This window comes from Dama dama, chromosome 17 (assembly GCF_033118175.1).
Source record: "Dama dama isolate Ldn47 chromosome 17, ASM3311817v1, whole genome shotgun sequence".
Lineage (NCBI taxonomy): Eukaryota > Metazoa > Chordata > Mammalia > Artiodactyla > Cervidae > Dama > Dama dama.
Window position 1 is genome coordinate 7,877,804 of NC_083697.1, and position 144,179 is coordinate 8,021,982.

The 144,179-nt window shown below is 41.3% G+C and overlaps 1 protein-coding gene and 1 pseudogene across 4 annotated transcripts; one reads left to right on the forward strand and one right to left on the reverse strand.

The window, feature by feature from the left end:
- The first annotated feature begins 24,165 nt into the window (after positions 1-24,165).
- On the forward strand, positions 24,166-67,506 carry LOC133071590 (conserved oligomeric Golgi complex subunit 2-like; annotated as a pseudogene).
- A 16,253-nt stretch (positions 67,507-83,759) lies between these two features.
- Positions 83,760-110,907, reverse strand: APELA (apelin receptor early endogenous ligand). 4 transcript variants are annotated; one of them, XM_061164088.1, is made up of 3 exons: positions 110,644-110,905; positions 109,264-109,353; positions 83,760-85,721 (listed from the first exon to the last, which is right to left on the reverse strand). In XM_061164088.1, exons 1-2 carry the CDS (start codon positions 110,717-110,719, stop codon positions 109,265-109,267), a joined length of 165 nt encoding a protein of 54 aa, XP_061020071.1. In that variant the 5' UTR covers positions 110,720-110,905; the 3' UTR covers positions 83,760-85,721; position 109,264. The 4 variants fall into 4 exon arrangements, with proteins under 4 accessions (XP_061020071.1, XP_061020072.1, XP_061020074.1 ...); XM_061164089.1 differs by having other exon boundaries at positions 83,760-85,726; XM_061164091.1 differs by lacking the exon at positions 83,760-85,721 and adding an exon at positions 98,113-98,183 and having other exon boundaries at positions 110,644-110,907.
- Positions 110,908-144,179: the final 33,272 nt, after the last annotated feature.

The following is a 144,179-nucleotide window of genomic DNA, read 5'->3' on the forward strand; positions in this document are numbered from 1 at the left end:
ACTGCAAGTATCAACTAGGTATCTAATTTATGCTGTGTCTGCCAGTCATGGTAGATGATGATGACATAAAGAATGGTGGAGTAAGGTCTGCCCTCAAGAAATTTAGAAATGTTCTTTGTTAAATTAACAAAGACATTATCTCCTAATGCTTCCATTTTATTAAACAAAATCATATCACTGGAGACTTATTGTGTGTTAGGTTGTTTTGACTGGGGTCTTTCATTACCGAGCTATGGTGACACATTCACTAGTAAGTCTATGACTAACCTAGGGATCGGCCACCTAGGTTCTGTGCCTTGAAACTGCCACCTTGAGAGACTGACATGAGTTCCCCAGTTCCTTTGTCCCTAGCACAGCTATAGCCATGGTGGTATAACCATGAATTAGCAAATTTCAAAGGTTTACTAAGCACAATCCTCTGTCTGTAGGGTTGCATAGAGTCAGACATGATTGAAGCAACTTAGCATGCATGCACATGCACCCTAGATGTGATTTTGTATTTGATTAAAACCAATGTCTGGCAGCTTCCCCAATGGCTCAGTGATAAAGAATATGCCTACAATGCAGGAGACACAGGAAATTTGGGTTTGATCCCTGGGTCAGGAAGATCCCCTGGAGCAAGAAATGATAACTCATTCCAGTATTCTTGCCTGGGAAATCCCATGGACTGAGGAGCCTGCTGGGCTACAGTCCAGAGGGTTGCAGAGACTTGGACACAACTGAGCAACACACAAAACCAGTCTCTCCAGTATGCTTTCTCGATTCCAATGAAATTATGCCCCATTTATGGCAAAGTAAACACAACAGCTGTTGTCAACATAGGAGATAATTTAGGCATTTAAAGGTGAAATGTAATCCTTTGGTTAAAAAAAAAATCAAAGTCAAGAACAGGGATTTTTCTTTTCATAGCAAGTCATCTATGTTGTCTTGAGGGTAACATAAAAAAAATTCTATAGATTCAAAAATTTGCTTCAGGTGTGTTACAGGAAGAAAATATGAAGGAAGCAGAAACAAAAATGAATGGGTTCTCTGGATTTGAGATGAGAAGTAGAGGTCAGCTCATGCTGGGGAATTCAGAAGTTTAGTGAAGGTTACCTGTTGCTCTTTAACTTATCTGTTCATTTCTACTTTCAATCATTTCCTAAATCATTGATCAAACATTTATTATCTGCTTTGAGTTGTACTGATAAATTAAAAAAAAAAAAACTATCTGTTCTCAGGAAGCTCAAAGTCCTGGAAGAGATGACTACGTAGACTAATAGTGCAGTAGGTGTGATGGGTGTGTTAATGCAGCCATGCAGAGGGCAATGAAGAGCCTGGAAGATGGATGGCCAGCTACTTGGTGGGTTAGGGTGTGGGTTCAGAGAAGGAAACACTGAGCTGAGCAGAGGAAAGGGGAAAGGCATTTCATTCAAAAGGAATAGTTTAACAGAAACCCACAACCTTTGGACTGTTAGCATATACATACTACTGTTTATAAAATAGATAATCAACAAAGACCTACTGTATTGCACAGGGAACTCTACTCAATACTCTGTAATAATCTATAAGGGAAAAGAATCTGAAAAGGAATAGATATATGTATAACATCATTTCTAAAATAACAACCCATCTTCAGCTCCAGTAGACACTAAGTAACTGAGTGTGACTCAACTAAAGCAGGTCTTCACAAGGTCTTAAAAAAAGCACACAATTCAGCTGTGATCTCTGGATTCAGTCAGTCAGTTCACTACAGTTGCTCAGTCGTGTCTGACTCTTTGCGACCCCATGAACCGCAGGACGCCAAGCCTCCCTGTCCATCACCAACTCCCAGGAGTTTACTCAAACTCATGTCCATTGAGTCGGTGATGCCATCCAGCCACCTCATCCTCTGTCCTCACCCTTTGTGGGGAGGGCCGTGCGGGGGCCGCGGGCAGTGCTCGCCACGCCGGGCGCCAAGTGATGCGAGCAGACAGGCCGGCCCTGCGGTTGCTCGCGGACCGGATTTCAGGATTTAGAGCACGACTTACCTGGCTCCATGTATTGGTGCCTTTACAGTTAATGCTGAACTTTTTTCCTTTACTGCAACTGGTGTCAGGCGACTGGCTTTACTGCAATCAGGTGTGTGGACTCAAGTTTGGTTCAGTAACACAGAGACCTCCCAGGGTCCCAGTTCCTTGTGCGCCAGGGACTGTCACCTCCTTCTCCAGGACATATGGCCAACCTCCACACTAATTCCCCTCTACACCCACGGCCCTGGCCCAAGCCTAATCCCTCCATCAGGCCCTACAAAGCTCCTTGCCCTCACGGTGCATCTCACATCCCACCCAACATGGCCTTTTTGATGCCTGAACAAGACCATGCCCTGCTCCTCCCCGTGATTCCCCTCACCTGATGAAACCAAGCCTTGATCCATTCCAGGTGACTCCAGGATCCTCATCCTCTTCAGACCCCACCTGTGTGGCCGCTGTCTGTGCCCATCTATATGGGCCTGTGGTGATCTCCTAAAATAAGGGTTATTTTACACACAGATAATGGGGTGAATGATGGCCCCAAAAGATGCATCACCCCGGAACACAGGAACAGGGTCATATCTGGGCAAAGGGTCTTTGTAGACGTAATTAAGGATCTCAAATTAAGGTCTAGGGTTAGGGTGACCTTCAATCCAACTGACAGAGTCCTTATAAGAGACAAAAGAGGACACAGACGAGAAGCCTCGTGAAGATGGAGGCAGAGATGGGAGGGAAGGGGCCACAAGCCTCAGGACCCCTGGAGCCCCAAAGCTGGAAAAGGCAGGAAGAACCCTATCCTGGGGCCTCTGGAGGGACCTCAGCCCTGCACCACCTTGATCTCAGGGGTCTGATCTCCAGGACTGGGGGAGGATGAACCCCTGCTGCTTTAAACCACCCAACATGTGGCCGTCTATTAGAGAAGCCACAGAGAACTCACACAGGCCCTGCTCTGTAGGATCCTAGAAGTGTGGGTCTCACTAAACAAAGATGGAGGCTGGATTACAGAACGCTTAGAGTCAGCACTGGGCCCTCAGAAATGCTAAAGCAGTGCCTGGACCCCAAAATGTTGAGGGGCCACGTCTGAACCCTGTCCCTAGGGGTACTGGTTGCACATGCCTCCCCAGATTCTTACACCTGTATGTGGCATAGTAAGTATCTAGTCCTGACTGAGAACATTTAATGTCACCGTTCACATTGCTCATTAAGAACCCACCAGTTACACAGGTAAAAACCCAATTAGGATGCTTGCTACACCAATGAGCAATTCTGAAGATGGTTGGGGGTGGGGACTTACATACAGACAGAAGCTCTTCCACTCTCCCACCCTTTCTCCACACTCCTGACCCCTTCCTCCACATTCCTGACCCCCTCCTCTACCCTCCCAACCCCCCACCCCCACTCCCACAAGGAGGCTCCTCAGTGGGGATCTGGGGGACCACTCAGAGGCATCTTGAAGTAAATGCTGCATGATCCCTAGGCTAGCTGCTCCTGAATATTCTCCACCTATCCCAGTTAAAATACTCAAATATGTACAAAAAATATCAGAGATACAAAGGGAACATTTCATGCAAAGATGGGCTCAATAAATAACAGAAATGGTATGGACTTAATGGAAGCAGAAGATATTAAGAAGAGGCAGCAAGAATACACAGAACTATACAAAAAAGATCTTAATGACCCAGATAACCATGATGATTTGATCACTCACCTAGAGCCAGACATCCTAGAGTGTGAAGTCAACTGGGCCTTAGGAAGCATCACTATGAACAAAACTAGTAAAGGTGATGGAATTCCAGCTGAGCTATTTGAAATCCTGAAAGATGATGCTATTAAAATGCTGCACTCAATCTGCCAGGAAATTTGTAAAACTCAGCAGTGGCCACAGGACTGGAAAAGGTCAGTTTTCATTCCAATCCCAAATAAGGGCAATGCCAAAGAATGTTCAAACTACCACAAGCTGCAATGATTTCACATGCTAGCAAAGTAATGCTCAAAATTCTCCAAGTGAGGCTTCAACGGTCCATGAACCAAGAACTCCCAGATGTTCAAGCTGGATTTAGAAAAGGCAGAGGTACAAGAGATCAAATTGCCAACATCCACTGGATCATAAAAAAGTAAGAGAATTCCAGAAAAACATCTACTTCTGCTTCATTGACTATGCTAAAGCCTTTGACTTTGTGAATCACAACAAACTGTGGAAAAATCTTAAGCAGATGGGAATACAAGATCACCTTATCTGCCTCCTGCAAAACTTTATCCCAGTCAAGAAGCAACAGTTAGAACCGGACATGGATCCTTGGACTGATTGCAAATTGTGAAAGAAGTATGTCAAGACTATATTGCCACCCTACTTATTTAACTTACATGCAGAGTACATCACGAGAAATGCTGGGCTGGATGAAGCACAAGCTGGAATCAAGATTCCAGGAGAAATGCCAATAAACTCAGAGATGCAGATGACATCACCCTTATGGCAGAAAATGAAGGTGAACTAAGAGACTCTTGATGAAAGTGAAAGAGGAGAGTGAAAAAAAATGGGCTTAAAAGTCAACATTCAAAAAACTAAGATCATGGTATCCAGTCCCATCTCTTCATGGCAAATAGATGGGGAAACAATGGAAACAGTGAGAGACTATCTTCTTGGGCTCCAAAATCACTGCACATGGTGACTGCAGGCGTGAAATTCAAAGATGTTTGTTCCTTGGAAGAAAAGCTATGACCAATCTAGACAACGTATTAGAAAACAGAGACATTACTTTGCTGACCAAGGCCCATCTAGTCAAAGCTATGGTTTTTCCAGTAGTCATGTATGAATGTGAGAGTTGGGCCATAAAGAAAGCTGAGTGCCAAAGAATTGATGCTTTTTGAACTGTGGTGTTGGAGAAGACTCTCGAGAGTCCCTTGGATCAAACCAGTCATTCCTAAAGGAAATTAGTCCTGAATATTCTTTGGAAGGGTTGATGCTGAAGCTGAAGCTCCAAATCTTTGGCCTCCTGATACGAATAACTGACTCATTTGAAAAGACCCTGATGCTGGGAAAGATTGAAGGCAGGAGGAGAAGGGGGAGACAGAGGATGAGATGGTTGGATGGCATCACTGACTTGATGGACATGAGTTGTGCAAGCTCTGGGAGTTGGTGATGGACAGGGAAGCCTGGCCTGCTGCAGTTTATGGGCTCTGTTTGCATTGCAAAGAGTTGCACACGACTGAGCAACTGAACTGAACTGAAATGAACTAGAGAACATTGAGTTAAAATCATGAGGTATCACACCACACTTATTAGGACTACTAAACTTCATATACATGACAATATCCACTGCTGGAGGAGGAGGAGCAAGAAGTCTCCCTCACTGCTGGTGGGATGTATGAACAGCCACTTTATAACACAGCTGGGCAGTGTTTTCCAAAGCCAAAACACTGGATCCAACAATCACGTGCTCAGTGTTAGGTTTACTGCTGGAGGAGGAGGAGCAAGAGGTCTCCCTCACAGCTGGTGGGATGTATGAACGGCCACTCTATAACACAGCTGGGCAGTGTTTTCAAAGCCAAAACACTGGATCCAGCAATCATGTGCTCAGTATTGTCAACTGCTTTGAAAATTTATCCTAAATTCAAACAAGGATGCTATTATGCACAACAGCACTAGTCATAATAGCTAAAAAATTGAAAAAAAAAATCAGGATATCCTTCAATAGATGAAAACATAAGCAAAGCGGGGTACATCCATGATAAGATGAGTAGAATATGCCACCCCAAAATATCCCTCTCTGGCATAAGGATTATTTCAGTCTAACTTTAAAAAAGAAAAAAAACAGAAATTTTGGAAAACTAAGTAGCAATTGCCCTTTTGTGAAGGACATTTACAACAGAGAACTCTGCATATATAAGGGCTATCCCTCTTTGCACCAGAAGTAGATGATGAGTAACTCTCAAGTAATTCTTATCAGTGGAGAGGTCCTGACTTAAATCTGCAACAGTCATACATTTATTTACTCTGTTTGCATGATAACCTGTCATAACAGGCTTCCCCTTTCCCCACGGTCTTTCTTTTATTTTTCTCTAAAAATCGTGCTTGAGGTGATGGCTTTGAACATTTCAGGGAGTGACTCAGGTTTCCTGGATAGTTCCCCTATATACAGGAGGTATACAAGTTATTAAATGTCTGCTTTTCTCCTGGTGATGTCTCAAACTCACTGCTTTTATACAGGAACTGGAAAACGAGGCTGGGCTCCTGATGGCCACTCCTTCTCATCTAAGTTGCTTCTATCAGTGTTTCAGTGAAAACGAAAAGAGAGAAATGATTTTCTTTTCTTTCCTGACAACAAAGAAGATAAAGAGAACAGTGAGAAGGCCAGATCCCTCCTACATTTTCCTTTACTGCTCCTAATCTGTACTCTGTAACTAAGTCTGATTTTCTGCTCCCTAACTCAGCTTGAGCTACATCCTGTACCTATTCTCCTTTAACCCCATGCTACTTACACCCTGGTGCTTGCCTTTACCCAGACCACCCCTTGTAGTTTTCCTTCTTTTTGCATTTCAGAACCAGAGATAAACAGACCTAATTACCAGGCTACCTGATACCAGCTCTGATTTTTGTGGGGTTTTATAGCTGTTGTTATTTTCTAATTTTATTTATTTATTTATTGTCTATTTTTGACTGTACTGGGTCTTTGCTGCTGTGTGGACTTTCCTCTAGTTGAAAGAGTGTGTTCACCTTGTTGCAGTGTGAGGGCTTCTCATTCAACTATTGAGCCTGTGCTTGAGAGCCTGGGAGCCACAACTGCTGAGCCCATGTGCTGCAATTATGGAAGGCCACACACCCTGGAGCCTATGCTCCACAACAAGAGAAGACACTGCAATGAGAAGCCCTCATACCACAAGGAAGAGTAGCCCTCACTCACTGAAACTAGAGAAAACCCATGCACAGCAACAGACAGTGCAGCCAAAAATAAATGAAATAACTAAAATCAACAGTTTTAAAAATTATGATAAAATAGATAATCAACAAGAACCTACTGTATAGCACAGGCAACTAAACTCAGCATTTTGTAATAACTTATAAGTGGACAGATGGCGGAGTAGAAGGGCATGTGGTTATCTTCTCTTGCGAAAACTCCAAAATTGCAACTCGCTGTGAAACAACCATTGACAGGAGAATGTTAGATCCCACCAAAAAAAGATACCCCACGTCCAAGGGCAAAGGAGGCGCCCCAATAAGATGGTAGGAGGGGCAAAATCACATTTAAAATCAAACCCCATGCCCGCCAGAGACACTGGAGGGCTCAAACAAAACCTTGTGTGCACCAGGACCCAGGGGCCCCACAGAGACTGACCAGACCTACCTTTGAGTATCTGGGGGTCTCTTGCTCAGACATGGGTCAGCAGTGGCCTGCTGCATGGACAGAGGCTCTGGCTGCATCAGACCTGGGTCATGCAACATATGGCATAAGCCCTCTTGGAGGAAGTTGTCATTAGACCCATCACAGAGACACTGAGCAGACAACCCACAAACTGCAGAACAATTATACCAAAGAAATTATCACACTGTTAAGACAGTTCTAGGACCCACAACAGATTTCCCAACCTGGGGATCTGGCAAAGAGACTGAGAACCTCTAGGGAATTAGACATTGGAGGCCAGTGGGATTTGATTACAAAACTTCCACAGGACTGGGGAAACAGGCTCTTGGAGGGCACAAACAAAACCATGTGTGCACCAGGAGCCAAGAGAAAAGAGAAGTGTCCCCACAAGTGACTGAATCAGAATTCCCTGTGAGAGTCCAGGAGTCTCTGGTGGAAGCGTGGGTCAACACTTTGGCCTCAGGCCAAACAACAGGGAGGGAGCACAGCCTCCCCCACCAACGGAAAATTGAATTAAAGATTACTGAGCATGGCCCCTCCCATCAGAACAAGACCCAGTTTCCCTCCACAGTCACTGTCTCCCATCAGGAAGCTTCCATAACTCTCTTATCCTTATTCATAAGAGGGCAGGCAGAATGAAAACCACAATCACAGAAAACTAACCAAACTTATCACATGGACTACAGCCTTGTCTAACTCAGTGAAACAATGAGCTATGCTGTGTAGGGTTTCCCAAGACGAATAGGTCATGATGGAGAGTTCTAACAAAACATGGTCCCCTGGAGAAGGGACCACTTCAGTATTGGCAAACCTCTTCAGTAGTCTTGCTTTGAGAACCCCATGAACAGTATGAAAAGGTAAAAAGATATGACACTGAGAGATGAACTCCCCAGATCAGTCGGTGCCCAATATGCTCTTGGAGAAGAGTGAAGAAATAACTCCAGAAAGAATGAAGAGATGGAGCAAAGGTGAAAATAGTGCCCAGTTGTGTATGTGACTGGTGATGTCTGATGCCATAAAGAACAATATTGCATAGGAACCTAGAATGTTAGGTCCATGATCATGGGATATTGGCTGTGGTCAAATAGATGGCAAGAGTGAACACTGACATTTTAGGAATCAGTGAACTAAAATGGACTGGAGTGGGGGAATTTAATTCAGATGATCATTACATCTACTGCTATGGGCAAGAATCCCTTAGAAGAAATGGAGTAGCCCTCATAGTCAGCTAGAGTCCAAACTGCAGTATTTGGGTGCAATCTCAAAAATGACAGAATGATCTCTCTTCGTCTCCAAGGCAAACCATTCAATATCACAGTAACCCAAGTATATGCCCCAACAACTAATCCCAAAGAAGCTGAGGTTGAATGGTTCTATGAGGACCTATAAGACCTTCTAGAACTAATACCCAAAAAAAGATGTGTTTTTTTCATCATAGGGGACTGGAATGCAAAAGCAGGATGTCAATCGGACTATACTAGAAAGCTACAGTCATCAGGACAGTATGGTACTGGCCCAAAGACAGAAATATAGATCAACAGAACAAAATAAAAAGCCAAGAGATGAATCCATGCACCTCTGGACACCTTATCTTTGACAAAGGAGGCAAAAATACACAATGAAGAAAAGACAATCTCTTTAATAAGTGGTGCTGGGAAAACTGGTCAACTACCTGTAAAAGAATGAAACTAGAACACTGTCTAACACCATACACAAAAATAAACTCAAAATGGATTAAAGATCTAAATGTAAGACCAGAAACTATAAAACTCCTAGAGGAGAATGCAGGCAAAACACTCTCTGACATAAATCACAGGAAGATCCTCTATGACCCACCTCTCAAAGTGATGGAAATAAAAGTAAAAATAAACAAACAGGACCTAATTAAACTTAAAAAGCTTTTGCACAACGAAGGAAACTATAAGCAAGGTGAAAACACAGAATGGGAGAAAATAATAGCAAATGAAACAACTGACAAAGAATCAATCTTCAAAATATACAAGCAGCTTGTGCAGCTCAATACCAGAGAAATAAATGACCCAATCAAAAAATGGGCCAAAGAACTAAACAGACATTTCTCCAAAGAAGACATACAGATGGCTAACAAACACATGAAAAGATGCTCAACACCACTCATTATCACAGAAATGCAAATCAAAACCACAATGAGGTACCATCTCACACCAGTCAGAATGGCTGCCATCTGAAAGCCTACAAACAATAAATGCTGGAGATAATGTGGAGTAAAGGGAATCCTCTTACACTGTAGGTGGGAATGCAAACTAGTACAGCCACTATGGAGAACAGTGTGGGGATTCCTTTAAAAATTGGAAATAGAACTGCCATATGACCCAGAAATCCCACTGCTGGGCATATATACCAAGGAAACCAGAATTGAAAGAGACACCCATACCCCAATGTTCATTGCAACACTGTTTACAATAGCTAGGACATGGAAGCAACCTAGATGCCCATAAGCAGATGAATGGATAAGAAAGTTGTAGTACATATACACAGTGGAATATTACTCAGCTATGAAAAAGAACACATTTGAGTCAGCTACAATGTGGTGGATGAAACTGGAGCCTGTCATTCAGAGTGAAGTAAGTCAGAAAGAAAAACACCAATACAGTATATTAACGCATATATGTGGAATATAGAAACATGGTAACGATGACCCTATACACAAGAGCAAAAGAGACACAGATGTAAAGAACAGACTTTTGGACTCTGTGGGAGAAGATGAGGGTGGGATGATATGACAGAATAGCATTGAAACATGTGTATTACCATATGTGAAATAGATGAGCAGTCCAAGTTTGATGCATGAAACAGGGCACTCAAAGCTGGTGTACTGGGACAACCCAGAGGGATGGGATGGGGAGGGAAGTGGGAGGGGGGTTTGGAACAGGGGGACACACGTACCCCCATGGCTGACTAATGTCAACGTATGGCAAAAATCACCACAATATTGTAAAGTAATCCACCTCCAGTTAAAATAAATTAAGTTTTTCTAAAAAGTAGGATGTCAAGACATACCTGGAGTAACAGGCAAGTTTGGCTTTGGAGTACAAAATGAAGCAGGGCAAAGGTTAACAGAGTTTTGCAAAGAAAATGGTCATAGCAAACACTATACTCCAACAACCCAAGAGAAGAATCTACACACGGACATCACAAGATGATTAATACCAAAATCAGATTGATTATGTTCTTTGTAGCCAAAGATGGAGAAGCTCTATATAGTCAACAGAAACAAGACCAGAAGCTGACTGTGGCTCATATCATGATGTCCTTATTGAAAAATTCAGACTTCAACTGAAGAAAGTAGGGAAAACCCCTAGGCCATTCAGGTATGACCTAAATCAAATCCCTTATAATTATACAGTGGAAGTGACAAATAGATTCAAGGGATTAGATCTGATAAACAGAGTGCCTGAAGAACTATGGACGGAGGTTCCTAACATTGTACAGGAGGCCATGATCAAAACCATCCACCAAAATGAAATGCAGAAAGGCAAAAAGGGTTGTCTGAACAGGCCTTACAATTAGCTGAGAAAAGAAGAAAAGCTAAAGATAAAGGAGAAAAGGAAAAAGATATACCCATCTGAATGCAAAGTTCCAAAGAATAGCAAGGAAATATAAGAAAAACCTCTTACGTGAACAATGCAAAAAAAAAAAAAAAAAAAAAAGAGGGAAACAATATAATGGGAAATAATAGAGATCTCTTTAAGAAAATTAGAGATACTAAGAGAACATTTCATGCAAAGATGGGCACAGTAAAGGACAGAAAAGGTATGGACCATTTCTGAAGCAATGGATATTAAGAAGAGGTGGCAAGATTACACAGAATTATACAAAAGAGATCTTAATGACCCAGATAACCACAATGGTGTTATCACTCACCTAGAGCCAGACACCCTGGAATGTGATGTCAAATGGGCATTAGGAAGCATCACTACAAACAAAGCAAGTGGAGGTGATGGAATTCCAGCTGAGCTATTTCAAGTCCTAAAAGATTATGCTCTTAAAATGTTGCACTCAATATGCCAGCAAATTTGGAAAACTCAGCAGTGGCCACAGCACTGGAAAAGGTCAGTTTTCATTCCAATCCCAAAGAAAGGCACTGCCAAAGAATGTTCAAACTATTGCGCTCATCTCAATGCTAGCAAAGTAATGCTCAAAATTCTCCAAGTGAGGTTTCAACATACATGAACCAAGAACTTCCAGGTGTTCAAGCTGGATTTAGAAAAGGCAGAGGAACCAGAGATCAAATTGCCAACATCCATTGGAACATAGAAAAGGCAAGAGAGGGGAGGAGCCAAGATGGCAGAGGAATAGGATGGGGAGACCACTCTCTCCCCTACAAATTCATTGAAAGAATAATTGAATGCAGAGCAAACTTCACAAAACAACGTCTGATCGCTAGCTGAGGACACCAGGCACCGAGAAAAGCAGTCCATTGTCTTCAAAAGGAGGTAGGACAAAATATAAAAGATAAAAAGAGAGACAAAAGAGCTAGGGACAGAGACCCGTCCTGGGAAGGGAGTCTTAACAGAGGAAGTTTCCAAACACCAGGAAACCTCGCACTGGCGGGTCTCAGGGAAGTTTTCTAATCTCGGAGGCAACCTAACTGGGAGGAAAAATAAATAAAACCCACAGATCACGTGCCTAAAAGCAACTCCCAGCAGAAAAGTACCCCAGACACCAGCATCCACCACCAGCAAGTGGAGGCAGAACAGAGAGGAGCAGGCGTCATTGCATAGGGTAAGGACCGGGCCTGAGGGCCCTGAGGGCAATTGAAGGGAGCTTTCATGAAATACCAACTTAAACTGTGGGATAGCCAAAGAAAGAGAGAAAATTAACCGGCCCGAACACACTGCCGGCCGTTCGCAGAACAAAGGCTCTCAGCAACTCCAGAAAAGAGCTAGCCAGCTGTGGACCGGCCCATCCCCACCAGAGGCAGGAGGCAGGGGGGAGGGGAAAGGGGCAAACTCAGCCCCAAAGATGGCATCCCCTACCACACTGCAAACAGGCCTCCAGTTTCTAACCAAAGACTTCCTGAGACTCTGGATGGTCGACATCTGCCGGGAGGGTCGCGGCTAAACACAAGGCCCACCCATCCAACTGGCATGAGCAGAAACTGAGGCTTGGGCCGCGGAGGGGAGAAGGCACACCACACCCAGGGAGAGTGCGCCCGTCAAGCTCCTGGCTGCCTGAGCTGCTCGGGCTGCGGAAGTCACAAAACGCAGGTGCAACGGAGTCCGCGCTTTTGTGGAATACCTGAAAACTGGAACCGCACGCAATGCAGGGCACACTCCATATAGAGCAGCTGGGAGCCTGAGCAGTGTAGAGGGGAAAGCAGTACCCCTCCCTCCCTGCAGCGTGACTGAATGAGCGAACCTGAACAAGAGTCCACCTCTGCCCGCCTGTGTCAGGTCGGAAATTAGGCACTGAAGAGACCGGCAAACAGAAGCCAAATAAACAAAGGGAACCGCTTCAGAAGGGACCAGTGCAACAGATCCCTGTAGGTAACACCAACTACACCGGAAGGGGCCTATAGATATCGAGAAGTGTAAACTGGAATGAGGAGCTATCTGAAACTGAACCAAACCCACACTGACCGCAACAGCTCGAGAGAAATTCCTAGATATATTTTTACCTTTTTTTTTTAATTAAACTCTTTTTTTCTCTTTTCTTTTCTTTTTTATTTTTTTCTCTTTTATTTTCTTTTAAAATTCCCCATTACTCCTTAACTTTTATTTTCATATGTTTTTATGATTTTTTTTCTTGTTTTTTTTTTCTTTTCTTTTTCTCTTATTTTCTTTTAAAGTCCTCTATTACTCCTCTACTACTCCTTAATTTTCATTTTCATTTCACTATAACCTTGCAAGAAAAAAAAAGAGAAGCCCTATTTTTAAACTGAATTTCATATATATTTCTAAAATTTTTTGTGTTTTTGTTTTTGTTTTTAATATTGTATTTTTAAGAGTCTAACCTCTACTCTAGATTTTGGACATTTAAGAATCCAATATTCAGTTCCCATTTTTATTCAGGAGTGTGTTGATTACTCTCTCCCACTTTTGACTCTCCGTTTTCTACCTCAGAACACCTCTATTTCCTCCTTTCCCCTTCTCTTCCCAGTCCAATTCTGTGAATCTTTGTGGGTGTCTGGGTTGCCGAGAACACTTTGGGAACAGAGGACTGCGTAGATCTGTCTCTCTCCTCTTGAGTTCCCCTTTTTCTCCTCCTGCTCATGTCTATCTCCCTCCTCCCTCTGCTCTTTTTCATGAAACTCTGTGAACCTCTCTGGGTGTCCCTCACGGTGGAGAATCTTTTCACCATTAACCTAGAAGTTTTACTATCAGTGCTATATAGTTGGAGAAGTCTTGAGACTACTGGAAGAATAAAACTAAAAACCAGAGGCAGGAGACCTAAGCCCAAAACCTGAGAACACCAGAAAACTCCTGACTACACAGAACATTAAGTAACAAGACACCATCCAAAAGCCTCCATACCTACACTGAAACCAACCACCACCCAAAAGCCAATAAGTTCCAGAGCAAGACATAGCATGCAAATACTCCAGCAACGCAGGACATAGCCTTGAGCATCAACATACAGGCTGCCCAAAGTCACACCTAACACATAGACCCATCTCAAAACTCATTACTGTACACTCTGTTGCACTCCAGAGAGAAGAAATCCAGTTCCACGCACCAGAACACCAACACAAGCTTCCCAAACCAGGAAACCTTGACAAGCCAAGCATCCAACCCCACCCACTGGGTGAAACCTCCACAATAAAAAGGAACCACAGACCACCAGAATACAGAAAGGCCACTCCAGACACAGCAATCTAAACAAGATGAAACAGCAGAGAAATACCCAACAGGTAAAGGAACATGAAAAATGCCAACCAAGTCAAACAAAAGAGGAGGAGATAGGGAATCTACCTGAAAAAGAATTTAGAATAATGATAATAAAAATGATCCGATATCTTGAAAACAAAATGGAGTTACAGATAAATAGCCTGGAGACAAAGATTGAGAAGATGCAAGAAATGTTTAATAAGGACCTAGAAGAAATAAAAAAGAGTCAATTAAAAATGAATAATGCAATAAATGAGATCAAAAACACTCTGGAGGGAACCAACAGTAGAATAACTGAGATGGAAGATAGGATAAGTGAGGCAGAAGATAAAATGGTGGAAATAAATGAAGCAGAGAGGAAAAAAGAAAAAAGGATCAAAAGAAATGAGGACCACCTCAGGGACCTCTGGGACAATGTGAAACACCCCAACATTCAAATCATAGGAGTCCCAGAAGAAGAAGACAAAAAGAAAGGCAAAGAGAAAATACTCGAGGAGATAATAGCTGAAAACTTCCCTAAAATAGGGAAGGAAATAGCCACCCAAGTCCAAGAAACCCAGAGAGTCCCAAACAGGATAAACCCAAGGTGAAACACGCCAAGACACATATTAATCAAATTAACAAAGATCAAACACAAAGAACAAATATTAAAAGCAGTAAGGGAGAAACAACAAATAACACACAAGGGGATTCCCCTAAGGATAACGGCTGATCTATCAATAGAAACCCTCCAGGCCAGAAGGGAATGGCAGGACATACTTAAAGTAATGAAAGAGAATAACCTACAACCTAGATTACTGTACCCATCAAGGATCTCATTCAGATATGAAGGAGAATTCAAAAGCTTTACAGACAAGCAAAAGCTGAGAGAATTCAGCACCACCAAACCAGCTCTTCAACAAATACTAAAGGATCTTCTCTAGACAGGAAACACAGAAAGATTGTATAAACGTGAACCCAAAACAACAAAGCAAATGGCAATGGGACCATACCTATCAATAATTACCTTAAATGTAAATGGGTTGAATGCCCCAACCAAAAGACAAAGACTTGCTGAATGGATACAAAAACAAGACCCCTATATATGCTGTCTACAAGAGACCCACCTCAAAACAGGGGACACATACAGACTAAAAGTGAAGGGCTGGAAAAAAATATTTCATGCAAATGGAGACCAAAAGAAAACAGGAGTCACAATACTCATATCAGATAAAATAGACTTTCAAACAAAGGCTGTGAAAAGAGACAAAGAAGGACACTACATAATAATCAAAGGATCAATCCAAGAAGATATAACAATTATAAATATATATGCACCCAACATAGGAGCACTGCAATATGTAAGGCAAATGCTAATGAGTATGAATGAGGAAATTAATAGTAACACAATAATAGTGGGAGACTTTAATACCCCACTCACAACTATGTATAGATCAACTAAACAGAAAATTAACAAGGAAACACAAACTTTAAGTGGCACAATGGACCAGCTAGACCTAATTGATATCTATAGGACATTTCACCCCAAAACAATCAACTTCACCCTTTTCTCAAGTGCACATGGAACCTTCTCCAGAAGAGATCACATCCTGGGCCATAAATCTAGTCTTGGTAAATTCAAAAAAAACTGAAATCATTCCAGTCATCTTTTCTGGCCACAGTGCAGTAAGATTAGATCTCAATTACAGGAAAAAAAATTGTTAAAAATTCAAACATATGGAGGCTAAATAACACCCTTCTGAATAACCAACAAATCATAGAAGAAATCAAAAAACAAATCAAAATATGCACAGAAATGAATGAAAATGAAAACACAACAACCCAAAACCTATGGGACACTGTAAAAGTAATGCTAAGGGGAAGGTTCATAGCATTACAGGCTTACCTCAAGAAACAAGAAAAAAGTCAAATAAATAACCTAGCTCTACACCTAAAGCAACTAGAGTAGGATGAAATGAAGACCCCCAGGGTTAGTAGAAGGAAAGAAATCTTAAAAATTAGGGCAGAAATAAATGCAAAAGAAACTAAAGAGACCACAGCAAAAATCAACAAAGCTAAAAGCTGTTTTTTTTTTTTAAATGAACAAAATTGACAAACCATTAGCAAGACTCATTAAGAAACAAAGGGAGAAGAACCAAATTAACAAAATTAGAAATGAAACTGGAATGATCACAACAGAAAACACTGAAATACAAAGGATCATAAGAGACTACTACCAGCAGCTCTATGCCAATAAAATGGACAACTTGGAAGAAATGGACAAATTCTTAGAAAAGTATAACTTTCCAAAACTGAACCAGAAAGAAATAGAAGATCTTAACAGACCCATCACAAGCAAGGAAATCGAAACTGTAATCAGAAATCTTCCAGTAAAAAAAATCCCAGGACCAGATGTCTTCACAGCTAAATTCTACCAAAAATTTAGAGAAGAGCTAACACCTATCTTACTCAAACTCTTCCAGAAAATTGCAGAAAATGGTAAACTTCCAAACTCATTCTATGAGGCCACTATCACCCTAATTCCAAAACCAGACAAAGATGCCACAAAAAGAGAAAACTACAGGCCAATATCACTGATGAACATAGAGGCAAAAATCCTTAACAAAATTCTAGCAAACAGAATCCAACAACATATTAAAAAAATCATACACCATGACCAAGTGGGCTTTATCCCAGGAATGCAAGGATTCTTTAATATCCACAAATCAATCAATGTAATACACCACATTAACAAATTGAAAGATAAAAACCATATGATTATCTCAATAGATGCAGAAAAAAAACCTTTGACAAAATTCAACACCCATTTATGATTAAAACTCTCCAGAAAGCAGGAACAAAAGAAACATACCTCAATGTAATAAAAGCTATATATGACAAACCCACTGCCAGCATTACCCTCAATGGTGAAAAATTGAAAGCATTTCCCTTGAAATCAGGAACAAAACAAGGGTGCCCACTCTCACCACCACTATTCAACATAGTTTTGGAAGTTTTGGCCACAGCAATCAGAGCAGAAAAAGAAGTAAAAGGAATCCAGATAGGAAAAGAAGAAGTGAAACTCTCGCTGTTTGCAGATGACATGATCCTCTACATAGAAAACCCTAAAGGCTCTACCAGAAAATTACTAGAGCTAATCAATGAATATAGTAAAGTTGCAGGATATAAAATTAACACACAGAAATCCCTTGCATTCCTATACACTAACAATGAGAAAACAGAAAAAGAAATTAAGGAAACAATACCATTCACCATTGAAACAAAAATAATAAAATACTTAGGAGTATATCTACCTAAAGAAACAAAAGACCTATACATAGAAAACTATAAAACACTGATGAAAGAAATCAAAGAGGACACAAACAGATGGAGACATAACCGTGTTCATGGATTGGAAGAATTAATATTGGCCATAAGAATCAAAATGGCCATACTACCCAAAGCAGTCTATAGATTCAATGCAATCACTATCAAGCTACCAACGGTATTTTTCACAGAACTAGAACAAATAATTTCACAATTTGTATGGAAATACAAAAAAACCTCAAATAGTCAAAGTAATCTTGAGAAAGAAGAATGGAACTGGAGGAATCAACCTGCCTGACTTCAGACTATACTACAAAGCCACAGTCATCAAGACAGTATGGTACTGGCACAAAGACAGAAATATAGATCAATGGAACAGAATAGAAAGCCCAGAGATAAATCCACGAACCTATGGACACCTTATCTTCGACAAAGGAGGCAAGGATACACAATGGAAAAAAGACAACCTCTTTAACAAGTGGTGCTGGGAAAACTGGTCAACCACTTGGAAAAAAATGAAACTAGAACACTTTCTAACACCATACACAAAAATAAACTCAAAATGGATTAAAGATCTAAATGTAAGACCAGAAACTATGAAACTCCTAGAGGAGAACATAGGCAAAACACTCTCTGACATAAATCACAGCAGGATCCTCTATGAGCCACCTCCCAGAATATTGGAAATAAAAGCAAAAATAAACAAATGGGACCAATTGAAACTTAAAAGCTTTTGCACAACAAAGGAAACTATAAGCAAGGTGAAAAGACAGCCCTCAGATTGGGAGAAAATGATAGCAAATGAAGCAACAGACAAAGGATTAATCTCAAAAATATACAAGCAACTCCTGCAGCTCAATTCCAGAAAAATAAATGACCCAATCAAAAAGTGGGCCAAAGAACTAAACAGACATTTCTCCAAAGAAGACATACAGATGGCTAACAAACACATGAAAAGATGCTCAACATCACTCATTATCAGAGAAATGCAAATCAAAACCACAACGAGGTACCATTACAGGCCAGTCAGGTTGGCTGCTATCCAAAAGTCTACAAGCAATAATGCTGGAGAGGGTGTGGAGAAAAGGGAACCCTCTTACACTGTTGGCGGGAATGCAAACTAGTACAGCCGCTAGGGAGAACAGTGTGGAGATTTCTTAAAAAACTGGAAATAGAACTGCCATATGACCCAGCAATCCCACTCCTGGCCATACACACCGAGGAAACCAGATCTGAAAGAGACACGTGCACCCCAATGTTCATCACAGCACTATTTATAACAGCCAGAACATGGAAGCAACCTAGATGCCCATCAGCAGACGAATGGATAAGGAAGCTATGGTACATATACACCATGGAATATTACTCAGCCATTAAAAGGAATACATTTGAATCAGTTCTAATGAGATGGATGAAACTGGAGCCCATTATACAGAGTGAAATAAACCAGAAAGATAAAGACCATTACAGCATACTAACACATATATATGGAATTTAGAAAGATGATAATGATAACCCTATATGCAAAACAGAAAAAGAGACACAGAAGTACAGAACAGACTTTTGTACTCTGTGGGAAAAGGCGAGGGTGGGATGTTTTAAGAGAACGGCATCGAAACGTATATATTATCTACTGTGAAACAGATCACCAGCCCAGGTTGGATGCATGAGACAAGTGCTGGGGCCTGGTGCACTGGGAAGACCCAGAGGGATCGGGTAGAGAGGAAGGTGGGAGGGGGGGATCAGAATGGAGAATACATGTAAATCCGTGGCTGATTCATGTTAGTGTATGACAAAAACCACTACAATATTGTAAAGTAATTAGCCTCCAACTAATAAAAATAAATGAAAAAAAAAAAAAAAAAAAAAACTCTATGAACTTAAAAATAAAATAAAATAAAATGTTGATGTTCACTCTTGCCATCTCCAGTTTGACCACTTCCAACTTACCTTGATTCATGTACCTAACATTCCAGCTTTCTATGCAATATTATTCTTTTCACTATCAGAATTTACTTTCATTACCAGTCACATCCACGATTGGGCATTGTTTTTGCTTTGGCTCAGCCTCTTCATTCTTTCTGGAGCTATTTCTCCACCCTTCTCTAGTAGCATATTGGGCACTTACTGACCTGGGGAGTTCATCTTTCAGGGTCATATCTTTTTGCCTTTGTTTTTTTGTTTGTTTGTTGGTTGGTTTTTTTTTTTTTTTTTTTTTTTTTTTTTTTTTTTTTTTACTGTTCATGGGATTCTTAAGGCAAGAATACTGAAGGGGTTTGCCATTCCCTTCTCCAGTGAACCACATTTTGTCAGAACTCTCCACCATGACCCATCCATCATACGTGGCCCTACATGGCATGCTCATAATCTAACTGAGTTAGATAAGGTTGTGATCCAAGTGATCAGTTTGGTTCATTTTCTGTAATGTTGGTTTTCATTCTGTCTGCCCTCTGATGGATGAGGATAAGAGACTTGTAGAGGGTTCCTGATTGGAGGCATTGGCTGTCAGGGAATCTGGGCCTTGCTCTGACACGGTTAATAAATCTGTAATCTAATTTTCTATTAATGGGTGGGGCTGTGTTCCCTCCCTGTAGTTGGCTTGAAGCTGAGCTATGGTAGGGTTAATGGCAACCTCCTTCCAAATGGTTTATGCCAGGACTGTTGTATTCGGTGTCCCTGACCCCACAATAGCCATGTTGACCCATGCTTCCCCTGGGGACTCTTGGACACTCACAGGCAAGTCTGCCTCAGTCTCCTGTGAGGGTCACTGCTCCTTTCTCCTGGTTCCTAGTGCACAAGGTTTTGTTTGTGCCCTCTAAGAGTCTCTTTCACCAGTCCCATGGACGTTCTGTAATCAAATCCCACTGGCCTCCAAGGTCAAATTCCCTGAGGGTTCTCAGTCTCTTTGCTGGATCCCCACGTTGGGAAATCTGTTGTGGGCCTTAGAACTTTCATAAAAGTATGAGAACTTCTTTGGTATAATTGATCTTCAGTTTTTGGGTTGTCTACTCTGTGGCTCTATGGTGGGGCTCACACATTGTGCTTCCCCAGTCTGCTGAAGCTGCAGCCCCTGTCCCCACAGCAGGCCACTGCTGACCCATGCATCTGCAGGAGACACTCAAAACACTCAAAGGCAGTTCTGGCCCAGACCTATATCCATGTTTTAAAAATGTGACCAGTGTGTTGTTTGCACTAACTTGAATGCAAGAATCTCATTTTGAGGTGTTATCTTCCTTGGCCGCACTCTTTCTTAGGCACTGTTAAGGGTTAATGTTATCTGCAAGGTGACAACAGCCTTGGGAGGAGCAGCCTACACCTGGTGTATAAAGGCAAAGTCTGCAGGAAGAAGAGCTTCAGGGTGAAGAGTGTCAAGAGAGGTTTGCAGGATGAGTTATCAGTCTCAAGGAGAAAAAAAGAAAAGTGAATCCTCATCATTTGATCATGGTATTCAGAGCCAGAGGCAGGGACCTTGGGAAAGTGAAGAAGAGAAAAAGAAAGAAAAATGTCAAAAAAAAAAAAAAAATAGGGATGTATGGGGGCAAGAGGAGGGAGAAAGTCTGAGAAAATATGATTGGGCGTATGATCACATTGATTTGCTGTTGCTGTTTAGTCTCTAAGTCGTGTCCAACTCTTTTGCAACTCCATGGACTCTAGCCCATCAGGCTCCTCTGTTCAAGTGATTTCCAAGGTGAGAATACTGGAGTGGGTTGCCATTTCCTTCTCCAGGGGAATCTTTCCAACCCAAGGATCAAACCTGCCTCTCCTTCATTAGCAGGTGGATTCTTTATTACTGAGCCACCAGGGAAGCCCAATCACATGGACACTGGCCTCAAACACAAAAATTTGCTATTCCTAGTGAAAAATGGAATCAGCTCAGTTCAGTCACTCAGTCGTGCCTGACCCTTTGTGACCCCATGGACTGCAGCACCCCAGGCCTCCCTGTCCATCACCAACTCCTAGAGTTTATCCAAACTCATGTCCACTGAGTGAGTGATGCCATCCAACCATCTCATCCTCTGTCGTCCCCTTCCCCTCCTGCCTTCAATCTTTTCCAGCATCAGGGTCTTTTCCAATGAGTCAGTTCTTTGCATCAGGCGGCCAAAGTATTGGAGTTTCAGTTTCAGCATCAGTCCTTCCAATGAATAATCAGGACTGGTTTCCTTTAGGATGGATTGGTTTGATCATGCTGTCCAGGGGACTCTCAAGAGTCTTCTCCAACACCACAGTTCAAAAGCATCAATTTGTTGGCTCTCGACTTTCTTCATAATCTAATTGTCACATCCATACCTGACTACTGGAAAAACCATAGCTTTGACTAGATGGATGTTCGTTGGCAAAGTAATGTCTCTGCTTTTTAATATGCTGTCTTAGTTGGTCATAACTTTCCTTCCAAGGAGCAAGTGTCTTTTAATTTCATGGCTGTAATCACCATATGTAGTGATTTTGGAGCCCCCCAAAATAAAGTCTGTCACTGTTTCCATTGCTTCCCCATCTATTTGCCATGAATTCATGGGACCAGATGCCATGGTGTTAGTTTTCTGATTGTTGAGTTTTATGCCAAGTTTTTCACTCTCCTCTTTCATTTTCACCAAGAGTCTCTTTAGTTCTTCACTTTCTGCCATAAGGGTGGTGTCATCGGCATATCTGAGGTTATTGATATTTCTCCCAGCAATCTTGATTCCAGCTTGTGCTTCTTCTAGCCCAGCGTTTCTCATGATGTACTCTGCATATTAGTTAAATAACCTAGGTGACAATATACAGCCTTGACATACTCCTTTGCCGATTTGGAACTAGTCTTGTGTTCCATGTCCAGTTCTAACTGTTGCTTCCTGACCTGCATACAGATTTCTCAAGAGGCAGGCAAGGTGGTCTGGTATTCCCATCTCTTTCAAAATTTTCCAGTTTATTGTGATCCACACAGTCAAAGGCTTTGGCATAGTCAATATGCAAAAATAGAACTCTCTTGCTTTTTTGATGATCAAGAGGATGTTGGCAATTTGATCTATGGTTCCTCTGTCTTTTCTAATACCAGCTTGAATTTCTGGAAGTTCACGGTTCAGGCATTGCTGAAGCCTGGCTTGGAGAATTTTGAGCATTACTTTACTAGTGTGTGAGATGAGTGCAATTGTGTGGTAGTCTGAGCATTCTTTGCCATTGCCTTTCTTAGGGATTGGAATGAAAACTGACCTTTTCCAGTCCTGTGGCCATTGCTGAGTTTTCCAAATTTGCTGGAGTGTTGAGTGCAGCACTTTCACAGCATCATCTTTCAGGATTTGAAATAGCTCAACTGGAATCCCATCACCTCCACTAGCTTTGTTTGTAGTGATGCTTCCTAAGGCCCACTTGACTTTTCATTCCAGGATGTCTGGCTCTAGGTGAGTTATCACAGCATCATGATTATCTGGGTTGTGAAGATATTTTTTGTATAATTCTGTGTATTCTTGCCACCTCCTGTTAATATCTTCTGCATCTATTAGGTCCATATTATTTCTGTCCTTTGTTGTGCCCATCGTTGCATGAAATGTTCCCTTGGTATCTCTAATTTTCTTCAAGAGATCTTTAGTCTTTCCCATTCTGTTGTTTTCCTCTACTTCTTTGCAGTGATCACTAAGGAAGGCTTTCTTTTCTTTGAATTGATCACTGAGGAAGGAGATATGGAATAATTTCTGCCATATGAATAAACAAAGGATATCACAGTCATCAGCAATTGCAGCCACCATGGAAGGTGAGCTAGTGAGCCCTGAGGGTGTTCAGGATGGAAATAGTGCCTGCCATCTAGTAGCCATCAAACTGCAGCCATTCCCTATGGTGAGTCCTGAGGAAGCTCAGGATGTGAAAACAGGCTACTGGCCCCAGGTAGTTGAGGGGCATATCAAAGGAATAATTTCAGTAAGCCTAGTCTCTTGCCTCTTCCTTTACATAGAAAAGCACTAAATTTCTCAACTTGGGATATCTGGTTTTCTTTCAATTACAAAACATTTTTGACATTCAGACTACCTACACTTTGTTGCAAAACTTCTATATAACCTGTCCCCCACCTCCCTGCCTCCTCAGAGCAGTTCTCTCAGGGTCACTTGAGCTGCTGTCTCCCGGACTTGAAGTCCTAAAAATTCTCACCAAATAAAACATAAAACTCAACTTCTAGGTTGTGAATGGTTTTTAAGGAGATTAAAAATAAATATGTATGCACATGTATTTGTGTGCTATGTTCTGACTAGCTGGGTGATGAGGTGCTCTTTAAGAAGAGTGAAGACCAGAGTTACTCAAAGGTGCTCCCTTAAGAAGAGTGAAGACCCAAGGTTATTCCGACCTCCCACCTGGATCTGAGCCAGACCCTGGGGCAAGATCAGGGAGGAGATCCTGGAAGAATGCTGCAGATAGATTTTTCCCAGTGAAAACGGTGGCTGGAGAGGAAGCCCCAGACTCCTCTAGCCAGTGCTCTTCAGCCTCAGACCTACCGCGCTGGGAGCCAGACAGCCCAACCCAGCCGGCCTGAGCTGCAGTGCCGCCCTACGCCGCATGGAGGCAGCATGACCTACAGCGCGGTGGCAGCGGAGATCCCCATGCCCCTCTCCGCGGCGGGCGGAGGCCGTGAGGCGGAGGCCGGCAGGCGGAGCCCTCGCTGATTGGCCGCGGCGCTGCCGCTGCCAGGTTGGCCGAAGTGACGCTCTTGCCGGGGCAACTGGCTCTGGCTGCGGCTGCCCGGTCGCTACTCACACGGTCTTCCTTCTTCCCCTCGCCCGGGCCCGCGGTTGGCGCTGAGAGGTGGCGTCCAACGGGATGGAGAAAAGTAGGATGAACCTGCCCAAGGGGCCGGACACGCTGTGCTTCGACAAGGACGAGTTCATGAAGGTGCGCCCGGAGGGGCTGCGCTCCCCGAGCCGAGGCGAGTGGCCTGTCTTCCTTTCCCTCCGGGGCCTCCTCCAGCTGCTGGGCCACGCACGCCCCGGATCTGCCCCCGGTGGGACCTCGCTGCCATCGCAGTGAGTCTTTTGGCCTCAGGTGGGGCCGGGGCAGCCTGCTGTGAGAAAGCACTTCTGTGAAATGGTGCATAGTGATGAAAAGGCCTGAAGTGGTGCGCAAGTGGTTTTGAGCTAGGTGTAAAAGCTCCTGTTATTACCCGACCTGTTCCCATGCAGTGCAGTCGGAATTGCCAGATCCTGGGCAGACAGAAGTTTGTCGATCGCCGCCTTGCACCTAGAAGCTCAGTACCAGTGTATTGACTAAATCTCTGGACCCACGTCTCTACCCAGGGATTAGGTGGGTGGAAAAGGCACTCAATTGAGAGTTTTTCCTGAACGTTCGCATAAAGTTTCTGAATGGGATATTTACAAGATTAGAATTTTATTACTGATTTTGTTGCAGTACAACAAAGTAAACCATTTTGCTTCTCTAAAGTTACTCTACGTTTTATAAGGTGAACTTGAGGTTGGTCTGAAGGTAAATGTCAGCTTACATGAAGAGTTGAAATATGCTGGATATTAAAGGTTTATCCAGCACAGCCTTGAAAGTGTCCAAGATTTGAATCAGAGCTGGGAGGAACTTTACATATTCTTTTGGGGTAATGCTCTGGAACTGTACATACACCATCAAGAAATACAGGTATGCTTTATTTCTAAGGATTGGGGTTTTTGATACCACTTAGTGGCTGCTTTCAGTGTTAAAAAGTTAAATGTTTTGGCTCAGTAGACACTTAAACTTTTGAGCAACTGAATTTAAGTCTTTTTTTTTTTTAATGACTTCAAGACTTAGTATGTTTTTTGCCTTTTAGCTTCATTAGTTTATCTTTTTGATGCTTGCATTCAGTTCACAGTCTCTGGTTTTAAACAGTATTTACATCTGTTCTTTTTTATAGCTGAGTAGTATGTACCACATGGACATGAGCTTGAGCAAACTTGGGGAGATGGTGAGGGCTGGGGAAGCCGGGTGTGCTGCAGTCCATGGGGTTGCAAAGAGTCAGACATGACTTGGGGACTGAACAACACCACATCTTCTTTATCCACTCCTGTGAACTTTTAGATTGTTTCCATGTCTTGGCCATTGCAAATAGTGCTGCAATGAATACTAGGGTGCGTGTATCTTTTCAAATGATGATTTTCTTCAGATATATGCCCAGGAGTGGGGTTGCTGAATGATATGGTAGTTCTATATTTAGTTTTTAAAGGAACTTCCATATTGTTCATCAAAAAGAGTAAAATAAGGCCATTTGCAGCTACATGGATGGACGTGGAGATTATCATACTAAGTGAAGTAAGTCAGACAGAGAAAGACAAATATATCATTTACAAATGATACGTGCATGCGTGTATGCTCAGTCTTAAGCAACTCTTTGAAACCTGTCCATGGGATTCTCCAGGAAAGAATCCTGGAGTAGTTTGCCATTTCCTTATCCAGGGGATATTCTTAACCCAGGGGTGAAACTCATGTCTCCCATGTTTCTTTGCATTGGAGGATAGGTTGTTTACCACAGAGCCACCTGGGAAGCCTGAAAAGTGATAACAGATGAACTTACTTACAAAACTGACTTACAGATCTCAAAATTAAATTTATGATTCAGTTACTTAGCTGTGTCTGACTCTTTGCAACCCCATAGACTGCAGCATGCCAGGCCTCCCTATCCCATCGCCAACTCCCAAAGTTTACTCAAACTCATGTCCATTGAGTTGGTGATGCCATCCAACCATCTCATCCTTTGTTGTCCCCTTCTCCTCCCGCCTTCAATCTTTCCCAGCATCAGGGCCTTTTCCAGTGAGTTAGTTCTTTGCATCAGGTGGTCAAAGTATTGGAGTTTCAGCATCAGTCCTTCCAGTGAATATTCAGGACCAGTCTCCTTTAGGATGGACTGGTTGGATCTCCTTGCAGTCCAAGGGACTCTCAAGAGTCTTCTCCAGCACCACAGTTCAAAAGCATCAATTCTTCGGTGCTCAGCTTTATTTATGGTCCAACTCTCACATCCGTACATGACTACTGGAGAAACCATAGCCTTGACTAGCCGGACCTTTCTGGTTACTGAAGGGGAAGCATGGGGAGAGGTGATAAGTTAGGAGCCTGGGATTAACATAGACACACTACCATACATAAAACAGATCAGCAGAGGTTCACTGTGCAGCACAGGAAGCTCTGCCCAGCACTTCAGTGACCCACGTGGGAGAGGAGCCCAGGCCAGAGTGGGTCCATGCGTGCACACAGACGAGCTGCTCTGCAGCACGCCTGGGACTGGCACAGAAGTGTGTCAGCTGTAGCAAAAAAGTTAAGTGATGCAGTTTAAGAAAAAAGCGTTTACATCTGGATCTTCTCCAGTGTGGCCATGTCATTTTTATCATGTAGGCCATCTAGACCCAGGAATAATGTACTCTTGTCCTTGTACAGTGATCTCTCTGCTAAACCTCTGTGATGAAGGGCGTCATTTGAAAGGGAGTACCAAGTGAGCTTGCCGATCCAGAAACGCTTTGTTCCATCTGCTGGCTGAGAACTGTCCTGGAGCAAGGGTAGGAAGAAAGAGCATGATGAGGCGAGGTGTGCTGAAAGAAGCCAAAGCACAAGCAGAGATGAGGGGCTTTGTTCTGTTCAGGAATCTCAGAATACAGAGAGCTTAGCTTGACCAACTTTGCCTTCTTCAAGGCTTCCTTCAGGCTCAGCACCAGCATTCTTTCTGACTTGCTAGCCCCACTGTTTCTTGCTCTGAACTGATAGAAAGCCTTTGGGAAGAGAGGCTTCAGAAAGTAGAAACCTCAAAATAAGTTCTGTAGTAGACCTTGAGGAAGGGGAGAGCAAACTGGGAAGGTGGCTGAAATGGCAGCAGTTTCATATTCTTTCATGCCTCCTAAGCCTCTGAATGTGCTCTGTAATTTGTAGTGCTAATAAATGTGACCACTTCACATGTAAAAGCAAACTACATAGGACAGCCACCCTGTGTTAAATGTTGATTTTCTAAGTGAGACTTGGAGATAAAGGTTACTTGCAATTTATGTTTCCTTCAGAGAGACATTTTAAAAGTTTTGGTCATATGGCAGAAATGCTAGGTAGAGAGTTTGCCTTTGGGGTTATATTTCTTAAGTCTGTCTGATTCAATGCATATTGTAATTTGTGCCTGTGAGAAAGTTAAAGAATGTCTGATTTGCATTAGGAGAGTGGAGGTTACTCAAAAAAATCCAGTCATTGGAAACTTTGTTTCCAGTCAAAGGAAACTTTGTCACACACATGATGAGATCCTGTTAGGACAATGGTAGCAATCATTCATTTAATAAACAGGCACTCATTGATCACCTTGGAGAAGGAAATGGCAACCCACTCCAGTCTTCTTGCCTGCAGAATCCCATGGACTGAGAAGCCTGGTGGGCTACAGTCCATGGGGTTGCAGAGAGCTGGACACGACTGAGTGTCTATCACTTCACGTCACTGATCGACCACCTGCTTTGTGTCCACCAGCAGTCTAGACTGGATAGTACAAGGTAGATAAGATTTAGGCTTTTGAGTATGATCACAGAAAGACCACAGTGTGTGCTGAGAAACTGGACTTAGTCCAGAGAGGCTGGGAAGATGACCGGAATTGAGACTGGAAAAGTAGAGAGACAGCTGGGTGTGACCGCAAGTAGTTCTCGTGTACTGCACTGAGGGGGTTGCACTTGATGAGTTACAGTCAGGTGGAAAGCAGGAAATGACGTAGTCATGTCTGTTGCATTGAACCCGTGTTAGAGTAAGCTGTGCCACTGGTTACTTCAGGTTAATATAGGCTTCTGTTTCAAGGGGAAATTAGGTTGCATTTGAACTGATGAGCTAATATTTTGATTTGGGCCATTCTTGCACATGTATTTCAGTCCTAACTCAGTGTCATAGTGGTATCTCAGACTTTTAGGAAGTTGTTTAATAAATGCTTAAGAAACAACCAACTACCTTTCTGAACATAGAGAAAAAAGGCTACTTAAAATGCTTCAGTCATCCTTGTAAGATCTAATGAGAAATACAGAGCAGAGGACAGATTTGTGAAAGATGTAGGTGATCAGAAGACAAGAGTGGCAGATGGGAGTAGAGGTACCATCACTTGGGGACCTCTGTCACTTGGTAGTAGAGGTGGTGATGACATCATATCATTAGTTTTGTCAGCTTAAAAAATACAAAAATCCTTAGCGAGGGTTGATGGCCAACTAATACATGAAATAGGACATGAGATACTAGTAGTGCGGGAGGGAAGAGGCTGCTAACAAAGTTAAGTTAGACCCATTCACCTAGGTGTGCTGTTGAAATCTGTCCTTCTGTCTCAGCATATGACTTCTATTTTATAGAAAAAATAGTGCCATTAGATGGGAACTTCTTCATCTTAACTGATGACAGCTCCATTCTTGTGTATGTACCCATCCCCTTTCTCCACCTCACCTGTTTGGAAAAGAGGTTTTCCTTCCTGAGGTTGGTCCTTCCTACCCGACTCCTCCCCGTGCTTAGAGCCCAGACCCCTGGTACTCTTCCCACCCTCTGATACCTCTCTCCTCTGACCTCATTCATCCCCAGTGGCTTTCAAACACGCTCCTGCTTTGGTCTCTTCCTCTTGACCCTCCTGCCTCTAGTCATTTTCATATCACTCTCTTCCACATCCCAGCCAAACCCTTGAGTTATTTTTACTTTCTTATATGCTGATTGGCTCTTTGTATATCTTCTTTGGAGAAATGTCTATTCAGATCCTTTGCTAATTTTTTAATTGGTTTATTTGTCTTTTAAATGTTGAGTTGTAAGAGTTTTTATACTCTGGATATTAGACCCTTGTCAGATACATGATTTGCAAATTTCTCCCATTCACTGGGTTGTCTTCTCACTTTGTAAATAATGTGTTTTAACACAGTTTTTTTTTTTTTTTTTCATTCATTTTTATTAGTTGGAGGCTAATTACTTTACAATATTGTAGTGTTTTTTGCCATACATTGACATGAATCAGCCATGGATTTACATGTGTTCCCCATCCTGATCCCCCCTCCCACCTCCCTCCCCATCCCATCCCTCTGGGTCTTCCCAGTGCACCAGCCCTGAGCAGTAGTCTCATGCATCCAACCTGGGCTGGTGGTCTGTTTCACCCTTGATAGTATACTTCTTTCAATGCTGTTCTCTCAGAACATCCCACCCTCGCCTTCTCCCACAGAGTCTAAAAGTCTGTTCTGTACTTCTGTGTCTCTTTTTCTGTTTTGCATATAGGGTTATCGTTACCATCTTTCTAAATTCCATATATATGTGTTAGTATACTGTATTGGTCTTTATCTTTCCAACTTACTTCACTCTGTATAATGGGCTCCAGTTTCATCCATCTCATTAGAACTGACTCAAATGAATTCTTTTTAATGACTGAGTAATATTCCATGGTGTATATGTACCATAGCTTCCTTATCCATTCATCTGCTGATGGGCATCTAGGTTGCTTCCATGTCCTGGCTATTATAAACAGTGCTGCGATGAACATTGGGGTGCATGTGTCTCTTTCAGATCTGGTTTCCTCAGTTTGTATGCCCAGGAGTGGGATTGCTGGGTCATATGGCAGTTCTATTTCCAGTTTTTTAAGGAATCTCCACACTGTTCTCCCTAGCGGCTGTACTAGTTTGCATTCCCACCAACAGTGTAAGAGGGTCCCCTTTTCTCCACACCCTCTCCAGCATTATTGCTTGTAGACTTTTGGATAGTAGCCATCCTGACTGGCGTGTAATGGTACCTCGTTGTGGTTTTGATTTGCATTTCTCTGATAATGAGTGATGTTGAGCATCTTTTCATGTGTTTGTTAGCCATCTGTATGTCTTCTTTGGAGAAATGTCTGTTTAGTTCTTTGGCCCATTTTTTGATTGGGTCATTTATTTTTCTGGAATTGAGCTGCAGGAGTTGCATGATCCTCTACATAGAAAACCCTAAAAACCTTGAATAGCCAAAGTAATCTTGAGAAAGAAGAAGGAAACTGCAGGAATCAACCTGCCTGACTCAGGCTCTACTACAAAGCCACAGTCATCAAAACAGTATGGTACTGGCACAAAGACAGAAATATAGATCAATGGAACAGAATAGAAAGCCCAGAGATAAATCCACGTACCTATGGATACCTTATCTTCGACAAAGGAGGCAAGGATATACAATGGAAAAAAGACAACCTCTTTAACAAGTGGTGCTAGGAAAACTGGTCAACCACTTGTAAAAGAATGAAACTAGAACACCTTCTAACACCATACACAAAAATAAACTCAAAAGTGGATTAAAGATCTAAATGTAAGACCAGAAACTATAAAACTCCTAGAGGAGAACATAGGCAAAACACTCTCCAACATAAATCACAGCAGGATCCTCTATGACCCACCTCCCAGAATATTGGAAATAAAAGCAAAAATAAACAAATGGGACCTAAATAAATTTAAAAGCTTTTGCACAACAAAGGAAACTATAAGCAAGGTGAAAAGACAGCCTTCAGAATGAGAGAAAATAATAGCAAACAAAGCAACAGGCAAAGGATTAATTTCAAAAATATACAAGCAGCTCCTGCAGCTTAATTCCAGAAAAATAAATGACCCAATCAGAAAATGGGCCAAAGAACTAAACAGACATTTCTCCAAAGAAGACATACAGATGGCTAACAAACACATGAAAAGATGCTCAACACAGAAGTTTTAATTTTGATTGAGTTCAGTTTATCTATTATCTTGATGCTTTTTGTGTCAATGACTGCCTAATTCAAGGACACAGAGATTTTCACCTGTTTTCTTCTTAAGAGTTTGATTGTTTTAGCTCTTCTATTTGTCTTTTAATCTATCTTGAGTTAAATTTTTGTGTATAGTGTGAGGTTGGTATCTAAATTCATTCTCTTCCATGTGAATATTTTCTAGATAATAATCTCAATTTCTGGATGTTTAGTAAATCTACCATGTAAAGTGAACCTCTATGGGAAATGAAATGTGGCAGTTATTACATGCCACTGTGAGTCTGAAGTCGTTTGCTGTCAGAGCAAAAGCTGCCTGATCCGATATTCACAGGTGTTCTCATTTTTTCTTGTTTGGGGCAATATTTGTTTATCCAAGAACAAATATATAAATGGCAAACTGAGCACTAATATTGCCTAATAGCATTTGTTAGAGCTCAAGTTATATGATTTAGAATGCCATCATGAAGTTCAGCTCTGAGCTTCATCCACTTGAAGTTCATACCTTCAAAATAACCAGCCGAGTGCTCTGCATAGAGTTGTACGGCTGGTCAGTACCAAGGCCAAGATGTCAGGCTGAGTCCTGCCCCCACATTCTTTCTGTGATTGTTGTGTAACTGTGAGTCTAAGGTGTTGTCTTAGGTAGTCTCAAGAAGTAAAAGAAATAGATGGTTTTTCACTAGGTGGCTGTGAAATTATAGTTTGGTAAGAAATCTCTTATTTGACACTATTATAGCAGGTGTTTGGGTGATTAATTAAGAAAGTCAGTTTTTATAAGTACTCTTACGGAATGGTGCATGTTGTCCTTAACATATGTGTACATTTGTTCTACATTGATGTGGCTCAAAACTCTTTTCTCTGAAAATCTGTCTGTGAATTCAATTTTTTGTTGTTGTTGTTGTACTTGAAGTTGAATGAGAACCCCAAGGTATTTGCAGAGAATCTGGTATAGAATCCTTCAAGATTTGTATGATCCTCCTTCCCACAGCACTACCTGGTTCATGGTCATCTCATACATTTAATATAATTCAGCAACAATTGTCTTATCAGTTTCTCACTATCAGGTCTTTGCACAGCATCTGCCTTAGTTTTCATGAAAACAGTTATCATGTCTTTCTGAAGCTGAAGAGGAAACGTTAAAATTTTACATCACCTCCTGCTCGTTCTGCCTGTGTAACTCAGCTTGCTCCTTGCAAAGTCTGGATCGGGTAGGTCACGCAGTCTCAGAAAGTGGGGATTTAAGATACGAAGAACTGGAGCTTATCTCACCACCCTTGTTCTGCTCTTTGCAATTCCCCAGCCCCTGTAAACCTGCTTAATCATGCCTTTCTGTATAAAGGTCAGGCATTCCCCTCCCCATCTTGACTGCTGTTCCCGTGCACATGAAACTGCTTCGTTTAAACCAGCCTATTAGCAGCTAGTGTTGCCTGCTATAGTCTGTCTGTGAAAACTCTGTAACCCCTCTGTTTGGGGCTCAGAGCTTAGAGTGTTAACTGCTCTGGGCCCACTGGCATAGTAAACGTGAGTTCTCCAACTCTCCGAGTGTGGTGCTTGGTTTCTCAAGTACTGGTTTCTACAACAGTACAGTGGCTAAGAATCTGCTTGCCAATTCAGGGGACACAGATTTGATCCCTGGTCTGGGCAGATTCAACATGCCACAGAGCAGCTAAGCCTCTGGGCCACAGCTACTCTGCCTGTGCTCTAGAGTCCGTAGCCCACAACAAGAGAAACCACCACATTGAGAAGTCTGCAAACCGCAACACAGAGGAGCCCCTGCTTGCCACAACTAGAGAAAGCCTGCATGCAGCACTGAAGATGCAGCACAAGCAAGAATAATAAATCAAAATATTTTTTAAAAAGAAAGAAATCTTGCCATTTGTGGCAATGTGGATGGACCTTGAGGGCATTTAATGCACATGACATAAGTTAGAGAAAGATGATCACGATCTCGCTTTTATGTGAAATCTAAAAAACAAAACAAAAATTAACTCAAAGGTACTGAGAACAGATTGGTGGTTGCCAGAGCAGGGGGTGGGGAATGGACGAAATGGGTGAAGGGGTCAAATGGTACAGACTTCTAGTTAATCAGTTAAATAAGTCATGGGGATGTGATGTATAGCATGGTGACCTATAGTTAATAATACTGTACTGTATATTTGAAAGTTTAAGAGAGTAAATCTTAAAATTTGCCATAGCAAGAAAAGGAAATTTGTAACTGTGTGATGGATGTTACCTCATCCATCCTCACAGTGAAAATATTTGGGAAAAAATTCCAGAAAGTTTCAAAACACAAAATTTGAATTTGCTGCGACAAATAGTTGGCAACTCTTTACAAAGTATTTCCAATGATCTATATAACATTTACATTTTATTAGGTGTTATGTAATCTAGAGATGACTTAAAGTGTATGTAAATACTGTGCCATTTTATTTTAGAGACTAGGACATACCTAGATTTTGGTGTCTTTGGGGGTCCTGAAAACAGGCCCCCATGGATGCTGAGGGATGGCTTTATTTATAGGTTGAATTTGTCACAGTGAATATTTGTTACTTTTAAAACTTAAGGGAAAAGGAACTATTTCTGTTCTGAGAAGAGCCTATTTAATGTGTGTAGTTAAAAACAAATGAAATCCCTTTTGGGACTTAGGCAGCAGGAGAGAATGCACTTGGTCAGGGGCCTCCCTCTTGGCACCTTGACAATGTGTGAGCACCTTTCTGTCCTGTGTGTTTTAAAGTGCTTTATCCTCACAGCAGTTAACCTTTCAAATGAATAGAATGGCGTTTCTCTGTTGTTCTCTCTCCTTTTATTTGTATACATAAAATGTGATATTGTTGCAATAATTCTTCTTTTCTGGTTTTATTTTCAGGAAGACTTTGATGTCAATCAAGTTGTGTCTGACTGTCCAGCTGGAAGCGAGTCCAGCTGGAAGCACTTAGAGATGACCTGGAGCTCTACTATAAGCTGCTTAAAACAGCCATGGCTGAGCTCATCAACAAGGACTACGCAGACTTTGTCAACCTGTCAACAAACCTGGTTAAACTTGAAATCCACAGTTCCTACCTGTCAGTGTATTTACACATGTACTGCACAGTTTTTTTTCTCACTCATGTTTATTCTTAACAGCTCTGAGTCTTTTTAGAAACCTTTTAGTTATTTTTTTCCCCCAGAAACTTGAAGGGATTGCTAATCTTGATTAATAAAGGAATGAAACTTTCTTGATACACACGTTTTGTGTTTAGTTTGATTATTTTTTGAATGACTTATTAAGAAGTGGTGAAAAGTAAGGGTAGCAATACCAAGAGTGTTTTTGTTAGTTGCTAATTGATTCCCATGAAATCTCACCAGTTTAGACTAATTTCCGAGAGCAGATATCAACTCTTCCTAAGGAAATGTTTCATTTACTTTCAGGAGCATGTGCTAGCCAGAGATAGGTTGAGAAAACATTGACCAATATTGATTATTAAGAAGCCTATTTTTATACATTTTATAAAAATGTAGGAATTGTTTATAAGAAGCATATCAATTACTGGGAAAAGTTGTTTAGAAATACTTGAGTTTTCATACTTTGTGAAAGTATTGTTCATATTTTGTTTTTAAGTCTGTCAAAAGAGGTATGGAAAATAGCCATCTCTATGGGAGTTTCAAGAAGCATTGAGAATAATGAGCCATATTTGCTTTTGGGAAATACACCACTAAGATAAACGTTCCAGTAGAGTTAGAAACCCTGAAGATTTTATTTCCATCCTATTTAATTTGGATTTTTATGAAGGGTTGTAATAATGCTTAGGAGAGATGTAGTCCATCAGACTTTTATATCAGCTGGTTGAATATCATAAACAACAGAGATAGCTATTTTTCCTGTTAGTTTTTTAAGTCATTTAAAATTTCACCCAAAGGCAAATTGTGCATAGGAATTTTTGATTTATTATGACTTTCCTTATTTTCATAGTTCTTATATATCAACAGGTTTTTCACATTCAGTGAACAATATTTATGGCCAAATAACATTTTTGTTACGTAGTTTAGCAGCATATAACTGTACAGAAAGAATAACCTACGTCTAATACTGCTTTGATCATTAAGCACAGGCTTCACTGCTAATCCTGGCCCTGATGTGTCTGTGCCAACATGATTTGCCTTTAGGTCGGTATGGACAAGGACCTTAGTCAGCTTTCTGCACCTTTGGGACAGTTATGAGAAGAGGTTCTGGTACATCCCCAAATAACTGTCAACAATCTACCATAAAGCATATTACACTTGTTTGCCTTCTCCAATTATTCATTTATTAATCTGTTAGATTGTTGTGATTGGTGTTTTTTAATGTTCCATGATTATAGTATAATACTTTCAAAATGTAAATGATTTGCATGTGATATTACAAGCTAAGAAACATGCTTGGTTTGAAGACGGCAAATTCTCAAGAGTAGACACTTTTAAATGTCGGGGAGGAGGAGAAGGGTATTTCAAAATTTAAATTTGTTAATACCACCTCACCCATGTATAAGTGGTCTCCAGCTTAGAACTGGCTTACTTATATTTTAAAATTTGTCATTTTACAAGTATTTTTCCAGACAATATTTTATATGTAGTTAGATTCATGGACCAGTTTATACCAGCCATTTAATCCCTGATGTAGCTGAAGGGTAATATAAATGTCATGTAATACCTAGTTTCTCTGAGAACATCTCTCCCTAGGGAATGGAACTGTCTGCCCCTAAGCCATGAGAACAGGGACTTCATCCTGGTGAACAGTGGAGAGGGAGTTTTGGTATCACCTCCAACAGAAAACTGCCACGCTGTCCTCCCCTCACCCTCTGGTCTGTGCTAGGCACCTCGCCCTCCATCCTCCCTTCGTTGTGAAGCACTGCACCGTCATTTCTGCGTGTGTCAGCACTGGACCATGCCAGATCACGTGGCCTTATGCTTCTTGCCTCAAGACAGTACCTGGCACATGCAGGGCTCTCAGTAGATAATGTAGTAAAGAGGTTCTGCTTGGATAAAGCTGTAGGAAATGCAGGACAATGGGAACGTCAGGGCTGAGAAGTCCTGAGGACGGTAGGCGAGAAAAAATTCATAAAATGAGTTTAGTTGTGAGCTGTGCCTTGAACTAGCAGATTGTTTGAAAGTTCGTGTCTTGTTTGAATTTTACAAAGCTTATTAAAGTGCCTTTTGTTGGAATGGAAGAGAAAGAAGTTTTTGGTCTGCTGCTGGATTCCACACCAGCCTCTGCGTAGCCTTCCTGCCTCCTTTTCAGGACTCCTCTTCCTTCTCCCAACCTGTAGCCGTGACATTTCCCGAACCCCGTCCTTTTTTAACCTTCCACTCTTGTCTCTGAACTCTCTCCACTCTGCCCACCTGTGCTTGAACTTCCTCGACTGCCCTCATGCCTTCAGGCTCTTGTCCTACACTGCCAGCTGCCAGCACCACCTACCGTCCCTTACTCTGCGGCTGTCTTTATCACCACCCTTTTCCTCATCAACCAAGATCTCACCTGCCTTTTTAATCTCAACTCAAGAAGCTTCTCCGAGATTCTAAGATCATTGAGGGATAAGACTGTTTCTATCTAATTCATCATTGTATCCTCATTGGCTGACAGTTAGTAGACATTTCATGTTTATTGAATGAATTAATTCACTTTTCTATAAAATTTTTGTGATTTGTCTGGTGGTGGCGGTTTAGTCACGAAGTCATGTCTGACTCTCGCGACCCCATGGACTGTAGCCTGCCAGGCTTCTCTGTCCATGGGATTCTCCAGGCAAGAGTACTGGAGTGAGTTGCCATGTCTACTTTATTCTAATCATTTATTTTACCTTTGTTTTGGCCCGATTCTCCATATTTGTTTAATTTATTAGCTTCTGGACATGTTTCTCCACCTATGAGCTGCCTTTTCCTGGCCATTCTGTTCCTTACTCTTTGATCCTTAGAACAACATGGCATCATGAAGTATCAGTGCTTAAGGATTGTTTAGTTCCTGATAGAATCTAGTCTAAAATTCTCCTAAATCTCTCCCACCCCCGTTTATTTCTACTTCTCTCCAAAATGAAGGCTGCCGGGCACCCGGGTGCACCCTGCAACCCTGAGTGCGCCCTGTCAGTCGCACCTTTCCACCCTCTGTCTTCCAGTGACTGCTCTCCTCCACCGTCGGCCTCCACGGGCTCTCCAAGTCAGACTCGAGTTCCATCCCCTGCGCCAGATTTTCCTAGTGTTTGATTCAGATGGTTCTTTCTGTACTCTGACCATGTATGACGGTGATTGTATATGTATTGGGTTGGCCAGCAAGTTCCACTGGTTTTTAAGTAAAAATAAAAGACAGTTTTCATTTTCAACAAGAACTTTATTGAACAGTGTATTCACAGTTTTGTTCCACTACCTTCTGCCATTTTTTTCAGCCAGCTTCATAATTCCATCTTCCCAAAACTTTTTATATTTTTGAGCAAAGAACTGTTGCAGGTGTCTTTTATGGTCTTCAGGGAATTGAAATTTTTCCATTAAGAGAATTTTGTAAAGACCAAAATAAGTGAAAATCTGAAGGTGCAATGTCTGGTGACTGTGGTGGATGAATCAGAACTTCCTAGCCAAGCTGTAACAGTTTTTGCCTGGTCATCAAAGAAATGTGGTCTTGAGTTATTCTGATGCAAGATTATGCGTTTTCTCTTGACCAATTCCAGATGCTTTTCGTCTAGTGCTGCCTTCAGTTTGTCTAATTGGGAGCAAGTACTTGTTAGAATTAGTCATTTGGTTTTCCAGAAGGAGCTTATTATAGAGAATCCCCTTCCAATCCCACCGTATACACAGCATCACTTGTGGATGAAGAGCAGCCTTACGTGTTATTGTGGTGCTTGCCCCACAAGCTCTTCCATTCCACTTAATTGTACAATATCCACAGAGGATGGGATGGTTGGATGGCATCATTGACTCAATGGACATGAGTTTGAGCAAACTCTGGGAGATAGTGAAGGACAGGGAAGCCTGGCGTGCTGCAGTCCACGGGGACAACTGAGCAACTGAACAACAACAGCAATCCACTTTTCTCTCTCCTGTCACGATTTGCTTTAAAAATTAAACATTTTTGTCATGTTTAAGTAGAGAATTCCCTGTGGAAATATGGTTAAGAAGGTTCTTTTTTCGCTTCACTTATGTGGAACACAAACATCAAAACGATTCACATAACCAAGCTGGTGCAAATGGTGTTCAACAGTCGATCTGGATATTTTGAGTATGTTGGCCATCTCCTACATGGTATAGCATTCATGTTCTCAGTTAAGGTCTTGATTTGAATGCTGTCAACTTCAACTGCTCTTTTCAACCGTGGCCAAATCTATCCAGTGAAAAGTCTCCAGCACAGAACTTTGCAAGCCATTTTGACACTTCAGTCAAGTAGAGCACCTTCTCCATACACTGCACAAATATCACTTGGCATTTCAGTTGTATTTTTACCTTACTTGAAATAATAAAGCATAATATGCAGAACATGTTCCTTTTTTCTCCTTTAATATTAAAATGACTACACAAAAATTCAGTAGTCTTGATTTTTCTTTTTTTAATGCACACTGATATGACAGCTGTCACAATACAGTCTTACAAAATTATTTCTAATGAAATTAAAGACAGCCAAGCACTACTAGAGCCATCTTATGGTAAAAAAGTTATGGTAAAAAAGTTTTTGCCAACCCAATATTATTTTTTCTTTTGGCCGTTAATCCTCTGTGATCTTGGCTTTATATGGTATTTTGCCCTCGAATCATGAATACCCTCAACAGTAGTTGTATTTGATATTATGTATTTTTGTCAATGTCTACATAATACTGGCCCAAAGATAATTAAGTTACGTGGAATTTCATGTATAAGTTTCATAATGGCACGAAACAATTTCTGCAATACGTTTTCTTTATTCTTTTACAGAGTTTTCGGTCATCTGTCAGTGAAGGAATTCGGGCAGTAGATGAACGAATGTCTAAATAAGAGGACATTAGGGGAAAAAAGGTATCCTTGAGTGTCATACTGTTAAACACGGGCTTATTGGTAGCACCTTGGAGCTAACGACACTTTCCTGGATGTGGTGTGATGTACTTACTCCTCTTGGTACCTCTGCAGAGAGGAGTGCGGGATCTTCCTTTCTCTTTAAGCAGCAGCATTCAGCCAGGCTCCTGAGGGGTTCAGCCAGAGCTAGAACCCAGGTCTTCTCACTCCTTGGCTGATTAAAGTCCTATTAATAAGGGTGTGGTAAAGTTAACTAATGGAGGGAAAAGACAAAGAATATTGCATATTGTTCTTGTGCTTTATTAATGATAACATTAAAAATTTTAAATGTAGATTTCTTATGCTACATGCCAGCTAAAAGCTTCATGTCTTCTCAACTTCTCACCATATGAAACTTTTTTTGTCCTCCCAAAACTGTTTCTGTGCTTATAATGTCATGTTAACTATTTGAAATAAAGCAGAATTTTAGAGGTACCCAAATGGACACAAAATTAACATTCCTTAATTTTTCCAGAATAAGACACAGTAATAACTGGTATCCGTGAAGCATTTCACAGTTTAACAAGCATAAAACTAATTTCTCAGTACCCTTGTAAAGAAGAGATTCAAATTTTAGTGATTCGGGAGCAAGTAGGCCTCTAAGGCCAGCTCTTCCAGTGTTCTGCTGCAGGTGGAAAAACTAGTGTGTTGCTCTCTCGTTCTGCCACATTTACTTCTTTTGTTTCCACTTCTTAACTGTACCTCTGCATGCACTACTTTTAATTTTTAGCAGTCTCATGTTTTGATTTTATTTTCTGACTTTAATGTATATAATATTACATTATCATATATTATTACATATCCATTATTGTATATATTGTAGTAATGTAATATATAATACATATGATATATATGTCCATTATTATTGGATATAAGGGGACTAGAATTTGAGACGATTATCAGCTTCTGTCCAGAGATTTCAAGAATGCAGTGCCTTTCTGGGAAAGGCTGTCAGCCTTGTGAGAGCAGGGACTCTGCCTGTTCTGTTCACTCCTGTCCTCCCTGCCTGGATCAGTGTCCGGTGCACAGTGGGTGCTCAGTAACTACCCACATATTTTATTTTGTCTTTTTTTAGAGTGATTTTTACTGGAGTCCAGTTGCTTTACAGCGCTTTAGTCTCTGCTGTACAGCAGAGTGGACCCGTCACACACACACACGTCCCCTCGTGTTTAGGTTTCTGTCCCATTCAGGTCATCCCAGAGCACTGGATAGAATTCCCGGTGCTATACTACTGTATAGTTCTGGGAACTGTTTGTTTCATGAGCGCTTTATGTCTTTCTGTGCTTTTAAGGGTGGGTTTTTTTATAATGCTCAACTTCTTTGATAAGGTTGTATAATAATGTCTTTAATGAACTGATGCTTAAGCATATAATTGTGTCATATACATGTCAATAGGATAAAGATGATCAGAAGCTACAGTTATAACATGAAAAAGGGTCATAAGAAAATAAATGTAATACCTACAGAGAGGTTCATTTAAGATAGGGAAAGAAAGGAATAAAAGTGTGGGAAATGAGAAAACAAAATTCTAGTTTTCTCTTTTTTTAACTATAAACTTGCAGTAGAATATTGAAAATGTGCTTCTTCTTGACACCTAAAATTAAGATTTGCATTCTTGGGAATTCAGTTTTATGTCGAAGTATTCAAAATATAGAATGCCGTACATACTCTTATTTTGACTTTTTTGCTTTGTATTTCCCTGTATTTAGAATGGGAAAATAAGATGATTGAGATGAAATATTGTGATAACTTTGTTCTTTGCTTAATTATTATTTTATAGATATGTGTGTTGTGGCTTATACAGGTTATTAGACCAGTTGAGAAAATTGAAAAAAGCTTAAATTCTCAACATTCTAAAGAAACATCTGCACTAGAAGCAAGCAGGTTAGTATTTTCTTTACTAAATATTACATAAATTAATACTTCACATCTAGCCTAATTTTTTTTTTATAAGTTAAAATTCATTTCTGAAAAAGAAGAAACGCCAAGTCTGTGGCTCAGTGTTTTTGAGTGTAGCTTGTGGAAAGTGGAGGGTGTGAGATGGTAAAGTTTATAATACATCCTTATAAAGCCATTATGGTTGTGGGCCACAGTTCCAATACATCACTTCATGGGGAATCAGAGGAGTGTGCTTTTATTGGAAGAATTTTAATCTTTGGGATTGCCTTATAGAAGCACTGGCAAAATTTTGTTGATCTTCAAGATATGAAATAGCTTTCATCTTTCCTAAATTCATTTAGACCAGAGTAATGGCCAGAGTATTGCCACTTATGTATCTTACCCTAGCATTACATCATTAAGAGACAGGATAGGCACATTTAGTTAACGTTTGTCAACAAGAAAAAAAAAAAAAGAAACTTGTGAAATTAGAAAAAGATGACCATTTTCTTTGTTACATACTGCAGCTGTCTTCTTATCTTTCTAGTCTGAATTTTAAATCAGCCAGGTAGGTGAGTGACTCAGAAAATGAGCAGCTCATACCAGCACCATGGGAAGCACCGTGGTGCCGTGGACAGATTCGTGCTGTATATTCCACTCTGCAGCCTGAGCCATGGAACTCAACTCCTGGTGTCATTGGCAGTGGAAGGCTAACGGGAACTCCTCTGGCAGGGTTGTCTGACACTGAGGTGCCGTCAGCCCATACCTGGCATGTAGTAGGCCCTCAGTTCAGTTGAGTTGCTCAGTCACGTTCGACTGTTTGTGACCCCATTTGATGGGTCATCCCTTCTGGCCCATCCAGGGGGGGCTGTTTGTCTCAAACCGTTCCGAGTCTCTTGCCCTCAGCTGCCTTGGCAGCTCCTCCCAGCTTATCCTCACTCAACATCCACCATACCTGCCTTCCTGTTTTCTTTCCGTTTTTGTCCATTCCTCCTCTTCCTTTGATAGAAATGCATCACAATGTCTTTTTCTATAATACTGTTCCTTTGTGATATTCCATCTTTAATGTAATAGATATTATGCTGTTTCTTGCTCAGAATCACCTTCGAGGACTTTTTAAAAATTCAGATCAGCAACTCTGAGTTGTAGAGGAGGGAAAACCAGGGCAATGTAAATAACCAGGTAGAGCTAGAGAGAGGGAAGGGAAGTTAACAATGAAGAAGGCCCTGAATGAGATAGGCTGGGGGCGGAGATGTAAATACCCACACTGGCCTGGGCCAGCTCTTGCTTCTTGGCTGGACCCTGTGGTCGGGGCCTGGCAGTGTCAGGGGCTTATGCTTAACTTTTCTAGTTTTCCGCTGTCCTAGAACATGCTGTAAAAGCTCATGGCACAAAGGATGCTATAGCTTCTACCTTATAACAAGGGGGCTATGGAAAAGCACAATGAAAGCATCAGGATTGCTGATCATGTGATATATTCTTGGAAATTAAAAACCTTTAGGAATTAACTCTTTTTAATCGTCTCCACTAGCCTGTTTTTGACTGGACAAATGTTAGAGAGAATTGCCACATAATTTACTCAGTTACAGTTTCATGCTGTTCAAAGCAAAGGCTTGCCTCTTTTGGACAAAATAAGACCAGTAACTGTTGTTTTAGATTTTTCACACTTTAGTATTTAGGAATTTGCTAAATAATTTTGATTTTACCTGGTACAGGCAGACCTTGTTTTATTGCCCTTAGATTTATTGTGTTTCACAGATATTGCACTTTTTTTTTTTAATTAAAGGTTTATTGCAGCTCTGCATCAAGCAGGCCTATCACCATGCTAGTACCCTTTTAACGGCACTTGCTCACTTCAAGTGCTGTTATGTCTGTATCTCATTCTAGTAGTTTTCACAATATTTCAAACCTCTACCAGCAAAATGATGATAGCTTACTGAAGGTTCACATGATGGTTGCATTTTTTAACAATAAAGCATGTTTTAATTAAAGTAATTAAAGTCTATATCTTGTTTTTATTACACATAATGCTTTTGCAAACTCAATATACTGTATGTAGTACAGGATAAACATACCCTTTATATCTGCTGAGAATCCAAGAAACCCCCATAACTGGCTTTATTGTGCTAGTAGTCAATTTATTGTGGTGGCCTAGAACCATACCTGCAGTATCGCCAAGGGATGCCTGTATTGTTCTGACAGTTGTTGATCTGCAGGATTTTGAAACTAGCTTTGAATTTTCTCTTTCAGTTTTTGTTTTTTGGCCCCTGCCTCCTAAGTGTCGCATATTATAGATTTTGTGTAAAGACACAGGCATGTTCTCTGAATTATAAGGGTAAAATTAATTCTAAATTTCATGTAACTTGACACACTATATGATTTAGTCAGATTTAATTTATCCAAAACTCCTGACTGGACTTTAGAATCATGATGTTTGTCAGATTTACTCTGTAGCTTAAAAGAACCTCATTCTGAAGTGATATCTAAATCCTCCTTTGATACAGCAAAGATTAACTTACAAAGAGATGTGAGGAGGAGGAGAGATTCATTATTCCTCTCCAGAAAATGTTAATATTTAATTTTACATGTCTTCTGTTGGAATAAGAAATTTGTTACATGTGTGTTTGGATCTTTACAGATGATTACAGCTGAAGCGTTTTAACCTGTCTTTCTTGCAGCGTATAGCTGGTATTACAGCCATGTTACAACAGTCACTGGAAGGCCTCCTATTAGAAGGTCTTCAGACTTGCAGTGTGGATATTATTTGGCACTGCTTACGGACTTAGGCCACAATTGACAAGACTCGGGATGCAGAGGTGTTAGTTGGTCAAGTCCTCGTGAAACCATACGTAGATGAGGTTTGGGTACTGTTGAATAAGGCCTTCATTCAGCAGATGTTCACAGAGCATCTGCTCTGTCTTGGATGCTTTACTGGGTGTAAGGGGTAGTTTAGAGGCCTTTCTGTAAAGATTGTAAAGATTCTCAGTTACTGTAGTACCATCAGTTGGAAGAAAAGGTTGGTCCCTGGTGGTGACAACCAGCATGCAGGAGTCAGGCACCTTCTCAAGTGTTTTTTAGTAATGCTGTAGCCCAGGGATCATGTTAATTTAGTGGGAGGAGGGTCTTGCCTAGAGAGAAGGAATGTATCAAAACATTTTTAGGTCAGTTTTATGGTATGTGAATTATTTGCCACTAAATTCTTAAAATGAATTTTTAGCTATCGGTCTAGTGGGTAAAATGGAACAAGTAAGCAGATACCAAAACTGCAGTGTAAGTTCCTGGTGAGGGAGCCTGCTGAAACCCTGACCATGGAAAATCTGTGCTGAAGGTTGTCTTCACAGAGATGTGGCCTAAGTCTTGAATACTGAGGAGTCTCTTAGCCAGGAAGGTGGGAGGGAGGAAATAGTCACTGATGCAGGACTTTCATAGGCAAATTAGCAGCGTAATACCCTAAGTCCAGAACTTGACTACCCAGTGTGCTTCATCTCCAAGGATGCAGTTGCACTTCGGAAAGTAAGCATATTCTGCCTTTGAGCAGCCAGGATATAGACTGTACCATATGAAGTTGCCAATACTCAACGTTTTCTGACAGACAAAAGCAGCAGCTTCATCTGGTTCAAACTGATAAAAGTCGCAAGCCCATCCTCAGTGTTTGCAGACTGTCTTCAGTCCTCTGTCGGTGTGGATGCTCTTCCTGTCCAGTAAGTACAAAGCCCTGTTCACCATGACTTTGGGATGAAAGCCTCCCATTTATAAATGGGGGACATGGAATCCCATTGATAAAAATGAAATGTAAGGATTAACTTCAGTAATCCTTTCAGCTGTTATTAGAGTTACTAAAAGTAAATGATCTGTCAGTTTCCTCTCTTCCTATCCTGTTATATTTCTTACCTAACTTGATAAGAATGAAAAAGACAAATTACCTACATTATTTCTGTCTCAGTAAGTGAAAATCGTTACTAACTTATGCCTTTGTTTTTCATTGAACTGAACCTAATGTGCTAAATGAGAGAAACATTTGATGTTTCAGTGGCATATTAAATAAACCAAGGCCACATTTTAATTTTTTTTTAATTCATATGCTTGTCATTAACCTCTTGACTCTCAACCTTAACACAAAAAATAAAATAATAAAGTAAAATAAAATATATATTTCCATCTTTCTCTGTCTCACACCTTCCCCTGATCTAAATTATGGTAGAAGAAAAGGCCGAGGTCAGTACAAGGAGGGGCTGTGGTTATGGGAAATTGTCATTTTACTTTGTTTTCAGTCTCGGGAGGGGAGGAGGCAAATGTGCTTGGCTTTCCAGCTTCAGGCCAGTCTCTGTCACCCAGCCTGTGTCTCCCCTGGGTCAGAGCTGTGCTTCCAAATCCTGAAACTAGTTCTAAGTATAGCTGTTACTGTTAAAAAACATGTTAGCTGGGGAGGAGGGGGCATGAGGAAGCATACTTTTAAGGTTTTCTCTATTTTTCCTGTAGTGTGTAATTCATAGCTCTCTTTGAGATGCTTTTTTAAAATGCTATTTATTTACTAGGTGATTCTAGAGCAGATTGTTGATAGTCATCTGAGTGATCTCCAGCTCATGTATGATAAACTCTTGGAGTTCGTTCCCCATCACTGCCGCCTTCTTCGAGAGGTCACAGAGGAGCTATCTCAAGGTAGTTTAAGCAGCTGTACTTAGAACTTGTGCCTGCTGATTATTGCTGCCTCATTTGGGTCGGGTTCATATGCGCTCCCCTGGTGAATTGTTAGCATGGCACTATGAGGTGGGTGTGGGTCATCGCCTCAGAAGGAAACTGTAATGAGTAGGGCAGAGGTAAAGGGTACATCTTTGTGAATTCACAACCCATACTTTCCCCTTTTGTGTACTTTTTCCTCAATTACATGTGAAATAAAAGTTGGTTTCCTTCCATTAGTCTAATGTTGTAGTCTGTTTATAAATAAGAATTCAGTGTAATTCAACAAGTTTTATATTAATTGTGGTTAAAGTCATCTTCAGTTTTCCCTCCTCTTGCCTGATTTCCATACTTTTTGCTTTATTTCATAAATACCTGGCTGCCTTTCACCATCACCACTGGCCTGATCCGGGCCTTTGTCATAGTTTTATCCAGAATAACAGGATCTGCCCACCTCCTCTCCCTGCCTCCACCCTCTCCCTTCTCGCCCTTCCCCTCTGCCCTTCGGCTGTCACATTGACCCACAATTCTGATACGTAGGCACTGCCTTCTTCCTAAGTCTTTAGTGGCTTCTTGTTGCGTGTGGAGGAAAGTCGAGGCGTCTTGATGCGGAGTACGAGGCCCTGTGCACTCCGGCCTCAGTGGTCCTTGTGTGTGGCACTCTGTGGGCTTCCCTTGCTCCGCTGGTCCCCAGCACACATTTGGCGGGTCTGTGTTTTTCCTCAGAGTCCTCTGCCTTTCCCTTTCTTTTTGTTGATCTGTCATCCCGTGTGAAGCCCCAATGCAGATGCCACTTCCTTCGAGAGACCTCCCACCTTCCATCCTGAAGTCTGGCTTTCATCCTTTTCTCTGCGGGCGATTGCGTGTTGCTCTCACTTCTGTTGAGGACTAGTTTCCATCTTAACAGCTTGCTCCCATCCTGCACAGCCCTTACCCCCCACCCCTGGCACAGTGTCTTAAGACAGCAACTATCCAATGTTTGCGAAATAGAAGACTCAGTCAATTTGCAGCACTAGAAAGGCAAATCAAGTCCCTTTCTTCATGGAATGAAAATTATTTTTAGCCTTGAAATTTTTTATTTATTTATTTTTTTTTTTGAAAAGAGAAACCTGGGGAATAAATGTCCTGATTGACTGGGAAGTACCCTCTCTGTTTCCACTAGATGATTTCAGATGAAGCTTTGTTTTGCCACTTTTGTGTCATAATCATGAAGATTTAGTTGGATTTGGATTTGGGGTAAGAATTTAATAGAAGTCAACATGTGAAATTAAAGAGGCCACAGTAACGAAACAACCAATCATTAGATTTGACAAGCCTAGTCTTGGTCCTGAAATGTCAAGTTTTATGCCTCACATGTTTGTTCTTTTCCACAGTTTTCAGGGTGGCAGAACTCATGTAGAAAGCTCAGAAATTTGAGTATCTAGACTGTACCTTGGTAGGTCATCTGCCTTTGCTTCACGCCACATCATCTTGTTGCCCTGGACCCTCCCTTGCTCAGCATCTGCCTTTGGGTGCTCTGTATACCTAGCAACACCAGTGATGTTCAGGAGTTATTTTCCAGAGGACATAAATTAGCTTTTCTAACTGTTGATCTTGCAGAGTTAAATTTTCCTTTTGAGGCTTTAATTGTATATTTAGTTTGGAAATGAGGTGATCTTGTCATTCATTTGCTCATATTGTGTGCATTTGTATTCTAAAATCTTCAATTTTGTTCTCTCTTCCTATACCTTATTAGAGCTAGTTCTCACTGGGATTAAAAGTATATGATATGATACGTGGAATTGGGTATGTGGGATATAGGCATCTCCTTTCCCTCATCGAATATAAAAAAAAATTACCTTAATATAGAGCATGTTAACAATGCAGCAAAGTGAGTAGGTCAGTGAGATGCTGTTGCCTAAAGATATTTACAGATTTTTAAGTAGAGAGAAACTTAAGGAACCTACCTTTTTTATTTATGTCCTGTGTATTTAACACTATTAACATAGCACTTACTATATGTTAGTAAATGCTAAATGCTTTACAAACCATACACCATCCTAAATGCTTTACCAATCTTATTCCATATAATGATCCTATGATTTTAAAGATGAGGAAACCAAAACACAGAGAAGTTAAATGACCTGATTTGAACTCAGGTTCTGTGGCTCCTGAGAGCTTGATTTTATCTCGGTGTTCTCTCTCACCTAAGTGTGTGGAATTAGAAACTCAGAATTTGGCCTTTTTGCTTACAATGCAAAATAAAGCATGTGCATATGAAAACCATGAATGTTATCAGTTTTTTTGTATTAAGATTTGTAACCCAGATTTTACATGAAATAGTCATAGAACATTAGACCTGAAGGTAATCAGAGATAGCTGAGTCACAAAGCTGTTAGTAATTGGTAAATTAGTGCGATTTACAGTGTTTTAGAGTTGAGTGGTGTTAAGGTTGAATACAAAGATTGTTTTTCTTGTGGTATTAGATTGCTGCTTTTTCAAGATGGTGTATAAACATGGTAGCCCATTTTAGGGGAGACAACTGCCGCAGCAAGTCGGCGTAGTTGTCCATTATCCTTGACCCCAGCTGTCTGCTATGTGATAATTGTAGGAGTCAGGACACAGAGGATGTGTCAGGTTCTAGGTGAGAATGAGATCAAGGAGTGAAATAGAAGTTTGGGCCTAAAAACAAAATAATTGACAAACATAGTTGTTTTTAAAAGGTTGAAGTAAATTTTAGGCTAAGGAACTTTTATTTTAATAAAACATCACAATGGAATTTTGCTTTTTGTAAGTAGATGTTTCTGGTGTATTTGACTGAAATTTTTCTCTTATCTTACAGTGAAAAGGGCAATACTGTTCCTGGCTATGACTTTTTGGTGAATTCTGCCTGGCCAGAAATAGTACGAGGATTAGAAGAAAAATTACCCTTGCTTTTTAATCCTGGGAATCCTGATGGATTTTACTAGGTACCTTTCCCTCTGTTGTCTTGATTCTTGCAGTTGTTAACCTGAGATAGTCATGTCTTTTTTGCACAGTCTTGGTTCTGTGGTTTATTGAAAATCACAATCTGAGTTGCAGAGCCAGCATTTACCTTAAAAATGCACACATTATTTTATTCAAGTCATAGTCTCTGATACTTTGGGGACTAAGAATATTTTTTAGAATGTAAGGTAGAATTCAGTTGAGAAGCAATTATGACTAGATATGGATGTTTTTATCTAAGTTTTAAAAAAGATCTTAAGGACCGGTGAAAACAAATCTCTTTACAGTTGTTTTCGATGAAAAATTAAGTTTGCAGATCTCTGCTATATCGCTTTGAAGGAAAACAAGAAGTAGTAATTGGATTGTAGTATATATTATATAACTAATATTATAATTATTAATGTAGTATAAAAATGTCCTATATAATTTGAAAGATTAGGAGGCCTTGATATTTCTTTTTTTAAAAAAAAATCATGTTTTTTATTTAAAGGACTTCGTGGTTGATATATCAAAAGTAAACCCATATGTTAATTTTCCATTTTTTAAAGATTTTATGTAGTGTCCTGGAGAAGAATGAAGACTCTAGGCCAAAGGGCCTGAGTCTGCACCCCGCTCGCCTGCTCAGTTCCCTGTTGCTCAGCCTCTTGGTGCCTCTCCTCCTGTTCCTGCTCTGGATTTTGATTTTTGTTTTTTATTTTTTTATTCAATATGACAATCTTTGTCTTATAATTAGGTAATTTATTAAATTTTACAATGATCATAGTGATTGATACATTTGCGGTTTTTTTAGTTCTTCCTATTTGTCCCATTTTTCTTCCTTCTTTTCCTTTCTCTCTCTCTCTTTTTTTCTTTCCCACCTTCTTTATATTGTGCACTTTTGGGAATTTGTTTTTCTCATTTATTCTCTTTTACCACTCTACTAATTTGGAAGTTCTGCCCTCTGTTTATGTGTGTATTAAGTAACCTTAGTGTTTACTTAACAGAATTTAAAGTTACTGGTGTTCTTCAGCCTCCCACACAGCACAAGGATCTTAGATGCCAATCATGCCATTCCATAGTATATATTAGTTACCAGGGTCTTATTTCTATTTTGACTTTTTTATGCCCCCCAATTGGGCATTATTTTTATTGCTTTAACATGGCTGTCCTCCTCCTCTCAAAAATATTCCACATTTTATCATTTCCTTTGCTTATTGTTCCTTCTTGGATGCTATACCTTTTCTCTTAGATCATTTTCCTTCCTCCAAAAATTCATCTGTTATGAATTTCTGTTGATAATAAATTTCACTTTTTTATGATAAACCCTCAGTCAATATTTGTTTGAAAATAACTTTATACCTTTTATGTTTGAAAGGTAGTTTTGCTGGAAGTAGAATTCTGTGCACTTTGAACTTTGTCACTTGAAAGTAGTTGTTGCTACTGTTGCTTGGTAGTTATAATGGCTTTTTCCCCTGGCTCCTTTTAAAATTTTCCCAGTGACTTTGGTGTGCTATTTCATTGTGATATATCTAGTGTGGACTTCTTTTTATTTGCTGAATTCAAGATTTGTTGGGTTTTCTGAATCTGAGGATTGGTGGTTTTTTTAAATCATTTCTGTATTATTTTTATTCATTAACTCAATTGTGATTCTGTCTAATTCCTTTATTATTTGCTTTTAGAACTCTTAATTAATTATCCTCACTTTATCTTTCATGTTTCCTGAATTTACTTTTTTTATTTTTCATCTCTTTGTGCTACATTCTGAGTAATTTCTTGGGACTTTTCTTCTAGTTCAAGAATTCCTTCTTCAGTTGTGTCTAAATTCCTTTTCACCTGTTTCAAATTTATCATTATTTTCATTTCTAGAAGCTCTATTTGCCTCTTTTTCTAATTGTGCTTGGTCGCTTTGCTTACTAATTTATAAAGTGTAGAGAGGCACACGGAGAAGGCAATGGCACCCCACTCCAGTGCTCTTGCCTGGAAAATCCCATGGACGGAGGAGCCTGGTGGACTGCAGTCCATGGGGTCGCAAAGAGTTGGACATGACTGAGCGACTTCACTTTCACTTTTCACTTTTATGCATTGAAGAAGGAAATGGCAACCCACTCCAGTGTTCTTGCCTGGAGAATCCCAGGGATGGGGTCGCACAGAGTCGGACACGACTGAAGTGACTTAGCAGTAGCAGCAGAGAGGCAAAAGTTGAGTGTGGTGAGCCTGGGCCTAATAACTTCACAACAGGTAAGACAGCAAATTTGGAACTTTACTATCCCAGAAATACCACTTATCTGTTCTCTTGGCCCTTGTTACAGTATGTTGAACCATATAATTAAGTAATATGATTTTCAACAAGTTGTTGAAACTTGTTGACACTGAGTTTTGTGACTTTATAAAATAGATCTTTGTAAATAAATAAATAAAGTAGGGCTTTTAAAAATAGATACCATAAGCAGAACGAAGTAATGGTCTTAAGCATTAGCAATTTAGACTCTTTACATCCCTCTTTAGAGAATCATATTGATCATGTTAGGCTCAGGAGATTTTTCAGCTCAGAAATGAAGCTTTCTGATGAAATGTTGACTTTAGAATTCTAAACCAATACTTAATGGTTGTGGTTACATTTCTTGCAAGAAATGCTTTCAGTTTTCAGTGTTAATGGGACTTACTTTTGAGAAGAGAGAAGTATTTTTGCATTCCTTTAACATCCATTATGTGCAGGGGTGTAGTTTTATCCCAAAAGGGATGAGTAATACTTTTCTTTCTCTCAGCTCCTCACATCTAGACCACACTTAGGGAATTCAGTAAGTGTAGCTAAGAGTCGGATGCGACTGAGCGAGTTCGCTTTCACTTTTCACTTTCATGCACTGGGAAAGGAAATGGCAACCCACTCCAGTTCTCGCCTGGAGAATCCCAGGGACGGGGGAGCCTGCTGGGCTGCCGTCTGTGGGGTCGCACAGAGTCGGACATGCCTGAAGCGACTTAGCAGCAGCAGCTCCAAACCAGCTGAAAGGAATTTAACACTATATGGTGTTTACTGTACTACAATTCCCATGTAATCACAGACATCGTATTTAGGTGATTGGTTTGGTGACCCAGAATGGAGCTTCTCTTCAGTGAGAAGTCCGTGGGAAATCCTGCAGTGTTCTCCCCAGAGCCTGGGCACTGAGAGCCCTTGCCAAAGGACGTGCAGCTGCAGGTGTGCACTGCTGACTGACTGGGCTTCCGGTTCCTCTATTTCCTTGCTTTGTTTCTGAGTCAGTTCTCTCTGAGCCTGAGCAGAAGAGGAAGTGTCATCTCTACGGGAGATGATAATAAAAGCAGTTAACCTAGTAGTGTAGTTTTCTGGGTTAAATTAAATAGCACAATAGTAAACACTGTGTCCAGATGATATATGTTCAGTAAGTGTTACCTGCTGCTCTTAGTAAGGTTGCTAGATTCCCCTTGTCAGTCTTCATGCTGTCCCATCTATAAAAATGATGTAATTACTCACAAGGTTTGAGTAATTGCTTTCCTTTTCTTCCCTCCTTTCTTCCCTTTCTTTAAATTTTCTACTTCTTCTCGAAAGGCAGTGAAAATTATACCACTTAATCTGTGATCTCTCGTGGTTCCAGTGGACAGTTAGGGGTGCCCTAGAAGATGAGTGAGAGCTGTCACTTAAAGACCACTGGACTTAGAATACCTGGGTCTCTTGATGGGCTTGCCACCTAAGACCTTGAGCAAGTCATAGAACCACTTTGGGCATTACTCAGTGTGGGGATCTTCAGAGGAAGATCCTGTAAGGGCCTAATGAGATCTTAAACCTGTGATTCTCTGTGTTGATCTTTATCTTGATTTCCATTTTTCAGTATATGATCCCGATTCTGGTTAGTTTCCTTAAAATGAAAATTCCACCTGTTTGTTCTTATTTTAGAAATATACCATAAGTATGGATTTTGTAAGAACATTTGAATGGCAGTGTGGATCACAGGCCAGTGTAAAAAGATTACGAGCACATCCTGCCTATCACAGCTTCAATAATAAATGGAACTTGCCTGTTTATTTTCAAATAAGGTCAGTAATTTATTCCCATCACCTCCACCCTTCTGAAATAGAATTTAAACACCAGTTCAGATGGACTGAACTCCATCTCACAGCCCCTTCTTGAAGACCATCATATTATTCCTTGGGAAACAATTTAGAGCAGAAATGCACAAGAAGTATCATGATTGCCAAAGTTCTGCCCTGTGTGACAAAAGGATTAAGTTTTACTTTCTTGTCATTAGCAAGCTGAGAACGCTGGACTCCAAGGGAGCTAGACCAGGCCCAGCTTCATTCCCAGGTGCTATGCCTTCATTCACCATGAAGAGACAGAGAGAGCTGGTCACCTAGCAGCTCTTCCTCTCCATTTTCCTCTTACATCACTTGCTTCAAATAGCAGACCTATCCTTCATCTGTAGTTTTGCACACCTGTAACATTTTTATCCTCAGAGGGAATCAGGAAAAGTATTCTTTCTTGAAATATTCTTTGTAGCTGATTCCATCCATCGATTTATAAGAATTGTAGTTATTCTTTTGGCTTCCTTTGTAATCTTGGTGAGTGTTCTGGAAAATGGTGACACTTTCCTTCCAGATAGCATAATGATATCACCAGTGTCAGTAAGTGGTCTTGTAGACAATTTGGGGGCAATTTAGGATAAATTCTTAACAATGTATGTTCCCCTAGAAAAAGAGATGATAATACAGCCATTTTTGCAGATTCTCTTGAGTGAGATCACAGTAAGTTCCTCCATAGAATGATGTTAACTCGAGCATTTTAATTAGAATGGTTTTTAAAGACTTGCAAGCTTTTTGTTTAAATTGCTGGATGCTTTCCTTAATTATGATGCAGTCCTTCCCTGGAGGTCTGAGGAATAATTACAGAGAGGGAAATACATTAAATCCCTTGACTTGTAATTACTTGCCATGATTTAGAATGTATATAATCATCTTTTGATGATGAAATCTAAGCTGTCAGACCGTTAGTATGGTGCTCTTTTACATACAATATGGAGCTTTAATTTTTCAAGGTTATATTATAATGTAGGTAAGAAATTAAGGATCTGTTTGTCTGAGATACTCATGAACTGCATGGGACGTAATCATTATGTGATGATCAAGATGTAGCCAGGGCAAGAAGCCCTTTTGGTTTGTGAGAAAATTTTAAAATGGTGAAGCATCATTTTATAGTTTAAGAGTGCAGTAGAGAAATAAAATTTAAACTTTCCGTGTCTCCTGTAGTCTACGTTTTGGCTTAGATTGCTTTAGATATCTAATAACCGTCACAGCCCATACTCCTGTTTACTGCCTCCAGACGCCTCTTATCTAGTCATTTCCCCAGACCCCAGACCCCACACTTGGGAATCTTGCACTGTCGTGTCCTTCTGCCTTCTGGAGCTCTGGGCCCTGCAGGGTAGCACAGCCTGGCCTCAGCCCGTTCTCTTCTCCTCATAGGTTCTCTCAAAGCTGGTAACTGAGTCTTAAACTATGCTGAAACTCAGCCCGTCCCATGAAAGACATTTTTAATCTTCACCAGAGTTTAGTCATAAGCATTCAAAGGAATTGCTTAACTTTTCTTTGTGAATAGTTTTATTTAAAATTGATGAAATTAAAAAAGTTACGTTTGAGTTATGACATGTGGAACCTGTTCTCAGTGCATTTGCTCTTCCACTTAAAAAGAAGTTCAGGTACTACTTTGTAGAACACCATTCTGTTGATTTTTGTCAGTGGTTGGATTATTTATTCTCTGGCATAACAGAATGTTCTGCAGACATGGCTGGTGTCAAAGCTGTATTGCTATCTGATTCACTTCAGGGTCATTTAAAGTAAGCCTAAACGCCAGTTGGGTGGTAATGTTTCAACAAATTTCTAGGAAGGAATATCGGTACTAATATTGCACTCTCAGTAGCAATCAGATAGTCCCAGGTCTGACTCTGTGCCGACATCCCCGTCATCTTCAGGAAAAAAGGCACCCCTCCCACCACCTCCATTCTGTGAGCACACGGGCACCCCTTCTGTCTCTGGTCCCCTATTGTGTCAACACTTCATTTGTTCTTCCAGGAGTTTTGGAAAGTAGGGTTAGGCATTCGTTTTCATAGAAAGAGATTAAATGCACATGGGCCCCCAACAGTCTCAAATGGTGGTAAATCAGTGGCTGCCTGGAAGCTGGGTGTGAGCGCCCTAAGTGCCACAGGCAGTGGTGTGTCTTTTTTGATTGAGCTTTTGCTAGAATGGTGTATGCTCCCAGGATGGTCACGTGTGTTCTCTGTCTGCTCCATTCAGCACATGCTTAGCATGGTGTAGCTGCTTTACAGTGTGGAGTCTGTGTGGTACTGATGCGCCTTCCTTCCCCTCCACCCTCCTCAAGTTGTGTCCATGCGTCAGTAGAGCCGTGCGTGGGGGAGGGGGTGTGTGTCTCCAGATCATCCCCATACCCAAATGGAAGAGTTTAGGAGTGTTTGTATTTGGGGTTGCCTTTGTTGCAAATCCTCTATCAAGAGTAGAATGGCATCCCATATACCTGTGAAAACTACAGCATAACTTTTCAAATTTCACCAAAGTAACATCTCACTTTGTTTATCTTCTAAGAAGAAGTACAACCTAACACCTCAATCCTGGAAGTTACTGGCCAGCAAAGCTACTTGAGGGGCTGGTGCTGGACTCCTGGAGGGTAGGGAGAGGGGACAGCTGGGTCACACGACATAGACAGTTTTAGTCTTAGGGATCTCACACCTGGTCACACGTCATGTGCACGTCTGTTTAAAAGGCATTAATGTTAGGGGTCTGCTGCATTTGTGTCTTGCACTTTCTCATTTGTATGGTTTTCAGATTGTTGTGGCATACGTACAGTTTTATCCTGTGTCCTTACTTACACTGAGTTATACCTGTTCCTCTGATGGCCGCAGAACCTCCAGCTGACCTCTCTTCATGCTGCATTCAGTAGGAACTGTGCGGCATGTTACGGAAACCTTCCCTTCCTTGGGGCTGTGAAGGTGGCTTCTGGTTCTCCGTGTTCTGAACAATGCTGTGTTGGTGTCAGGCCTTTTCTGTGCTGAAGCTTCCTTCCTGTGTTTCTTGTGTTAACAGATGTGGGCAAACGGTGGGATTCGGGGTCTGTGGGGAATGCAGAGCTGGTCTGCTCTCTTCACTGCAGGGCGGCCCCTGCCCTCTCCTCCCCAGTGTGCTCAGGAGCACCGCCTTCTTTGCGGTTCTCCAGTGCTCCCTTCTCTTCCTCCACTGCTCTTCTGCCACTTGTTCCCTCTGTGCTTGGAGAGACTCGCCTTCCGCAGCCTTCACGGGGCAGTCGCTGAGTTCTTTCCTGCATGTGGCACAGGGAAGCTGTGGGGAGCGGCCAGCTCCAGCAGGCAGGGTGGGCCAGAGTCCTCTGCTCTCAGCCACTCGTGCCTTTGAGGGCAGGGCTGCTGCTCTTTCTATGAAGTGCTGCTGCGTTTACTCTCCAGTTTCCTGAAAATCAGTCTCTGAACTGCTTTTAAAAAGCATATAAGTGCTATCCAAAAAACCAAGATTATGGATTAGGTAAACTGATGTTAAGTATGTGTCAGAATTTATTGGTAGCAAGGGAACTAGTCGGTGACAGAAGAATGTATAGTAAAGAATATATGAACATGGAAGGGTTATATAGGTGGGAAGGAGGATGCTACATAGGCAGCTAATAAAGGAAATAAATACACACACAGTTTCATTTCACAGTCATAAAAATGTGTCCACATCAGATATTAAAACAGAAGTCTTTGAGAAGATGGTACAAAATGACAAATGGCCCAGCAGAGAAAACAGAAAACCCATCCAGAAAGCAGATCCTGAGAGCCTCAAGGTGGGCATGCAGTTACCAATAGCAGCATGAGAGACAGGCAACAGACATTTGATGAGCGCCAGGCAGAGACTTGTTCTAGTTTATTTGCCTACTTTCAGTGGTATGTCTCACAGAATATAGCTTCTGCATTTCTTAGTTTGAAGGACATTTGCTTTCTTCTGATAGTGTGGAGCTAAGAGGACTGGAAAAACCAGTCTTATGGCCCTGAAGTGATTACCTGATTATAGGTGGTGGGACTTGCCAGAAATGGCTTCCTGGTCAAGTAATTCAGATAAGTTTATTTCCTGCTCAGTAAGAAAAAAAAATCTGGAGGCTAGGCATCAGGGCTGCTGGGGCATCTCTGAGGCACTGGCCCTACGAGCAAGCAGGAGAATGGTCCTATTGCCTGGGGAGGGGGAGGTTGCAGGGAGAGGCACCTGAAGCAGAGAAAACAGCCATTTACACTCGTGTTTTTTCTCTCAGATTTAGAGAAATAGCGGGATCCTTAGAAGCAGCACTTAACAGATGTCCTGGAAGACGCACCAGGTAACATCCTCAAAGTGACAGAGGCTATCGTTAAGCGGGCTAATTCCTTTCACCAAGTCTTCTTGGTGGCCTTAGCGCCCTGGGAGCACTTTGACCTTTTGCTGTCTTCCAGTAGTGTTACTTGCTCAGTCGTGTCCAACTCTTTGCAACCCCATGGATTGTAGCCTACCAGGCTCCTCTGTCCATGAAATTCTCCAAGCAAGATTACTGGAGTGGGTAGCCGTTCCTGACCCAGGGATCAAACCCAGGTCTCCTGCATTGCATGCAGATGATTTACCGTCAGAGCCACCAGGGAAGTAAGTTAGACCCTGAAGATATAGTTTAAGTTCTTTTTTTAAAAAAAGGTTTCTAAAGCTTCCAGCTGTAAAGAGACGATGTAAAGGATGCTTTAAGAACACAGGAAGGAGACCACATTTTCGCTTCTGAATATAATGTGTCAAGGGGATATAACCCCTGCTGTGCTTAAGTGACTGCCTTTTTTTGTAGCCTTGTGGCTACCCTCCACTTCCCTCTCAAGCTGAGAGAAAGGATCAGAATGTCCCTTCCCTCCAGAGGATGACTCAGCTCGGACTGCTGCCTCGGGCCTCCAGAGCCCTTGGCCCAGTCCTGGGACAGTGGGCGGGTGGCTGGGGTCAGCCTATGCTTTCCAGACGTGTTTGCATCTAGTCATGCTTTAGGCGTCCCTGGTGTCTGCTCACCCAGGTGGCTGTTCCTGTAGCCACAAAGCCCCACTCCACTGTGCGGCCAAGTTCCATCTAAACTGCACTCTTTCAGCCTCAAAAGTTCATTTTCAGCTGTCTTTGCAAAAGTAGCTGTGTGTAATTGACTTCCTATATTTAAATAGCATATTCAGGAGTGGAAGAGAAGACAGGACAAATTCAAAACCAAAGATTAAACCCTTGCAAGTGACTGTCACTCCAATTTGCATTTGTTGCTTTATTATAAAGTACCTGTTAACTGATTATTTCTGATTGTTATATATGTTTAATATGTTTCAAATACCTGGGAGAAGGAGTCATGTAAAATTAGAAAACAGCGTTACAGGCCTCTTGGCTGTCCCCGCCCCCTCCCTAAAGCTTCGCTGACCTCATAAGATTCTTCAGAGTGTCATTGGCTTCACTCTTGGTTTGTCCATTGAAAATTTTAGCCATTAGCCCTTCTGCTGCGACTCCTTAACTGCGTGTTTTTACCTCTAGCTGGGAGCTCGCATCGCCTTTTGGCTCCTCATAGGACATGGAGCAGCCTTCAGAGGTGCTGGTCTGACAAGATGTTCTTGCTGCTGCTGGAGACTGTGGAGACTGTGGAGACTGACGCTGCAGATCTGGCACGGTACTCCATATTTGTCAAGGAGGTGAGGGCTGGCTGGTGCTCATCCCTGATCAAGACTGAAATGAATTAAAGATAGGTTAAGTTAAACGTGCCAAGATTTTTAAAGCCCACGTGGTCATGAGAGGTTGATGCAAGGGCTATAGCCCAACTTCCCAAGTTTCTATCCTTTTCACTGGATTTCCTTTTCATTCTTGTTTATGTGACCTTTAGGGGCATCAGATGTCACATATTCATTGCTTTGTCTTTTTGAAAAGCACCACATTGACCTCATTTTCCCTTAGGAAAAGCAGAATCTTTGGATGGTGCCTCCAATACAGAGACACCATAAAACAGATGATCATTTTAATGAAGATGATAAAAATATGCATATTTTTCCTTAATATTTGGAAATTGAAAAACAACAAATGGCTGAGATTAGAAGGTAGTAAAATTGATTAACCTTCCCTTCGTTTCAGAAACCCTTTTCAGCTTGGCTGTATTAGGTATTCACATGCCTATGATGACTGACTAGTTTTTGTGCATAAAGCCATAGTGGTCCAGTGCTGAGCACCCGGCCCTACCAGGTCTGCTGCACAGACAGCTCAGTGATAGACACACACCCCGGCCAGTGCAAGGTGATGAGTATAAGGGAGCATGAGCAGAAGTGTAGGAAAGATGACATGGAGAAGCCGTCATCCATGGACACGGAAGCACACTGTCAACTGGAGGAGAGTGTTTCAGTGGAAAAAGCACAGCTTCAAGTCAAAGTCAGACCTCGGCGCTGCTGCTCTTTAATTTTGTGAGCTTAGGGAAATTGGCTGAATCTTTACAGACTCTTCATCTGTAAAATAGGAACACAGCTTCTACAGGTGCTTGTTGTGAGGTGAGGAGTAAAGAGATTTCTTGCCCAGCAAACTGATAATGAAGGTGCCCACCAGATAATGGTGCTCCATCCAAGTTCCTCTCCTCTTCCTCCTTTGCCTCCCTCTACTCAGAGGAGTCTCAGTAGAGCACCCTGCCCTATGAAACTGTTCATGAAGATTGTGCAGTTCCTGGGACACCGTGGACTTGATGTGATTCTCTGAGGCCTGGGCTTGCTTTATCATCCCCAGCAAGATGCCAGCCAGTGATTATTCTTACACCTAGAATATTTCCATTCTTTTCTCGATGCAAGTGCTCTTCTCTTAGGGTTTTTCTCTTGTAGCAGTCCATTATGCAGAGAACACTTTTGTCGTTTGTATGATTGGAAGCATAGTTGAGGTTGAGACTTTTATTTTTTACCCTTATGATAATAATTTATTAAGTAAATACAGTAAATTGTTTACCTTAAGCAGTTAATTAACTTTTTAAAACCTATGATGTTCCGGATCTTAATTTTCCTTTAGTTTTGGGACCTCTTGCTTTCTTTCTGACTGTTACTTAAGTCAAGGAGGGGAAATGCACCCAGGATCAAAGTTTGTCCTGTTTCTGATTTTCACACCTACCTGGAGAGACAGGATGTGGTCTCCTTTCTTGAGTTAACTTTGACTTAATACTTTGTGGACAGCTGGCATTTTGTGTTGAGTTACATGCTCATGTATCTTGCAGGTGGAAACATTTTATCACTGAAATCCTTTTTCAGCTTTTACTCGGGCCCATCTCTAATGAAAGTGCTAAGGATATTAAAAAGCCTTTGGTAACTGGCAGCAAAGATCTTTCTATCACCCAAGGAAATTGCAAAGACCAAGCAAGTGGCCCTTCTGAAACAAAGCCCATCATCTCCATTTCCAGCACTCAGCTTGTCTGTGTGGTCACAGACCTGGACAGGCTTCAGGACCAGGCGAGCCTGTGTCGCAGAGGATTCTAAGTGTGGGGTTCAGGGTTCTCACTGTCTGGCCTCATGGGGTTTAGACCTGTGGGCCCAGGGCCCCTGAGAGAGAGCACCCTTTCCCTCCCTCTGGCGTTGCCTCCGCCCCCGACTGGCACGCTCTCCTCCTCGGGTAGCAGCCTGTCTACAACGTGCCTGTCTGGAGCCCCGGCTTCCCCTGAGCAGTGACGCCACACGCTAGGGCAAGCCAGGCCCTCATTAGCTCAGCTCACCCTGTGGAGCCATGGTCTTTAATGGGTTGGATTCTAATTATTTCTAGTCTACTTACCCAGTACTTATCCTTTAAAAGTGCTGAACTATTAAAACGTCTTCCTGTGTCCTCCACGTAGGTTTCATGTTCTTGCTTTTACCATTAATAGAACTTTGTTTAAGAACAGAATGTGTTTAAGTGCTGTGATACATAATTCTGCTTTTTTCAGATTTAAGTGTTTTGTGGTGCTTGGACAAATACTGTATGTGTTGAGCAAAAACATGGTCTTTATCATAAGGTTTTTTTGATATTGAGGGGAGCTACAGAATAGTGTTAATAGCCATGAAAATACGATTTTCCATGTTGTTGAATTATTTTCTACTGAAAGCATTAATGAAGAATTTTGTTTTCTTGCGATGAAAGTTACTGAAAGTTCTGAGTTTAGTTTTATCATTAATTAATAACAGTCTAGAGTTGTAGGTCCATATAGAATTGTCTCTTACTTTGATTAATAAAAAGTAACTGAATATATAAAGTGCATATTTATTTCAGCTTCCAGACCTCTTAGAAACAATCAAGCCAAAACTTGAAGTGATGGGCTTTAAGAATTTTTCTTCCATCTCAGGTAAAAATGAATCTTTAAGATTCAGCAAATCTTTGAATAAGAAATAACTTAAAATAGAATTTTAAAGACTAGGATATATATAATTAACAGTTTTTTCTAGTTGTAAATCCTTGGTTGTTTCTGTATTCTGTTCTGTGATTTTTAACTCCTCTGAATGAGATATTTTAATTCTAATAATTTGATTTGGTTTGGTTTATTGTATATATTGAGCTTGTGCCCCACTACAAGAGGAGCCACTGTAGTGAGAAGCCCGCACGCCACTAGTTATGGCCCACGCTCACCCAAACTAGGGAAAAGCCCACACATGAACCCAACACAGCCAAAAATAAATACAATCGTTTTCCTAGAAAATGCATATCGGACAAAGAATTTTTACTCAAATTGTCCAAGAACACTAGAGCAAACAAGCCCACTCATAACTGGTAAAGATTGAAGTAGACACCTGGCCACAGAGGGTATACTGATAGTAAACTCTCCTACAGAAACATACTCAAGATACTGGTGGGATGCATGCACAGCCCCCTTTGGAAGACAGTCTGACAGTTTTTTCAGTAACCACATGGGGCAAGCACTGAATTCTATACGTCACAAGTGGTGGAAGCCAGGTATCTTACCACTGGTGTGGGAAGTTACGGATAAACAAAAGAAAGGTTACAAGATCCATGGAGACAGCATCACAAATTAACTGAATATGTTCAAAGGTAAGGTAGAAGACATGTATGTATTTCCAAGTATTGTCAGGTGAGCATATTTAGCTCCTACATGTATGTTTTAAATATGATTCTCTAGTGAAAGGGAACGGGAAATGTCCCTGGTGGTCCGGTGGTAAAGGATCTGCCTACCAATGCCGGGAACACGGGTTCAGTCCCTGGTCCTAGAAGATTCTACATGCCCAGGGGCAACAAAGCCCCCATACAACTACTGAAGTACTTGCATGCTCCAGAGCCCAAGTTCTGCAACCAGAGGAAGTGCTGCAATGAGAAGCCGGGCTCCTCTGTCCGTGGGAATTTTCCAGGAAAGAGTACTGGAGTGGGTTGCCGTGCCCTCCTCCAGGGGATCTTCCCAACCCAGGGATAGGATTCCTGCATTGGCAGGTAGGTTCTTTACCACTAGCACCACCTGGGGCAAAAGTGCCTAAGTGGAGATCAGGGAAACCCAGTTAGGAGAAGGGACTCAGAGGAAAGGAAGTGAGGGAAGGAGATGGAGACTCTTAGTCACACTCAGAGAAGCCTGGCAGGTAGTTCTGCAGGTGGAAGAGGAGGAGGAAGCAGGCTGGAGCTGTGTAGAAGATGAAAGAGGGAACTAAAGCAGGGGCCCCCAACCTCTAGGATCTAATGCCTGATGATCTGAGGTGGAGCTGATGAAATATACTAGAAATAAGTGTTCAGTCACTGAGCCGTGTCCAACCCTTTATAGCCCACCAGGCTGCTCAGTCCATTGAATTCTTCAGGCAAGAATACTGGAGTGGGCTGTCATTTCCATCTCCAGGAGATCTTGCCAACCCAGGGATTGAACCCGGGTCTCCTGCGTTGCAGGCAGACTCTTTACCAACTGAGTCACCAGGGAACAGAAAGAGAAATAGAGTGCACAATAAATGGCCTGCACTTGAAACACCCCAAAACCTACCCCCACCACTGTCTGTCAAAAAATTGTCTTCCAAAAAAACTCCCTAGGTCAAGGAAGGAACTTCAAGTATACTCAGCTGTCCCAGATTGCTGGCTTAGGGAGATGCTGAAGCAGGGGTGTCCCAAGAGATAGAACCTCCCTTGTGCGGGGTCCTCAACAGACCTCCTTGGTGATAAGCAGAGAGATTTGTGTCATTTTTAAAAAAATATCCTTGTGGGATAAACTTAAAACTTAGCAATTCTCTTACAGTCTTCCTAATAAAAAGTTTTCTTTCTTCACTGATCTGTGAAGTACCAACTGTGACAATCACTGTTTTAATATACCTCATAGTGTTGCTGACACTACAGATATAATTATGTGTAATTGAACTTATTCAATAAAAACTATGAAGCATCTGCCCTGTGCCCAGCACTTTCCAAGGGTTGGGGAGCACAATGAAAATACTCCATAAGATGCACAGCTGGTAGGCACATTCTTTAAAAAAGCCTTTTACATTTCCACAAATGGTTTATTCTCAATGTCAACACTTGCCAGTTAAGGACCAGGTTGGGTAGGAAGCTGATTAAAAACCCAGGAGCCAGGGTTCCTGGAAGGATATCCCATTCTCCCTTGGACAGTCCTTCACCCTCTCTGGCTCTCAGTTTCCTCGTCTGCAAAATCATGGACAACTGACGATAATTCATCCCTGGAACCCAAGCCTATTGAGGGGGAGGGGAAATATTACTCCAAGGCCTGGATGATAGACCAGATTGAAAGAAAAATATGTCATTGCTGGTTTTCGGTCAAACAGACAAATACAATGAAGGAAGGAGCCCCTGGCCCTGCGGGATTTGCCTAGGAATATAGTCTGGGAAATTCTTACACATCAGGAGATGGCTCCGAGCTGGATTTCCACAAACAAGAACATCTGTGCAAAGGACAAGCCTGCAGAGCTCTGTGCCCATCAGCCACAGGAAGAGACTGCCTCCCGATGGCCAGAAGCATTTACAAGTGACCTCCTAAGGCCTTCGCCAAACTACAGGGGCACCTCTGGGTTTTCTGTTTCCCTCACTTTTCTGCCTCTTAAAAAAAAAACAAAACAACAACAACAAAAAAAAAAACGCACATTTCTTCATAGAATGCCACAGTGGAAGGAAAATAGGCCTTCAAGTTTGAGACCTCAATTTGCAAAAGACTTGGAGTTGTTGTTTTTTTTTTTTTTAATTAAATCACCACATAACTAAAAATTTTTACATGTTCTAATTATTCAGTTCCAAAATACCAAACTTATCGCACAGGGTCCCCATGGAAAGGCCCTCTCTCAGCAGTACAGCCACAGATTCCCCCATGAAAGGGCAGCAGGGAGCCCTCCTCTCTTCTTTTCCACCTGGGTGGCTGCCAGGTTGTTTTAAATCCATGCACCTTACTAAGTTTCTAGGGTGCAGTTCCTGGACCCTTCCGTTTACCATCCCAGCAGGTGGTAAACAGCCTGCTGGCCTACAAAGTGCTGGAAGCAGGGCTTCAGACTAAGGGTTGTGGAGTCCCAGCAGGTGAAATCACAAGGCAGGATAAATCACGTGGACTTCCAGCAGGCACTAGGCTGCTTGGGAAAACCGCCGGGGTCTGAGCTCTATGCGAAGGGGTAAAGCGGTAAAGGCCTTGACTCCAAGACGAGGCCTTTCTGCGAAGGCCAGGTTAGGGGGCTCCAAGACTGTGCCAACAGAGAGGGCGGAATACGAGGTTCCCTGCTCCACCGAGCCCCAGTTTCCTCACCTGTGGTCCCCACCCCTGCGCTCCGCTCACTGGCTGCCCATCTATGGGGACCCAGGAGCCCACGAAATGGGCGTTCCCAGCTGCAGTGGCGAACCCTGAGAGCACAGCTGGGACTCCCCCCACCCAGCCCAGCTCCCGGTGGCGACCTGCCCCCACGCCCACTTCCAGGAGAGGCCCTCGGGGGATACTGCTGCCAGGTGAAACACAATGAGGAGCAAATCCACCCCACAGAGACAATTCATGCTTTTTATCAGCTGATCTGTCTATAATTTAGGGACAAAACTATGACTACGGAAAGGAAAGATGACCTGATCTAGGACGGCCATGATATTCTATAGAACCAGAGAAAATTGGTTACAATGAACCTTTTTTTTTTTTCCCCTTGGAAACCCTAAAGCTGGTTCTTTTGCGTATCCAATTAAAAGCAATTAACGTGTTACAAAGGTCTGTCTAGGACAAAGCTTGAAGTTAACCCTTTCCATGGCCCTGCAGGACTTCCCTGGTGGCTCAGGTAGTAAAGCGTCTGCTTACAATGTGGGGGATGTAGGTCCGATCCCTGGGTCGGGAAGATCTCCTGGAGAAGGGAATGGCAACTCACTCCAGTATTCTTGCCCCCCCCCCCCCACAAAGAAAAAAACGGGCTCAAAGAAATATTTTTTAAATTAATTTCTTTATTTATTTTACTGTACAACATTGTGTTGGTTTTGCCATACACTGACTTGAATCCGCCATGTGTGTACATGTGTTCCCCATCCTGACCCCCCCTCCCACCTCCCTCCCCGTCCCATCCCCCTGGGTCATCCCAGTGCACCAGCCCTGAGCGTTCTGTATCATGCATCGAGCCTGGACTGGTGATCTGTTTCACAATTGATAATATACTCAAAGAAATATTTTAAATCTCAGGCAGAAAACTAGAAGATCTCTGTCTGTCTGTCTGGATTTATGTATGTCTCAGTGTGAGTCTTCTGTTATTTGATAATATTGCTGAAGTTGTGCGTTCTTATTGAAATGGTCTAAAGAAAAGGAAGCCCTTACAAATCAAGCAGTTGTAAATACAAAAAAAAAAAAAAAAAAAAAAATTAACCTAAATGAATTTCAGATTCACGTGAACTGGGAAATAGTCAACATTAAAAATCTAGTATTTTTTTTCCCACTACTCTACTATAGGCATGTCTTAGAGTCATTAGCATTAAACACAAAATTTTCATAGTGCCTAGGTTTATTATAAGTTAAAAATTGCTATATTGTTATATCTGTCACAAGCTTGTCAACAAAGACAGTACCTCTAAAAGCAACAAAGAAAACTCCTAAAAAATGTAAATGTGATATGAGCTTTTAGATAAACTATTAACAATAATTATACTCTAAAATATCTGTCTATAATAGTCTCGATTGAAGGCAGAGGAGAAGGGTACGACAGAGGTTAAGATGGCTGGATGGCATCACTGACTCCATGGACAAGAGTTTGAGCAAGCCCCTGGAGGTGGTGATGGACAGGAAAGCCTGGCGTCCTGCAGTCCACGGGGTCACAAAGAGTCAGACGCAACTGATCAACTGAACTGAACTGAACTGACAATAGTTTCTCCAGATTTTGGTTACCTGAGTTTCTATCGTTGTGCTAAACTAAGTGATGACAGTGTATTGAATAGCTAGGTCACTGCCAAATAAAGTAAGGTTCTGAAACATTCACTACTTGACAGGACCTTCCTCTTACACAGAAACTAAAGAGAGTTTTGACTACCCATGAATAGTATCTGGTGCCATCCTGAGATGTTCAGTGTAAGAAAGCAATTTTTTTTTTTTTTTTTTTAGATATTATCACTGATACATATGGTCACCAATCTATAGAATGCCAATATAAAAGTCAGTTCTTAAAGAAAAAAAAAAAAGTCAATTCTTGGTTGCTTAAGGAAATGTATGACTTTTTATTAAAGAAGGTATGAGGAATGAAACCGCATTTGATGAAGGAAAACAAAGTAGTTCTGACTTACAGGTGGCAGTTTCAGGATGGGAGAAGCAAAGGAATGGGTACAGAATGGGATAAGGAGGTTTTATGGAAAGTGGACCCCCAAAAAAGAGTTTTGTGCCTAGTACAAGTTTTCTTGACATGTTGAACGGCCTTTGCTAATGGATTTTAAATTTCTTTATCTCTTAAGTGATCTGTTCTAGGTTTACCTTTGAAATCTTTTGTTAACTTTGGCTAAGTGGATAAGTATTGTTTCACAGTGACTTATGTGATCCTACCTGACTGTCATAAACCCTTTTGATATTTATGAAAACACCTTCCTAAATAATTGACTTCTAGCTAACTTTGGGATGCTTCAGAGGGCCCCTGAGACCACCAACCCCTCCCCCCCCCACCCCTCCGCCAAAGAGAGATATTAAACAACCTGAGTTCATTTGGCATGTTAAACTACATGGGAAATGCTGTCAGAAGGAGTGATGGATCTTCCCAAGTTATATTATATGGTGGATGTTACTGTAAGGTATAGTTAGGGTCGAGGCAGAAGAGAAGGAGAGAGAGATGGCATTTGTAGTTGAGCAGGGGGTGGTAAGTCCCAGATAAATACAACCGGCCTGGAGCCTCAGGGTGGGACCTAAAGTTCGGTTTTGTTTTCTCCAAAGTTAGATGATTCAGCAAGGGCCTTTGAGACTGTTGTTTTCTTTTCTACGCCCAAAGACTCCTTCAGTCACTAATATAGGTATCCTCGAAATTATGTGACATCCATAAAAATCTGATATGTCCTGGTCAAATGCTGTCAGTTCTAATTCTAGTTATCATATTAAAGTGTTTCAAGTCACAGCAGTGACCAGACTACTTTGTCAATTTCTATCTAATCAGGTTTTAAACATGTCTTCTATGGTTTCACATAGATGCCTTTGCAAAAATGCTGCTAATTCAAATTATATGTGGAAAAGACTTTTCTAAGCTTACCCATAAACAATTTTTTTTGTTTGTTTGTTATCTGGTAAGCTGGTACCAGGCTGGAATTTAGTCTCCTCTCTACATTAAGAGAACAAAGTTTTCTTAGAATGCAGCTTTCGATCACAGATGATGAATTTCTTTACCTTTCAGTGATATATATTTGTTTTTATCATCTATTTTTTACTTCGGTAAAGTAAATAAATTTTTTTAAAAAGTAAATAAAAGTAAAGTTTTTCCAGAAAAACATCTATTTCTGCTTTATTGACTATGCCAAAGCCTTTGACTGTGTGGCTCACAATAAACTGTGGAAAATTCTGAAAGATATGGGAATACCAGACCACCTGACCCACCTCTTGAGAAACCTATATGCAGGTCAGGAAGCAACAGTTAAAACTGGACATGGAACAACAGACTGGTTCCAAATAGGAAAAGGAGTATGTCAAGGCTGTATATTGTCACTCTGCTTATTTAACTTAGGCTCAGAGTACATCATGAGAAACGCTGGGCTGGAAGAAGCACAAGCTGGAATCAAGATTACTGGTAACCTCAGATATGCAGACGACACCACCCTTATGGCAGAAAGTGACAATGAACTAAAAAGCCTCTTGATGAAAGTGAAAGAGGAGAGTGAAAAAGTTGACTTAAAGCTCAACATTCAGAAAACTAAGATCATGGCATCTAGTTCCATCACTTCATGGCAAATAGATGGGGAGACAGTGGAAGCAGTGTCAGACTTTATTTTTTTGGGCTCCAAAATCACTGCAGATGGTGATTGCAGCCATGAAATTAAAGGATGCTTACTCCTTGGAAGGAAAGTGATGACCAACCTAGACAGCCTATTAAAAAGCAGAGACATTACTTTGCCAACAAAGGTCCATCTAGTTAAGGCTATGGTTTTTCCAGTGGTCATGTATGGATGTGAGAGTTGGACTGTGAAGAAAGCTGAGTGCTGAAGAATTGATGCTTTTGAACTGTGGTGTTGGAGAAGACTCTTGAGAGTCCCTTGGACTGCAAGGAGATCCAGCCAGTCCATCCTAAAGGAGATCAGTCCTGGGTGTTCATTGGAAGGACTGATGCTGAGGCTGAAACTCCAATAGTTTGGTCACCTCATGCGAAGAGTTGACTCATTGGAAAAGACCCTGATGCTGGGAGGGATTGGGGGCAGGAGGAGAAGGGAACGATGGAGGATGATATGGCTGGATGGCATCACTGACTTGATGGACATGAGTTTGAGTAAACTCCGGGAGTTGGTGATGGACAGGGAGGCCTGGCGTGCTGCGATTCATGGGGATGCAAAGAGTCGGACACTACTGAGTGACTGAATTAAACTGAACTGAAAGTAAATAAGCATTATTTAAGATTATGGTACATGTGGGATGGACCAAGCTTCCCCCACTCTTGCAAATTCCCTTAAGCCCTCAGACTCTTCTCATGGAACCAAGGTTTCACTTCCCTCCAGAGGGACAATCCAAACTTTTTATAAGCTGATCTGCCCCTGATATGAGTCAATTTGAGCATGAGTTGGCCTATAATTTAGGCATGAAACTATGACTACATAAAGGAAAGATGACTTTTTGATACAGGATGGCCATGATATTCCTTGAACTTCAGAGAAAATTGGTTAAAATGAAACTTTTTTTTTTTCCCCCCTTGGAAACTGCAAAGCTGGTTCTTTTAGCATATGCATTTGAAAACATCTAGATTTGTTAGGTCAGTTTTCATTCCACTCCCGAAGAAAGGCAATGACAAAGAATGTTCAAACTGCTGCACAGTTGGACTCATCTCACACGCTAGTAAAGTAATGCTCAAAATTCTCCAAGCCTGGCTTCAGCAATGCATGAACCGTGAACTTCCAGATGTTCAAGCTGGATTTAGAAAAGGCAGAGGAACCAGAGATCAAATTGCCAACATCTGCTGGATCATTGAAAAAGCAAGAGAGTTCCAGAAAAACATCTATTTCTGATTTATTGACTATGCCAAAGCCTTCGACTGTGTGGATCACAATAAACTGTGGAAAATTCTGAAAGAGATGGGAATACCAGACCACGTGACCTGCCTCTTAAGAATCTGTATGCAGGTCAGGAAGAAACAGAACTGGACATAGAACAACAGACTGGTTCCAAATAGGAAAAGGAATATGTCAAGGCTGTATATTGTCACCCTGCTTATTTAACTTATATGCAGAGTACATCGTGAGAAATGCTGGGCTGGATGAAGCACGAGCTGGAATCAAGATTGCCAGGAGAAATATCAATAACCTCAGATATGCAGATGACACCACCCTTATGGCAGCAAGTGAAGAAGAGCTAAAGAGCCTGTTGATGAAAGTGAAAGAGGAGAGTATAAAAGGTGGCTTAAAGCTCAGCATTCAGAAAACTAATATCATGGCATCCGGTCTCATCACTTTATAAAAAATAGATGGGAAAACAGCGGAAACAGTGGCAGACTTTATTTGGGGGGGGGGGTGGTGGGGGGCTCAGAAATCACTGCAGATGGCGACTGCAGCCATGAAACTAAAAGATGCTTATGACTTGGAAGGAAAGTGATGACCAAACTAGACAGCATATTAAAAAGCTGAGTCGTTGCTTTGCCAACAAAGGTCCATCTAGTCAAGGCTATGGTTTTTCCATATGTCATGTATGGATGTGAAAGATGGACTATAAAGAAAGTTGACAGCCGAAGATTTGATGCTTTGAACTGTGATATTGGAGAAGGTGCTCGAAGGTCACTTAGACTACAAGGAGACCCAACCACTCCATCCTAAAGGAAATCAGGTCTGAATATACATTAGAAAGACTAATATTGAACCTGAAACTCCAACGCTTGGCCACTTGATGCGAAGAGCTGACTCATTTGGAAGTTGCTTTGATTTGCCTGTGAGTGTGGGAGCCCTAGCTGGGCACAGGGCCTCAGGGGCCATTGCCACTGAATCATGACCTTCAAGCAAACGCATTCCAGTTGTGTGGCAGCACATAGGAGACTGAGAAAGCTATCTTCCTTGGAGCAAGGAAAGGCATCCATACAGAGTGTGTTGTCAGGCCTCTATCTTGCAGCAAGTGTTTTGCTTCTCAGACGTCAGACCTGCAGGCCTGCTCTGAGGGCCTCAATTCCTGAGTCAGGGCCTTGTGTCTGCCTGCACTCTGCGAGCCTTGCAAACACATTCTTCGGTCAGTGCAGTCCTGCCCACAGGGAAGGAGACTGCAGGAATGCATCTGAGGGGGCCGGGTGCCATGCTGGGTTCACCTGGCCTAAGGCACCTGTCACCTCCCATGGGCCTCTGGCAAGGAGTGGCGGGCCGGCTTGCCAAATGCCAAAGTGGGGAGCAAAGCTAGCTCTGGAAGAAGGAAGCAAACAGGAATGGGAGGCCTTTGCAAGCAGTTGCTGGGCTGCCCCGTGTAAGGGCTCCCCGTGAGAAAAATGCCAGTTCAGGGCCCTAGGCCCAGGATCCAGGTGGGCACCCAGCGTGTTCTCCCTGCGGAATCCGAGCACGGTGCAGACAGGCCTAGGCTTGCGAGCTTTCTCCTGAAGAGCAAACGTGGTGGAACAGCCATGTGGAGGTTGCCTTGACATTCCCTGGGAGTGTGGGAGCCCTCCCTGGGCACGGGGCCCTAGAGGCCATTGCCACTGCAAAATAACCTCCCAGCCAGCGCTTCCCAGCCAGGGGCGACTCTTAGCCTGCAGGCGGCTGGGGGATAATATCATCCTTGGAGGCAGGAAAGGCAGCCCCAGAGAGTGTGTTTTCAGGCCTCTATCACGCAGCAAGTGTGTGGCTCCTCAGGCGCCAGAACTCCAGGCCTGCTCCCAGACTTCAATTCCCGAGTCAGGGCCTTGTGTCTGCCTGCACTCTGCGAGCCTTGCAAACATATTCCTAGGTCAGCGCAGTCCTACCCATGGGGAAGGAGGCTGCAGGAGTGCTTCTGAGGGGGCCGGGTGCCATGCTGGGGTCACCTGGCCGAGGGCACCTGGCACCGCCCAAGGGACCCCGGCGAGGGGTGGCGGGCCGGTCCCTGACTTGCCAAAGGCCCGAGAGGGGAGCAAACCTAGCTCTGGCAGAAGGAAGCAAACAGCAATGGGAGGCCCTTGCATGCATTGGTGGGCCGCCCCGAGGGGTATCACAGTAGACACTGTGGAAATGTGACCCCAGGTCCAGGGTCTAGAGGGTGTCACACTGAATACTGTAGACATGTGACTCCAGGTGCAGGGTCTGGGAGGTGGGGTCACCCTAGAGACAGTGGACCTGTGACTAAAAGTGAAGGATTAGGTGAGGCAGCTCTCCCTGGAGACTCTGACGTGTGATCCAAGGTGCATGGTCTGGGAGGGGGTCACCATGGAGACTGTGGACCTGTGGCTCCAGGTATAGGGTCTAGGAGTTGGAGTTACGCTAAGACTGTGAACATGTGACCCTGGTACAGGGTCTGAAGGTGGGCTTGTAAGGCATAGTTCCGGCGAGGCAGAAAAGGAAAGACGACCTCAACAGAAGTAGGTTACCTTTATTCAGGCAAGGAGGGGCGGCAGTCGACCTAATGACCAGGCTGAGCGCCGAGAGGGATCAGGGAGGCTTCATATTTATAGGGAGGTTTGTGGAAGCGATAAGGGAAACATTAATCAGGCGGGATATTTTGAGTATTCTTTTGTTGAGATGACATTTGTAGTTGGGCAGGGGGTGATAAGTCTTCTGGGCAGGTGTAGGGGGTGGAAGGTTTCTGGACAGGGGGTGATAAATCCCAGATAGACGCAACCGGCCTGGAGCATCAGGGTGGAACTAAAGTTCGATTTTGTTTTCTCTGAAGTTAGATGATTCAGCAAGAGGCCTTTGAGACTGTTGTTTTCTTTTCTAGACCCCAAAAGACTCCTTCAGGGCTCATACTGGAAACTGGAGGTGTCACCCCATGTTTATGGTCTGGGGGGGTTACCCTGGATACTGCAGATATTTGACCCCAGGCACAGGATCTGCAAGGGGGGTCACTATGGAGACTATGCACATGTGACCCCAGGTACAAGACCTGGGAGAGAAATCACCCAGGGGACTGTAGAAATGTGACCCCAAGTGCAGGATCAGGAGCAGTCACCCTAGAGACTGTTTAAGTGTGACTGCGGGTACAGGGTTGGGAGGTGGGATCACCCTTCAGACTGTAGACATGTGACCCTGGTCCGGAGTCTAGGAGGGTGTCACCCTGGAGCTTGTGGACATGCGACCCAGGTGCAGGGTCGGGAGGGTTTCACCGTGGAGACTGTGGACATGTGACTGTAGGTGCAGGATCTAGGAGGTGGGTCACCCTGGAGGTTTTGGATGTGTGATCCCAGGTGCAGGGTGTGTGGAGGGGGGTCACCTTGGAGACTGGAAGTTTTATCCCAGGTACAGGGTCTGGGGAGGGGGGGTTACCCAGGAGACTGTGGATGTACCCCAGGGTAGGTTCACCATGAAAACTATGGACAGGTGACCCCAGGTGTAGGGTCTGGGAGGTGGGTTTACTCTGGAAACTGGAAATGTAATGCCAGGTACATGGTCTGGGAGGTGGGTTCACCCTGGAGACTGTGGACAAGTGACGCCAGGGTCAGGGTCTTGGAGGTAGGGTCACCCTGGAGACTGTGGACCTTTGACCCCAGATGTGGGTTCTGGGAGGTGGAATCACTATGTGGAGTGTGGACATGTGCAGGGACTTAAGAGTAGATGTGTCACCCCTGGTATTGGGTATTGGAGGTGGGGTCACACAGTAGTACCTGGGGACATGTGAGCCCAGGAACAGTCTGTGAGGTGGAGTCACTGTGGACATGTGACTAAAAGTGCCAAATTTGGTGAGGGGGCTCTCCTTGGAGACTCTGATGTGTGATCCAAGATGCATGGTCTGAAAGGGGGCCACCATGGAGACTGTGGACTTGTGACTTCAGATATAGGGCCTAGAAGTTGGGGTTACCCTGCAGACTGTGGACATGTGACCCCTGGTAGAGGGTCTGGAGGTGGGCTCATCCTGGAAACTGTGGAGGTGTGACCCCATGTTTATGGTCTTGGGGGAGTATCTACTGGATACTGCAGATATTTGACCCCAGGGACAGGGTCTGGGGGGGTCACCATGGAGACTATGCACATGTGACCCCAGGTACAGGACCTGAGAGAGGTGTCATCCAGGGGACTGTACAAATGTGACCCCAGGTGCAGGATCAGGAGCAGTCACGCTGGAGACTATTTAAGTGTGAGACAGGTGCAGGGTCTGGAAGGTGGGGTCACCCTTCAGACTGTAGACATGTGACCCCAGTCCAGGGTCTGGGAGGGTGTCACCCTGAAGTTTGTGGACATGCGACCCAGGTGCAGGGTTGGGAGGGTTTCATCGTGGAGACTGTGGATATGTGACCCCAAGTATATGATCTGGGAGGTGGGTTCACCCTGGAGACTGTGGGTGAGTGACACCAGGGTCAGGGTCTTTCACCCTGGAGATTGTGGCTATTTGAACCCAGGTGTAGGGTCTGGGAGGTGGGGTCACTCTGAGGAGTGTGGAAGTGTAACACCAGGTGCAGGGACTTAAGAGGTTACTCACTCTGGAGTCAGTGACATCTGACCCCATGTACATCATCTGGAAAGTGAGGTCCCTGGAGATGGTGTACACGTTACACTAGGTGCAGGGTCTGTGAGGTAGGTCACACTGGAGACTGTGGGCCTGTGACATCAGGTGAAGTATCCGGGTAGGAAACCACCCTGGATATTGTGGAAGTATGACAACAGGTCTGGGAGTGTTGTCACCCTGGAGACTGTGGACATGTGACCCCAGGTACAGCATATGAGAGGAAGGTCACAGAAGAGACTGTGGACATGTGACCCCAGGTACAGCATATGAGAGAAAGGTCACAGAAGAGACTGTGGACCTGTGAACCCAAAGACAGTGCTTGGGAGGGGTCACCTTGGGGACTGAAGACATGTGATCTCAGGTACAAGGTCTGAGAAGTTGTCACCCTGAAAAACTGTGGGCATGTGACATCAGGTGTAGGGTTTGTGAGGGGAGGTTACCCTGAAGACTGTGGACAGGTGACCCCAGGTGCTCAAACAGGTGTGGTGAGTCACCCTAAAGATTGTGGATGTGTGGCCACAGGTACAGGGTCTGGGGAGGTGTCACCCTGGAGACTGTGGACATGTGACCAGAACTAAAAGTTCTGATGAGGTGGGGTCACTCTATAGACTGTGATTATGTGACCCAAAGTAAAAATTCTGGTGAGGTGGGGTCACCCTGCAGACTGTGTACATGTGACTCCACATGTAGGTTCTGGGAGGGGAGGTTACCCTGGAAACTGGAAATGTGATCCCAGGTACAGGGTCTGGGAAGGGTGTCATCAAGGAGACTGTGGACATGTGACCCAGGTGCAGGTACTTCTAAAGGTTCAACCTGGAGCCCGTGGATGTGTGACCCCAGGTGAAGGGTCTGGGAAGGGTTTACCCTGGAGACCGTGGACATGAGAAGCCAGGTGCAGGGTCTGGGAGGATGGTCACCCTGAAGACTGTGGTTGTGATACCCTGTACAGAGTCAGAGAGGTTGGGTCACCCTAGAGAATGTGGATGTGTGGCCCCATGTACACAATCTGGGGGGTATTGTCACCCTGGAGACTGTGGTTAGGTGACCACAGATGCAGAGTCTGGTAAGTAAGTGGGTGTCACAATGGAGACTGTGGACATATAGCCCCAGAAGCAAGGTCTGGAAGGGTTGTCACCCTGGAGAGTGTGCAGGCTTGACCCCAGGTGCTGGGTATATGGAGACGGGTCACCTTGGAGACTGTCGGCATGTGACCCTGGGTGCAGGTTCTGGGGAGGGAGCTCACCTGGGAGACTATTAGACATATGGCCCCAGGTACATGGTCTGGGATGTGGGGTCATCCTGGAGATAATGGACATGTGACCCCAGGTATATGGTGTGGGAATGGAGGTTCCCTGTAGACTGTGGTTGTAAGACCTCAGTACAGGGACAGGGAGGTTGGGTCACCCTGGAGAATGTGGATGTGACACCATGTACACAATATGGGGAGTATTGTCACCCTGCAGACCGTGGACATGTGACCCCAGGTACAGGGTCTGGGATGGAAGTCATGCTGGAGACTCTGGACATGTGACGCCAGGTTCAGGATCTGGGCAGGGCTGTCACATAGGACATTGTGGAAGTGTGACCCCAGCTACAGGGTCTGGGAGGGTGTCACTTGGGAGACGGAAGATATTTCTTCCCAGGTACAGGGTCTGGGAGGAGGGTCACCCTAAAGACTGTGGGCATGTGACCCAGGTACAGGGTCTGAGAGGTGGGTTCACACTGGACACTGTGGACATGTGACCTGGGTACAGGGTCTGGGAGGGGGAGTTCACCCTAGAGGCTGTGGACATGTGACCCCTGGTGCAGGGTCTGGGAGGTGGGTTCACACTGGACACTGTGGACATGTGACCCCAGGTACAGGGTCTGGGAAGGGGGTCACCCTAGAGACTGTGGACATGTGTCACAGGAACAGGGCCTGGTAGGCGGGTTCACACTGGACACTGTGGACATGTGACCCCAAGTGTAGGTTCTGTGAGGTGGTGTCCCCCTGGAGACTGTACATGTGACCTTAGGTACAGAGTCTGGGAGGTGTGGTCCCCCTGAGGACTGTGGATGTATGATTCAAAGTGTACGGTTTGGGGAGGGGGCTCTCCCTGCAGACTTTGGACGTGTGATCCAAGGTGCATGGTATGGGACGGGGTCACCATAGAGACTGTGGACCTACGAACCCAAATATAGTGTGTAGGACTTGGGGTTACACTGCCGATTGTGGACTTGTGACCCCAGGTGCAGGGTCTGGGATGTTGGGTCACTCTGAAGATTGTGCAGGGGTGAGCCTAGGTATAGGATCTGGGAGGAAGTGTCACCCTACAGCTTTTGGAAATGTGACCCCAGGTGCAGGCTTGGGTGGGAGTCACCCTGGAGACAGTGGTCGTATGATCCCGGGTGCATGGTCTATGAGGGAGTCACCATAGAGACTGTGGACGTGCGACTCCAGGTTTAGGCTCTGGGAGGTGGGGTAACCCTGTAATGTGGATATGTGATCCTCGTTGCTCTGTCTAGTGGGTGGGATCACCCTGGAGACTGTGGACGTGTGACGCCATGTACAGCGTCTGCAGAGGGGTGTCACCTAGGCACTATGGAAATGTGACCCCAGGTCCAGGGTCGAAAGGAGGTCACCCTGGATACTGTGGACATGTGACCCCAGGTGCAGGGTATAGGAGGTGCCATCACCCTGGAGACTTTGGGTGTGGGACCCCAGGTGCTGGGTCTGTGAAGTGGGGTCTCCCTAGAGACTGAGTACACATGTCCCCCATTACAGGTTCTGGGAGGTGGGTTCATTTTGGGGACTATGGACATGTGACCCAAAGTGCAGTGTCTGAGGAAGAGGCTGACCCAGGAGACTGTGGACTTGTGACAACATGTATATGGTCTGGGAGGGGGTAACCCAGGAGACTATACATGTGACTCCAGGTGCAGGGTCTGGGAGGTGGGGTCACCCTGGTGACTGTGGACATGTGACCCCAATTACTAGATCTTGGAGGTGAGGTCACCCTGGGGACTGTGGACATGTGACTAAAAGTGCAGGGTTTGGGAATAGGGCTCTCCCTGGATAAGGTGATTGTATAATCCCAGGTGAATGGTCTGGGAAGGGGTCACCATGGAGACTGCAGACGTGTGACGCCAGGTATACAATCTGGGAGATGGAGTTACCCTAAACTGTGGGACATGTGATCCTAGTTGCTTGGTCTGGGGGTCGGGATCACCTTAGAGACTGTGGACGTGTGACCCCATGTACAATGTCTGTGGAGGTGTGTCACCCAGGACACTGTGGAAATGTGTCCCCAGGTCCAGGGTCAAGAGAAAGTCACCCTGGATACTGCGGGCATAAGACCCCAGGTGCAGGGTCTAGAAGGTGAGGTCATCCTGGTGTCTTTGGACGTGCAACCCCAGATGCAGGGTCCGTGAGGTGGGATGTCCCTGGAGACTGGCGCATGCTTGTCCCGCAGTACAGGTTCTGGGATGTGGGGTCATCCTGGGGACTGTGCATGTGAGACACAAAGTGCAGTGTCTGGGGAAGAGGCTGACCCTGGAAATGTGGACGTGTGTCCCAGTGCATATGGTCTGGGAGGGGGTCACCATGGAGACTGTGGACTTGTGACCTCAGGTGCAGGGTTTGAAAAGTGGGGTCACTCTTGGGATTGTTGACAGGTTACCCTGGGTGCATGGTCGGGGATAGAGTCACCGTGGAGACTGTGGACATGTGACCCTGGTGCAGGGTGTGGGAGGTGCTGTCATCTCACACACAGTGGTCATGTGACCCAAGGTACAGTGTCTCGAGGTGGGCTCATCCAGGAGATTGGGACCTGTGACCCCAGATAAAGTGTCTGAGGTGGTTTGTACCCCTGTAGACTCTGGACATGTAATCAATGTGCAGGATATGGGAGGGGATCACCTGTAGGAGACAGGACTACTTAAAGGCCTGGCAAAAGAGTTAAGCAATCTTGCTGAGAGGACATGACTCAGCATGTCACTCCTGAAGGAATCCAAGAAGGAACAAAAAATCATCTTGGAAAGCAGGATGTACGCCTGGGAGTGGAAAGCCATCAACAGACTGTTCCTATCTTTGTCACCTGGGAGGAACATAAAGATTAACTAGGTCTTTGTCCTTGAAGCAGAAAAACAGGGATATAAAAATGCTAAATATTAATTGCACAGGATTATCATTGAAGGCCATCCGGCCTGCTATGCTCCTGTAAGCAAGTACAAGCTAGTCTCAAAAAGTGTAATAAAGCAGACATGAGATCAGTTTGGGCATCTTCACCTCATGGCAGTGTTGGTCCCCTGATCCCCTCTGTAACTTTCTTGAATGTTTCTCATTCTTTTCCCATGCTGTGCTTTCAGGAACCTGTGCTGTTGAGCTGGACTCGACAGTCACCATGGAGACTATGGACATGTAAGCCCAAGTACAGGCACTGAGAGGGGTAAACCTGGGGACTGTGGGCCCCAGGTGTAGGGTGTCGGAGGTGGGGTCACCCTGAGACTGTGGACATGTGATCCCAGGTACAGGGTCTGGGATTGGGGTAACTCGGGGACTGTGGACGTGTGACCCCATGTGCAGTTTCTGGGGAGGGTTCTCACCCGGGAGACTGTGGACAAATGACCCCAGGTACATGCCTGGGAGGTAGGGTCACCCTGGAGATTGTGGACATGTTCCCTCAGGTGCAAGTCATGGGAGGGTTTCACCCTGGAGACCGTGGATGTGAGAACCCAGGTGCAGGGTTGGGAAGTTTGGTGACCCTGGAGACTGTGGTTGTGATACCCCAGTACTTGGTCAGGGAAGCTGGCTCACAGTGGAGAATGTGGACTCCAAGTACAGGATCTGGAGATAATTGTCATCCTGGAGACTGTGGACATGTGACACCAGGTGTAGGATCTTGGAGGGGTTAACAGGAGACGACGTGTGACCCTAGGTGCAGGGTCTGTGGGGAGTCATCCTGGAAACTGTGAATGTGTGACCCCAAATACTGGGTCTTGGAGGCAGGATCACTCTGGAGCCTCTGGACATGTGACACCAGCTATAGGGTCTGGGAGATGGGGTCACCCTGAGGACTGTGGATGAGTGATTCAAAGTACAGGGTTTGGGGAGGGGGCTCTCTCTGCAGACTGTGGATGTGTGATCCAAGGTGCATGGTATGGGAGGGGGTCACCATAGAGCCTGTGGACCTATGAATGCAGATATAGTGCATTGGGGACTTGGGGTTACCCTGCTAATTGTGGACATGTGACCCCAGGTGCAGGGTCTGGGGTGTGGGGTTACCCCACAGACTGTGAAGATGTGACCCCAGGTGAACAGTCAGGAGGGGGAACCCTGGGGAGAGTGGTCAGTGATCCCAGATGCATGGTCTGGGAGGGGTTCACCATGGAGACTATGGGTGTGCAACTCCAGTTATAGGCTCTGGGAGGTGGAGTTACCCTGGAGACTGTGGACACGTGATCCTAGTTGTTCGGTCTGGTGGATGAAAGACTGGACATGTGACCCCAGGTACAGAGTCTGGGACTGTGGGTGTTTAATAAAAGTGCAGGGTTTGGGGAGGGGGCTCTTCTTGGAGACAGTGGTGGCGTGATCCCAGGTGACTGGTCAGGGAAGGGATCACCAAGGAGACTGTGGACGTGCGACTCCAGGTATAGGGTCTGGGAGGTGGAGTTACCCTAGATTGTGGACGTGTGATCCCAGTTGCTCAGTCTGGGGGTTCAAATCACCCTGGAGACTGTGGATGTGTGACGCCATGTATAGTGTCTGCAGAGGGGTGTCACCCAGGACACTGTGGACATGTGACCCCAGGTCCAGGGTCGAGAGGGGTTCGCTCTGGATACTGTGACCCAGGTGCAGGGTCCACAAGGTGGGTTCACCCTGGAGACTGGCTGTGAAACCCCAGATGCAGGGTCTGTGAGGTGGGGTCTCCCTGGAGACTGTGTACACAGGGCCTACAGCACAGGTACAGTTTCTGGAATGTGGGTCACCCTGGGGACTGTGGGCGTGAGGTACAAAATGCAGTGTCTGGAGAAGAGGCTGACCCTGCAAAGTGTGAACGTGTGTCCCAGTGTATATGGTCTGGGAGGGGGTCACCATGGAGACTGTGGACATGTGACTGCTGGTGCAGGGTATTGGAAGTCGGGTCACTCTAGGGATTGTTGACAGGTTACCACAGGTGCGTGGTCTGGCAAAGAGACACCTTGGAGTGTGTGGACGTTCGACCCTAGATGCAGGGTCTGGGAGGTGGTGTCAGCCTGTACACTGTGGTCATGTGACCCCAGTTACATTGTCTGGAGGTGGGCTCATCCAGGAGACTATGGACATGTGACCCCAAGTAAAGTGCCTGGGAAGGTTTGTCACCCTGTAGACACTGAACATGATACCAAGGTGCAGGGTCTGGGAGGGGGTCACCCTGCAGAGAGTGGTCATGTAACCCTAGGTACAGGATCTGGGAGGGGGATCACCATGAGGACTATGCACATATGTCCCCAGGTACAGAACGATGAAGAGGTGTCACCCAGAGGACAGTAGAAATGTGACACCAAGTGCAGGGTCAGGAGGGGGTCACCCTCAAAACTGCTTGAGTGTGACCCCAGGTGCAGGGTCTGGGAGATGGGGTCGCCCTTCAGACTGTAGACATGTGGCCTCCGTCCAGGGTCTGGGATGCTGTCACCCTGGAGCTAGTGGACATCCAACCCCAAGTACAGAGTTGGGAGAGGCTCACCCTGGAGACTATGGACACATGACCCCACGTGCAGGGTCTGGGAGGTGGGTCACCCTGGAGATTTTGGACGTGTGTCCCCAGGTGTAGGTTCTGGGAGGGGTCACCATGGATACTGGACATGTGACCCCAGGTGTAGGATTTGGGAGGGGGGTTACTCTGGAAACTGGAAATGTGACCCCAGATACATGGTCTGGGAGGTGAGGTCATCCTGGAGACTGTGACATCTGACCCCAGGTACATCATCTGGGAGGTAGGGTCACTTGGAGAATGGATATGTTACCCCACTTTCAGGGTCTGTGAAGGAGGTTACATTGAAGACTGTGGACATGTGACACCAGGGCGTCACCCTGGAGATTCTGTACCAGTGGTTCCAGGTACACAGTCAAGGGGGACTGAGCCACTCTATACACTGTGGAAATGTGACCGCAGGTGCAGGTTCGGGGGCATCTCCCTGGAGATTCTGTACCTGTGATTCCAGGTACACAGTCAAGGGGGACTGAACCACTCTATACACTGTAGAAATGTGACCGCAGGTGCAGGTTCAGGGGGCATCTCCCTCGAGAAAGTGGACAGGTGACCCAAAGTGCAGTGCCTGGGGTAGAGGCTGACACTGGAGCCTGTGGACATGTGACCCCATGTATATGGTCTGGGTGGGGGTCACCGTGGATACTGCAGACCTTTAACCCCAGGTACAGGGTTTGTGGGTTGTCACTGTGAAGACTGTGCATGTGTGACCCCAGGTAAAGGGTCTGGGGAGAGGTGTCACCCAGGGTACTGTGGAAATGTGACCCCAAGTGCAGGGTCTGGTGGGGGTCACTCTGCATATTGTGGTACTGTGACCCCAAATGCAGTGCCTAGGAGAGGTCACCCTGGGGACTCTAGACATGTGACTGTAGGTAGGGGGTCTGGGAGGGTGTCAACATGGACATTGTGGACTTGTGACTCCAGTTGCAGGGTCTGGTTTGGTGGGGTCACCATGAAGACTGTAGATGTGTGACCCCATTTACAGGGTCTGGGGGTGTCACCATGGAAACTGTGGACCTGTGACCCCAGATTCAGGGCCTGGGAGTAGTGGGCACCCTGGAGACTATGGACGTGTGACCACATTTAAAAGGTCTAGTGAGATGTGGTAACCTAGATGTTGTAGACCAGTGACACCAGGTACAAGTTCTTGTGAGGTGGGCACTGGACACTGCGGACATGTGAGACCAGGTGCAGTGTCTGGGACGTTTGTTACCCTGGAGACTTTGAAGATGAAACCCCAGGTGAAGGGTCTGTGAGGGGGTGGTCATCTGAGGACAGAGGATGTGTGACACCAGGTACAGTGCCTGGGAGAGGTCACACTGGGGACTGTAGACATGTGACCTCAGAACATGGTCTGGGAAGATGTCACCCTGGAGATGGTGGATATGTGACCCCAGATACAGGATCTTGGGGGGGTGTCACACTTGAGATTCTGGACGGGACCCCAGGTTCAGGGTCTGGGAGGGGTGGTCACCCTGGAAAATGTACACGTAACCAGAGTTAAAAGGTCTGGTGAGGTGGACTCAACCTAGAGCCTATGGACATGTGACCCCAGGTCTAGGGTAGGAGAGGGGGGTTACTCTGGAAACTGGACATATGACCCCAGAAACATTTTCTGTGAGGGGTGCCACCTAGGATGCTGTGGACATGTGACCTCGGGAAAGGTCTGGGAGGAGTTCATCCTGGAGCCTGTGGAAATGTGATCCCAAGTGATCCTGTGGAAATGTGATCCCAAGGCCTGGGAGGGGTGTCACCTTGGAGACTGTGGACAGGGTCTGGGGAGAGGGCTCTCCCCGGAGACTGTGGATGTGTGACACCAGGTTCAGGGTCTAGGGAGAGGGTTCACCCTGGAGACTATTGACATGTGACTCCAGGTGCACGGTTTGGTGATATGGGGCACCCTGCCAACTGTGGACACGTGAGCCCAGGTGCAGGGACAGAAAAGGGGCATCACCCTGGAGACTGTGAACGTGTGATCCTATGTATGGGACTGGATGTGGGTCACATAGGAAACGTTGGATATGTAAACCCAGGTCCTCACCCTGGAGACGTGAATATGTGACACCATGTAGTGTTTGGGATGGGGTCACCTTGGAGACTGTGGACTTGTAACCACAGGTACAGGGTCTGGGAGAGCTTCAGCCTGGGGTCTGTGGACCTGTGTCCCCAGGTGTAGGGTTTGGGAAGAGAAGTCACCTTACAGACTGGATGTGAGAACCCAGGTGCAGTGTCCGAGAGCTGGGGTCACCTTAGGGAGTGTGGATGTTTGACCACACGTACAGGGTTGGGAGATGGGTTCACCTTGGAAGCTGGACAAATGACCCCAAGGCCATGGTCTGAAATGTGGGACATCCTGGAGATTTTGGACGTGACACCCCAGGTGCAGTGTCTGGGAGGTGTGGTCTCCCTGGAGAGTGTACTCATATCCCCAGGTACAGGTTCTGGGAGGGGGCAGTCACCCTGGGGACTATGGACTTGTGACCCAAAGTGCAGTGTCTTAGAAGAGGCTGGCCCTGGAGACTGTGGACATGTGATCCCAAGTATATGGTCTTGGGGGTCACCCTGGATATTGCAGACATTAGAATCCAGTACAGTGTCTGGGTGGGGTGTCACCATGGAGAATGTGGCCATGTGACCAATATACAGGGTCTGGGGTGGGGTGACAACCTGGAGACTGTGGACATGTGACCCTAGGTGCAAGGTCTGGGAGGGGATAACCCTGGAGACTTGAAGAGTGAGCCCAGGTACTGGGTCTTGGAGGTGGCGTCACCCTGGACACTGTGGACATATGACATGTGATCACTGGTTCTGTGAAGGACAATGAAAATGATGAAGGGACCAAAACCTTCACTGATTTCACAGAGTTTAGAGAGGACTGAACCAAGAAAGAAGAGATTAACATTTACAATTCTTCTTTCATATAGTACTCTCTATCTGCTCCACTTCACTGACTCACCCATGACCCTAAATTGAGGTGGCACAGTTACGTCTGATCTCTTTAGCCATCTTAATTAAATTGTATAAATTTTCTTTTTGTCTTCTGAAAATGTTAGAAATTGCAAAGAACTTTTAAGAGAAAAATAAAACAAACACCAAATCACAGGGAAGGTAGAATTTAAAGTACATGTATTTGACACTCCTATGGTTCCCCCTTCATCTTGCCAGTAAAGAATTAAAATATATGGCTCTATTGCCACGGACTTGTTCTAGTATGCCACCTTCAACATAAATACCACTAGTTGAGGTTTTTATAAATTTTGAGAGGAACTTTGCCTTTCCTCTGATAATCTTGAATTAAGTAAAAGATCTCCATTGGCAGGGTATGATCAGTCAAAAATGTCCCAGTGAAAAGGAACAATGGAAAAAGAGACAAGTATCAAGAACCTTTCTACCATGCTATGTTCAACACTTGGAACTTATACAAGTAAGGACAACTAGACACTCAAATCACTGAGTGTTTTATTAAACAATTACTGAAGTTGTGTATGTAGAAATCTATAACCATTTAATTATGGCTGGTTTTCAACTTTTTCTGTGAATGTGAGAATTTGTACTTGCAGAAGTGTGGCTTATATTCCATGATATATATCTGAACTGTATGAATCTTTTTTTGTGTGCAAATTACATAAACAAATACATTATGTTTTAAACATAAATATCATGGTTAATAGCTTATGTTTCTACTTAAATGAACTTGTGTGAAGGAATTATAATTCATTGGAAAATCATTTAGAGTTTCCCCCAAATATACAATTTAAATAATGAAATAACACATTTCATAAAAAATCTTTTGTGTGTAAATTTCATAACAGTAATATCACCTAAAACACTATGAATAAGATATGAAAGGGAGACAGATTTTCATATCAGAATTTCTATTTCAAAATCTTCATATATAAATTCCAATCTTCTATTTTGGAAAAATAGGAGTTAAGGGTTAATGGATTCTCCCATTCTAGAATGTTTACAAAGTAAAATTTATAGTCAAGACATGAATAGATAAGCTTCATACCTGGAATTAACTTATTGTAAAATATGTCATTGAGCTAACAGTCTTTGAATAAATACAAATTAAAAGCATACTTAACAACTTGAGAACAACTAATTATCAATACAATTCAGACCTAGGATAGTGCCTTTCTTGGGATATCATATTATTGAATTCCTTCTGATATTTTATTTACATGTCTCACCACTACAAGTTGAATAATACCAATATAAAGCCCAGCAGAGTGATGTGCACTGCTCTGCTTGAGACTTCACTGGCATAAGTGTATTTTAAATGTTACATCTAAGTTGGCCTTTCTAAGAAGCTATCTATACAAATGAAGAAAAAGGGCATTAAACATAATTTCAAAAGAAATCAAACACGGGCTTCTTATGATGACATGTTGAAGAACAGGTTCAGAAATGAACACTTTGGTTGTATTAAGAAATGAATTACAATTAATATTTTAGACTTTGTTTTACAAGTTTAAATGGATATTATATTCAAAGTAAAAAAATACATTCATAAACATTAAAGCCTATTATATAAAACTGGCAGCAATTAACAGTTTATTTCTTAGTGTTTCTATATAAATAATGAACTAATTATTTTCTCCTTATTCTGCAAAACCAGATAGTCAATGCAATTGATCTCAAATTTAGGATTTAAAAAAAAACACATTCATACATATACAAAGTAATTTTAATACCTTTGGAAAATTATGAGAATAGGAAAGAACAATTTTAAACTTGTGTATATTTTACTATTATAAAGTTCTAAAACATCAAATGGTTTTTCTTCTTAAACCAAGTAAGAATAACAATGTGCAGAAAAAGACAAAAAAAATTTTCTATGCAAGCAAGTAATTATACTTCAGACTGGAATTGCATTTGAATTTGCTATTTTCTCCCTACAGGAGAACCAGGCAGAAGAGAATCCAGGTGAAACTAATAAACTATGCCAGGTGCTTTCAAACAACTCCTTTCCATACAGGAACTTCCAAACAATCACAGTATCATGTGGGTGGGTATCTTTTCCTTCAGTCTTCTTCTGACAGACTCAGTGAAGTTACATAGAGAAGATCTATACTTGGAAGCAAAGGAGAAAGAAACATATAATAAGAAATGTTATCCAGCAAAACAATTTACTCATTCTTAATTTCTTCTTATAGCCAATTAATTATGAAAAGTTACTAGGGTTTTTCAGTGCTGAAAGTAACTTCATATTTACTTACCTTTCAATATAAATGCAGCACTGTATTTCTTTAAAAGTCTGAATTTATGCTATTAAAGGGGGTTTTATGTTAAACTATTTTTCATCTAATAAACTTTCTTTACTCAGTGACCCACACTGATAGTCTTAATCATTTTTTTAAAAAATTTTGGATATTGATCCTGATACTTACACCCACTAAGAAAGTTACTGGGATCAAATCAAAGGTATCAGGACCCAAATCTTAATTTGGTGTATTTTATCTAACTAATAAAATTGTCCCAGAGAAAGACGAACACTTTGTCTTTTCTTTGTATGATATCACTTATATGTAGAACCTAAAAAATACAACAAACTAGTGAATATAACAACAACAACAAAACAAATTCATGGATAAAGAGACCAAACTAGTGATTACCAGTGGGGACAGGGAAGCAGAGAAGGGCAAGGTAGGGATAAGGAGTCAAGAGGTGCAAACTATCATGTAAAACAAACTACAAAGATATATGGTACAACACAGAAAAGTATAGCTAATATTTTATAATAACTATACATGGGGCATAAAATCCCAAAATTGTGAATCAGTATATTGTATACCTGTAACTAACATACATTAGCTATAATTTAATTTTTTAGGTTTTATTTTATTTTTATTTATTTATTTTAATTGGAGGCTAATTACTTTACAATATTGTGAAGGTTTTTGCCATACATTCACATGAATCAGCCATGGGTGTGCATATGTTCCCCATCCTGAACCTCCCTCCCATCTCCCTCTCCATCCCATCCCCCCAGATCCTCCCAGTGCACCAGCCCTGAGCACCCTGTCTCATGCATCAAACCTGGACTGGTGATTTATTCCACATATGATAATATACATGTTTCAATGCTATTCTCTCAAATTATCCCACCCTCTCCTTCTCCCACAGACTCCAAAAGTCTTCTTTACATTTGTGTCTCTTTTGCTGTCTCAAATATAGTGTCATTGTTACCATCTTCCTAAATTCCATATATATGCGTTAATATACTGTATTGGTGTTTTTCTTTCTGACTTACTTCGCTCTGAATAATAGGCTCCAGTTTCATCCACCTCATTAGAACTGATTCAAATACATTCTTTTTAATAGCTGAGAAATATTCCATTGTGTATATTTCTTATCCATTTGTCTGCCGATGGACATCTAGGTTGCTTCCATGTCCTGGCTATTATAAACAGTGCTGCGATGAACACTGGGGTACACGTCTCTTTCAATTCTGGTTTCCTCAGTGTGTATGCCCAGAAGTGGGATTGCTGGGTCATATGGCAGTTCTATTTCCAGTGTTTTAAGGAATCTCCACACTGTTCTCCATAGTGATTGTACTAGTTTGCATTCCCACCAACAGTGTAAGAGGGTTCCCTTTTCTCCACACCCTCTCCAGCATTTATTGCTTGTAGACTTTTGGATAGCAGCCATTCTGACCAGCGTGAGATGGAACCTCATTGTGGTTTTGATTTGCATTTCTCTGATAACGAGTGATGTTGAGCATCTTTTCATGTGTTTGTTAGTCATCTGTATGTCTTCTTTGGAGAAATGTCTGTTTAGTTCTTTGGCCCATTTTTTGATTGGGTCATTTATTTTTCCAGAATTGAGCTGCAGGAGCTGCTTGTATATTTTTGAGATTAATTCTTTGTCAGTTGATTCATTTGCTATTATTTTCTCCCATTCTGAGGGCTGTCTTTTCACCTTGCTTAGAGTTTCCTTCATTGTGCAAAAGCTTTTAAGTTTAAGTAGGTCCCATTTGTTTATTTTTGCTTTTATTTCCATTACTCTGGGAGGTGGGTCATCGAGGATCCTGCTATGATTTATGTCAGAGAGTATTTTGCCTATGTTTTCCTCTAGGAGTTTTATAGTTTCTGGCCTTACATTTAGATCTTTAATCCAATTTGAATTTATTTTTGTCTATAGTGTTAGAAAGTGTTCTAGTTTCATTCTTTTACAAGTGGTTGGCCAGTTTCCCCAGCACCACTCATTAAAGAGATTATCTTTTCTCCATTGTATATTCTTGCCTCCTTTGTCAAAGATAAGATGTCCATAGGTGTGTGGATTTATCTCTGGGCTTTCTATTTTTATAATTCAATTTTTAAAAATGGTCCTGAGGAGTCTTAGGACCATAAGACAATTTAGTACTAGAATAGTACTAATCTTAGTACTATTAGACTATTGCTAAGTACTTAGCAATGCATTAGACTTAGAATGCAATGGATTTAGAAAAGGCAGAGGAGCCAGAGATCAAATTGCCAGCATCCATTGGATCATAGAAAAAGCAAGAGACTTTCAGAAAAACATCTACTTCTGCCTCATTGACTATAAAAAAGCCTTTGATTGTGTGGATCACAGCAAACTATGAAAAATTCTTAAAGAGATGGGAATACCAGGCCACCTTACCTGCCTCCTAGGAAACCTATATGCAGGTCAAGAAGCAATTTCAAATCCTAAAAGATGATGCTGTTAAAGTGCTGCACTCAATATGTCAGCAAATTTGCAAAACTCAGCAATGGCCACAGGACTGGAAAAGGTCAGTTTTCATTCCAATTCAAAGAAGGGCAATGACAAAGAATGTTCAAACTACTGTACAATTGCACTCATTTCACATGCTAGGCATGCTCAAAATCCTTCAAGCCAGGTTTCAACACTATGTGAATTGAGAACTTCCAGATGGACAAGCTAGATTTAGAAAAGGCAGAGGAACCAGAAATCAAATTGCCAACATCTGTTGGATCACAGAGAAAGCTAGAGAATACCAGGAAAAAAAAAAAAAAAACATCTACTTCTGCTTCATTGAGTACGCTAAAGCCTTTGACCGTGTAGACCACAACAAACTGTGGAAAATTCTTCAAGAGATGGGAATACCAGATGATCTTACCTGCCTACTGAGAAATCTGTATCAGGTCAAGAAGCAGCAGTTAGAACTGGACATTGAACAATGAACTGGTTCCAAATTGGGAAAGAAGTATATCAAGACTGTATATTGTCACCCTGCTTATTAAACTTACATGCAGAGTACATTATGAGAAGAGTCAAACTGGATGAAGCACAAGCTGGAATCAAGATTGCCAGGAGAAATACCAGTAACCTCGGATATGCAGATGACACCACCGTTAATGGCAGAACATGAAGAGGAACTAAAGAGCATCTTGATGAGGTGAAAGAGGAGAGTGAAAAAGCTGGCTTAAAACTTGACATTCATGGTATCCAATCGTATCACTTCATGCAAATAGATGTGAAAACAATGGAAACAGTGACAGATTTTATTTTCTTGTGCTCCAAAATAACTGTGGATGGTGTTTGCAGCCAGGAAATTAAAAGATATGCTTGTTCCTTGGAAGAAAAGCAATGACAAATCCAGATGGTGTGTTGAAAAAGAGAGAAATTACTTTGTCTACAAAGTCCATATAGTCAAAGCTATGGTTTTTTCAGTAGTCATGCACAGATGTGAGAGTGAAAGTCGCTCAGTTGTGTCTGACTCTTTGCGACCCCATGGTCTAGACAGTCCATGGAATTCTCCAAGCCAGAGTACTGGAGCGGATAGCCATTCCCTTCTCCAGGGGATCTTCCCAACCCAGGGATTGAACCCAACAGATGTGAGAGCTGGACAATAAAAAAAGGCTGAGGACCAAAGAATTGATGTTTTTGAACTGTGGTTCTGGAGAAGACTCTTCAGAGTCCCTTGGACAGCAAGGAGATCCAACCAGTCCACCCCAAAGGAGATCCACCCTGAATACTCGTTGACACAACCGATGCTGAGGCTGAAGCTCCAGTACTTTGGCCGTATGATGCAAAAAGCTGACTCATTTGAAAATACCCTGATGCCAGGAAAGACTGAGGGCAGGAGGAGAAGGGGCAATAGAGGATGAGATGGTTTGATGGCATCATCGACTCGATGAATTTGCCAGGAGATAGTAGCCAGGAGATAATTTGCCTGGAGATAATGCCAGGAGATAGTAGCCTGGAGTTCTACAGTCCATTGGGTCACAAAGAGTCAGACACAACTGAGTGACTGAATGACAACAACAAAAGCAATGCATTTTAAATATATGGCAGGGCAAAATATAACTAATTTTCACTTAATAAAATTTCATTGTGGTTTGGATTTGCATTTCCCTGATGATTGGAGATTGTTGAGAATAATCTCATATGTATGTGGCTAAATGTATGTCTTCTGAAAAATGTGTATTCGGGTCCTCTGCCTATTTTTTTATTAGGTTATTTATTTTTCTTTGTTTTTAATGTTGAGTTGTATGTTCAGTTCAGTTCAATTCAGTCGCTCAGTCGTGTCTGATTCTTTGCGACCCCATGAACTGCAGCATGTGAAGCCTCCTTGTCAATCACCAACTCCCAGAGTTTACCCAAACTCATGTCCATTGAGTCGGGGTGATGCCATTTAACCATCTCATCCTCTGTCGTCCCCTTCTCCTCCTGCTTTCAATCTTTGCCAACATCAAGGTCTTTTCAAATGAGTAAGCTCTTTGCAACAGGTGGCCAAAGTATTGGAGTTTCAGCTTCAACATCAGTCCTTCCAATGAACACCCAGGACTGATTTCCTTTAGGATGGACTGGTTGGATCTCCTTGAAGTCCAAGGAACTCTCAAGAGTCTTCTCCAACACCACAGTTCAAAAGTATCAATTCTTTGGTGCTCAGGTTTCTTCACAGTCCAACTCTCATATCCATACATGACTACTGGAGATTCCATAGCCTTGATTAGACAGACATTTGTTGGCAAAGTAATGTCTCTGCTTTTTAATATGCTGTCTAGGTTGGTCATAACCTTCCTTCCAAGGAGTAAGCATCTTTTAATTTCATGGCTGCAATCACCATCCGCAGTGATTTTGGAACCCCAAAAAATAAAGTCAGCCATGGTTTCTACTGTTTCACCATCTTTGAAGTGATGGGACCAGATGCCATGATCTTAGTTTTCTGAATGTTGAGCTTTAAGCCAACTTTTTCACTCTTCTTTTTCACTTTCATCAAGAGGCTCTTTAGTTCTTCTTCACTTTCTGCCATAAGGGTGGTGTCATCAGCATATCTGAGGCTATTGATATGTCTCCCGGCAATCTTGATTCCAGCTTGTGCTTCCTCCAGCCCAGCGTTTCTCATGATGTACTCTGCATATAAGTTAAATAAGCAGGGTGACAATATACAGCCTTGACATACTCCTTTTCCTATTTGGAACCAGTCTGTTGTGAGTTGTATGACTTCTTTGTATACTTTGAATATTACCCCTTATTGCATTATCCTTTGAAAAATATCTTCTCCCATTGACTAGGCTATATTTTTGGCTTGCTGATAGTTTCCTACAATGTGCAAAATCTTTTTAGTTTGATATGGTCCCATTTGTTTACTTTTCATTTTGTTGCATTTGCCTGAGGAGACAGATCCAAAAAAATATTGCAAAGACTGATGTCAAAGAGCATACCATCTATTTTTTCTTCTACGAGTTTTATGGTTTCAGGCTTTACACTTAAGTTTTTAATGCATTTGAGTTAATTTTTTATATATGTCAAAAGTAGGTGGTTTTTTTTTTGTTTGTTTTTTTTTTATTAGTTGGAGGCTAATTACTTCACAACATTTCAGTGGGTTTTGTCATACACTGATATGAATCAGCCATAGATTTACACGTATTCCCCATCCCGATCCCCCCTCCCACCTCCCTCTCCACCCGATTCCTCTGGGTCTTCCCAGTGCACCAGGCCCGAGCACTTGTCTCATGCATCCCACCTGGGCTGGTGATCTGTTTCACCATAGATAGTATACATGCTGTTCTTTTGAAATATCCCACCCTCACATTCTCCCACAGAGTTCAAAAGTCTGTTCTGTATTTCTGTGTCTCTTTTTCTGTTTTGCATATAGGGTTATCGTTAGGTGTTTTTTTTTTTTTTTTTTTTTTCTTTTTTGAGAGTAGTATATTCTCTTTTTTTGACTGTAGTATATTTAAAAAGTAGTATATTCTTTTGCATATAGCTGTCCAGTTCTCCTAAATTGTTGAAGCGACTCTCTTTACCCCATTGTAGACCCTTGCCTCCTTTGTTGTAGATTAACTGGTCATACATGCATCAGTCTATTTCTGGCCTCCCCATTTAGTTCCATTGGTCTATGTGTCTGTTTTTGTGCCAGTACTATACTGTTTTGATTACTGTATCTTTATAATACAGTTTGAAATCAGGGACCATGATACTGCAAGCTTTTTCTTCTTTCTCAAGATTGTTCTGGCTATTTAGGGTTTCTCACGTTTCCATAGGACTTTTAGAATTATTTGTGAGAAAAATGCCATTGGTATTTTGATGGGAATTGCATTGGCTCTGTAGATTCCCCTTGGGTAATGTGGACACTTTAACAATGTTAATTCTTCCAGTTCATGAACATAGTATATCTATAATTTGTGTTAATCTTTACTTTTTTATCAATGTCTTGTAGTTTTCTGAATATAGATTTTACCTCCTTACTTGCATTTATTCTTAGGTATTTTATTCTTGGTGGAATTGTAAATAGGATTGTATCCTTAATTTCTCTTTCTACTAGCCCATACAAATGCAATAGATTTCTGTGTAATTTGTATCCTGCTACTTTATTGAATTCATTGATGAGTTCTAGTAGCTTTTATGATACCCTTAGAATTCTGCATATAGCATGGGTCCCCAACCTCTGGGACCTAATCCCTAATGATCTGAGGTGGAACTTTATTTTTATACATAATAATAATAGAAATAAAGTACACAATAAATGTAATGCACTTGAATCATTTTGAAACCTCCCACCCAAGTCCATGGAAAAATTGTCTTCCACGAAACCCATCTCCTGTGCCACAATGGCTGGGGACTACTGCTATATAACATCATCTCATCCACAAGAAGTAACAGTTTGATTTATTTCTTTCCAAATTAGAATCCTTTTATTTCCTTTTCTTGCCTGAGTGTTATGGCAAGGACTTTTAATACTATGTTGAATTACATTAGCAAGAGTGGGCAATTTTTTCTTGTTCCTGATCTTAGAAGAAATGCTTTCAGCTTTTCACTGTTAAGGATGATGTTGGCTCTACTTTTGTCATATATGATCTTTATTATGCTTAGGTATATTCTCCCTATTCCCACTCTTTTGGAACTTTTAATAAAAAAATAGACACTGCACTTTGTCAAAAACTCTTGCTCCACCTATTGAGAAGAGCATACAATTTTTATTCAATATGTTAATGCAGTTTTATCATATTGATTTATTTGTGGATATGGAACCATCTCTGTGATAAATCCTGCTTGATCATGATGTGTGATCCTTTTAATAGATTGTTGGATTTGGCTTGTTAATATTATGTTGAGAATTTTTGCATCTATGTTTATCAGTGATATGGCCTATAATTATTTTATTTTTGGTGTCTTTTTCTGACTTTAGTATCAGGGTATGATACCATGGCTTCATAGAAGGATTTTCAGTGTTCCTTCTTCAGTGTTTTAGATTACTATGAGAAGAAAGGTGTTAACTCTTCTTCAACTGTTGGGTAGAATTCACCTGTGAAGGCCTCTGGTCCTAGACTTTTGTTTATTAGGAGTTTTTTTTGATTACTGATAAATTTGATTACTGGTAATTAGTTTGTTCATATTTTCTATTTTTCTTTATTTAGTTAGCCTTAGGAGACTGTACATTTCTAGGTATTTATACATTTCTTCCATGTTGTCCATTTTATTGGAGTATCATTGGGCATAATAATTTCTTATGAGTCTTTGTATTTCTGTTTGTGGTGTTGGTTGTATCTGCTCCCTTTTCATTTCGAATTTTATTTATTTGGGCCCTCTTTAATTTTTTTTTTTTTCCTTCATGAGTCTGGCTAAATGTTTATTAATTGTTTAAAAATCTGTTTCACTTATCTTTTTTATTTAAAAATTTTTGTCTCTATTTCATTTATTTCTGCCCCAATCTTTATTCTATTTTTGTTCTTCATTTTTTTCAACTAATTTTGGGTTTTGATTTTCTTCTAATTCCTTCAGGTACAATGTTAGATTGTTTACTTCAGATTTTTCTTGGTTCTGAAGTAGGATTGTATCACTATAAACTTTCTTCTTTGAACTGTTTTTGCTATGTCCCACAGATTTTGGATAATTACATTTCCATCTTCTCTTTCTCAAGGTATTTTTTAATTTCCTCTTTCGTTTCAACAATGACTAAACAGTGGTTGCTTAGTCATATATTGTTTAGCCTACTTATGCTTATGGTTTCTTGCATTTTTTTTTCCTTCTTGTAGTTTATTTCTTATCTCATTCCATTGTGGTTGGAAAAGTTGCTTGATGATTTCAGTCCTTTTAAATTATTGATTTTTTTGTGTGTGACTTAGCATATGATAGGTACAACAAAGCCCTGTGCCACAACTGAGCCTGCAAGCCATATCTACTGAAGCCTGTGTACCTAGAATTCATGCTCCACAAGAGAAGCCACTGCAGTGAGAAGTTCACTCATCACAACTAGAGAAAGCGCACCTGAAGCAACAAAGAGCCAACGCAGTCCAAAAACTAATTCATTAATTAAAAAAAAAAAAAAATGGCAACACTTTTCACATTGATCTCCAGATTAAACATACTGCTATCCAAGTCACAGCTGACTTTCTGCAGAAACTGACAAGCTAATGTTAAAATCTGTATGGGAATTCAAGGGAACTAGAATAACCAGAACAACCTTGAAGAACTACAAAATTGGAGGACTCACACATTCTGATTTAAAAACATGCTACAATATTACAATAATCAATAGGACTATTATAGGATTAATTCAAGGAGTGACATACAGATCAATGAAACAGAACTGAAAGTCCAGAAATAAATTCTTATATTTGTGGTCTAATTTTTGACAGTAGCGCCAGTAGTGCTAAGGTAATTCAGTGGGTGAAAAATAATAATTTCAACAAATGGTGTTAGAGAATTTGGATAACCTCATGCAAAAGTTGAACCCCTTCCTCACACCATACACAAAAGTTAACTCTAAATATTACAGGCATAAATATAAAAGACAAAAGTATAAAACTCTTGGAGGGAAATATAAATGTAAATATAAAGTAAGTATTTGTGACCTTGGATTAGTCAATGGTATTTTAATGCAACATATAAAGCACAAGCAACCAAAGGAAAAAAACAGACAAATTGAACTTTACCAAAACTAAAAACTTTTGTGCTCAAAAGACAACACTGAGAAAATGAAAGGACAACTAATAGGATGGAAGAAACTAATTTTCAAATCATATATGTGATGAGGGCTATGTATTCAAATATATAAAAGTATGGATGTGAGAGCTGGACCATAAAGAAAGCTGAGTGCCGAAGAATTGATGCTTTTGAACTGTGGTATTGGAGAAGACTCTTGAGAGTCTCTTGGACTGTAAGGAGATCAAGCCATTCAATCCTAAAGGAAATCAGTCCTGAATATTCATTGGAAGGACTGATGCTGAGGCTACTTTGGCCACATGATGCGAAGTACTGACTCATTGGAAAAGACCCTGATGCTGGGAAAGATTGAAAGCAGGAGGAGAAGGGGACAACAGAGGATGAGATGGTTGGATAGCATCACTGACTCGATGGACATGAGTTTGAGCAAGCTCCAGGAGATGGTGATGGACAGGGAGGCCTGGCATGCTGCAGTCCATGGGGTTGAATTGAGTTGGACACAACTGAGCAACTGAACTGAACTGAACTTTACATCTAACTATTAAAAGACAAGTAAGTTAATTGAAAAAAAAAATGTGCAAAGTATTTGGATAGACAGTTCTCTAAATAAGATAGACACATGGTCAATGAGTACATGAAAAGATGCTCAGCATGGTTAATCATTAGAGAAATGTAATCAAAATCACTGTAAGATACAATTTAGCATCCACTACTATGGCTATAATAGCAAGTGTTGGTAAGAATGTAGAAAAATTGGAACCCTTACATAATGCTGTTAGGAATATAAATTGCTGCAACCATTGTGGCAATTCCTCTATAAATTAAACATAGAAAAACTATATAATCCAACAGTTTCACTCTTGGATATATACCCAAAAGACCTGAAAACACATGTACAAACAAAAACTTGTACACGAATGTCCAGAACAGAATTATTCATAATAGACAAAAAGTGACAGTAGCTGACTCCCTTGCTATAACAAGTTCTATAACCTTTGCTTATTCTCATTGAGATGATCTGGCAGTTTGAGGTTCCTGAGAAAGTCAGAAGGAAAGGGATCCATGCATAGGTGGAGGTCATACCTTCCTTGACACATAGAGGAAAAGAAAGGTTGGTGTGGGTACAGTGGGAACTGGATTAGGTGGGAGTCTTGTTTTATACTTGGAAGCTGAGGGATATACCATGTGCTAACTTCTCTTTTCTCTATGATGTGAGACAAGTCCATCTTCTTTAAAATAATGGTCTAAAACTTAAAGTGAGTAGAAAAAGTTAGAAACAGTTATTGTGGAGTGCATGGCAGCAAGTTGACCACAGAAATGCAGGTTTTTCCAGACAATTTGGGACTGGATGAAGAATTTGAAGCATTTCCAATCTGACTGCTTGTGTATTCTCCAACAGCAATAATATGCCTGTCTGAAGATTTCAGAATTCTTCCAAAGCCATGAGATGAAGACAGAGTATCAGGAAAATCTGTAATACTGGCAGCAATTATGGAAATAATGAATTATACAATCTTAGCCAAAGAAAGGGACCTGTCAATGATCAATGCTTCATTGGAATGAGGGTGGAATAGTGGCAGTGTCTGACCTAGTTCTGGATATGACAACAGATGTCCAGGGCTGAAATCAGTAGAGGAACCCTTGGGAAAGACTGTATATTCTGCTTATTTTTCTTCTCTAATAGAATTTTAACAAAGCAAAGCAGAAGATATGTGGTTTGCATTGTTATTTTGTTTTGAGTGGTAACAAGATTTAATTTATAATTAAAATCTTATCAGGGATTTTAATTATAAATTAGCAATATTCTGAGGAACTGTAGATACACTGACAAGATTTTGAACGTTTCTTTTGACCTGTCAGTCAGTTCAGTTGCTCAGTCATGTCTGACTCTTTGCAACCTCAACGACTGCAGCAAGCCAGGCTGCAGTTTCTGTTGATAACTGCTTATAATTTTAAGATCAGGAAAGTTTAGAATTCATCTAACATTTTGATATTAATAATAATGTGAAGAGAACTGTGTCATTTAATACCATACATCACTATTAAAAAGAAAAAAATACATCCAAGAGTGAAATATGTTGAAGAAGTTAATAAAAAGTGATTTTGTTTTTCTCAAGTCACTTAAATATTCTTTTGCTATTAAGAACAACATATTTTCCAAATATATTACTGCTATATAATAATTAAGTTTAACTGATATCACTAATTCACTAATTGAATAACAGAACAAAAGACTTATGCTAAAAGATATTTTAGATTCCTGAACATGATAGAGAACAGGTACTCTATTTATTTATTTATTTTCATTTTAATTTTTTGGCTGCACCATGAGACATCTGGAATCCTTGTTCCTTGACCAGGGATTCAACCCTCACCCTCTGCATTAAAAGTGCAGTCTTAACCACTAGGGAAGTCCCTAGAATAGCTACTTTAACTAAATATCTGCAAAAAGAATTATTACACACTTTTTAATGAGGAATCAGTTTCCAAAGTGAAGAAAACTCTGAAATTAGGCTTTAGTCTATCATATATACATATATATATATTTTTTGTATAGGGGAATAAACATTATAATAATAAATATACATATAACTACTATATTTTATATATTTATAAATTAAATACATTGTGTGCATTATCATAAGGCATCAGGGTCTTTGTAAAAGAGCTTGATATCATCAGTAAATTAGGAACTTTAAAGACTTTCTCTGACATGGTCTTTGGACACTGTGGAACAGGAGGGAAAGGGAAGGCCCAAGTTTTGGAAGAATGACATAGTCCAAGGACACAACACAAAGAGATTAGAATCAAGGAGTCCAAGATGGCAGACAATTCGACTTTGACTAGACTTTGATCCCCAGTCAGCAAGCTCAATGACACATCCAGAGGTACCATGACAGATCCAAGGCACTGTCAAAAGACCAAGGAGTGGGTGATGGCCCAATTTCTAGAAATCTCCACCTCTTCCCCAAAACAGTTGGAATAATCCTCCTGTTCATTAGCATATTAAATTATTCAGCCCATACAAACTAACCATGCCACATTTTGCAGCTGCACTTACCCTCTACAATGGCACAGAGGTCTGTGGAGTTTGCGTCTATCTGAATCTGAATAAATCTTCTTCTGTATCACTTTTTCTCTCACTGAATTCTTTCTGTGATAAGACATCAAGAACTTGAGCTTCCTAATAAAGGAAACCAGGTACTGTGGGTTTTGGCTAAGTTCAAGTCATGGCCACATGGGTTCGAGTCCCAAGCTGGGTTTTGGCTGGATTCAAATCCCAGCACATGGGTTCCAGCCCCAATCTGAGGTAAACAGTTTCAACTGGGCTATGATTAAGAAAACAGTAATTTTCTATATTATATTTAGTTTTGAGAAAGACATTCTACAGATATTATACTCCATGCAAGCTATACTTAAAGCTACTTTCAGGCTGTTCCCACACTATAGAAGTTTATAGTCTAAACGTTAGGGCCCAAGTCTTATTGCTAAGGAGCTTATATTCTGATATTAATGATTTGATGAAATAAAGTAGAATATGATAAATTCCTTTAAATAACTACTGGTAAAAATATAGTGATTGTTGAGAGTGGAAAATTATTTCAAACTATTTGGATCAGGGTGGGCCTCATACAGAAAGTAGAGTTAGAAGAGAATCCTGCGGGCGAGAGGCAGAGTTTGAACCTGATAAGATGAGGCAGCAATACCTGTAAGTGCAGACACTTCCAACATAGATGTAGGGAAGCAAAAGTTCAGCTTGGCATTTCATGCAAAGATGGGAACAATTAAGGACAGAAACAGTATGGAATTAACAGAAGCAGAAGATATTAGAAGAAGTATCAGGAAAACACAGAAGAACTATAAAAAAAAGATCTTCATGGCCCAGATAATCACAATGGTGTGATCACACCTAGAGCCAGACATCCTGGAATGTGCAGTCAAGTGGGGCTTAGGAAGCATTACTACAAACAAAGCTAGTGGAGGTGACGGAATTCCAGTTGAGCTATCTCCAATCCTAAAAGATGATGCTGTTAAAGTAATGCACTCAATATGCCAGTAGATTTGGAAAACTCCACAGTGGCCAGAGGACTGGAAAAGGTCAGTTTTCATTCCAATCCCAAAGAAAGGCAATGCCAAAGAATGCTCAAACTACCACACAATTGCACTCATCTCACAAGCTAGCAAAGTAAAGCTCAAAACTCTCCAAGCCAGGCTTCAACAGTATATGAACCGTGAACTTCCAGATGTTCAAGCTGGTTTTAGAAAAGGCAGAGGAACCAGAGATCAAATTGCCAACATCTGTTGGATCATAGAAAAAGTAAGCAGATTCCAGAAAAACGTCTACTTCTGCTTTATTGATTATGCCAAAGCCTTTGACTGTGTGGACCACAACAAACTGTGGAAAATTTTTCAAGAGATGGGAATACCAGACCACCTTACCTGCCTCCTGAGAAATCTGTATGCAGGTCGAGAAGCAACAGTTAGAACTGGACATGGAATAACAGACTGGTTCCAAATAGGGAAAGGAGTACATCAAGGCTGTATATTGTCACTCTGCTTATTTAACTTATATGCAGAGTACATCATGTGAAAGGCCAAGTGGGACGAAGCACAGGCTGGAATCAAGATTTCCGGGAGAAATATCAATAACCTCAGATATGCAGATGATACCACCATTATGGCAGAAAGTGAAGAGGAACTAAAGAGCATCTTGATTAAAGTGAAAGAGGAGAGTGAAAAAGTTGACTTAAAACTCAACAGTCAAAAAACTATGCATTGTTCATAATAGCCAGGACATGGAAGCAACCTAGATGCCCATCAGCAGATGAATGGATAAGGAAGCTGTGGTACATATACACCATGGAATATTACTCAGCCATTAAAAAGAATTCATTTGAACCAGTCCTAATGAGATGGATGAAGCTGGAGCCCCTTATACAGAGTGAAGTAAGCCAGAAAGACAAAGAACATTACAGCATACTAACACATATATATGGAATTTAGAAAGATGGTAATGATAACCCTATATGCAAAACAGAAAAAGAGACACAGAAATACAGAACAGACTTTTGAACTCTGTGGGAGAAGGCGAGGGTGGGATGTTTCGAGAGGAATCGGGTGGAGAGGGAGGTGGGAGCGGGGATTGGGATGGGGAAGATGTGTAAATCCATGGCTGATTCATATCAATGTATGACAAAACCCACTGAAATGTTGTGAAGTAATTAGCCTCCAACTAATGAAAAAATTAAAAAAAAAAAAAAAAACTACCGTATGACTCAGCAATCCCAAAGCTGGGCCTACACCCCGAGGAAACCATAAGTGAAAAAGACTCATGTACTCCGGTCTTCACTGCAGACTGTTTGCAATAGCCAAGACATGGAAGCCGCCTAGGTGTCCTAGATGAATGGGTAAAGAGGATGTGGTCCGCATACACAATGGAGTATTACTCAGCTACAAAAAGGAACGCATTTGAGTTCGTTCTCATGAGGTGGATGAACCTAGAGTCTGTTATAGAGTAAGTCAGAACAAGCAAGACAAATATCGTATATGAACACATCAATGTGGGATCTAGAAAGATGATACTGACTATCATATTCATAGGGCAGGAAAGGAGACTCAGACGTATAGGACAGACTTTTGGGCTCGGTAGGGGAAGGAGAGGGTGGGATGATTTAAGAGAGTAGCATTGAAACATCCACATCACCATGTTTAAAATACACAGCCAGTGGGAATCTGCTCTATGACACAGGGAACCCAAAGCCAGTGCTCTGCGACAACCTCGCAGGGTGGGATGGGGTGGGAGGTGGGAGGGAGGTCCATGAGGGAGGGGACATACATATACCTGTGGCTGATTCATGTCAGTGTATGGCAAAGCCATCACAATATTGTAATGCAATTATCCTCTAATTAAAAATAAAATAAAAAATTAAAACAAACAAACAAAAAAAAAACTATGATCATGGCTTCTGGTCCCATCACTTCATGGCAAATAGATGGGGAAACAAAGGAAACAGTGACAGACTTTATTCTCTTGGGCTCCAAAATCACTGCAGATGGTGACTGCAGCCGTGAAATTAAATGACACTTGCTCCTTGGAAGAAAAGCTATGACAAACCTAGACAGCATATTAAAAAGCAGAGACCCAATAGCCCTTTTGACCAACACCCTCCCTGCCCCTAGGATCTGTTTACCTATGTGCTTCTTAGATAAGATTCCCTGTGGCCGACCAAAACCCCACTCTTGTTCTGAACTGATCAGTCAATTTGACCGATTGCCTAGGAATCCAAAGCAAACCACCACATGCACTCATGATGGCCCTTCTCTCTGTCTGCGCTCTGCCAATTACCTTCGATGTGGCCCCTTGAGGCCTGCTGGGTGCTTCCTTCAGACTTGTTAGTAATAAACTTCTCTATTTCAACATATCTGTGGTCAGCTGTTTAAATAAGGCTCACTATTCTGTACTGTGCCCCACTTAACAGATGTTAATTTAACAAAGTCAGAACACCCACACTCTGCCTTCAGAGAATTTCCACCATGGGGTTGGGGGAGGAAAGGAGTCCAGTCAGTTAACACATTATTACAGTGCAGTGAGTCCACTACTTTGACAAAAGTATACAAATGGTGCTGAGAGCAAAAAATGGGCCCTTAATAAAATCAGTAGGAGGTATCAAAACCAGGGAAGGTGTCTCAAAGGATGACTTGATAGTATGGAAAAGAATAAATGAGCAGAAGTATAGCTATAAGGTAAGATATGAAGAATGGACTGACTTTAAAGTAATGGTAATAATTCTAGATACTATCTGTTTAACACTTACTATGTAGTAGGTATGGTTATGATAAGGTACATTCCATTATCAGCTCAATTTTACAGGCCTGAAAGTGAAGGGAGGCTCACAAGGGATGAGCTGCGTGGCCAGAGCTAGAATTCAGGCAGTCCCTTCTTAACTCTTACCCACTCTGAGAGAGGACAAGGAGAAGAGGCGCTCCTGGAGAGGTACCTTTTGTAAAGTGATGCTTGCTAAATTATGGAAGTTCTCACTGTCCTGAAGGCTACAGACAGTTAAGGATTTTAATCAAGGTATGACACTTTAATCAAACCCATTTAATCAAGGTGTGACATTACAGTTTAAAAAGACCATATGTTCTAGTTTCATTCTTTTACAAGGGGTTGACCAGTTTTCCCAGCACCACTTGTTAAAGAGGTTGTCTTTTTTCTATTGTATATCCTTGCCTCCTTTGTCAAGGATAAGGTGTCCATAGGTTTGTGGATTTATCTCTGGGCTTTCAATTCTCTTCCATTGAACTATATTTCTGTCTTTGTGCCAGACTCAAAATGCATTAAAGATCTAAATGTAAGACCAGAAACTATAAAACTCCTAGAGGAAAACATAGGCAAAACACTCTCCGACATAAATCACAGCAGGGTCCTCTATGAGCCACCTCCAAGAATATTGGAAATAAAAGCAAAAATAAACAAATGGGACCTAATTAAACCTAAAAGCTTTTGCACAACAAAGGGAACTATAAGCAAGGTGAAAAGACAGCCCTCAGAATGGGAGAAAATAATAGCAAACGAAGCAACAGAAAAAGGATTAATCTCAAAAATATGCAAGCAACTCCTGCAGCTCAATTCCAGAAAAATTAATGACCCAATCAAAAAACGGGCCAAAGAACTAAACAGACATTTCTTCAAAGAAGACATACAGATGGCTAACAAACACATGAAAAGATGCTCAACATCACTCATTATCAGAGAAATGCAAATCAAAACCACAATGAGGTACCATTACATGCCAGTCAGGATGGCTGCTATCCAAAAGTCTACAAGCAATAAATGCTGGAGAGGGTGTGGAGAAAAGGGAACCCTCTTACACTGTTGGTGGGAATGCAAACTAGTACAATCACTATGGAGAACAGTGTGGAGATTCCTTAAAACACTGGAAATAGAACTGCCATATGACCCAGCAATCCCACTCCTGAGCATACACACCGAGGAAACCAGATGTGAAAGAGACACGTGCACCCCAATGTTCATCGCAGCACTGTTTATAATAGCCAGGACATGGAAGCAACCTAGATGCCCATCCGCAGACGAATGGTTAAGGAAGCTATGGTACATATACACAGTGGAATATTACTCAGCCATTAAAAGGAATACATTTGAATCAGTTCTAATGAGATGGATAAAACTGGAGCCCATTATACAGAGTGAAGTAAGCCAGAAAGCTAAAGACCAATACAGTATACTAACGCATATATATGGAATGTAAAAAGATAGTAACGATAACCCTATATGCAAAACAGAAAAAGAGACACAGATGTACAGAACAGACTTTGGGACTCTGTGGGAGAAGGCAAGGGTGGGATGTTCTGAGAGAATAGCATTGAAACAAGTATACTATCAAGGGTGAAACAGACCACCAGCCCAGGTTGGATGCATGAGACAAGTGCTGAGGGCTGGTGCACTGGGAAGACCCAGAGGGATGAGATGGGGAGGGAGGTGGGAGGGGGGATCGGGATGGGGAACGCATGTAAATCCATGGCTGATTCATGTCAATGTATGGCAAAAACCACTACAATATTGTAAAGTAATTAGCCTCCAACTAATAAAAATAAATGAAAAAAAAATAAAAAGACCATATGATAAAACAAAAAATGGACTTTCCAGAAAGAGACCTGGAGGCTGGAGTGAGTAGTTAAGGTGTGGAGGTCATGCTGGAGGGCTACACGAGGCACTGAGATAGTCATAGAGATGAAAAGGAGGAAGCAGATTGTCAAACAGAAATGAAAGGCTGAGCAATCACATACAACTGAACACTGGGGCACTGTGCTCACAAGTTTAGGCTGGGGCAGTTACATCTATATCCCACAGCACAGTGCCTAATACATGGTAATTTGGAGAACACAGGAGAAATATTTGAGTAAGAATATTTTTAGCTATTCATTCAACAACTCATCAAATATTTCTGAAGAGTTGCTGACAGTTACCAGGTATATAGCTATGACCAGAGCAAATTCCTTTTCTCGTGAAACTTGCATTCCAACAAGGGAGGAAGATACTAATCAAACAAAACAGTGAACATATGTTATGCATGTCACAGGGCATTAGGTTTTACGGAGAAAAACAATCCAATAGAAGGAAAACAGAAGTATCTTAGGTAGCGTGAAGAACTGTCTTAAGGTTTTATTTTGGTACTTCTTTTTTACATAGAAGATCATCAGGGAAATCCTTCCTGATGGCATGAATGGTGTTGGAACAGAGAACTGAGTTATAGGAGTAGCTGTGTGGAAGCCTTGACTTATGTCTGTGTGTCCGGGCTTCAAGCTTCTGCAGGGCAGCGGAGGTGACTCCAGGTAGGCAGCTGGATACCCTGTACAGGTCCTGAAAAGAATAGTGATTTATTCCAGAGATGGTCAGAAAGGAGCATGGTATCATTGGAACCAAGGAACGTTCATCCTACTATTTGGTCCACAGAGACAGCTGATGTATTCATTGGATTAAAGAAGGACGTCACTAGAGACCTTTCCCAGAATGCTACAGGAGCAGTGCATTGAAACTAAATGGGAAGAAAGGAAGTACCACTTTTTCAAGAAATCTGACTGTGCAGAAAAGAACCTGGGTTGGTCACTAAAGAGCACCATTGGGTAAATGGCACACCTTTTTTTCTTTTCTTTTTTTTTTTAAGATGAAATCGATCAGTCTTAACATGTTGAATATGCTGGGGAAGAAAGGGAGTAATTGTTGCATCAAGGTTCCTGAGATGTGGAGAGATTAACCATAACCAAGAGAGAAATCTCTTAATGAAAGACCAGGAAGGGAAAACAGAGGACATTACGCAGATGTAGATGCATTTAGTTTGAGGGCAGTGTACAGTTTTGAACCTTGATTATCTTCATTTTCTCTGGGAAGAGGCATTATCTCTTGCTGTGAGTTGGATAAGGATGTCAAAAACTTTAAGGGAACTAGAAGTCATTAAAGGTTTGAAATATAACTGAATGGGAATGAGAGATACCCAAAAGTAAGAAGAGTTATTTCCAGACAGTCCTGCTAATGTGGAGGCGAAATGCTCCACTGAAGTGGAGATTCTGCGCTGAAGGCAGAAGTTGGCTTTTGTGGGCCACAATAAGACAGAAAGAGTTTGGAGGCAGAGCAGAGATTTGGTAGAGCTGGATGGGGGGTCAGAAGCCCATGACTTTAAGTGATTAAGAATAAGGCAGACAGAACCAAAGTTGATCACACACAAGAGTGTTTGGGTGTGGAGAAAGCATACAAAGCCCCACTGTGGGAATGGAAAGAAATAATACAAATGAGCCTATATATATATAAGACAGACTCACAGACAGAGGAAACAAATTTATGGTTACAAATGAGGGGCAAAATGAGGAGAATGAGGATTAACAGAAACAACTACTATACATAAAATACATAAGCAACAAGGAACTATATTCAGTAGCTTGTAATAATCTATAATGGAAAAGAATCTGAAAAAAATTTATAACTGAATCACTTGGCTATATACCTGAAACAAACTGTATACATAATATATATATATATTATATATTAGATTAGATTATATAATAATATATAATATAATAATATAACATAATAACTTCATATATTATACATTATAGTTAATATTGTAAATCAAGTATAATTCAATAAAATTGTTTTATTAAAAAGCAGAAAATACAGAACTATAAACACTTGTATTGGGATGGCAATCAAGGGTCTCAGTTTAAATTAATGTGTTAATTTACCTTTAATGTATTCATTTAGCTTTACCAAAACTATTTTCATAGCCATTACCTCTGAGAAAAGAGCATGGACAACAGGGGAGTGTGAAAGAATTTTACTTTTGACTTGATATTCTTCCAGACTGTTAGAAAAAAATATTATACCATGAACATGTATTATGACTATTATTAAAAAGATAGAAAAAGTATGTGTTAACAGGATGTGTAGTTACCTTAGCACATACTAACAATAAAATCAGGCCTATAGCAAGATGACACTGTTGGAAGTAGATATCAAGAGAGTCCAAAGCCCCTACCTCATTTCCACTTTGTAGCTCTCACTTCAACCTTTGAATTTGGATTTCCTGACATCCTTCTTTTGCTTTCCTTCACTCTAATTCATTTATGGCTGAAAGTGTTGCCAAAGTATTTTTGAGAAAAAAGAGTATCAAGAAAACAAATTTTATATTTAACTATTTTAATTGACTATTTATTCACATTTAATTAACTATTTTATTTTTTTTTTATTTAATTAACTCAACTATTAGGAAATATCACTGGTGATCTTTGAAAAAGACTGGGAGAAGGAAAAATAGAGTGAAGATAACATGGCTTTTCCATCAAGTGAGCTGAAAGTCTAAACCACTCTAAAGGGTTAATTTGTAAAAATTCAAAGTCAACTGTTTACTTGACCTGTTCTTTTACAATCTTCCTTGACCCTAACCGAATCAAGTCAGGACAGGTGATTTTATCTAAAGCATGTAGAAAACAAAGTGGACAAATGAAGGAAGGTTCAGCCTCAGAGTTCCACAATCAACATTTATACCATTTTTATCCAGTTGTCAAAGTATCTTTGTTGCAAGATGTATGAAAAATATGCAAATATTTAGGATAGTGAGAATCAGGTTATGAAACCCGAAGACAACACTTAGAGCACTGGTTTGGCAAGATCTTGGGAAAGTATCTTTTTTCCTTTTTTACAAAAAAATTATTAAAGTATAGTTGATTTATAATATTTTAATTTCTGCTGTACAGCAAAGTGACTCAGGAATATATATATATATATATATATCATATATATCATATATATGAGTGTGTATGTATATATATGGAATGTATATATTCCTTTTCACATTATTTTCCATTATGGTTCACTGGATGTTGAATATAGTTTCCCACGGGGAAATTATCTTAATGTTTCTCTTTCATCGGCTCTTATGCTATCACTGGATTCCAAAATGTGACTTTTACACATTCTTCAAAGAACTATTGATGGAATGCAGGACTAGCCTAAACACTGAGAAAATGGATGCTGTAACCTGAGCAGTTCTTTAAAAGGATTACCTACCTTTTGTAAAGTATTGCCATTATTAAATGTTTTATATGGCTTTTGACTTAGGTTTCCCTTTGGTTTACAAATTTGGTTTACAGGTCAAAATCTTCCTTAACTTTAACCATTCAAATTTCACTACTCTATCTTGTTTACTTACAGCCCTAGTTTTTAGGGCAGGTGGTTTGTGGAGAAAGCCAATACAGCCTGTGACTGACTAAAGGGCTTTTGTTTGCATTTGTGAGGCATCTTTTCCTGAACATGCAGGAATTTCCTGGCTACTGTGAGATGCCTCTTGTTACTTTCGAAGAGTCCTGGAAAAATCTTGAACTTCCTTCTAAGCACAGATTTTACCATTACTTATTTGAGACTGAAGTTCATTATTGACACACACCAAAGGATTTTTTAATATATAAAAAACTTTTGAAGCATGTTTTAGTCTCTAATAATTGGATGATCAAGAACTTCCTCTTGTATTTTTATGAATTTCTCCACCAAATTTATTTTTCATATTTTGATAGTAAAGAGTAACTTGTTACAGATGCAGGTGTAGAGAATTTGGCTTTTTATCTCAGCCCTCTTCATAAATGCTTATTACTGAATTGCTCTTCCTTTATGTAATGCTCTACTACTGGTTTGAAAAGCATGTATTAAACATCAGCTACAGCAACCATTTATTTATTTATTTATTTGCAGTCCCAAAATCACTGCAGATGGTGATGGCAGCCATGAAAATAAAAGACGCTTACTGCTTGGAAGGAAAGTTATGACCAACCTAGACAGCATATTAAAATGCAGAGACATTACTTTGCCAACAAAGGTCCATCTAGTCAAGGCTATGGTTTTTCCAGTAGTCACGTATGGATGTGAGAGTTGGACTATAAAGAAAGCTGAGCACCAAAGAATTGATGCTTTTGAACTGTGGTGTTGGAGAAGACTCTTGAGAGTCCCTTGGACTGCAAGGAGATCCAACCAGTCCATCCTAAAGGAAATCAGTCCTGAATATTCATTGGGAGGACTGATGTTGAAGCTGAAACTCCAATATTTTGGCCACCTGATGTGAAGAGCTGATTCATTTGAAAAGAGTCTAATGCTAGTAAAGATTGAAGGTGGGAGATGGGGATGGCAGAGAATGAGAGGGTTGGATGGCATCACCCACTCAATGGACATGGGTTTGAGTGAACTTCGGGAGTTGGTGATGGACAGGGAGGCCTGGCGTGCTGCAGTCCATGGGGTTGCAAAGAGTTGGACACGACTGAGCAACTGAACTGAACAGCAACCATTATTCCCCTGAATTAATAGTGCCATAAATGCTCCAGTCCACAGGCCAAATGAATAGACTAATTTAGCAATTGCCTGTGTTACGTTAACCAGGCTAAGGGATATTTCTATGACTATTTTTTAAAGGAAAATATACTTCATTAGAATTGAAGAGCTTAAAATAATTACAATGGAATGTCAATTTCTTATTTTTTGTATGAAGTTTAAACTTGGGTGATGTTTGAAGTTAATTGTTTCAAGCAACACTGCTGGTGATGGTGGTGGTGTAAAATCAGGAACAAAATTCTCTTCAGAGCACATCCTTAAAGATGCAACCATCAATATTAATTCTATTAGCGAAGCTGGAAAACTGCTATGTCATTAGGTTGATTTTTACATATGAAAATATTTTCAGAAGAATATACTACTAAATATTGAGGTTAATACATCATCCACTTGGTGGAGCTGGGAACATTTGTCTGAATGTTTTCAAGCCTAGAATGGTGCTCATGGGAAATGTGCTTGTTCTGAGTAACATAGGGAGATACTCAGATTTTTTCAAAACACTAGTTCTATTATTAATTAAATTCTCCTGGTGCCTGATTTTTAATTATGAAAATTTTCAAACACACAAAATAGTATTAATCCCCATATAACTATCACTCAGATTCAACAGTTATCAAGATTTTCCTACATTTTCCTCATCTATCCCATCAAATTATTAGAGCAATTCCCAAATATCATTTCATTTTTCTGTTAGTATGCAAAGCATAGTATGCATTCATTCAAGGGATGTCACAGTAAAGTCATTATCACATATTCAAAATATGAACAAACATTCTCAGGTACAGCTGATCTGGAACATTGCCAAAATGTAAACATTGCCAAAACCATTTTCCATCAGAAATACCTCAGGGGAAGGGCACTCGGGAATGGAGAGGCATGCATCTCCTCTGAAGGCAGTTGTGTCTGTGCAATTTTCTTCTCATTGCCAAATTAGCTGGGGGTGGGGGAGGGGAAGGAAAATATTAGAGCATTTACAGAAAATTAGTTGCTGTTTAATCTGAAGATTGTGAGGGAATATTCTGGATCCAAATTGTACTTTGATTATCTGCTATCTGTTCAGATATGCTTGTGATATAAAAAACTAATGGGATGTAAACGCATGGCAAGTATTCCTAACAGCTCATGTTGATGCTGGAGTCTAATAGTAAAATTCTCCTGCTACATGACTTCTTTCTAGACACTCCTAGACCTTTTAGTTTATGTCATGAATTAAGCACAAATATTTCACAAGAATATTTTCCAAGTTGTTCTGTAATTTTAGAGAAGAAACAGTTTGAATAGCAATTCAATTCCTATAAACAGTAAGAAGGAATCATCTGCTTTCAGAGTTGCTGATTTGAAACATTTTTCTTATTTATGTAAAAAGGGCAGATCAGGAGACCTCATTTGAACTAATCTCAGTGATCAAACTTCAGGCAGAAACTGAATGTCTAATCAGTTGGCACCATTTTCTGTTGTAAATGGAGAAGTATATTATCAAGGAAATAATCTAACATTTGGATAGAAATGTTATCATCTCTCTAAATTAGGCTTGGCTTTTTTCCTTAGAAAACTTTCTTTTTTTTTTTTTTTTTTACTTGCCAGTGCTTTGAAATCCTAGATGTTTAGTTTTGAAGTAAAAACACTTTAAAATAACTTTGTTTACTAAGTTCCTATTAAGAACAACACAACAGATATGATCCTTGAAAAATGTGTCAAGTAATTTAATATTATCATGACCATACACAGTTTTGACATTTTTTTTTTGCTCTATAACACCCCTCCCAAAAAAAAAACCTACAAATGGCACTTTTTAAAGTGACACATCTAACTATATATCTAGAAATAACAACTCCTTTTACTTATAAGGACAATGTAACTATGATAGTTTTGGGATCCATTTTCTTTGAATTTAGAAAAACAGTGGTAGAATATTTATCATCATTTTAAAAGCCAGCTATTTTTTAAAATAGCCAAATAACAGACCTAACAGGATAGAAAACATACTCCTGAACTCCTACACACTCACTCCCAACCCCCGTTAACCACCCACCTCATCCCCACCGCACCCCCTGCCCCAACAAGCACACATCTAAGAAACACAGTCTAAAAACATCTAAGTCTAAAAACGTCTAAGTCTAAAAACATCTAAGAAACATCTAGAAACACAGTCAGGCTCAGAAGCCCATTCACACAAACAAATATGAAATCAAGTTACTCCGTTACAAATGTGTCAAAGTCCTACCTTGTCTTTGTCCGTGGATAAGTAGAAGACTCATCATAAAAATAACAAATAGAAGAAAGAACCGGTGAAATCTCATTTTTCTGCCACTCTACAGTGGAGCGAAAGCTCACAAGGTAACCCCCCTCTTTGAAGAGTCTGTGCGGTATCTGTGTGGCTCTCCTCACATTCTAAAGACAGACCTCAGAGCAGAGCTAGCTGCGTTTTCCAGAAAGGTTAATGATCACAGCAGACAAGGTTTCTGGTGCTCTGAGGCGGTCGGAGCCCCCAGGCCCCAGACCCTCCTCCACCCGCCTCTCCCGCCAAGGCCACGCCCCTTTATTTCCATAAGTAAATATTGGTGACGCCAAGAGTCCAAGATTCGGGTCGAAGTGTCAGCTGCCAGCCCCTGGGAGAGGCTGCTTGAGTCTGATCAGGCTGTGGGAAGTTGTGTGCAATAGCACACACTTGACTTGGCCTCCTCCCTCACCGTTTACATCTGTTTACACTTTGCGTTGTGCACATTGGTGCCACATCCAGAAACCCAGAGGAATGACAGGAAGTCTGTTTTTCTTTTCAGAAGGCATTATGAAGCTCTAATTTAGACCGTCAAATGCTTTGTGGCAAAGCAAGTGACGAAATACTTTGTGTTTTCCAAACCTATTGCTAAGTGGTGACTGTTTGCCCCAAGTCTCAAAATAGCTTAACCTAAGTGGGTTTACATCAATAAACATTCCTAGAATTTAGAATGTTCTGAAATAAATCGGAAAAATGTTTGTTTGTTTTTTTATTCTATAAAATGCAGTTTCTAAAGTAATGTAGATAGTTTTCATCTGCAGTACACCCAGGATTTTAAAAAAGGAAGTTCAAGCAAGCCATAAACTCATGAAATCTGGATTCTGTTAAGATTTACATATGGCAGCCGATATATTGCAGACACAGTAATTATGAATGAGCAAGACAAAAGCATCTCCTGTCATTTTTTTCACACAGGCTCCAAGATCACTTGTAGTTTTATTTATTGCCTGTTGTATATAGCTGTTCCAAATGAAAATGACTGTACTTTCAATAAAGCAAACTGAAATGATAGTGAAGATACACTTGAATACAGGTAGATTCCAAATACCAAATTTAAAGCATAAACAAATTGTGAATTGCCAGGAACTTTGTTGCATTTCACTTTTCTAGATTCAGGCACTTGCTACATAACCTTGGGCTTCCTGAGGTTTGATATTAATGCATAATATGCTTATCTTCAACATCAGTCTGTAGGAATTCCTGCCTACCTGCTTATGCAAGCACTTCACAACAAGCATGTTTGTGCTCACTCAGTCGTGTTCGACTCTTCATGATCCCATGGACTGCAGCCTGCTAGGCTCCCTCTGTCCATGGAATTCTCCAGGCAAGGATACTGGAGTGGGTCACCATTTCTTCCTCCAGGAGATCTTCCCAGCCCAGGGATTGAAACTGTGTCTCTTGTGCCTCCTGCATTGGCAGGTGGATTCTTTACCACAACAAGCAAGAGCACACAGAAATTCTTAAAATCATTTTCTTAAAATTTTGAGAGTATTTGCCCATCTGGAGACTGAAAATATGGGGTTAAAGGGCACCATGTACCTGTGCTGCATTTGTACATGACTCTATAACATCAGTTGAATACAAGAGTATGGATTCGTGATATAAAACTGCCTCATGAATAGCGAAGATATTGTTTGGATTCTCTACCCCTTCCCCCCAAGCTTCTCAGCATAGCAGACTGGAAAACTGCAAGCTGGCAAAACAGAATGTTAAATTGAGCAATTTTAAATTTAAGTGTTATATTGAGCAATAGATCAATATAGATTTTGACAATATATCTTCAGGTCAAGTCTTAAGTCTACTCAAAGATACAGTAGTCAACCTTCTTTATGGATTTTATAGTGACTACCAAAAACTGTGTATACTGATTAAAATTTTTATGTTTCATTACCAGGTGACCAACAGTTAACTCCTAGAATGTAAACAAGTACTGCAGAAGATATTCCACCAGTCAGGATAGAGCAAACTGCTGTATTTAAGTCATGTAACCAGTTTGAACATCAACATTCTCACTTTTTAAAATTGAGATAAAAATCCTTTTTTTTCCACCTGAAAAAGTTATAAAGTGTTAGCAAGATAATGTGGAGGAGTCAATGGCACCCCACTCCAGTACTCTTGCCTGGAAAATCCCATGGATGGAGGAGCCTGGTAGGCTGTGGTCCATGGGGTCGCTAAGAGTCGGACACAACTGAGAGACTTCACTTTCACTTTTCACTTTCATGCATTGGAGAAGGAGATGGCAACCCAGTCCAGTGTTCTTGCCTGGAGAATCCCAGGGACAGGGGAGCCTGATGGGCTGCCGTCTACGGGGTCGCACAGAGTCGGACACGACTGAAGCGACTTAGCAGCAGCAGCAGCAAGATAATGTGTTACAAATGTATGAAAGTTAAGGCATTTCTTGTTTAGATAATTACTTATTTACAAAGCCTACTTTAAATTATTCTTTACAAAACTCACTTAGGAAGAGCATGATGGTGATGATGATGATGATGATGAAGCAGCTGGTTTTCACAGTATAGAAATATCATGCATAGGCTTCCCTGACAGCTCAGTTGGTAAAGAATCTGCCCGCAATGCAGGAGACCTTTGTTTGATTCCTGGGTTGGGAAGATAAGCTGGTGAAGGGATAGGCTACCCACTCCAGTATTCTTGGGCTTCCCTTGTGACTCAGCTGGTAAAGAATCTGCCTGCAATGTGGGAGACCTGGGTTCAATCCCTGGGTTGGGAAGATCCCCTGGCGAAGGGAAAGGCTACCCACTCCTGCATTCTGGTCTGGAGAATTCCATGGACTGTATAGTCCATGGGGTCGCGAAGAGTAGGATACAACTGAACAACTTTCACTTTCACTTCAATATCAAATATAAAATGGATGGGCAAACTAAAATGGAAGACATGGAACAGTGATAAGTGATCCAGCATTTCTGTGGGACATGGGCCAATAGCTGTGCAAATCATTCAGGTTAGTACTGAACAAGTCAGCCTGGGGAAGTCTTAGTGGCAGAGGGGTAAATTGTAAAGGTGCAAGTGGCTCGGCAAGCAGTGCATTTAGCCTGTGGCTGGATGAAATAGTGAGTCGTCTCATTCACTTGAGCAGACCAGACTCCTCCCCAGGCCCACCTCACCATCCCCACCACAAACACACACATAGCACAAGTTGGTCTTAGAGTGAAGAGGTAAGCACCATCCCTTTGGGCCAGTACTGTGGCAAGTACATTGTACACATAACTGTTCTCAAAGTTAAAGTGAAGTCGCTCAGTTGTATCCGACTCTTTGCGACCCCATGGACTGTAGCCCACCAGGCTCCTCCAACCATGGGATTCTCCAGGCAAGAATACTGGAGTGGGTTGCCACTTCCTTCTCCAGGGCATCTTCCCAACCCAGGGATCAAACCCGGGTCTCCCGCATTGGAGGCAGATACTTTAACCTCTGAGTCACCAGGGAAGCCCCTATCATCCTCCCCAAACACTCAACTCTCTGTTGATCTGATGAGAAGAGCAACTACTAAAGACAGTGCACCCTCTAAGGCTACATAAACAGGAAGGAGAATAGTGGAATTCAAATTCCCTGACCTAGACTGTTAATCATTTGGTTCTCTTCCTCTCTAAGAGCCAAATCCTTGTTCTTATAATAATAGCCTATTGAAGCTATTGGAAAAATAAGGGTATGTTAAGAATATACTTTTTATGCTGGGTTCAAGAGTGTCCTCCCCAAATTCATTTCAGCCTGGAACCCGAGAAAGTGACCTTTTTTGGAAATGGAGTCTTTGTAGATGTAATAAAAGATGAGGTCATAATAGGGTAGTGTGTGCATGCTAAGTTGCTTCCATCACGTCTGATTCTTTGTGACCCTATGGACTGTAGCCCACCAAACTTCTCTGTCCATGGGAATTTTCCAGGCAAGAATACTGGAGTGGGTTGTCATGGCCTCCCTCTTGCTGATCTTGCTCACAGTGCCAGTTGTCTCGCTGTATCTCACTGTGCACACTGTTCACTGAACCCATGGTAGGCAAGATGCAGGTTAAGAGGCTGGAAGAAAATGTGAGGAGCTGTAGGAACTGCAGATGCATTTATTCTCTCCTGACTGGTGCAGCAGCCATAGCAGCAGACATAACATAACCATAACATAGCCATAACAGCCAAAACATAACCTCATATAACATAACCATGATGTTGCTCCAATGTAGCCAGGGCTTTCATGGTGAAGCTCATACGGGCATACCACGCAAAGTAGCCCATGACCGAGTGAGTACCTCCTGATACACCTGCACAGTACTATAAGTGATCTCAGCTATTACATAACCGTGCAAAGTCATTTTTTACAGAACATGGGGCGAGAGGGTGTGAGAGCATGGGGCTAGAGAGCCTGAGTGGTGCCATCTTGTTAACTTTCCCACGTCCTCCTCCAGGCGACCTTCACAACCGTAGTGGGCTGGACTGAGCCCTCAATCCAAAATGACTGGTGTCCTTATGAGAAAAGGAGAAACATGGGGGCACATAAGGACAAACAGGGAGAATGCCACATGACAGCAGAGGTGGAGGCTGGAGAGAGGCAGCTACAAGCACAAGATGCCCAAGATCGCCAGCAACCACCAGAAGTTAAGAGGGAGGCACGGTTCTCCCTGAGCCTCTAAGAAAAAACCAACCCTGCTAACACTTGATTTTAGCTTTCTGGCCCCTGGATTGATGAGACAGTGCAGTGCTTGTTGTTTCAAACTAGCAGTTTGTGGTACTTTGTTACAGCAGCCCTAGGAAATCAATATACTTTTATATGTTCATATTTTCTATACATAAATATATTCTGTATATAATTCTATATAAACACACTTATTTTGTATGGTGGTATGCTCTATATGTCAGGTATTTCACAAATGTCAATAAAACTCATCATATTATCATGTCTAAACATCTCCATTTTACAAAAGAGAGAACAAACTCATAGAAGTGACTTGCTGAAATTAAATAGTTGATGGCAAAGGCAAGGTGAGGCCTGTGTTCACCCAGCTCAGTACTTTTTCCTCCTGTTTTCAGTCCTGTACCCGCTTGGCTTGCGGTTCTGCCCCATCTGTCTTACCTTCGTCTCCACTCACATGTCCCTTTTTGCTCCTGTCGCTCTCTCCCTATGGTAGTTCACTCTCCAGCTTGCAGCCTCTCTCCTGGGCTGCTTCTCATTCAGGATCATTTGGTCAGACATCTTAAAACAGGGTCTGCCTGGCTGTCCTATCTATGCCCCCTGGTCCTCAGTACAGGGCTCACTTTCACTGGAATCCTGAAACCAAGGTGTTTTGTATAAAATAACATTAAACTCTCAAATAGGCTTTTTCTGTAAACACTTCTGACTATCCAAATTAGGCTACTCTCAGTGGAAACACTGTCAGACTTTATTTTTTGGGCTCCAAAATCACTGCAGATGGTGATTGCAGCCATGAAATTAAAAGACGCTTACTCCGTGGAAGGAAAGTTATGACCAACCTAGATAGCATATTAAAAAGCAGAGACATTACTTTGCCAACAAAGGTCTGTCTAGTCAAGGCTATGGTTTTTCCAGTGGTCATGTATGGATGTGAGAGTTGGGCTGTGAAGAAAGCTGAGTGCAGAAGATTTGACGCTTTTGAACTGTGGTGTTGGAGAAGACTCTTGAGAGTCCCTTGGACAGCAAGGAGATCCAGCCAGTCCATCCTAAAGGAGATCAGTCCTGGGTGTTCATTGGAAGGACTGATGCTGAAGCTGAAACTCCAATACTTTGGCCACCTGATGTGAAGAGTTGACTCATTGGAAAAGACCCTGATGCTGGGAGGGATTGGGGGCAGGAGGAGAAGGGGATGCCAGAGGATGAGATGGCTGGATGGCATCACCGACTCAATGGACATGAGTTTGGGTGGACTCCAGGTGTTGGTGATGAACAGGGAGGCCTGCGTGCTATGATTCATGGGGTCACAAAGAGTCGGACACGACTGAACTGAACTGAATTGAACAGCTCATATTTTCTCTTGCTTATTTTTGCTAATGCCATGTGTTTCTTTTCTTTGAAAAGACTTGCTCTGTTTATCCCAATTTTTCTTAACTGAAATCCTACTAGTTGTTCAGGGTTTAATTCAATCACTCAAGGTAAGTTCAATAAATATTTGTTGTGTTCTTAAATTATTGCTATATTCCAGAGTCTGGTTCTAGGTACTACGTATGGATAAAATGAGGAATCAGACATGGTCCTTACTCTTGAATTCAATGTTTACTCATTAAACTTTATCTAATTTAATTTTCTTATAAATTCACTAGATTTCCTCTGTAAACATCTCCTGATTCTTGCCAACTAAACGTGATTTCAGCTCTGTTCTAGGCATCTGGAAAGTGTCCTCTGTCCGCAGAGCCTTTTCTCAACCACAGCACTTAGTGCCTCCACTGTGTGCCATCAAACATTCATCCTGCTCGGACAGTTTCTTGAGGACACGTGGACTCCTGCAGAGATAAAAACTCCCTGAGTGGAGAGACTTTCCCTTTCTCTTTTCGATGTGTTATCTGGAGCCTAGAAATATTGAATTCATGTTGATTTCAATTTGGAAATCATGAGACATTAAAAAAAAAAAATGAATGAGAACTTAAAACAAGAATGACTCTAGAAGTGATTATGTGCTTAGTCACTCAGTTGTGTCTGTGTCCGACTCTTTGTGACCCCATGGACTGTAGCCTGCCAGGATCCTCTGTTCATGGGGATTCTCCAGGCAAGAATACTCAGGCGGATTGCCGTGTCCTTCTCCAGGGCATCTTCCCAACCCAAGGATCAAACTCAGGTCTCTGGCATTGCAGGTGGATTCCTTAAGATCTGAGCCACTAGGAAAGCCCAAGAATACTGGAGTGGATAGCCTATCCCTTCTCCAGGGGATCTTCCTGACCCAGGAATCAAACCAGGGCCTCCTGCATTGCAGGTGGAGTCTTCACCAGCTGAGCTATGAGGGAAACAGAAATGATTATAGAAATAAAGAAAATTAATACCTGAAAAAAAATTCTAGAAAAGATATATAGGGGTAAAAAAAGAGAAAATCAAGAATTAGATCAAATACTAGGATAGCTATTTATGGATTTTGACCTAGACAAAGATAGAAATTAGGTTGCCATTAAAATCTGAAAGATATATTCTGTAACTATTCTCCAAAACTTGTAGGAAATTTTATTTGTTATCTTCATTATTATATATTCATTATCTAACTTACTGTTGAATAAAATTCCACTCTATCCTAGGAAAGTAAATGTTAATATTACACAGGATCTGCTTTTGATTCCTGGTTAACCATCTGTCTCTCTTTGTGGTGGGATTAGCTCCTGCCCATAGATGGAAACATTTAAAACTAATCCTGGTGGAGACAGAATACTGCTTAATTTAGAGTCTCCCTTCCCAAGAGTGTTTCCTCTTTGATTCCTGATTGCTTAGGTGGATGATGTTACTTCCCATTCCCAGTCTTGCTCTGACTTTATTTAACTGCCTGTGGCCTCATTTCCTTCTGTTTCTCTGCTTTCTGACTCTCTGGATTTCACACTAGTACACTGACCTACCTCTGGCTTTTGATCCTTAGTTCCATTTTGACCACTTTTGGGTCTATGCTAACTCCCTGCCTTTCAGTTTTCATTTCCTGTATTAGCTCTCCTAGGTCTCCCTTAATTATCTACTGCTATTCTTGGGGCCCAAATTAATGATGAAGAATAAAACTAATAACAGAAATTGTAGAAAATAGAATCCTAGCAAATAAAAAATTGATTGATTCTGAAAACATGTGTGACAAAAATTTGCATTCTTTCTACTTAGAGGAAATGGTGAATTAGACATGTTAGAGATATCAAACGCATAAAATTAAAACATTGCCTGTGCTAAAGCATGTATTCAGTAAAATGCTCACTCAAAAATTTTCCCAGGATCTTCTTGGCTATGTGTGGCTAGTTGGAAAAAGATCACCAATCATAAATGCTGCATAAACCTAATATCTGAACCAAAACACATGTTTTCACAAGAAACCATAACTCCAAAAAAGGCACACACTATTGAGAGTATAGATATCTTTCTAGCTCTCATATGCCTGAAAAACCACGGCGGGGGGTGGGGTGGGGTCGGGGTGGGGGACAATTATTTGCTGTAGACTTTCAATTGGGCTTCCCTGGTAGCTCAGCTGGTAAAGAATCCGCCTGCAATGTAGGAGACCCTGGTTCCATTCCTGGGTCAGGAAGAGTCAGACAACTGAGTGGCTAAGTACAGCACAGACTCTCATTTTTATTAGTAACAAAAATAATAGAGGTAGCAACGTGTGGAACATTCAGACACCACTACAATGTGGCGACTGTTACTCAAGCTACTGGGTTAAAATTCTTGACCATATGACATCAAGAAAAGTTTTGTTATTGTGGCAGGCTAAAAACGTATGTAGATGATCTTTATATGTTTTTGTAATGAAGAATAAATTAGGTAAAAATCAGTCAATTGCATAGGAAAAATCCCAATTACTAATATTTTTCTTAAAAAAAAAGAAAGTAGTGAGATATTTTTGGATTTACCTTCTCACCCCTTCTTTTAACCTTGTTTATGTTTATTTTAGTCAAAAATAGTCTCAAGAATTTTCAAAATAAATCCAAATGACTCCAAGACAACAGTTATTTTTTTTTATTGGATGAATTATGTATGATATAAAGCTGCTAGTAAACTTTCTGTTGGAATTCTTTGAGGGAGTATTTAAGACTTAGAGAATCTTGGAATTTTGAATCTCTTTGGAACCACAGAGCTCAAATGGTCTAGATTTTAACATTCAACTGATAGAACAGAAACTTGACATTTGAATCTTGGCTTGTGATGATTTTGTTCATTATCAAAAGTGAAAGTAATTTGGTGTGATGGGAATAGGATTATTTTAGGAGTCAAGCTAAGATAATTGAAATTTTAGTCCTAACTCCTGTCACTAAGTCATATGGCTTTGATCAAGTTATTTTATCAGTTCTTTTTATAAATATGAAGTATTTAGTCTTTAAATTTACAAATTCTAAGTTCTCTGAAACCCTAATGTTTGGCTCTACTTCAATTTCCTTTGGCTGAAAATTTTAGAGGGTTCAATAACTGATTTAATAAAGATGAAGTGAACGGTTGTTATATGCAGGGATTTTGCTGCATTTTATGAGAAAGAAAAAATGTAAGCCCAAAGCATCCATGTCTTAAATTGACCTCTCGGAGGTTACACACTAACTGATGTGTAGTTGACGAAGTACAGAAAACTTTGTTGATCAATTTCCAAGCATTTCATCCTTTCAATCCTGACCTTTATTTTGCTCCCTAGTAACACCAATGCAAAGAAATAAAAGAAAACAACAGAATGGGAAAGACTAGAGATCTCTTCAAGAAAATTAGAGATACCAAGGGAATATTTTGTGCAAAGATGGGCTCAATAAAGGACAGAAATGGTATGGACCTAACATAAGCAGAAGATATTAAGAAGAGGTGGCAAGAATACATAGAAGAACTGTACAAAAAGATCTTCATGACCCAGATAATCACGATGGTGTGATCACTCACCTAGAGCCAGACATCTGGAATGTGAAGTCAAGTGGGCCTTAGAAAGCATCACTATGAACAAAGCTAGTGGAGGTGATGGCATTCCAGTTGAGCTATTTCACATTCTGAAAGATGATGCTGTGAAAGTGCCGCACTCAATATGCCAGCAAATTTGGAAAACTCAGCGGTGTCCACAGGACTGGAAAAGGTCAGTTTTCATTCCAATCCCAAAGAAAGGCAATGCCAAAGAATGCTCAAAGTACTGCACAATTGCACTTATCTCACACGCTAGTGAAGTAATGCTCAAAATTCTCCAAGCCAGGCTTCAGCAATATGTGAACCGTGAACTTCCAGATGTTCAAGCTGGTTTTCAAAAAGGTAGAGGAACCAGAGATCAAATTGCCAACATCCGCTGAAACATCAAAAAAGCAAGAGAGCTCCAGAAAAACATCTATTTCTGCTTTATTGACTATGCCAAAGCCTCTGACTGCGTGGAGCAGTTATTTGTGGAAATTCTGAAATTTGTGGAAAATTCTGAAAGAGATGGGAATACCAGACCACCTGACCTGCCTCTTGAGAAACCTGTACGCAGGTGAGGAAACAACAGTTGGAAGTGGATATGGAACAAGATACTGGTTACAAATATGAAAAGGAGCATGTCAAAGTCGTATATTGTCACCCTGCTTATTTAACTTATATGTGGAGTACGTCATGAGAAACGCTGGGCTGGAAGAAGCACAAGCTGGAATCAAGATTGCCCGGAGAAATATCAATAACCTCATATATGCAGATGACACCACCCTCCTGGCAGAAAGTGAAGAGCAACTAAAATGCCTCTTGATGAAAGTGAAAGAGGAGAGTGAAAAAGTTGGCTTCAAGCTCAACATTCAGAAAACTAAGATCATGGCATCTGGTCCCATCACCTCATGTGAAATAGATGGGGAGACAGTGGAAACAGTGTCAGACTTTATTTTTTTTTTGGACTCCAAAATCACTGCAGATGGTGATTGCAGCCATGAAATTAATGCTTACTCCTTGGAAGGAAAGTTATGACCAACCTAGATAGCATATTAAAAAGCAGAGAGTTACTTTGCCAACAAATGTCCATCTAGTCAAGGCTATGGTTTTTCCAGTGGTCATGTATGGATGTGAAAGTTGGACTGTTAAGAAAGCTGAGTGCAGAAGATTTGATACTTTTGAACTGTGGTGTTGGAGAAGACTCTTGAGAGTCCCTTGGACTGCAAGGAGATCCAACCAGTCCACCCTAAAGGAGATCAATCCTCGGTGTTCATTGGAAGGACTGATGCTGAAGCTGGAACTCCAATACTCTGGCCATCTGATGCAAAGAAATGACTCCTTAGAAAAGACCCTGATGCTGTGAAGGATTGAGGGCAGGAGGAGAAGGGGACGACAGAGGATGAGATGGCTGGATGGCATCACCAACTGGATGGACATGAGTTTGGGTAGACTCCAGGTGTTGGTGATGGACAGGGAGGCCTGGCGTGCTGCAATTCATGGGGTCACAATGAGTTGAACACGACTGAGCAACTGAACTGAACTGAACTGAGTTTAAAATTTCATTTCTCTTTCCCAGAGAATCCAGTCCATTTAATGTTATCTCAGGGTGGTTGATGAGGTCTCTAGCATTGGTGCATTTTGTCTGACTCTCTTCCCAATATCTAATCAAGAAGAATTTTCAACTCTCTCTTTTCTACAGTGAATACCCACAGAAGCTATTTGACAATGATCCTGTTTACAGTTGTCTGTCGTGTCTCTTGACCCAGCTGGAAGGAGAATTTTATTATTATTTATTATGGTGCTACCTCTGCATTCCCCAAACTTGGCACCTGAACTAGAAATGTTTGTGATTACTCAATTATTGTGACTGTTCCAGATTTGTTGAGCCCATGTCACACACAAAAATGTTCAAACTAGTTTATATACTATTGATGTCCAATAAAGATCCTAGAAATATAAATATTCTTTGGGTATTGGGGATGACAGGGGATGAGATGGTTTGATGGCATCACTGACTCAATGGACATGAGTTTGAGAAAGCTCTGGGAGTTGGTGATGGACAGGGAAGCCTGGTGTGCTGCAGTCCATGGGGTCACAAAGAGTCAGACATGACTGAACAACTGAACTGAACTGGAATGTTGGAAATGAAATTCAATCTCTTCCTTCATACAAATGAGAAAACTGGCACTAAAAGGCTTTCAGAAGGTTAAAGCAAGTTAATGATAGAACATGCATGCACCATAATGGTTCTTGCTAGACACAAGTTTAATGTGTCTGTCCCATTAAGCTTCTCTCTATCACCTTCTATATGACAAAGATTATTTAAGAACTTTTTCCTTAAATTAACTAATTTAATCCTCACAACAACCCACTTATGTCTGTTTTACAAATTAGGTATAGACAAACAGTTTTTGAAGCATACATAACTAGAACTCAGACTGGGTTCTCTGGGAAAGAGAAATGATTTCTTGCAGGATGTTACTAGGGAGAGAAATAAAGGTCAGGATTGAAACAATAAAATGTTTGAACTCAGACAGTGAGACATCAGAGTCCCTCTTCTGAGTTGCTAGCTATCTCGCCACAGCTGCAGGAATAAAATGATCCTTTTATGTGTTTAATTTTGTGGGGCCTTCCTTAATATTTACAGTGAAAACTATTTTATATTTTTAACAAGACTTTATTTGAATTTTAAGTTTTATTCATATCTTGTCTTCAAATGAACAAATCATATTAGACTTCTGACTGATGAACTCCCGGTCAAATGTCATTTTTCAGAAATAAAATGGTTATAGTAGTAGAACATATATGCACGTATGTATGTGCTTAGAGACATTTAATAATTTAAGTTAGAATATTACTTTGTTGCAAACTGCTTTAAGACACCTACTTACTCTGGAATATAAGCACAAATCTCTGCAGAAGATGTAATATTAACTTATCAAGAACTAAACTAGGGGAATAACTGTGTGTCTTTTTACTTCTGTCCCTTTGCTTTCTGAAAGCAAAGTCTCACATTAATTTCTTTTTAAAAATTTTGTAAGCCAACACATATGGATCCAGCTACTTAATTGTCTGCAGAGTTGTAAGGGCAGTTGCTTCCACCAGTTTTAGCAGTTTTGCCAGATCTCCACTGCAAGCTGAAGGATGGCTCCTGTAACTGAAGCTTTGTCCTTTTTGGAGGAAGTCAATTAGTAGCAGACACAACTGGATGTGTTGCAGGTGTGTGTGTGTGTGTAAAATGTTTATGGTAATCTAGTCATTTTGAAAGGAAAAGAAAAAACTACCAAGTAAAAACGGAAGCCTAACCAGGAAAAGAGAAAGAAGGAGAGGGAGAAAGACAAAGGGAGGGAACTTGCATATTAAGGAATTTCAATGGAGACTATTTGTTTACTTTAAGGAAAATATGGTTCACAAATTTAATTACCATACAACATGGTTGCACCTGGTAAAATATAACACTAAAGCCACACAGAGTTAAATGCATTTAAGGAAGTTGTAGAGCTGGAATTACAATCTCATGGAAACAACTTTAAATTTTCAAAATAGTTTCCTAGGCATCTAATCACATCTCAGCATGAGAGGGAAAAGGCTGGTTAACATAACAGTGGTTCCCCCTGATTACAGCAGAGGACAACACAAGGTTATTTTCCATGAAAATCTCACCTTAAAAATAAAATTGAAAAATGCGACCAACCTCCTTACTTTAAATTTTCTGCTATATTTCTGCTCTGTTTCTCTGATTCCTGTTTAGTCTCATTCTTTGAAAAAATCTAATGCATTGATGTCAGTGAAATAGGGTGGAAGGAAAATTGCAAAGCAGAATTATTAAGGAGATTCTCCACCATTTTGGAGACCATATTTCTTTTAATAATTTTTTCAGTGCTATCTACAGGCAAGGAATGAGGCACAGATAATCATAAAGTGTTCAGTTCAGTTCAGTTCAGTTGCTCAGTTGTGTCTGACTCTTTATAACTCCATGGACTGCAGCACACCAGGCTTCCCATTCTACCACCAACTCTCAGAGCTTACTCAACCTCACATCCATTGAATCAATGATACCATCCAATCAGCTCGTCCTCTGTCATCCCCTTCCCCTCTCACCTTCAATCTTTCCCAGTATCAGGGTCTTTTCCAATGAGTCAGTTCTTCTCATCAGGTGGCCAAAGTATTGGATTTCAGTTTCAACATCAGTCCTTTCAACAAATATTCAGGACTGATTTCCTTTAGCATGCACTGGCTGGATCTCCTTGCAGTCCAAGGGACTCTACAGAGTCTTCTCCAACACCACAGTTCAAAAGCATCAATTCTTCAGCTCTTTATAGTCCAACTCTCACATCAGTGCATGAAGACTGGAAAAACCAGTTTTGACTAAACAGACCTTTGTTGGCAAAGTAATGCCTCTGCTCTTTAATATGCTGTCTAGGTCGGTCATAACTTTTCTTCCAAGGAGCTAGTGTCTTTTAATTTCATGGCTGAAGTTACCATCTATAGTGATTTTGGAGCCCCCCAAAATAAATTCTCTCACTGTTTCCCTTGTTTCCCCATCTATTTTCAATAAAGTGATGGGACCAGATGCCATGATCCTAGTTTTCTGAATGTTGAGTTTTAAGCCAACATTTTCACTCCTCTTTCACTTTCATAAAGAGGCTCTTTAGTTCTTCTTCACACTTTGCCATAAGGGTGGTATTATCTACATATTTGAGGTTACTGATATTTCTCCTGGCAATCTTGATTGTGCTTCATCCATCCTGACATTTTGCATGATATGGTCTGCATATAAGTTAAATAAGCAGTATGACAATATACAACCTTGATGTACTCCTTTCCTGATTTGGAGCCAGTGTGTTGTTCCATGTCCATTTCTAACTATTGTTTCTTGACCTGCATATAGATTTCTCAGAAGGTAGGTCAGATGGTCTGGTATTCACATCTCTTTCAGAATTTTCCACAGTTTGTTGTGATCCACACAAAGGCTTTGGATAGTCAATAAAGCAGAAATAGATGTTTTCCTGGAACTCTCTTGCTCTTTCAATGATCCAGTGGATGTTAGCAATTTGATCTCTGGTTCTTGTGCCTTTTCTAAATCCAACTTGAACATCTGGAAGTTCACAATTCATGTACTGTTGAAGCCTGGCTTGGAGAATTTTGAGCATTATTTTGCTAACATCTGAGATGAGTGCAATTGTGTGGTAGTTTGAGCATTCTTCAGCAGTGCCTTTCTTTGGGATTGGAATTAAAACTGACCTTTTCCAGCCCTGCGGTCACTGATGAGTTTTCTATATTGCTGGCATACTGAGAGTAGCACTTTCATAGCTTCATCTTTTAGGATTTGAAATAGCTCAACTGGAATGCCATCACCTCCACTAGCTTTGTTTATAGTGATATTTCCTAAGGCCCACTTGACTTCACATTCCAGGATGCCTGGCTCTAGTTGAGTGATCACAGCATCGTGGTTATCTGAGTTATGAAGACATTTTTGTGTAATTCTTCTGTGTATTCTTGCTACTTCTTCTTAATATCTTTGCTTCTGTTAGGTCCACACCATTTCTGTCCTTTATTGTGTCCTTTATTTCTGTCCTTTATGCCCATCTTTGCATGAACTCTCCCCTTGGTGTCTCTAATTTTCTTCAAGATATCTCTAGTTTCTCCCATTCTATTGTTTTCCTCTATTTCTTTGCATTGATCACTGAGGAAGGCTTGCTTATCTTTCATTGCTATTCTTTGGAACTCTGCATTCAGATGGGTATATCTTTCCTTTTCTCCTTTGCCTTTAGTTTCACTTCTTCTCTCAGCTATTTGTACAGGCTTCTTACAAAAAAGACAACCATTTTGCTTTTTTGCATTTCTTTTTCTTGGGAATGGTCTTGATCACTGCCTCCTGTACAATGTCACGCACCTCCATCCATAGTTCTTCAGGCACTCTGTCCATCAGATCTAATCCCTTGAATCTATTTGTCACTTCCACTGTGTAATGATAAGGGATTTGACTTAGGTCATACCTGGATGGTCTGGTGGTTTCCTTACTTTCTTCAAGTTAAGTGTGTCATGCTGCTGCTGCTGCTGCTAAGTCGCTCCAGTCGTGTCCGACTCTGTGCGACCCCATAGACGGCAGCCCACCAGGCTCCCCCTGTCCTTGGGATTCTCCAGGCAAGAACCCTTGAGTGGGTTGCCATTTCCTTCTCCAATGCGTGAAAGTGAAACGTGAAAGTGAAGTCACTCAGTTGTGTCCAACTCTTAGTGACCCCATAGACTGCAGCCTACCAGGCTCCTCCATCCATGGGATTTTCCAGGCAAGAGTTCTGGAGTGGGGTGCCATTGTCTTCCCCTAAAGGTTGTCTAAGCTTCCAAAATAGCATGTACAGCATAGACTCACCTTGACAACAAAAGACAAGAAACACAAAATCCCCATCTTATATATGCATGTGAAAAAAAAAAAAGTAGCATTATCCTGTAGTTATCATTGGTTTTCTCTGTATAGGGCAATTTTAAGTGCTCTTTTCATCATTGAGGGTTTTGTTTTGTTTATAGAGAGTATGCATTCCTTGCATTAAAAAATACTTGATCATTGTTGAAAACTAAGATCTGTTACACTATTCTTTCTTCTTCTATGTTAAAATTTTTCATACTAAAGAGTTTAGAAGCTAAGTTAGAAAATGCTAGAAAATAAAAAACCACTTGAAAAATAGACTAATACTTCAACTGGATATTGGGGCTTGTTGGGAGTAAGTGTGGTGTCAGCAAATATAGTCAATAAAAAATCTAGACATTGTAGGGGAGAATAAGATGGTGGAGGAGTAGGTGGATGTGGAGTACATCTCTCTCCACAGATACATCATAAATACACCTGCAGACACAGAAGTGCATGCAGAGCACCAGCTTAGAGCAGAAAGGAGGACCTAACAAGTGGAAAAGAATATAGAACCACGCAACACTTGGTAGGACAAAGGAACTAGGGTGTCAGGGAATGTTTGACGGGAGGATTCCTGCGTGCTGTCTCTCATGAGTCCTTTGTCCCTCTTCAAGAGGAACAGCACACTGCTCCCAGGGATTGAGGTCATTGTGTGAGGCAAGCATGAGTCTCCTTTAGTAAACATTCTCCTTAGGACAAAACAGCTTAATCTCCTTCCCCTTTCTTGAGATATGGATTGTCTCCTGACCTTGTGACTAACATTACCCCTTGTTCCCTTGGTAACGGTTGCTGTACATTTGGTTTTCTGATCTCTATCATTCCCGAAAGAAGCTTCTTGTACTGCAGCCTATATATACTCATAGAAAAATCATTAAAGCACCTTTGCTCCATCAGAGCTTATGTCCCCGGGTCTTTTTTGTCTCTCTCTCTCTCTTTCTCTCTCTCTCTCTTTCTCTCTTTTTCTGGCTGACTCTCTGGAGCGTGGAGACCCGTCGTGCTCACTTTTCTGCCCTGGCTTCTAAGACCCCCTCGAGAGGGCGCCTGGTGCCTTCGTGACAGATGCAAGTCCTGTGTCAAGGACTTTATTGGTCCTCTGCGTAAACCAAGGGATATCAGCCTCTTTCTCTCTTTCACTTTCTTATCGTCGACTCTGTACCACAAGGTTCCGGTCCATTAAAGGACCCCAACACTAGGGGAAAAAACAGGAGGGTTAATAGGATTGGATCTGCCCTTGGTGACTGGGGGAACTGAAGCAGGGGTCTGATCTCCATGGTTGGGCAATTGTTTGAGTCAGAGGAAAAAATATTTAAGGCTGAAACAGCAGATCTGTGGCATCCTAAATGGAGTGAGAATCAGACAGTCCTTGCCACAGCCATATATATGCCTGGCAGGAACCTGGGTTTCCTAGAAGGGGCAGTGGCTGGGAGCTGGAGCTTAGGGATTGTTGAGCAATCCCAGTGTGAAGGCTGCTATTGACTGTGGAGAGATGGGTCAGAGGAATGTGAGTGAAGAGATTGGGGTGGGAAATGCCTGTGGAGGAAAGTCAGGAAGCCATGGAAGCAAGGCGAAACTGCTGAGTCTTACATAGAGGGTGGAGCCATCACCATAGCATCTCCACAGGCCAGCATCGGCAGCTGGACAATAGAGAGGCTGGCCCATCAAGCACCTGACTCGCTGAACTACAGAGTAGGACTCCGCCCAGGGTGCCCCTTTAAGTGTGTGATGTGCTGATCTGCAGAGTAGGACCCCAGTCAGGGGGGTCCCCTCTATGTGTCTGACGTGCTGAACAAGAGAGAAGAACCCAAGGCAAGGGATCCCTCTAAGTGCCTGAATGAGAGGAGCTACGGAGAAAGACTGGCCAAAGAGGCTTCTGATCGCCAGCTACATGAGGCTCGAAAAAAGACTCTGATAGGGCCATAACTCCTTCCGTGGAGGCGGTCTGTGTCCCTGAACACTTGGCGCCGCCAAGGTCACTGCAAGCCAAGCAGCTGCACCACCTTCATGCTCAGCTCTCGTTGGTCCAGAGCTGCCACCAGCAAAAATAAATAAATAAATAAAATAAAATAAAAAGTCCTATGTTTATGTGTACAGGGTCGCTTCTGTACTGTCCGACTCTTTGCAACCCTGAAGACTGTGGCCTGCCAGACTTCTCTGTCAGAGAGGGGGTTCCCCAGGCAAGAATACTGGAGTATTGGCCAATACTTGCTGCCATACCCTTCTGGAACACTATTTCCTGCTACCCTAGCTGCCAACCTTCCCCCTGAGAACCTGGTGCTGCCAGAAACCCTGACACCCAAGCAGCTGCACCATTTCCACACCTGGCCCTCACAGGGGCAAACCCAATCCTCCAGGGCAGCCTCAGGAGCTAACCCCAGTGAACGACCCACATGCAGAGGTGGAAATAAAACCACGATTGAAACCCAGGGGCAGTGTGGCTAAGGGAGACGACCCAAAACCTTCCCACCAGCTGCACAAGCTGCAGATTAAATCCACATGGTCTACTAGGCAGACTCTGTGTCTATGGAATATATGAGAGGACATTGAGAGCGCCCACAAAAGAAAACGCACTAGCTCTGATGGCTGTGGACACTGGAGGCAAGAACACACGGGAGTAGGACCAGATTAAAATCTCAGCAGCTCCCACAGCAGGTCCAGAGATCAGTACATGTTGGAGGGCATCCTAGGAGGGTGAGGTGGACTGTGACTCCCAGTGCGGGAGCGTACTCTGACAGCAGTAAATCAAGAAAAACATATATTATTCTTATTTTTTGACTTGTTCTGTAGGTTCTTTTGGAGTTTTGTTTTTTTTTTCCCTCTTCCCCCCACCCCTTTGTAGCTGTCGATTTTATGGCACTAAGAAATACAATTAAGTTTCTGAGCTTTTCTTCTTTTTTTTTTTTTCTTTTTCCTCAGTAACATTTTTTATTGCTGTCATAAACCTCTGCTTCTACATTGCGCTTTTGCAGTTCTGTGGAGTTTCCTCTTCTTCTTCTTTTTTTTTGTTCCTCTTATTTTAATTTCAATTTTTAATTTTTAAAAGCTATTATTAATTTTTCTACATTTATTCCTTTGTTTGCTTTTCCTACTGTTCTTTTCCCCTTGAAGTTAATCTTTAACATATATAAATCTTTTTTATCTTCCTCGATCTAACTTTGCATATCTATTCTTTCTTTTCTTTCCCTCCTGTCCTCTCAGCATATATGTTAGTTTTATTTTCACTACTTTATTCCCCAACTGGCACCTTGCTTTGGTTTTCTTTTCCAGTTTGTGCTTTAATTAGTTTTGTTCTGGAAGATATACTTTTTGGTTTCCTGTGTTCGCCGGGTAAATCTGTTGTATTTAATTTTTGTTGAACTCTTTGATTTTGCTTATAGGTGTATATGTATATCTGTATATTCAGCCACACTTTTTATTGTTGTTAAAAACCTCTGCCTCTCCATTGGGCTTTTGCAGTTCTATGGAGTTTTCTTTTTTTTTTCCCCCTTTTTTCTTTCTTATTCCATTTTATTGTCTTTTCTCTTTTGTATAATGTTAATTTTTACTTTTTAAAAAACTATTACATTTTTTCTGCATTTATTCCTTCATTTGCCTTTCCTACTGTACTTTTCCTCTTGCAGTTAATCTTTAATGTATATAAATCTTCTTCATCTACCTCTATTTAACTTTGTATATCTATTCTTTCTTTCTTTCCTTTCCTCTCAACATATTTATTAGTTTTGTTTTCATTGCTTTATTCCCCACTTGGCACCTTGCTTTAGTTTTGTTTTCCAGTTTGTGCTTAAGTTAGTATTGTTCTTAACTGGTAAAATAATTTTTTATTTCCTTTGTTCATCAGATCAAATACTGTACTTTATTTTTGTTGGACTGTTTTCACTTTGCTCATGGGTGTGTATGTATATGTGTATATTCCATGATTTTAATTATTATTTGCCTGATTTTGCAACTGCCATTTGTCTGGGTTTCATCTATGGTTTCTCATTTTTGGATATTTGTTTTACTTTCCCTTAATGCCATAACAAACCACTTGTGGAATCTTTGTTCCTGACCAGGGATCAAACCCTGAGCCTTTGGAATGGGACCACTGACTCCAAGACCCTAGACTACCAGAGAACTAACCCTAGGGAGTATCAAATAGTGAGGAATTGACAGTAACACAATAATAATAGGAGACTTTAACACTGTACTCACACCAATGGACAGATCATCAAAACAGAAAATTAATAAGGAAACACGTCTTAAATGATATGTTAGATGAGATGGATCTCATTGATATCTTTAGGACATTCCATCCAAATTCAGAAGAACACACTTTCTTCTCAAGTGCACATGGAACATTCTCCAGGACAGACCATATCCTGGGTCACAAATCAAGCCTCAGTAAATTTAAGAAAATTGAAATTGTATCAGACAACTTCTCTGATCACAATGCTATGAGACTAGATATCAATTATAAGAAGAAGAAAAAAAAACTGTAAGAAACACAAAGATATGGAGATTAAGCAACACATTTCTAAATAACAACAGTTTACTGAAGAAATCAAAAGTGAAATAAAAAAAATTCTAGAAATAAATGACAATGAAAACATGACAACTCAAAATCTATTGGATGCAGCAAAACCAGTTCTAAGAGGGAAGTTTATAGCAATACAATCTTACTTCAAGAAACAAGAAAAACATCGAAAAGACAACCTAACTTTACACCTAAAGCAAGTTGAAAAAAAAGAAGAAGAAAACAAACAAGCAAACAAGCAAAAAACCCAAATTAGTAGAAGGAAAGAAATCTTAAGCAGAAATAAATGAAAAAGAAATGAAAGAAGTAATAGGAAAGATTAATAAAACTAAGAGCTAGTTCTTTGAGAAGATAAAATTAACAAACACTTACCCATCAAGAAAAAAAGAGAGAAGAATTGAATCAACAAAACTAGAAGTGAAAAAGGAGAGGTTACAACAGACAATGCAGAAATACAAAGGATTGTAAAAACAACCATATGACAATACAATTGATAACCTGATGAAATAGACAGATTTGCAGAAAAGTTCAATTTTCTAAGACTGAACCAGGAAGAAATAGAAATTATGAACAATCCAATTACAAGCACTGAAATTGAAGTTATAATTTTAAAAAATCTCCCCAAAAACAAAAGCCCAGGACCAGATGGCTTCACAGGAGAATTATATTAAACATTTAGTGAGGGGCTAATGCCTATCCTTCTAAAACTCTTTCAAAAAATTGCAGAGGAAGGAACACTTCCAAACTCATTCTACAAGGCCGCCATCACTCTGATACCAAAGCCAGACAAAGACAACACACAAAAAAGAAAACTACAGGCCAATAAAACAAAATTTTAGCAAACAGGATTCAGCAACACATCTAAAAGCTCATATATCATGATCAAGTTGGGTTTATTCCAGGAATGCAAGGATTCTACAATATATGAAAATCAATTGATGTGATATACCATATTAACAAATTAAAAGATAAAAACCACATGATTATCTCCATAGATGTAGAAAAAGTCTTTGACAAAGTTCAGCACCTATTCATGATTAAAACTCTTCAAAAAAAATGGGCATAAAAGGAACCTACCTCAACATAGTAAAAGCCATATGTGATATGCCTACAGCAAACGTTATTCTCAATGGTGAAAAACTGAAAGCATTTCCCCTAAGATCAGGAACAAGACTAGGGTGTCCACTTTCACCACTATTATTCAACATAGTTCTGGAAGTCCTAGCTACAACAATCAGAGAAGAAAAAGAAAGAAAAGGAATCCAGATCAGAAAAGAAGAAGTAAAGTTCTCACTACTTGCAGATGACACGATACTGTACATAGAAAACCCAAAAGAGAGTATCATCAAATTACTAGAGCTAATCAGTGAACTTAACAAAGTTGCAGGATACCAAATCAATACACAGAAACCATTTGCATTTCTATATACAAACAATGAAAAATCAGAAAGAGCAATTAAGGAATCAATCCCACTCACCACTGCAGCAAAAAGAATTAAATATCTAGGAATAAACTTACCTAAGGAGACAAAAGAACTGTACACAAAAAATTATAAGACACTAATGAAGGAAATCAAAGATGACATAAAGAGATGGAGAGATATTCCATGTTCCTGGGTAGGAAGAAGCAATACTATGAAAATGACTATACTACCAAATGCAATCTACAGGTTTAATGCAATCCCTATCAAATCACCAATGGCATTTTTCACAGAACTAGGACAAAAAGTTTCAGAATTCATATGGAACACAAAAGACCTCAAAGAGCCAAAGCAGTCTTGAGAAAGAAGAATGGAGCTGGAGGAATCAAGCTTCCTGACTTCAGGTTATGTTACAGAGCTGCTGCCATCAAGAAAGAATGGTGCTGGCACAAAATCAGAGATAGAGAGCAATGGAACAAGATAGAAAGCCCAGAAACAAGCCCATGCACCTATGGGTACCTTATTTTTGACAAAGGAGGCAGAATATACAATGGGGCAAATAGAGGCTCTTCAATAAATGGTGCTGGGAAAACTGGACAGCTACATGTAAAAGAATGGAATTAGAACACTAACACCGTACACAAAGGTAAACTCAAAATGGATTAAAGACTTTAGTGTAAGACCAGAAACTATAAGACTCTGAGAGGAAGATATAGGCAGAACACTCGATGACATAAATCAAAGCAAGATCTTCTATGACCCACCTCCTAGAGTAATGGAATAAAATCAAAAGTAAACAAGTGAGACCTGATTGAACTTAAAAGCTTTTGCACAGCAAAGGAAACTATAAGCAAGGTGAAAAGACAACTTCAGAATGGGAGAAAATAATCGCAAATGAAACAACTGACAAAGGATTGATTTCCAAAATATACAAGCAGCTCATACAACTCAATACCAGAAAAACAAACAACCCAATCAAAAAGTGGGAAAAAAACTTAAACAGACATTTCTCCAAAGAAGACATGCAGCTGGCTAACAAACGCATGAAAGATGCTCAACATCGCTCATTATTAGAGAAATGCAAATCAAAACTACAATGCGATATCACCTCACACCGATCAGAATGGCCCTCACCAAGAAGTTTACAAAGAATAAATGCTGGAAAGATTGTGGAGAAAATGGAGCACTCTTGTACAGTTTGTGGGAATGTAAATTGATACAGCCACTATGGAGGATGGTATGGAGATTCCTTGAAAAACTAGGAATAAAACCACCATTTGACCCAGCCATCCCATCCTAGGCATATACACTGAGGAAACCAAAATTGAAAGAGACCCATGTATCCCGTTGTTCATTGCAGCACTATTTCCAATAGTTAAAACATGGAAGCAACCTAGATGTGCATCAACAGATGAATGGATAAAGATGTGTGGTAAATATATACAGTGGAGTATTACTCATCCATAAAACGGAATGCATTTGAGTCAGTTCTAATGAGGTTGATGAACCTAGAATGTTTTATACAGAGTGAAGTGAGTCAGAAAGAAAAAGATAAATACTGTATTCTAACACATATGTATGGAATCTAGAAAAAAAGTGGTACTGAAGAATTTAGTTACAGGCAACTGTGGAGAAACAGACATAGAGAATAGACTTATGGACATGGGGAGTGGGGAAGAAAGGGTGAGATGTATGGAAAGAGTAACATGGAAACTTACATTACCATATGTAAAATAGAGAGCCAAGAGGAATTTGCTGCCTGGCTCAGGAAACTCAAACAGGGCCCTGGATCAACCTAGTGGGGTGGGATGGGAGGGAGATGGAGGAAGATCAAGAGGGAGGGGACATCTGTATACCTGTGGCTGATTCATGTTGAGGTTTGACAGAATAGAGCAAAATAATTCTGTAAAGCAATTATCCTTCAATAAATAATAAATTAATTTAAAAACTCTGTAATAGGAAAAGCAAAGAGGTCTTTTTTTGTTGTTGTTGTTTTGTTTTTTTAGCCAAACTGAGGACTATAACCTGAAAGACAGCCTTCAAATTTTCAAAAAAAAGCCATACCAGCACAAACACGGAGTCAGAATGACCTTGACACCTGGAAAGGGAGTCTTATCATGGATAACTAGCACTGGTGTCCCAGGAAGGGAAACATTTAATCTTTGTTTTTAATATAGACATTATTTACTTCTGGTCAATGTGCCCTTTTCTCTAATAATTAAAGAAGAAGTGCAATGTATGTTTGATAGGCCACAAACAGGCTGTTCTTGTTAGAATAAAATTCAAGTTAACTCAGGTATATGAAAGGATGACTTCCCCATTTCTCATTTCTCTTTTATCAATGGCCAAAGCAACAGCCTAGAATATGTTTTTTAAAAAGAGCCTCCTCTTGAACAAAGATCACTTTGAGTCTCAAAAGCAAAGTCATAAATGGTGAGAGGCATTTGTATAAATTTTTCTCGGAAGAAAATCTAACAGATCTTTCGACGTCCTGCGTCCTGCGGTCCGTCCTTACTTCCTACTCCTCCTCTTCATTACTGGGTTTGATGGCTTATAAAATCCACACATTCTCCTGCTACAGGGCCCTTTCACCTGTCGTTTCCCCTTCTTGGAATTCTCTTCCTCAGATCTTCACAAGGCTAGTGATAGAGTTCTGGACACAATACCCCAAAATATGGCACCTGGCATATGGACTATTTTAAGTTGAAAGAATTTGAAAAGATGATAGAAGAAAAAGTTCACTGCAACTTTCCCTCTTCCCATCTCCCATGAAACAGGTTATAAAACTCTCATCCGAGAAGTGTCTTCCCTGTATCTGGAGAAAAGAAACATGTTTATCTCCTAAGACAAAGGAACATCAGGAAGAATCCTGAAAAACAGATCTTGACAATTCCCCCAGTTTATTATACTGAGCTCACATGACTAATACTCTGGAAGCCCTGTGAGGCTCCGGGGCAAAAGGACTTTCTGTGTCCTCCATTTCTTTGACTATAGGAAACTGCCTTCATTCACCCTTCCCTGAGTTCCAATGGGAAGGTTCAGGCAGCTGTTAATTAGAGATGGAAGAGGATGTGAGAAAAGAAGAAACAGCAAGAGCAGACTTGGGGCAAGGTTGTTTTTCCCCATCAAAGGATACATACAACAGTATCTTAAGCTATTTTGCAGATACTTAAATCCCCTTCCAGGTGAGAGAAGTTGTGGCATGTGGCCCACAAGCATGTAGATCCCAGCCCAGTTAAACCTGAAGGTTGATGATGTTGACTCCTACTTATCTCACTATCAATCCATCAGAAGAATGAAGGCCCACGAGCTGATCATGCCCTCTTTTACTATAAAACTTGTCACTATCTTCTCCAAGTGGGGACACATGATTTTGAGGACACAAACCCAATGTGCCCCCCTTTGCCTGGCAAAGCAATGAAGCTATCTTTTTCTAAGTGAAAGTGAAAGTTGCTCAGTTGTGTCCAACTCTTGGTGACTCCGTGGACTGTTGCCTGCCAAGCTCCTCTGTCCATGGAATTCCCCAGGCAAGAATACTGGAGTGGGGAGCCATTCCCTTCTCCAGGGGATCTTTCCAACCCAGGGATCGAATCCAGGTCTCCCTCATTGCAGGCAGATTCTTTGCCATCTGAGCCACCAGGAGGTCCTTTACTACTTCACCCAAAACTCTATCTCTGAGATTTGATTTGACACTGGGGTACAAGAGAAACTGAGCTTTCAGATGGTAATGATAACCATATATGCAAAACAGAAAAAGAGACACAGATGTACAGAACAGACTTTTGGACTCTGTGGGAGAAGGGGAGGGTGGGATGTTTCGAAAGAACAGCATGTATATTATCTATGGTGAAACAGACCACCGGCCCAGGTGGGATGCATGAGACAGGTGCTTGGGCCAGGTGCACTGGGAGGACCCAGGGGAATCGGGTGGGGGGGGGGGAGGTGGGAGGGGGGATCAGGATGGGGAATACATGTAACTCCATGGCTGATTCATGTCAATGTATGACAAAACCCACTGCAATGTTGCGAAGTAATTAGCCCCCAACTAATAAAAATAATTGAAAAAAAAAAAAAAGAGAGAGAGAGAGAGAAACTGAGCTTTCAGCATCACTCTCAAACCTATTGTATTTTTCCACTGGTGCCTGCTCCTCGTCAAACTTAGCACGAAATACTCAAGTCTGTTTCTTCAGGTCTCTATTTACTTCAGCAGGCTCCTTTGTCATATAAAATAAATGTGAATGCTTTTCTTCTGAGACTCCATCAGTTTAAGTTGCAGATCCAGCTAGGGACCTTAAGAGGGTGGAGGTTTCCTCCCTACATAGCTTTTCCTCTTGATCTTGGCTCTCCCTCTAGTTATACTCTCTTATACTACCTGTTTTCTTATCTTTGGAACATTCAATGCAGTCTTAAATGTTTTAAATATATGTTTGTTTAGTGGGTCTCTTGCCTCTAGAAAATAAACTTTATACTCACAGACCCTGGGGCAGTGCATGGTACATGGTCATCACTCCATAAATACTTGATGAATAACTGAATAATTGCAAAGAGGTTCTGTCTGAGATCTGCATCTGCACTCTGTATTTGCTGTTTCAATCAGATGTGAAAACCCAAGCTTCTCCACAAGAATACCAGGGTGCATCATGGGTGTGGAGAAGAGGAATTTAAAGATTTTGTTGTTACTGAAGGAAAATCCTCTACTTTGCTATAATATTTCATGAAAATACCTTCACCTGTGTTCATATACACTAACCTTTGTAAGTTCCAAAAGCCTAACTCTAAGTAACAAAATCTTCAAAAGTTTTTAAAGGAACTAATTTATTTTTAATAATCATAAGGCAAAAAAGGACAAAGAACAAGCAGAATATAATTTAACATTTCTACAACATATCATAATAATTTAACATTTCTGAGGGCTTTTCCAGATTGGGAAATTATATTTTCCAGAATAAACTTCATCTTTCTTGTGTATGTTTTTGTATTCTGACCACCCAGGCTACAAACCACCTTTTTGACTCAACTACTTTAAGTTCAGGGGAAAATATTTGTGTTGTAATGTAGTCAGGAAGTTATTTTTCTTACTTCATGAAAGCACCTAATTTACACAGCCTGCAGACAAAATTAAGGGTGAAATCCCACAAGAGTACTCTGTCACCATCTGCATAAAACAGAGGATACACCCCAGGGCTGACGACTCATTGTGCACTGAAGACCCATCTGATGGATCACAAAATGTAAGACACAAGGACCCATTCAAACACACTATCTCCTCCCTTTGTGTCCAGAGAATCAGAAAATAGCTGCTAAGTGACAAAAGTCAGCCCTGGATCAATGACGGTAGGTTTAATTTATGCAAATGTGTAAAGCTTCAGTCTATGTGCTTTACAAACTAGATTAATAGTACCTATTTTAGGGATTTTTGTAAACCCTGAGAAACTGAAACACTTTGGTCTGACGGAATCAACTACTTTAGTTTAAAAACTGTGTCCAGGTTTTCAGACAAGAACTGCAGGAGGGATATTGGGAAGGCCCTTACATTTTATTTTTTACTTTCTCTGAAATCTTAGTGTTTAAACACTAGCAAGTATTTTAATTCAGTTATTATTTCATGGATGTTGGCAAAACTGCCTGTCATTCTCCACGGAAGCTGCCTTAACCAACAGAAATGTCAAATACAGGATGTCTGATAGCAACTTATCTTATGACTTTCAACTGAAAAACATCTGAGCCTCTTCCTTTTTGACTTTAGAAGTTTGAATCATAGCTTTTCTGCACTCACCCTAAATATCATTAAGCTTAGTAAGTGTAGAAAATTATGAGAAAGAAGAAAATATAACTCATAATCCTACATTTAGAGGCAGTTGCTATTAAAATTTTGGAATTTTTCTTCGTTTCTTTAAAAATATTTTCCTCTATTCTTCTCACTCTCATGTTGCCCCATATTCTAATGAATATGTCATTCTACACCTTTGATGACTGACTTGCTCTATCATTTTGTACTTAGAACATGTCAGACGTAAGAGAACTGGTCTCACTAACTTTTGCCCTAGCCTTAAAAGATATTTAAGAGCTGGATTTGGGGGAGATTTTTTTTTTTAAATGATAGCTCTGAATAATTTATAAAAATAACATTCTGCTATAAGGTTAGATTCAGAGAAGGCAATGGCACCCCACTCCAGTTCTCTTGCCTGGAAAATCCCATGGACGGAGGAGCCTGGTGGGCTGCAGTCCATGGGGTCGCTAAGAGTCAAACACGACTGAGCAATTTCACTTTTACTTTTCACTTTCATGCACTGGAGATAGAAATGGCAACCCACTCCAGTGTTCTTGCCTGGAAAATCCCAGGGACAGGGGAGCCTGGTGGGCTGCCCTCTCTGGGGTCACACAGAGTCGGACACGACTGAATCGACTTAGCAGCAGCAGCAGCAGCAGCATGAAGTTGGATTACTCCAAACTGGGGAAATATGCTCTTATTCATTTTTAGAAAGAGAAACAAAAACTTAGGAATGGAAAGGAACAAATTTAAGAAAGCTTTCCCCTACTTAATGGAGTTGCTTTAGGAAAGAATCCAGATTTTGAGTAGAATATACAGTGAGAGAAAGGAAAGGGCAGTCAATGGGCTCCATCTAATTAACATTGGTACTTGGACTACTCACTGATTTTTTTTGTGTTTACAACATAAAAATTGTGAATTAAACCTTAAATCATTGAACAACAATCTACCAGAATGGCTCAACTCCACATACATGACTCAATTGCAAAACTGTTCCTAATTTTCTCTGTCCTAGCATATTCTAAGTATGCCTTGTAGTGTAGTTGGTATTAGTTTCATCTCCTCTAAAAGAGAAAACTTTTATCTTGATCTCATCAAAATATGTTGATTCTATAGTGAGATGGACAAGTCAGGAATGCTTAGACAGTGCATGAGAATGTGTATATGTGTTTGTGTGTGTGTGTATATGTGTGTGTGTATGGGAGAGAAACATTCAGACTTAACTGAATTACCTGCCTCTTTCTTGACCATCAGTCTTCTCAGCCATTTCCTTCTATAGAATTTACATATGAAAAGTCAATTTGTAACTTAGGCAAATTTTAAAATATAAAGTGCTGTTTGTTTTGGGGGGGGGAGTAATATGGATCTATAGAGATGCAAGAAGAAAAAGAACCAATATTATTTCTATTATTTTAAGGGAAGGGGAGGAGTTATAGCCAAGACTTTCATGTAGAAGGGAAATTTTGTTTTGTTTTTAAAATCTCTCCAGGTACTCCTCACTCTAGAGAAAGATAAACGTCTAGGTTTCAAGGTGTTTTCATATTGAGACTCTCAGTACTTTTTCAGTGTTTTCATGAGTTGTTCTTAAACATGCAGATCTATGTGCATGCCTGCATGCTAAGTCACTTCAGTCCTATCTGACTCTTTGCATCCCTGTTGACTATATAGTCTGCCAGGCTCCTCTGTCCATGGGATTTTCTAGGCAAGAATACTGGAGTGTGTTGCCATGCCCTCCTCCAGGATATAGATCTACAGTTTTTAGAAGTGTCTTCCAGTAAGTGTATTGAGTAAAGTGTTTTGAAATAGACATTGCAATTGTCACAAAATAGTCAGCAAACATTAACTTTAAAGAACAACTAGTAACTTTATAGCTCTCTTATTAAGGCTGCCTGCAGTATTTTGGCATCAGGTGCTTCAAAGTTCGGGTTTTAAAGACTTTAGCATTTTGTGATTTATAATAGAACAATCCAAACAAGTTTAGCCATTTGTCTATGTTTTATTTCCAAATTTTCCATTTGATTAAATGGGCTATAACTGCCAATTTAGAAACCCCTAGCTACCCAATGACAGTGGTCAAATTAGAGACAGAGAAAGTGAAAGTTCGTCAGTTGTGTCCAACTCTTTGTGACCCCATAGATTATACTGTCCATGGAATTCAACAAATTGCCTTTGATTTTAAGGCAACAAGTCCTTCTGATGCTCTCTGACTTCAAGTCATCTTCATCAAGGATGACTTACCCATAAATATTCTTCGAAAAAGCATCACTTCCCAGCTTTGGAATGTGGATAGTAATATATATTATAATTTCCACCAAGAAACTGCTACCTGTATCTTTCATTCTTTCTTTATGTGTTACTGATTTTGATTCTTGGTACTAAATCAAGCAGCATTAGGAGATTGTAATTTGCAGTGGGAAGGCAAATACCCATTTCCCAAGGGAGATCAAGTCAGGGGAAAGTTCTAAAGACTCTTCACCTCCTACAGATCATCTGGAGCAGTGGAACCAGCTAGATGCCACATTCAGCCAATGGCCGACTGTACATGCATGTAGTGCAGAAAATGTTTTATTGATGTCATTTATTGTGACATTTTCTGTGAGCAGCAGGAAACATAATCTGCATATTTCACATGCAAATGGAATTTGCCTTTACAAAAGAATTGGATAACATATCCTCATGCATTTCTTTCTTTTCTATTACACTCTCATTTATTTTAATTTTTAGATATGCCAATTTGTTTCAATAAAGACAGTATAATACAGTAAACAGTTCTATAATCTGGCATCAGAAAGATTGGTGCAAAAGTTAGCTCCACCCCAATGTTTACTGCACTCTTAAGCTTCAAGAAGGGATCAAGTCTAATAGGAAAAGAGTGAGGCATAAATGAGAATGCATAGCAAGTGCTCAGTGTAGAACCTGGTAAGAAAAATGCTAGCTTTTACTATTAATTATATTTTAAATTGCATTCAAGTTGAGTTCATAAGGACTGATGAATGGCATAGTCAGCATGAGTGAAACCTGTACGACATGCAGCCCCTTTATTTCTGTTGACACAACCCATTAACCCACTGCTGCTGCCTGTGTCACCTGTCCTGGGGTGCAGTGTGTGAGGAGGAACAGAAGATTTGGCAGTCAGAGGAAGCAGCAAAACAGAGGCATTCTCATCTGGTGAGAAGATCTAGGGGACATGGCATCATACACTGAACTGCGTGCCTTAAGCTTTTCGTGATTCCAGGGGTCCTTACCAATCTCACTACTTTGACTACAACTCTCTAGTGATCACCTTCCCAGAGTTTTGCCTCCACCCTCCACCAGAGACACTGTGACAGCCTTGAAACTCAGCAGTGACTTCCATTCCTCAGTCTCCTGCTCCCTGAGGCACCTGGGTTCCCTTGCTCCTTCCCATGGCGATGGATGTTGACGTCCGCCTTCTACTGGGCAGAGATTTGACTGGACCACCACAGCAAATAGCATCTCATAGATTTCCTCCAGCCCCCCTCTTCCAGATTGTTATCCCAGGGTACAGAAGGTACCAAGGGTAGAAACACCCAGAGCCTTGCCACTTAAGCGGAGAAAGAACTGACGTGAACCAAACCTAAAGAACTCAGCAGCTCAAACATGAAATTAACAAGAATTTTGGTAATAGTCTCAATTCTCTCACATATGTAATAAGACCTAGTATCATTTTCCTCTATGACCTTCAGAAAATAATGAAATTGCTTTAAGCCCCACTTTCATTACCTGTCAAATAGCTTTATTACTTATTCGTAGTCTTTTGAAAGATCACTGAAATACTGAAAAATGAGAAGATATAATAGATTCACAGAACTTGGTTGCATGTCTTTTACATGTCATGCAACATGACAGTTTACAGAAAGGGAGCCCATAAACTGGAGGAAAACAAAACAAAACACATGAATATTAGCTAGTACTTTTATCTTTCATGCTTTTTTTATGAGTCAGTAGGATGTAGGAAAGTAGCATCGGGATGTTTAAATAGAATTTGAACTTAAATGCCAGGAAGGAGTGTGGCCAAGTACAGGAGAAAACCCACCCACACCTACTAGTGTAGTTGGTGAGTTGGGCTGGCTGGATCGGGCCCACATGGATGGCTTGTTGGATGCAACAAAATTGTGGACACCTCCTTCCCTATCTGCTGATACAGCCAAAGTTCTTGGTTCCAAGGAATTGCTAATGTTGTAAATTCCAGGGCACAAAACCCACAGTTTTCATAATGGGTTTCAGGCTTATTACTGGAAATAATTTTAAATTGTTTGAATTCATGGCAAAAGGGAGATGCTTCTGTTTTTCATTAAGTGTCATTGAGCAGGTGCTGAGTTTTAAATGACTGCCAGCCTCTAAGTCACAGTTAAAAATAAAATGCTTGAATTCCTCCCAAACTTTAATAGCCACATTAATGAGAAGGTTAAAATGAGCACACATTTTATAATCTCTATTTTGCATCATTTAATTTATATTTCAATGATAAAATTTTCCTCTTCTAGTGGAATATTGAGTAGACATAAAAAATTGGAAAAGAACACAGATTTGTCTTTATTACATATGTGGTTCCAAAAAAAAAAAAAAACCCTCTGGGAACACAAGCTTTTTTTTTTTTTACTACACCAAGATATATTGAAAGGAGGACTGCTCTGCTGGGCAATGTTTGACACAGACACCTTTGTGCCTAGGAGACGACAGGCAACTGGAAGATAAGTGACTCGCACTTCCAGATGATTCAAGGAGGGTAGAACTAAATATTTCAAGCTGTTATTTGATCTGTTTGCTCATGTTTATATGAGGTTAACAACTCTCAAGCCGCCTTTTAGGCCCTCATTCCCAGGGGTCTTTTGTTGAACCGTTGGGCCCATTTGAATTACTTTATGAGGAACATTTAGAAAAAAGAGAGGGAGTGGGATGATCAAGGGTGACTTGGGCTTCTCACAACCTGGGGGGAGTTCTCTGTTGTCCTGTTGTTCCCTGCAGCTGTGGTGAAAAAAAGAAGAACAAATCTTATGATTTTTCACTTGTGATGTCCATAATTTCTTCTAGACTTGCTAGAAATTTTATGAGAATGAAGAACTTAGTCACTGAAAGATCTTCTTTGATTTTGAAGGCTAACAGGATTATTTATTTACTTACTTTTAGAATTTTAGTGACACAACTAAAAACTTCTCTAAACTAGGTGTACGTATTTGAAGTGATGAAGTTGCTGGTGTTAGAGATATGAGAATGTCTCAAATCTTAGGAAATCTCTGCTAAATCATGAAGATGTGAAGTGGAATGCTGTTCACAGCATATTTTGAAATGTTTTAACAAAAATACAGGGATGTAATAAAGGAAAGGTGGCGAATTGTTAAGATATTGTTGAACATAATTGTTTGGTAAATCTGTTTCGTATATTGTTCTTGTAATGTTTCTGTGTTTGTAAATTTTCATAATAAAATGTTGAAAAAAAACCCTTTTATGAAATGGCAACCCGTTCCAGTATTCTTGCCTGGAGAATTCCTTGGACAGAGGAGCCTGGTGAGGCTACAGTCCATGGGGTCACAAAGAGTCAGACAAAACTGAATGACTAACACTATACAATGCTAAGTTAAGACAATCAACAAACTTGAGGAGTATTTGCTAAATGTATGTCATTTATAGGATTATTATCTTTAAAATATAAATCACTTATGAATCAATGGGGCTTCCCTGATAGCTCAGCAGGCAAAGAATTTGCCTGTAATGCAGAAGACACAGGAGACACAGGTTTGATCCCTGGGTCTAAAAGATTCCCTAGACAAGGAAACAACAACCAACTCCAGTATTTTTTACTAAAAATCCCATGGA

Coding starts and splice junctions, on each gene's coding strand:
- APELA (XM_061164088.1), bottom strand. CDS start 110,719: ATGAGATTTCACCGGTTCTTTCTTCTATTTGTTATTTTTATGATGAGT. Junction 109,354..110,643: donor TATCCACGGACAAAGACAAG/GTAGGACTTTGA, acceptor CCCCACCCCCAG/CTAATTTGGCAATGAGAAGA.